A 143,737-nucleotide genomic window follows, 5' to 3' on the forward strand; every position below is an offset into this window, starting at 1 on the left:
GCTCGAGATATCGCAGGAGGCTCGCTTAAGCATTACTCCTCTAGAATGTTTGTTTATGGCTCAATTTTAAGAATTCTTTTTTGCTGGATAAATCTTACTGAGACCGAAGAGAAATGAAACGGTTTTTTCGTATAAGTGACACATTTTTTCAAATTGAAAATGACAACAGATTTTTTTTTTAATAAATAAATATTTTAAATTTTGTAAATAACGATTATTTTGTACGTGATCTTAAGATTTTATCAATTTTAATTATACAAATTTCAAAAATAAAGATAAAAGAGACTTTTTAAAACACATTATTTAAACAGTATTCCAACGTCAATCAATTTTGATATTTGTGTTATTTTCATTATTAGATGAGAATTAAATATCCCTTTTTAATTAAAAAAATACAGCGTTGCAAAATCTGTTTGATTCATATATAATCCTCTCTAATCATATTTAATTTTTAAAAAATCATTTGTGTCTTTCAGTGAAATTTGTTCAATAAAAATGAATTATCAAAATTGACCAATAAACAAACATTCTACACGAGCACCCTGTATTCCAAATACATGGGAATTACTATAGTTAGGTTTTATGTAGTAATGAATGAGAATTCGTTGCAAATTTATTCTTAAAGAAATCCATAATAGCCCTTCTGGAAATGACTGCTGGTTGATGTACTAAGAAGGTTTTAAAAAAATTACCACAATCAAACCGTAATCAAAGATTGTACAACGATGTACAGCCTTAAGCGGGGAACAAACGATATTTGAAACACCCTGTATTGAAACATTATAAACATTGGTATAGTTGCGTTCTAAGTACTCCTGAGTAAGAATTCTTTCCCAATTCTTCTCTCTCTCTTGTTAAAAAATCTCAGTTGGCCATAAGCAAAACAAGATTTTAGTGCATTTTTCATAGGCTTATCCGAAAAAAAAAATTATCAAAATCGAACCATAAACAAGGATTTTACAAGGGTGTATGGTTCTTAAGTGAGACACACTGTATATGTATTCTGTGGCACTCGCCTGGTATTGTTATTTGAAAATACAAAACATTCAACTCCTTATATTGCAAAAAGTTTCAACAAATATTTCTTTGAAATAATTGGCTTCATTATTTTTACATTTATTGCGTTGATTGATTAATTTTTATGTTGCTTCCTATTTGCTTGACGGTCCAAATAATAACAAATTTACGTTGTTTTAATTTCGCTTTGTGAAAAACTACGCGTATTTAAGATGATCGTAGGAAACATATTTCAAAAATTGGAAACGTTTTCGCGAGCGTTTTTTTATTATTATTATTATCAAAGACCGAAGTTAATTCGCCTCCCTAATAAATAAAACGGTCGATGAAAAATTAATACTCTAACGGGCGGGCTCAAAAGCGGTTCGCTCGCGGGAGGGAGACGGGGGTCTAAATTCGCGATTAATTATAAAGGCGGTTTATTTTGTCTGGCAAATAAACTACCGTCCGTTTACATAAATGCGAAAATGAATTATTCCCGCCCGCCGATGTAATCCGCGCGCTCGCCTCAAAAATGCATGAATATTATTTGAATGCGAAATACGCCCCTGCCCGGTTTGCTAGGCGGTTTTGCTTAGAAAATCGCGACCCCTTTATGCTCGAAATCCGATACCGACCGGCCAAAAATGGGGCAACGTCACGGAATAATATCGTAGTACATGCGGGGCCCTTGTTGTGCCCCAATCGATTACGTACGTTGAAATCCGAGATCCTCGGTTTTGAATTATTGGTTAAGAGGCCCGAGGACCGTCATATGCAAACAAAGTCAAGTTATATTTTTCCCTACAGATCGAGGAAAATTCTCATGAAGAAAACATTAGCCCGCTAAACCATAAATACAAAGTGTCATTAAATTTTGGATGTATAATGTCCTATTATGGTTACTTTTTAAAATGATTTTCATATTTTTTACAAGACTTCTGGATTCCTCCTGCGTCGGTTTTTGCTGAGTCGCAATTGCTGACGTTTCGCCAATCATCCTGTTGGCTTCTTCAGAGCTTGACCAAATTGGGACAGGGAGAGAGAGAGAGAGACGCGGTTAAGATTGTTAGGTTGTTTATGATACTTTTGTTATTTGGCCCCACGGTCAAGAAACCCTAGTAGATTTTCTTAGATATTTAAACTCGATACACCCTAACATACGTTTTACCATTGAGTTGGACGCTAATAATAACCTGCTATTCTTAGATATTCTTATCAGTAGAAAATCAGACCCAACATTGGGTCATTGTGTTTACAGAAAACCTACGCACACAGACCGATACCTTAATGCATGGTCACATCACCATACGGCCCAAAAATCATCGGTTATCAACTCTCTTGTTTACAGAGTCGTAAAACTATCTCAGCCCGCGTCACTAAAAACAGAATGAAAACACCTTACCTCTGCTCTTCTCTGTAATAATTTCCACATTAAAGATATTAAGCGTTCCATCAAAAAATACACTTCACCACAACCTTCCAATAGCAATGAGGCCGAAAGCAATCCTACACTGGTCCTTCCTTACATTCAAAATATCACTGATCACATCTCAAAAGTTCTAAAGAAGCATAACGTCAAAACCAGATTTACCACTTGTCCAAAAATCTCTCAACCTCTGCGGTCCGTCAAAGACAAAATTCCATCTGAGATGCCAGGAGTTACAGCATTCCATGCATATGCGGCAAAGAATACATTGGAGAGATCGGACGAAAAATATCAACTAGGCTCAAAGAACACGAAAGAGCCTTACGACTAAGACAAATGAACTCATCAGCTGTTGCCGAACACACTCATGAAACCGGGCATAAAATTTTATTCCATAAAACTAAAATTCTTGCATGTAATCAGAGTCATCCGATACGGTGCTTATAACCCTCATGAGTTTATGGAGCCTAGTTGATATTTTTCGTCCGGTCTCTCCAATGTATTCTTTGCCGCATATGCATGCATATACATATGCAGTTCTTCTACTAAGTCCGAGAGTATAGAAATCCATAAACAACCTAACAATCTTAATCGCGACTCAGGTCTCTACCTGTCACCAATTTGGGAATCAGTCATCCCAGACGGTGTTTATAACACTCATTAGCGCCCCCCCACCACCACAAACAATATATAAGCAGGTCCAGAGTGAAATACGAGCCAGTTTCAGTCAAGCTCTGAAGAAGCCAACAGGATGATTGGCGAAACGTCAGCAATTTCGATTCAGCAAAAACCGACGCAGTAGGAATCCAGAAGTTTTGTAAAGCGTACTACAGTAGCCTGTGGAAGTTTCTTTGAAAAATGATTTTCATACTAATTCAGGTTGTTCTAAAGGCCTCAAAATTAAAATTAATTAAAATAAATGTGTGTTCAATTATGTTTTGTAATCCTAATGTAATAACCACCAACTTGATACCATATTTTTTAACTTACCATGGAGTGTACTTTTCGAATGGTGGTAGGATTAATATTTGATGAAAGTATTGATATGATTTTTATACTTGCAGACCGCCATTCACTCAAAGCTTGCTAAACGAAGTCATCGAGTTCGTTATAAAACAAAAAACAATACAACAAAATATGTCGTCGAAGAAAATGTTTTTACGGTAAATGTTAGTCAAACAAGTATTTTTCAAAAATTCTTAAAAAACATAGACTCTATCCTTATCTATATCCTTAATACAGCTGAGCCAAGAATTCTATGAAAATGATTTTGACAACCGAATTAAATTTTGTACGTGGGTGTTAAATAAAGTTGCAGAAAATGAAAACTTTCTAAATACAATACAACTTGATGCAATAAAACGTTTATTTGGATAACAAACAACACTGGAAAAATACATTTAGGGTAAGTTAAAAAATATCGTATTTCATTTAACTTCATCAAGTTATAGCCGCTTAAAGTTGCTATAAGATTACGATAATACATTTTGGCCACGCTGTATTAGACGGTGAGCCTTCTATAATTGAAATATAAAATATAGTCCATAGTTACACTTTACTGAAAATCTCATTTACATACCTTAAATACCTCTTTTGCCAAAATTCAAATTATTTGGAAAAAAAGTTTAAGTGCCATAAACATTATTCAAACATGCATTTATGATATGCACAGGTGCCATTTAAAAGTGCAACTTTGATAGTTTTGACACTTTTGGGACAACCTGTATAGTATCAAAATTGTTTACCATAATAGAACTGTCTCCAAAAAGGTTCGGAGATACACGGTCCTCCTTTCATAATTTTGCTTTCTGTTTCACCAGTTTTTGGATGGGCTGTATGTTAATTTTTCAAAGAAACTTCTACAGGCTGCTGTAATACTATTTACAAAACTTCTGGATTCCTCCTGCGTCGGTTTTTGCTGACGTTTCGCCAATCATCCTGTTGGCTTCTTCAGAACTGAACTGAAAACTCGACTGGCACAATAGGAATCCAAAAGTTTTTTAAATAGGGTTGCATGTCTTATAGATATATGACCTTAGTCCTAAATCGAAGTACTAATTGAATTGAACAAACGTTAATAATGAGGTTCAAAATGCAAAATTTTGTTACCAACCGCAAGTCGTTAAAATGACGTGTTTTACTTTGAAACAAAGTGGATGATAATTTTGCCCCGATGTTTTACCAATTAAAAAGTTTCGGCTCAGGTTTGAGCGGTGAGAGTATGCCGACCGGTTTAATTTTAATGACGGACTACAGTTTTAAACTTTCCGCGACGATATTCAGATTACAAAGTTGGCAACTTTGCGGCTCCGGTTTTTTTTTCTGGAATCCCGGTGCTTTCGAGATGTGGAATAGAATGAATTAAAACTTATTGTTATTAAAATGTATACTTAAATATTTCGTTACACCAAGACCATTAATTAGCCATAATTAAAAATTGATCAACGTTAACTAGCTCTAGCTCTAGTCCTGAAAGGTAGCATAGAGTTTTGGAACATTAGAGTACAAACCGGATTTCGCGCCGGTCTATCCTGTTTGGATAATACTCTCGTAATTCAACACCTTGCGGAAAAGAGAATTGCAACAAACATGACAACCAATTTAATGTACATGGGCTTAGAGAAAGCATATGAGAGCGTGCCAAAAGGCAAATTGTTCAACAAACAAGAGCATCGCAAAACATACAACATACCAAAACTCTCTTGACATAATAAAGGATGAGAAAATGTTCCGAGATGGGAATACCAATAGGGGAACCTTGCTGTTTGCACACAATCAGGTAGTAATAGCGAATTATGAATACGAAATTCAGTATATGACGAGAAAACTAATGCAAGAATATTCGAAGTGGGGACTCAACACATCTAAAAGTGAACATCTAGTAGTCGGAGGACCCCTTTCAAATGTACAACTCAGAAATGTAATTGAAGGCTAGAGAAAAGTGTAAGTACCTAGGAAAGAGCTATACAAGGTCATAGGACAACAAGAATAAACATTACAAAACTATTATTGTTATTATAGGTGACCAAGAAGACTCCTAGTATATACACCGACAAATAATAGGAAAAGAGGGAGACTCCGCAAATCTTGAACAGAAGGAATCCAAGATACCACGAGAAAGAGAGAAATGAACGAGGAGGATTGCCACAATAGGGAAATCTGTAGATTGAAGTGTGGGAAGTAACTAAGGCTGGAGAATCTCCGCCTATATACATATGAACATTAACAAGCGTGAGGGACGACGTAAACCAAATCATCCAAATATTACATATATAATATCAGATTTTAAATTAAATTTTACCGTTAACATATCATGTCAAACACCATCAAATGTTATCGCCTCGCTTCATTTCATCATAGTTTTATTGCTTCTGTCTTTTTTTGTAACGCGCAAGTTTTCCAGATACTATAGGCAGTGCATTTAAATCCAAAGTTTTATGAACCGGCTTCCTCTCAGAGTTGCATCTTCTATGGAAGGTTGAAGATCATCATGGCACTGTGGACATCGTTGACAGCCGCTCGGTGCTGCTACAGCCGAACCAGTATTTCAAATTTCTCAGCCAGGATATTTTCCGCCTTCCAACACTTCGTTTACCTCGGATCTGCCCCTGCACAACCAGTTGCAACAAGCTATATCGGGGTCCCCTCAATAGATGTCCTAGGTATTCAAGTTCGCTCTTTTTCCTTGTGTAAACCTCAACGTTAGAGATCCTTGCTTCCATACCCTATAGAAGGGTGGAAAATACACGCATTAGTTAGTATAGAACTTTTTAGGCCTGACACTTTTATTTCTTTGGTGTGATACATGTTTGAACTTATACATGTTCGTAAGTACATGTTGCGATGTTCGTGGGTAACATAAATTTAGTTTTGTTAGGGTTGATCTTTAGACCATATTCATTGCAGCATGTATTAATTCGATTCATTAGGTCTTGCAAGTCGACGAAGCTATTTGTATCAATTTTTAAGTATTATTGTCAATGGGATTTTCAGGTGCTGGTTGTGTTTTGAACAATGCTGCTACATTGATGATCTCCTAATTAGCCCTAGGGTCCATTTTTTCCTATTGTTTTTTCACGGTCGGACCCCCTTACTTGAATTAATTTACTCGAAATACAACCAGAAAATTATCCTAGAAACGTTTCTACTTAAACTACCCCTGTCTCGCTAGGAAATGTTTTTCGCGGAGCCGTATAAAAATGCCTAGTTTGCATTTTTATTCGACGTCCGGGTTTTAATTGTCCCCCCGGACGCGAGAGGGGGCGGGGAAGGGAGTCGTTTACGCGAATATTAAACGCGTTGCATATCGAAAAAACAATTTCTGGGGGGAAATTAACCGCCGGACTGGCAATTAAGCGACGGAAATGGACCTAATCGCGTGTACTGGACCGACAGGTGTGACGCAATAAAAACCGTCTCAATTAGTCCGTAGTGTGGACACGCCCCTTTCAGATTTTTCCGTCGCGCGATGCAGCTATAGTCGCGAAGGATATTGCCAATCGTAAACGTGTAAATTGAATGTTTATGGAACTTTCGGGGGACCTGTTTTTTCTAGCCAATTTCGCCCACGGTTATTAATTTGATAAATTACGCCGATAAGGAATGGGGCTTTTGACGTAATAGAGATCGCGTGTCACGTGACACGCACACGAGATAAGGACGTTTTATATCGAATAAAAAAGAAAATCAAAAAAATCGAAAATTCCAATAATCTTGTGAAAACGCGCTTGAATGTAATTTTGTTTAACCATGCAAATGTTGTTGTTTTTTTCAAATTTTGTTTGAGACACTTAAAAATATAGACGGATCTATTTAATATATATTTTTCAAATGCGATGTTATTTTAGATGAGTGGCGAAACTCACTCTAAATTCTTTGGTTATCAACTTAGAAATATATGTTTTTTATTTACTTTAGAAATTTGATAAATTAATATTTCGCCTGCGGTCGAGATGTCTCTTTTGCATTCGTTTCGTGGCATAAAACAAGTTCTTTGTGCAATCTCCATTTAATTCCAAGCAAGGCCCAAAAACTTCAAAGTTAGGTTAAGTAATAATCAACATTTTTATATAGTTTATTTATAACAGTTTATATGGCAATTTTATATCATTGTTTATACAATACAATACACTCGTACCAACGCTTTTCCAAATCCTCGAAGCACTTTCTGATATAGCATTGAGTTCTTCCAGCGATTTTTTCTCTATCTCTTCAATCGCTCCCAACATCCTTCCTTTCACGGGTTTCTTAAGTTTTGGGAACTGGAAAAGATCGCGGGCACCATATCCGGTAAATATGGTGGCTGAGGCATGATTCCGGTTTTGTTTTTGTCCAAAAAATTAAACACTGGTGCATTACCGGTGCAAAATCCACGAATAGTTTTCCCACCATTCCCGACATTTTCTTCGTGGTAAAAACTCTCGATGTACTACGCCACAACAATCAAAGAAAACAGTAAGCAAAATCCTGACATTTGATCGGACCTGACTTGCTTTTTTGGTCTTGTAGATTCTAGGTTCTTCCATTGAACTGTACTTTGGTTTCTATATCAGGATCATAATTAAAGTCGTTTACCAACTCTTGAGCAATGCTCATTCGACGATCATTTTGTTCAAAATAAGTAGTTTCGAAACTAATTTTGCACTCCTCTATTAGTGATTCCACGATTTTTCAACTCCATTTGTTTCACTTCTTGAACGGTTTCATTAGTAACTGATGTGCTGGGGCGTCCAGAGCGAGGTACGTCATCGACGTGTCCTTGGCCATCTTGAAATAGCTTGTACCACTTACAATAGTATATTATGCAAACAAGTGCGGTAAACCGCATTTAACTCCCGAGTTTATTTGACACAAGTTTACTGAACGTGTTGCATACTATACTGTTTCTACGACCGTTAGTTTTTGTACATTTTCGCAAAACACGAATACATTCACTGACATGACTGTCAGAATTGACAAACGTCAAAATTCAAAGCGTGGGAAATATCTCCGAAGACACACGATTGCTGCCAAATCCGTGCGTTAAAATCCCGGAAATGTCCGAAGTGGCTTGGATTCGTGGAAAACGGAACTAACGTGGTAAAGTGACGCTTCCCGCACGCTAGATCGGTGGGTAATTAGATATTTTACAAACGGGAATAGAAAAACATTTTTTTGCTCAAAGTGGATTGATTCAAGTGATTTGCAGCACTGTATTCCTTTTTTCACACGAACATTTAGGCAAATTCTTTGTTCCATTTTTTTTACGGCAGAAAAGCACACAAAACACCTCTAACGCTTCGGTCTGGCAAAAAACAATAAACGTGTAAAGTGGCTGAAACTGTGAACATATCTAAGGGACATGTGAACCAACATAACAAATAAAAAATATCGAAGATCAGTTACAAAAGTCACTTTACTTTTTGAACACGCCACGTATAAAAAAATACAATTTATGCACATTTGACATAAGGGAAACTCCTGCAATTGTCTCAAAAAATTCATATCTGCTTCGCGTGTCCACTAAATATTCCAAACTTGCTAAACTAACTTCACTTCATTTTCACTCTGACAACAAAAATGCTAAATATTATCTAATTTTAAATTTAATTTCTGGAGCATGTCAGGATAACCGCACTCTAAGCTATACCTAACAGTCTCACAAACGACTACATTAAGCACTTGAACTATTACAAAAGTAGGATAAGAAACGACCTGGATTTATCTAAACATTCCCTGGATACCGTCTTGTGTTGAAGCAACTACCAAAAATGTTTTTTAATTGGACAACCGGTATTTGGATCGTGAAATGGTTTATTTTGTTCACTGTCGCAACCCGCACAAAATATTTTCCTTAACTAGACATCACGTGGTTCGAAAGGGTATCGATGATGGTCATCCTGTTGAACTGCATCACCCTGGGGATGTATCAACCGTGCGTGGATAAGGACCCGTGTGTTACCAACAGGTGCAGGATATTGCAGGTTGGTTGACATTTTAGACTGTGCAAAATTTTAATTGCCGTTCGTGTCGAGTAGAAGCAGCCAAAGAGTGTCGTTTAAGTTAATGAGACTTTTCGGTAATCGCCTCTAATGGATATTGCGAAATCCCTTTTGTTTTCGTCGAGACGCGTCTCCCTTATGCAGTGCTTTTAACAATTATATCATTTCAAATTTTCTTCTATTTACATTTGTTAGTATGAAGTACGTAAAATTTTATAACTAGCAAGTGCCACGACATTTAATTATGAGATTGATTCCAGTAGGTATTTTACAATATTAAATTCGGAAAGTAATCAATCTCCTTTGTGATCCGTTATAATTTTTTTTTCCATATTGCATGTCTATTTATATACAAGGTATGCAAAAAAACCATGGTATATTATTTCAAAAAATGAAAGGCCTTTTTATGTTGAATTCATTTTATGGTTATTTTCTACACTTAGTTGGCCACGCAGCATCATGGCGCTAAGCCAACATGTGGTTTCTTTAATTATAACAGTTGTGGCATATCTTAAATATTACTATTTTAAAAATTCGATGAAAGAATAATAAATGTTTTCACTTGAAGAACATTAGGACCAGATGCGAATATAAGGAAATACATCCATACGATCCAAAGTAATATTCAATAATATAATATATATTTAATAATATTCAATATACAACATTTTAAACATACAAAACTTTGAAAAATTAAGCTTCGTTATAAATCCTAATGAAGAATTACATATCTTTTTAATACTACTTAGGTAGGTTTGTTAAACAACTTGCTTAGCGAAATAAATTAAATTCCACCCTTTTTAATTTACTACAGACTAGACTGCCGAATCGAGATTCTCCATAGCATGGATGCTCAATAGATAGAAATACTAGCCAGTAGAAAATCCGGAAAAATATTTCAAAGTTCAATATTTTGGACATCGAACCTTATTTTTTCTAACTCGACTATAACTCTATTTCAGGGTTTTGAGGAAAGAAAGAAAGGAAGGTTTTTAGAAACCGTCACCAATGGAAAATATATGGCAACAGAATGGCGCCCTTTGTCATATAGAATATTTAAAAAAGGTACATACATAACGTGGGTTCAGCGATGCGGCACAATATTTTGGCCAGCCTATAGCCAGGATTTTCATATTCCAGATAATTTTGGTTGGGAGGACGGATATTTAAAAAACAAAACTTATTAAAGAACCAATTAGAAGCGAAATAAATTATATTAAAGATTTGCATCCTGACTGGATATTTAAAGCTTTAGACAGAAGGCAAAAGAAGGCAGTGTTTTTTAGGAAAATGAACATTTTCAACATTTACCGCAACATTCCTAATCAATAAATCGGTGTTTACATATTTGTTTTTTTTTGTTTTTATATAATATGTCTTTTATATATAACCACAATATTCTGTCAAGTGAAAATATTATTCTCTTATCGACTTTTGAACAATAATAATATTCAACCGTCACCTAATTTAACAAAAGACATTGCGTTAATGTAAACCATACTCTATTTATATATTTTTGAAATCAAAAATTAAAAAATAATAATAATAATAATAACACTTATATGGTATGCTTTATTGGCACACCTTGTATACAAATAAGGATCTAACATTAAATCTACACATTAAACTACACTACAGCCTTTTTATTGCCTTGGTTTTCAGGTGATATTTTCTCATATGAAACTCCCAAAATATTCAAACATTTCGAATCAAATTTCTTTCTTCTCTCAAAAGCAATCTCGGAGTAGATTTCCTCTTCGTAACATATTTTGTTCCATTCTTCGTAATTCTTTTGCCATGACGATAAGCTCCAGGAAGGCACTTTTATAGTTTCATTTTCATTAGCAATTTATTCAAAGTAAACGTCGAAAAAAGTTGTTATATAGCGGCGATTATTTATGTACTCGATATATAAAATTTAAGTCTTAAACGTCAGTCTGAAACATAAACCATTTAGAGACGTCGCAGTCGGCCGATAAGAAGGAAAGAAAACAAAGCGAAATCGGCTCCGCGGTTTATGTTACTAACGTAATACGACAAGCGTTTTCTTTACATTTACAAGGGCTACCTTTTATGTTTCGAAATTTGTAATAAAAAACTATAAGCTACCAACAAATATGTCTTTATTGTTGCTCAAAATATTCACCGTTAAAGCACTTTTCCCACATCGAGTCGGGCACCTCCAAAACATGCTTTTTAAACGCACCAATCGCTTCTTCTGGTGTCAAAAATCGTTGCCCACGTAATTTATTCTTAATGTATGGGCAAAAAGAAAGCTATACGGACAATTCACGGATCAACACCTCTGGCACATTGTCGCAATATCTTCAAGAGGCTATAAATCATGACACTTCTTAGTCTGTTCATTTACCTTGCGCTGACCCACGTCCATAAAAGTATACATGCTTTTGAAAGACATATCATCGTACCATACTATTCCAGAATGACGACCTCGGCAAGGAATAAGCCTCGCACCGACTTGTACAATGTTCTTCCTCAACATATCAGAGACTTGTCACAGTTTAAATTCTCCAGAGAAATTCTTCTGGGACATGTTTTTTACTCAATTACAGAATACACCATTTCGGCCAAATACGAATTTTAGATCAACATATGTTTTATTATCTACCTATCGATATTTACGATTTCTGTTAAGTTTTAGATTCCATCGTTTTTACACTTTATAATTTATGTATTGTACTTTTGTAGTGTATGTCTATTGTATATTTTGTCATATTGCTTTCACGCATGGAATTTTTCTATTGTTTATACGATTTATTTATCCACAACCACAAGTTGTCAGCGTTTATCTTTCTTTTTTCTTTTGTACTACTGACGCGCCATTTGCTGTAAAGACTTTTTATGTAAAAAATGGCTAAATAAATCTATCTATCTATCTATCAAAAGAAGTCATTAGGTGTTAAATCTGGACTGTATTTTGGAGAGCTTATCAAATTAACGTTTTTAATGCTCAAAAAGTTATTTGTTTGTATTGATCGGTGAGAGCTAGCATTGTCGTCGTGGAGAGTGATTCGTCTTCGGCGGTCGGTTTTTCTAATTTTTTCGAAGACTTTCGGCAAACAAATGGTTGTGTACTATTCAGAATTGACTATTTTATCTTTCGCCAAAGAAACAGTTGCAACGTAGCCGGTTATCCTGAAAGACCCACGCCGTCGACTGCTGCTTACTTTCAGGTTCATATGCATAGAGCCATGATTCATAGACGTGTTTGGAAGCACCGCGATCGTATGTTTTTAGCATTTCCTTCGACCAATCAACAGAAGCCTTTTTTTGAGCTGTTGTCAAATTGTGTGGAACGCAACGCGAACAAATTTTTTTAGCATTTAGTTCATGGAAAATTATATGTATGCTGATGCCACTAATGCCCGAAGATACATCAATCTCATGGTAAGTCACATGACGATCCTGCAAAATCAGTTTCCGCACTGCATCAATGTTTTCTTGGACAACCACCTATTTTGGACGACCTTCACGAAATTCATGCTTAAGAAAACTACGACCACGACTGAAGTCCGAAAACCAATGATAAATAGTAGTCCTAGATGGTGCTTCAGCTCCAAAAGTCGAATTAAGTTCATCGACGCATTGTTGTTGAGTTAGTCCGTCTAAATTTGTAAAAAATTATGGCACGAAAATGCTCCCGATTAAGTTCCATTTTTCACCGATCCAATTTTTTTAATATATCACAAAAAACACAAACAATACTCTTTCGCCAAAACCTAACTGAGCAAACCTAACCTCAAAATGTCAAACTTTCCTATAAAATCGTTAGTCGCCAGATGGCGTTAGTTTAAAAAGATCTTGAAATATAAAAGGCAGCCCTCGTACACGAGAGGTTATAAATTTGACGCAACGATCGCGAGCAATGAAGTTACTAATCCAGATACTCGCGCGTCGTTTCCAGAGGTTCGACGAGTTCATTTTCGCTTTCTTCTCGCTGGAGATGACCATTAAAATGATCGCGATGGGTGTTTACGGCAAAGGCTCGTATCTGGCCGACTCCTGGAACAGGCTGGACCTGTTCATAGTGGTCGCAGGTGCGGTTGAATACGGTCTGCCCAACTTCAACAATATCAACCTGTCGGCTGTTAGGACCATCAGGGTACTGAGGCCACTACGGGCGATCAACAGGATTCCAAGTAAGTATTTTTCATGTAAATTGTCGCCTAACGAAGAAAGAAGGCTCTACTGAAAAAAAACTATGCCAGTGATTCAAGGGCAGTCAGAGAGAGTTGAACTCGATCCTGGTGTATCATACCTCGCCAGATTGTTTCTTGTTTTTAATCTTGCGAAGCTGAGAGTTTCGGCGTCAGAACTTGGGCTATCTTTTTATAGTCTGCAATTTCCAGTTTAAATTAAAGAAAATTGAAAATATCCTTTTGCATGTTGCCTAAATTTTTCCGGTCTTGACTATAGAAAACTCACGAGTTAGCTATTGCTAAATCATAAATGGGAACGAAAAATGGTTTTTACAGTCCATTTTTTAGTCCAGCAGACATCCTGTAGTAGCTTATCATCCTGTCCTATGAGGTCAATGCCTCCCACGCAGTCGTTGTAAGTAACTTGAATGTACTCAGAACTTTTTTTTACACCATCGTTTATAGCTATCTACAGGTTGCGCTTCTAATGCTGTGGAATGGAAGATATTAAAACTGGTTTTTGATCAAACCATTGAACGACGTTGATATGACCATCATTCCTAACTGTTTGTTCTGTAAAACCTCCAGAAAACTTCTTTATTACTTTCTCCGCTGTCAAATGTGTTCCTGTGCACTTTTTTTCTCTCAAAAGATACTCTAAAAGCGGAATTGTTGTAAAAATGCCATCACTAAACACATGAGAACCTGCTCCCAGAGAATTGGACAAACGGATTGCAGCACTAGGTGCTACTCCCAAGTCTACGTTACAAGCGTTGAAGTAATATTCCTTTTCCTTGGTAAAATTCAAAATTGAAGACTAATCCTTCTGGTGTCGCACAAACAAAATTTTTTAGGTTGGGTTTGCTTCTGACAAACTGCTTAACTTTACACACACCCGTAACAGGAATCAATTGCTCATCTATAGCTGCTATGGGATGACTTTCTAAGGATAAACAGAAATCTTTTTTTTTACAAACCTTCTGAATTCCCCCTGCGTCGGTTTTTATAAAGCCGAACTTGCTACCGTTTCGCAAATCATCCTTTTGGCTTCTTCAGAGCTTGATTGAAACTGTCAACAGACAGACGGACAGAAGCCAACAGTCCGACTCAACAAAAACCGACGCAGGAGGAATCCAGAAGATATGTAAAAAGGACTACAGTAGCCTGTGGAAGTTTCTTTGAACAATCTTTTATTTTGTTGATGAGTGGTCTTATATATATATATATATGGGGTTTGTTACAGCTCGGGCCGTTTTCCCTCTCTCAACCAGACTCTCCATTCATCTTTGTCATTCCAATCTCCGTCTTCCAACCCCCTTTCCTCCATGGCTTCATCTATTTCATCCCTCCACGATCTTCTGCGTCTTCCTCTCTTTCTACGTCCCATAGGGCTCCACTCTGTGATTTTCTTTATCCACCGTCTATCGTCTGACATGACCATACCATTTAAGCTGTTTTTCTGCTATTGTAGTTAATAAGTCTTTTTCTACATTCATTTGCCTCTTGATTTCTGCGTTACGTATTCTATCCATGCGTGTTCGTTGGCAACACCTTCTCCAATATTCCATTTCTACGGCGGTTGCTTTAGATCTGCTCTTTTTGTTCAATAGCCAGGTTTCTGCTCCGTATGTAATTATACTTTCTACTATTGTCTTAAATATTGTTGTTTTTGTTTTCTTTGTTAATTTCTTGTTCCATATAATGGAGTTCAGTTGTTTTATACATGTTCTACCCTGACCTAGTCTAGATTTGATTTCTTCTTCTGTTGATCCATCTTTTGTTATTATACACCCTAAGTATTTAAATTTGTCTGTTGCTTTTACGGTTGTGTTTTCATCTATTTCCAAATCTTCGATTATGAGTGGTCTTACTTTCCATAATTTTTCCCCTGGTAAGGGCAGCCCAATACATTTTAATTTGCTTTGCGTAAACTTGAAACCTATCCGTTTTTTTCCACCTCCAGCGACACCTCAGAACAGTCTGAATCAGATGAATTATCTAAAAGATCCCGGTCAGCGTTTTCATCGACTTCCATTTCAACGTCATCTTCAACCACATTATTTTCTTCAAAGGATAATTCCTCTGAATTTTCATTGCTGTTGACAAGATTCTCAGCGATATCACATTCAAAATCGTCGCCATCGTCTTCGGCTCTCACAATGTCAGAATCTTCCAAACAAGCCAATATTATTTCATCATCTTCTCCGAAACTAAGTTACTTTTTGTCACCAAAAATTGCTTAAAATAAAAAAAAAAACATTAATTTAAAGTTGTACAAAACATGCATCAAGGAGCAATGTCCATTTAACTGTACACGATATTTTTTCAGTTGTAGCACATGCAAACAGGTAATAAATAACATGAATGGTACATAGGCAGCGAGCCTAAAGATCCCACCACTTGTTAAAAGTTTTTCTTTATTTTTACCACAAAATCATAAATACACTCATATTTACTTCGCACAGGTGTTCGTAGAATGTGGACGGTAGCGTATATCTTAGTCCAGTTTTTGCATAGATGGCAGCACTAGTACGTCCATTTTAGTGTACAATTGGATTTTAAAGTGTAAAATTACCGATTAGCTTAATAATAAATTAAATTAAAAATAGATTTAAATGAACTTATAGATAGAAACATTTTAATGCAGCGCCCTGTCCTACAGTGGGGTGCAGTGATTTTAAGACTCTTTGTAGATAAAAAGAAAATCTCGCAATTATCTGTAATTGTAATTATCCGTGGACTTAAAATTCTTCGCCCGAGTCGGTGGCGGTCGCTGATCGAAAACGCTGCAAATGCCACCCGTCTAGTTTCGGCTGACTGTAATTACTTTTTATTCCGCTGGTTCGTAGAGCCTCGAATTAGAGTGTGCGCCGCGTAAACATTTAAAGGAGTTTCTTTGCTCCCTACCAATGTGGGGTCACGAACGGACTTTAGACAGAACGTAATATTAGGTTTGTAAATTTCAGTCATTGCAATGGCGTTCACTTTGATCTGGTTTTAACATCTGTGTTCTGAACATGTGATTAACGAGAATCTTTGAATCTGATCGCCTGAAAGATCTATTACCTGATAATTAGGTTAATATACCTTGTTACAGCATTGCCCCTCCTCGAGGTAGTTTTACATAAAAAATAGTTTTTTACATGTAAAAATATATAATTTCGTGAAAATCTGAACTTTTAGTTCTTATTTATTTTGATAAATGGATTTTCATCAAGTAAAAGCGACCTCAGTTCAATAAAAAATAGTATAAATATAGGTGCATTATAACAATGTTTGAACAAAGTTTTTCACTAGTTAGAATACAGGGGAAAACTTTGTGTCTAGGTAGCTTATACAAGCTACCTGATATTGACCTTATTTCTAGAGTACTTTAGTTGAACTTATTCCCGACCGTGACTATTTGATATACGATAACACTGATTTTCTAGTGGATTCTTATAACATCAACAACCGATGTTCATTTTCTATGCAATCTAGTTACTTCTATGGACATAACCCATCATGGGTGGGTGATATTAAAGTGCAAAAAATCCAACCTTCGTGACTTGTATAGCATTCTCTGGAACAATATTTACTCCATGGACTCGTCGACCAAATGGTCAATTTTTCCAATAATTCAATCTTGACGCTTTTTAACAAACACAATCAGCTTGTGATCCAGTGCTGGCGGCTGCAGTGAATTTAGTGAGACTTTTATCAACAATGTGCTTCTCTTAAAAGTGGATGAATATACCATTCAGTAATATAGTTCTAACAAAATTTATGATTTAATATGTGAACTGTCTTTTCATTAATTCACCAGCCCTTAAGATAATAACTTATGTTGTTCCGCATATACGAGGTTAGCGCCAAAATTTCCCGACCTGACATAGATGCAGCTCCAGTATCACAAGACTTTGTCTTCTTTTAAATATATATCTTAGTAGGCTACGAAAAAAAAAATGAAATGCGTCAAATAGTTTTTTATTGACAGCATTTTAAACAAGACGTGTCCCAAAAAATGTCGTAAATAACGCAAATTGAATATAGAGCAGTCATAATTTTTTTGACAAAAGAAGGTTTAGCACCTAAAATTATTAAAGAAAGGCTGGATGGTGTGTACGGCCAAAGTTCTCCTTCGTATTCTGTAGTGAAAGAATGGGCAAAACGTTTTCGAATGGGACAGGAGTCCCTTGAAGATGATTCAAGAACTGGTCGACCAGTGGAGGTCATAACGGAAGATATTGTTGCGATTGTGGAAGAGGTGGTATTGAGTGATCGACGTTTAAAGGTCAAGGAAATCTCAGAAATTACTAAGCTTTCTGATACAAGTGTTCGTCGAATCTTGCATGATCATTTAGGTATACATAAGGCTAGTGCAAGATGGGTTCCTAAAAACCTTTCGGCTATTCAAAAACAACGCCGTGTCGAGTGTGCGCGGTCTTTTTTGGAACTCTGTGGGTCGGAACCGAAGCCTGTGATAGAAACTATTGTGACGGGAGATGAAACTATGGTTCTCTATTATGACCCTCTATCGAAAAAAGAATCAATGGAGTGGCGTCGTAAGGGTGAAGCACCTCCAAGAACATTCAGAGTCTGCCAGTCAACAAAAACAGGTGATGGCCACGATCTTTTGGGATTGTGAAGGAATTATTTTCATATATTTTAAAGAAAGTAATACAACTGTCAATGGTAAATATTACGCAACATTATTACATAAATTGCGAGACTGCATACGTGTAAAACGTCGAGGAAAACTGACCAGAAGCGTGCGTCTTTTGTACGATAATTCACCTGTCCAAACTGCTGGTATTGCACAAGCTGCCATTTTAGAGTGCGGATTCCAACAGATAGATCATCCTCCCTATGGTCCAGATATGGTCCCCAGCGACTATTATTTGTTTGGATATTTGAAAAAGGACTTACGTGGACGGCGGTTTAACGACGAAGTTGAGTTAAAAGAGACTGTTTTAGCTCATCTTGCAGACAAACCAAAAGAATATTTTTTTAAAGGGATTGAGTTGTTAATAAAGAGATGTAATAAGTGTATTGAAGTTAAGGGGGATTATATTGAAAAATAATAAAATATTGTTACTCTACTTTGTTTCTTTCATATTCAGGCCGGCAAATTTTGGCGCTGCCCTCGTAAGTGCTCACATTATCTTTATCATAAAAAGAGTTAGGCGACTTTTAAGTTTTATCAAAAAGTATTTATGTATTCATCAAAATGAATGTTGTCCCCTTCAACGCAATCCCGCAGATATAATACACTTGTGCCAACATTTTTTCCAATCCTTAAGCACTTCAGTGATGTTTTCTTAACTCCTCAATCGTTCCAAACCTCTTTCCTTTCATGGGTTTCTTGAGTTTTGGAAATAGGAACAAGTCGCGGCTGTTCAAAATTGAGCAGTTTCGGAGCAAATTTTGCAGCTACACGTTTCATACCCAAACCTTAAAAAAAATTGCACGACACGCGGCAATAGACATCTTCAGCCACTTCTCTAATAGTAATTCCATGATTTTTCAGCATCATTTATTTCACTTCTTCAACGCGAATTACAAAAGCCACCTAAGTTTTTGAACACACCTCCTATATACTGAGGACTTGGATAATTGTATAAATAAGATGAGTTCACATCAATATGCTGAAGATGTACAAAACTCTATTGCTCCTTTAGGCTATTGGATTCCTAATTTTAAATACACATAAAACGCAGCTATGATATTTGGCAAGGATCGTATCTTCTTAATTTAAATATTATGTTGAGTAATGTGATTTTGCAGATCACTGAATGCGCAAAAAAATAGTGGTTCTGTCTGATACCAGCTTAAGACACCGAAACCATGTGGTGGTGCTGTTGCAATAATGTTATTTTAAATAAAAGTTGCTATATATGCACCATGACTACCTCAGTAGAGATGTCAGATTAAGACTGCGTAATGAACTCACCTCATCATCTTATCTCTGGGGGCCTCCATTACAGAGAATAAAAGTCTTTAGTCTTAGTTTTCAGTGTTCATTTACCTACAATGTAGTAATAATTTATAACTCTCTACCTGACCAGATTAAATAGCCCGATTACAGCTAGAGTACAAATAGTGTATGATTTTTTTACTTAGTTAGAAGCTGTGCCTTGCATTGGTTTGAATTGTCATTTTTTGTTCTCACTTGACGTGCTGTGCTCTGCTATCTGGTTTTGTTCTTACGTGTCTTAGTATGTTATATCTAACATACATACATATTGGTGGCTAGATAGAATAGTATTGTACTAAATCTCACCACCTACTTATCTATTATTTTTTGAATAATAATGTTTGATAAGATTTAATAAAGGCAATATTTATTTATTTTTAATAGTATATGGAGCAAATTTGAAGTTGCATTCTTTTCAAATGGAAATTCATGGTGTGATTCATTAAGTTACACTTTGTAATAAAGAAAATGTATAAAAATAATATTCTCATATCCAGTGAAAATACCGGTTGTAACTTCATGTAATGTATTCTGGTTACATTTTATGAAGTTACAATGTTTACACTAAGTTATTACAAATACAAAATTAATACAAGGCTCTTGTGTTTTAGTTTTTTTATTTTTTTTATAAAAGTAATAGACTAATATCAAATGAAACTACCGAGTGTGTTTTTTTTCCTAAAATCTTGATAAATTTATCCTGGTTACATTGCAGACAGGGCAATTCCTAGGTTGGTATTTCTTTTAAATGCGAATCCATGAAATTATTACAATTTTAACATTAATTTATTACAAAATGTATGTGTCTATGTTTCAGTTTAAAACTTTCATTTCAAAATGGACAAAATTTTACGATCCGTACACCTACAAACTCTATGGGTAAACTATCGGAGAAGTTCTGCTGACCAGGTCACTTTTTCTGCCCATTGCGAACTAATTTTTCACAGTCGTAAAACTTTTACATCCGCGCCGGCTGGATTCGCGACTGCATTACGATAAATCCGCCGCCATTTTGTCAAGACGACGACGCAGAAATGCGGCGCGCTCCACAAAGTTTGTTATAAATTCGAAGGCCAAAACAAGTTTCGTGAATTATGCCCATGTTATTTCGGCATTGACAATGTTATTTAGAGACAGGTAATTAAAATAAGCAAAATATTATTTAAATAGCATGTCAGTAAGTAGTTAATAAAATAAAAATAACATAGCTATAATTTTCTCACGAAAATGAAAATGTATTAAAATCATTCTATTTCAGAATTAAACAAATAAACCTAAACCTTACCCTTCCACGTCGCATATATGGAAATGTGATGTGCCAGCTTTCTGAAATCTTTGAAATCTTTTAGGATTCGGTGATATATGTGCAATCATAACGTATTTTGATTTTTGATTTTGTCGTAGTTTTCTAGCGCCCCTCGTTAATTAGAATTTTGTTTAACTATAGACAAATAAAAGTAAAAAGTGGCAACATATAACTAAATAATGATTTTTAAGTTATTTGTACATTGCGTCTAAAGTGCGACGTTTAGCACTCTAATTAATTTTGACAAATGGCGTTGTCCGTAACCACAGGAGCCAGAATACACAAGCAGAAGTCTTACAAAATTAAAATAACTTGATTGGTGGTACGCTTAATATTGATTTCTAATTAGATTCACCTAACACAAATTATTGCGGGATGCCTTCCGTTCGTTTGTTAAAATTTAAACACCGCTTTCAACCAACAAACAAACAAAAAAACCATGTAGTCACTTTCTTATCCACCTGGAACTAGTTTCAGTTCGCTGAGAATAAATTCAATGATTTTATTAGTCAAAAGTTATTACAATATTTAATACTAATTAAGATAAGTTAATAAAAATGACTAGTTTTTATTTGAAAAAAAAAGTCATATTTGTTACACATATTCTCTTTTATTCAGGAAATTACTTAAAGTATGATGATAAATAAAATCTTAGTAGGGCATACATTGGGCAATATACATTAGACATTTATTTCTAAATTCGGAAGAGAAAGAAAAAAATTATAAAACAACATTTTGAAAAAAAATATAAAATTTGTGTTTGAGTTGATATTTTTATTGGGATTCCCCGAATCGTATTCGAATATTCCTTGAAGACGTTCATAGGTAAATTGGACATCACACACGAATAATAATTTATTATTAAATGCAAATTATTATTAAATAATGATACAAGTGAAAGATGTTATTTAAAACATTTTTTGACTAGTCGATTCAGGGGCTGAAAATATACGCCACTGATTTTAAGTTAATTTCTATACTTCCCTGAGATAGAACGACTAAAACTTTTATCTGCTGAATTTTTGTCATATCTTACTTGGTTTACGAGATAAAAAGGAAAAACTATTATATTAAATGTCGTACAAATATTTTTCAACATAATAATATAATTAATTAACTAATTACATTTGTGTGCCCGGTTTAAAAATTTATGGATTTCATTGATAAAATTTAAAATTGATACTGACAAACGAATTTTCTATTTTTTCAAAAGAGTTTTATTGCGAAGAAATTCAAAAGTTTTGATTTTGGTGCAATTCCTAAAATCTTTGTCAAAACCGCGATGTCTTTGTAAAATTCATGAAGTCTGTGAAATCTCTAATAACGAATTTTTCGAACGAGACTGCGGAATTTTTGCGTAAGTTTATGTCAAATGCGAAAGGAGATATTTCCGTGATACAAAAATAGTTCCAGTTACGATTTAAAGGAAAATTCCACCCTCTACGACGGTGTAGAAAATTCGTAAAGATGTCTTTCGCCATTGAGCGACGGAAACTATGCAAAACAGGGCGAAGGTTTGTTTGACTTCCCGGTTAACAACGAGAAGGGTATGAGCGCACACAAGCCGCGATAGCTTTGATACGGTTCGACAACCCCCGAAGCGGGCGAATTTTAACGGTAAGGCGTAATTTTTCGACGTCTAGAGACGTACTGTAGGCGGAGTCGCTGCAGCAGTTTTAATTAAACATTTCGTCGACGCGACGCGACGTTTCTGTTTCTGACCGTTAAAATTCACCCGCTTCGGGGGGTTGTCGAACCGTATCAAAGCTATCGCAGCCTGTGTGCGCTCGTACCCTTCTCGTCGTTAACCGGGAAGTCAAACAAACCTTCGCCCTGTTTTGCATAGTTTCCTTCGCTCAATGGCGAAAGATATCTTTACGAATTTTCTCCACCGTCGTAGAGGGTGGAATTTTCATGAATGTTACAAAGACTTCGCGGTTTTTGCAAAGAAATAATTTCTTCGCAATTAAAATAAAACTCTTTTGAAAAAATGGAAAATTCAGTGTCAAAGTTAAATTGATAAATTTTAAATTTTGTCAATGAAATCCATAAATTTTTAAACCGGGCACACAAATTTAATTAGTTAATTAATTATATTATTATGTTGAAAAATATTTGTACGACATGCAATAAAATAGTTTTTCCTTTTTATCTCGTAAACCAAGTAAGATATGACAAAAATTCAGGAGATAAAAAAGTATTAGTTTTAGTCGTTCTATCTCAGGGAAGTATAGAATTTAATTTAAAGTCAGTGGCGTACATTTTCAGCCACTTAATCGACTAGTCAAAAAATGTTTTAAATAACATCTTTCATTTGTAAAGTGTCACCTATCATTATTTAATAATAATTTGCATTTAATAATAAATTATTATTCGTGTGTGATGTCCAATTTACCTACGACGATCTTCAAGGAATATTCGAATACGATTCGGGGAATCCCAGTAAAAAATATCAACTCCTTTTGTAAACACAAATTTTATTTTTTTTTTTCAAAATGTTGTTTTATAACTTTTTTCTTTCTCTTCCGAATTTAGAAATAAATGTCTAATGTATATTTCCCAATGTATGCCCGACTAAGATTTTATTTATCATCATACTTTAAGTAATTTCCTGAATAAAAGAGAATATGTGTAAGAAATTTTACTTTTTTTTTTCAAATAAAAACTAGTCATTTTTATTAACTTATCTTAATTAGTATTAAATATTGTAATAACTTTTGACTAATAAAATCATTGAATTTATTCTCAGCGATCTGAAACTAGTTCCAGATGGATAAGAAAGTGACTACATGGTTTTTTTGTTTGTTTGTTGGTTGAAAGCGGTGTTTAAATTTTAACAAACGAACGGAAGGCATCCCGCAATAATTTGTGTTAGGTGAATCTAATTAGAAATCAATATTAAGCGTACCACCAATCAAGTCATTTTAATTTTGTAAGACTTCTGCTTGTGTATTCTGGCTCCTGTGGTTACCGACAATGCCATTTGTCAAAATTAATTGGAGTGCTAAACGTCGCACTTTAGACGCAATGTACAAATAACTTAAAAATCATTATTTAGTTATATGTTGCCACTTTTTACTTTTATTTGCCAATAGTTAAACAAAATTCTAATTAACGAGGGGCGCTAGAAAACTACGACAAAATCAAAAATCAAAAATCAAAATACATTATGATTGCACATATTTCAAATTTATAACAAACTTTGTAGAACGCGTCGAAAAAAACACTCGGTAGTTTCATTTGATGTTAGTCACTTTTATATATATATATATATATATATATATATATATATATATATATATATATATATATATATATATATATATATATATATATATATATTTCAAATTTATAACAAACTTTGTAGAACGCGTCGAAAAAAACACTCGGTAGTTTCATTTGATGTTAGTCTCTTACTTTTATATATATATATATATATATATATATATATATATATATATATATATATATATATATATATATATATATATATATATATATATATGATGACACTATATTCCGGGATATCATCCGTTCGCTCGTTGAACTCCGACTGGAATCCTGCATCCGACTGGAATCCTGCAAATCTTGCATCCGACTGGAATCCTGCAGACGTTTCGCCAAAATCTCACTTGGCATCTTCAATGCTCGCGCTCCGAAAACACTTCGAACACTCATATATATATATATATATATATATATATATATATATATATATATATATATATATATATATATATATATATATATATATATATATATATATATATATATATATATATATATATATATATATATATATATATATATATATATATATATATATATATATATATATATATATATATATATATATATACATATATATATATATATATATATATATATATATATATATATATCGTGCGTGCGGTATTTATACCCTGCGCCGGAGATGGCTCCGCCCCCCGAATTGTCGCGTTGTTAATTTCGTCCGATCGTAGTTCCGATGTCCCCGTTGGCTGCTGCGTATCGCTCTGCTGTTTGATTATCGTTTTCCACGTATTGGATAAATGCAGAGCGTCGTCTCTCATATTCAGGTGTCCGGACTTTTCTATCTCGATGGCCTCTCGTATAATCCTAGTCCTAAAATCAGGAATATTAGCTATTTGTTTGTTTGTTTCTTATGGCTAAACGATGTTCCTCGAGCCTGGCTGAAATCCTTCTGTTGGTCTGTCCCGCATACGTCAGGCTGCAGGATCCGCATGCTTCACTGTATACTCCTTAGTTTTCCAGAGTAATTTTTTGTTTTGGGTTTCTTTTTATAGCTCCGATGGTATGATCAGGTTTGTATGCCGTTGATATGTCGTGTTTCAAATATTGATAAATTTCTCCCTTTTTAATTTTCATATGTAAAACGCTTTATCAAAATGAACTGCAGTGATCTGTTTTCATATGCTCTGTAATATTTAAAGGTCTCGCAAAGGCCAGTAAACTTTTTTATACCAAAAGAAAACAACTTTTAAAACATAAAATAATATAAAGTAATAAAACTTAAATAGGAATGTAAAAGTTATAAAAAAGTGTCATAAATAATTAAAATTAAAGTCAATGCGACCGTGAACAAAACTTCTCGAAAATGTTCAGTTTCCATGTAATATATGTATTATTTAAGGTGTTCTGTTAACAACAAAACATATTGGGAATAACTTTTGTTTAAAAAGTGATATTAATTTTTATTATTAGTTAAATTAATTTTGGTAGACGAAAACCCCCACAACTTTTTTTTTCTAAAACCTATGATTACAGCTGTAGGTGGGTGTCAAAATGGTAACTCTATACATCATATATTGTAAATTTAGAATTCTCTGTATATAAAATCGAAAGAAATATTAATTAAACATATTTGCAAGTTTTAGCATATATTTAATGTCTTAAAAAGGAAAATAAACTGACATAAGACATATTTGAAAATTGAAGTTAATTTTTATTGCTAGCATCAGCATTTAGCCCACAGCGCACCATCTCGATTATAAATGATTGACAGAATTGATTTCACTAAGCGTATCCTTTGCGTAGGACTATAATCAAATAAACCAATTAAACAAATGCTCAATGACGCAGAGTAATCAAATATTGTTTCCACTTGCTATTTTGTGAGTATTTCTATAACCCAAGACGCGTTTGATTATTTGACTATCGATGGGTTGTATATCGTTAATAACCCACCATGCGTCGACGAGAACATTCCGGACGGCCAACGAAGCAAATTAAAACGAACAAAACGCAACAAGAGAAAAATGGATCGAAGGGCGATGAGCGCCGCGAATTTAATTTCGAAATGTTCGAGATTCTCGAGAAGTTTTTAATAAAAGTGAAGACGTCCTTTCAATTATGCGCCCGACACTTAAGAAGTTTGCCCGGGCCTCTTCGGGTCTATTGAGGCGTTCCGATGGATATACACAGAGACGGCGTCGAAATATAAATTAAGCAAAGAACGGCGGTAAAATGTCGAAAGGTTTTTCTCATGACTTTATTTCACACTCCAACAATGAACGTTTCATATTATAAAGGGAGGTTTTGGAATTAAAAACATCTGCGCGATCAGAACAAAACTTCCTATCTTCATTTAGATGACACCTTTTTGGATAAATATTTTTTTACTGCTGAAAGATAGGATTGAAACGAGAGAATAGAGTTAATTTTGAATTGTCAAAAGTATCTTATTAAAACAACAACCCATTTCCTATGTCGGTAATACATTAACTTTTGAAGCGACAATGAAAAAAAAAATGTTTAGAATTGCCATTCAATATGCCTGCATGCCTGGTCATTTCAAATTTCGTTTTTAACCAGTTACGCCTGTCCTTTCAAACCAACCCATAAGAGCCAGGGGCGTTCAACAACCAGCATGGCCCCGACAGTTCGTCAATCCCACAGGTTTCAGTTTAGATGCTGCACTTTTACGTATTTTCACAAAATATGCCCAGATCTTTACGAATTTTCTGGATTCCTCATTTTTCTGTTATTGATGGATCGAACAGTTTCAGTGATCTTCACACAGTTAATCCGTTTTCTCATAACATTTAACAATATTTTTCAAAACAACTTCCAGAAACTGACGTTTCAGTTAAGCTTTAATGAAGCCAACAGGATGATTGGCGGGGATTAACTGAAACAGTTTTAGTTAAGCTCTAAGAAGTCAACATGATGACTGGCGTACCTCTACGAAAAGATCATTGTCGCCAGTTGCTCATTAATTTTTAACTTCTGTAGCTCAATATATTATGTAATAGTTTTTACTATACTACGAGGGCAGCGCCAAAATATCCGGGCCTGAATATGAAAGAAACAAAGTAGAGTAACATTTTTTTATTATCTTTCAATATAATCCCCCTTAACTTCAATACACTTATTACATCACATTATTAACAACTCAATCCCTTTAAAAAAATATTCTTTTGGTTTGTCTGCAAAATGAGCTAAAACGGCCTCTTTTAACTCAACTTCGTCGTTAAACCGCCGTCCACGTAAGTCCTTTTTCAAATATTCAAACAAATTAAAGTCGCTGGGTCCATATCTGGACTATAGGGAGGATGATCTATCTGTTGGAACCCACACTCTAAAATGGCAGCTTGTACAACATCAGCAGTATGGACAGATGCTTTATCGTGCAAAAGACGCACACCTCTGGTCAGTTTCCCTCGAAATTTTACACATATGCAGTCTCGTAATTTATGTAATAATGTTGCGTAATATTTACCATTGATAGTGGTATTAGTTTCTTTAAAATCTATCAAAAGAATTCCTTCACAATCCCAAAAGATCGTGGCCATGACCTTCTTTGTTGACTGGCAGACTCTGAATTTTCTTGGAGGTTCTTCACCCTTACGACGCCACTCCATTGATTCTTTTTTCGATAGAGGCTCATAATAGAGAGCCATAGTTTTATCTTCCGTCACAATAGTTTCTATCACAGGCTTCGGTTCCGAAGCACAGAGTTCCAAAAAAGACCGCGCACACTCGACACGGCGTTGTTTTTGAATAGCCTAAAGGTTTTTAGGAACCCATCCTGCACTAACCTTATGCATACCTAAATGATCATGCATGATTCGACGAACACTTGTATCAGAAAGCTTAGTAATTTCTGAGATTTAATTGACCTTTAAACGTCGATCACTCAACACCACCTCTTCCACAATCGCAACAATACCTTCCGTTGTGACCTCCACTGGTCGACCAGTTCTTGAATCATCTTCAAGGGACTCCTGACCCATTCGAAAACGTTTTGCTCATTCTTTCACTACAGAATACGAAGGAGAACTTTGGTCGTACACATCATCCAGCCTTTCTTTAAAAATTTTAGGTGCTAACCCTTCTTTTGTCAAAAACTTTACGACTGCTCTATACTCAAATTGCGTTATTTGCGACATTTTTTCGAACATGTCTTGTTTAAAATGCTGTTAATAAAAAACTATTTGACGCAAGACTTCAATTTTCTTTTCGCAGCCTACTAAGATATATATTTCAAAGAAAACAAAGTTTTAACGTGATACTGGGCTGCATCTATGTCTGCCCGGAAAATTTTGGCGCTAACCTCGTACTATACAAGTATTGTTCTTCAATTGACAAGACTGTCGCAATTTTTTTTAAATACTTTGGAAACACTAAGTGACACTAAATTTGATTTTAGGGGTGGTAGCATCCAAAGCACTAAGAACGTCCTAGAGCACGCATTTGGGGCCTCTGTCGTGCAGATACTTAAAATTCAGACACCAACGTGTTTCTCATAATGACTCCTTGTAAGAAATGGGTATTATCACATATTGCATACCACACGAGTCATTATTAGCCCTGCTGTATTTTGACTTATATCAATGGCTTACCGTCATATATGCCTCAACGAAAAATGGTATATTTGCAGATAATATCAATTTTGCTGATTATAGTTTCAATTTAACCTTACATCCTTGTCAGATCACTGGTTAACTAAATATATAATACCTATAGAATGCTTTTAAAGACAAGACTAAAACTTTGATAATATCCACCGAATCCAGATTGGCTGTAGGTAATATATTTACGATTAACGGCGAATTTTGTTCGTTAAGTCACACCGAAAATTTGTCCAGTGTGTCCAGTGCAATTTTTCTAATTTGTAATAAGGGATAAATTAAAAACGTCCTATTTTGTTTCATTTCTTTCAAAGGTATTTTACGCAATGCCCCTTTGAGATGAACGCACTGCTCCTTTGAACATATTCAAGCTTCAAAAAAGAATTATTCGAGTTTTGTGTTTTCGACTTCATTGTATTTCTCGCACGCAGAATCATACGTTTGTCATATATTCTTATAATCGTACTATTAATGACAGCAACATTAATAATAGGACTCAGAGATCAGTGGTCCACAATTCGACGGGATATGATGCACAGTTTTTTCAAAAATCTACCCATTAATAATATAAAATTATTGAGAGATCCTTAGACCTTTAAAAGGCCTTCTTCGAACAACACAGCTTCACTCATACAATAAAAAAAATAATAATAAAAAACGACTATACAGGGTTTTTTATTGACTGTATAAAAATTTGTTAAACCGAAATAATATGTAATTTGTCTTTACAGGTATGAGGATTTTGGTAATGTTGCTCCTGGATACCCTGCCGATGTTGGGCAACGTTCTTCTTCTGTGCTTCTTCGTATTTTTCATCTTCGGTATAGTGGGCGTGCAGCTATGGCAGGGCGTGCTGAGACAGCGCTGCGTGTTAAACGGCACCCTGTACCCCAACATTAGGTTTCCCAAGTGAGTTGACCGCGGGTCACGAATTTTCACGTCAGGTTATCGATTTTTTAAAGCTTTACCACGACATTTTAACCGTTTTTTTTTGGGCTCCATCATGCTTTTATTTTTGAAGATGTGGCACTTTGATGAGTCTGCATGAAACCGAGGTTTTTACTGCTTTGGTTTTTTTTATATATTTTTTTAGTAATTAATTTTTTGATCGCGCCGCAAAAAGAGCTAAAACTTCGACGAACGGAAAGCTAAAGGTTGTTGATTTTCATATTGAGGCGTTTACTCTCAAACCGACACCGGCAAAAAATTTAAATTTTTACAGAAAATGAAGCGGTTTTAGCATCTGGTTTCTTTTAAGAACAAAGTTTTAAGATGTCTGCCGTTTTAAAGGAAATGAATAAGACAAATGTTGTTTTTCACAGAAATGTTAATGTAGAAAAAGATTTCTGAACACTTTCGGGTGGCACAAAATTTTCAATTATACCCAACTGCGCAAACTTTATATATAACACGTCGTTTTTAAAGTGAACGTCACAGTATTAAACGTCTATCGCATAAAGTGGAGAAGCTGGTGCAACAAATAACATTTCACGCGATTTGGAAACTCGACTTCATATTACTTTCGTACGTCTTCCGTGGTATCTAAAAAAATAAACATATAAAATATAAATAAGACTTCTTAGTTAAGTAAATAAAATAAAAAGTTTTGAAAATTAACATTACTCCTGTTCAAAATTAACGCGCTACTTAGATTTTCTGATTAATTTGTGTTACTTTATGACGTTTGATTAAGTTATTTTAGGTCAATATTTAACAAATTCATTACGAAAAGATGAAAAATGGACTTTGCTACCAGATGGAAGAAGTGCTTTTTTGTGCCCAATTTAATAGGTCTTAATTATTTAACAATTAGGTGAATGGTTAAAACATTTAGAGAAATCAGAACACACCATATAAAATGTGCTCTCTCAAGAAAAGGGCTACAAGTTAAAATGATGAACTCCTTCTGTTACACCACTTATTTCGAAACAGAAAATGTCACTGCAGATCACAGATCACGCCGAATAGAGATCATGCACACTGAAATGTGTGCAACCTAGCATCTTTCAAAAAAATAAGAGACGATTTAATAAAAAACTGTGCATCATATCCCGTCGAATTGTGGACAATAGATCTCTGACTTCTATTATTCATGTTAGTTAATATAAATTTAATTAAGGTGAAATATACAACACATGACACCGTGGATGACGATAAGAGAGTTTCGACTCACACACATGAAACTCGAGTGAGTCTAAAATCTCCAAATGGTGATAGAGTACGACACAGAACTGGAAAAACATTTTGTACCTGATTGAAGACAAAGACATAATTACAATAATTATAGTGGTGTCCTAATTTTGAACATACAAACATAAAAATGTTATACACCGATAAGTGGGGCGCAAACCATACGCAAAACGCCCGTATATGTAAATATTTATTTTCAATTAACGCAGTGTCATGCGGTTCAAGAAAACTCGTACGTTCCATTAATTTTAAATGGTCCTCGTTCGGAACGTACTCGTCTCTCCCGTTGATGTAATCCAGTAATAATTTATGTAAATTGTACCCCGGCCGAGGGCGTACATTTTAATGTCATTATCGGGGCCAACGGCGAGGGAGGGGATGTGCCGCTATTAAACGTCAAACGCACGCGCAACTACCCGCTAATTCGCGGTTTTAGAAGCGAATACAACGTGCCACGCGAATAGAGTAGTACGTGTCGCACCAGTTTTTCCCCCACTCCCATTTAGGAATACGCCCCTCCCGCCCCACCACCCCGCATAATTTTGAATGTTGTGGCTTTGATTTGTTCCAGGGAATTACCGGAACAGTACATTATGCGCGTACCCTTGACGTAAGATCATGTTAACACGCACTGGCTTATTATTTGCTTTTGATGTAGTCGTGTTTCTGCTCTCCTTGCTGCCTGTATGTTCCTCTGTTCGCATCACGCTCTCTTTCTCTCTCTCTCTCTCTCTCTCTCTCTTCCTGTTTGCCGTACGATGAAACAAGGGCCGTCCATTATTATTATTAACGTGAAGTTCAACTTTTGGGACAATACCCACCGTCCCATACCGGGGTAGTCACAATATGAAACTGATCGAAAAACTGAAAACTCTGAAATTCAAATTGGTTTTCAATCATAACAATATTCATAATAATTTTATGTAAAGTTTTCCTTTTCGCCAGTTCTAACGACGAGAAGTTTGATTTCTAATTTCTTAAAAATTGCTAGTTTAGGTAGTTTAAACGGGAAAAAAACATTTCAAAAACCCTCAACTTATTATAAAACTGACGTTCTTTGGACAAACAAACTGTCGCCTCAGCATTTTTTTTATACTATAGAAGCACATTCCATACTATAAAATACATACTGGTAGATGTGAGAGATTATGAATTTCTTCGCGGGATCCATTTAAAAGCGCCAATTGGCATATGCGTTTTTTAATTTGAGTTTTTGTAAAAGATTTTGTAATGTATAATGGTAATTGTTTGTTTTTATTGGCGATTTTACAATTCAATGAGACTTCTGACGCTCACCAATCTCACTATAGTTTGGAAGTAAAATTGGAAATGGCTGCAAATATTTTCATATCAGGTTCAAGTTTGCGTTGTTTTTTATATCGATATAATTTTACAAAATAATTCGTTATTAAAGAAAATGCTTACCGGTTTCAAATCCAAATAAAACAAATTGCAATGTGGTTGGATATCACTGCAGAAATATCAAATAATAATTACCTAACATAAAATAAACCTACCTAACAGACTTCAATAATATAGAGAGGGGTCCAAAAAAATGTATCAACGGCAATGGTCACGTTTGTTTACTGTTAGCAGCGCCACCGTCAGAGAATAAATTAGCGAATAATGGGGAATTTTCCAGAACAGTGTATTTTTATAACGCCCCCTCGTGGAAAATTAAGAACTTAAAGGATACTTTCATCAATTTCTTTTAATCGATTTCCTTTGTTGGATTTCTCTTTCCTTTTTCCTCCCTTAGATGTTGTATGTGAGGCCCGTTAACGAATCACCCGGTACGAAGCCGAAAACCAAGACATCAAGCTTCCCAAACTCCTGGCCGGACCAAAGCGTTAAATAAATAATAACACAGACAGCCCCCATCCCGTATTTGTTGCATGCGCGCCGATCGATAGGGTTCCCTCTCGTTCTCGTCCTGTATATCTCTCGCTCGTTGATTATTACACTCCGACAGGACGGGCGTCCTTTCCGCCCTCCCACCTACCGTTCAACTTGTTGCTATTGTAACGCTTTTAAACACGTTTAAAATTGCCCCTCGCGAAAACTTTAGGGAAATTAGGGAAAATATTCCGCGTTTTGTGTTCCAGAAATTAGGCCGAGCAAACCGCTCCTCGCAACCCTTTTGTTCGATTGTTTCGCCGGGGATAGAGGAGTACAGGGAGCCCCCGGGGGATTATCCATTCGGTTTCGAATTGGTGGAAAATGTGTTATAAATATATTGTCGCCAAAGGAGACCCTCGTCAAGTCGTTGCCAATATAAACAAATATAACTCATACCAAAGGAACTTTTAGTCACGTCATCAAAGTCGGCCGTTGCCATTTTTTACATATTTCCCTTAATTCAAAATGGTAAATCATTGTTACTTATATTGAAACGCTTAGTTTTATAGATATTAATCAGCAACTCGATTTTCTTTGCCCGTTTGTCAAATATAATAATAGTATATTATGCAACAAGTGCGGTAAACGTCATTTGACTCACGATTTTATTTGACACGAACGGAGCGCAGTGGAGCGAGTTTTTAATAAACGAGTGAGTTAAAAAGTTTTTCTGCCCCGGCTATAAAATACCTAATTACCCACCGATCTAGCGTGCGGGAAGCATCACTTTACTACGTCAGTTTCCTTTCCCACGAATCCGAGCCACTTCGGACATTTCCGGGATTTTACCGCACGGATTTGGGAGCGATCGGATGTTTTGGTTAAGCAAGTCTGACTTTCAGCATTGTCGATAAAAATGACAGATGGTTGGTTGGACTTCTTCAACATCAATGTACGAGGTGTGTTCAAAAACTAAAGTGTTCTATCAAAAAGCATTTATATATTCATCACAATTAATGTTGTCTCCGTCGAAATAATCCCCCCAGATATATAACACTTGTGCTAACATGCACATGTATCTAACAAATATCGAAGGTCCAATTATGTAGCCCGCCCAATTACAAAAGTCACCTTACTTTTTGAACGCACCCCGTACATCGTGTCTTAGAAGGCGATTTGAAAACTTGGTTATTTTTGACTGCCTATGAAAGAGCACAAACAGCTTGCGATCTTAAGATGCTGAAATTCTGGTCACATGACAACAACTTGTAAGTTACCCCTTCTTACAGCGATTAAGGGACATAAAGGGTCATTATTATCGCATTCCCTTTAAAAATATTATAACAAGGATGCACACGGTTTAAAATAAAACAAATTTACGGTTAAAATAGCACCAAATTCACGTAAACCAAGAACTCGTAATACAATTAAACCGCTCAAACGCAATCAAGGATGTTAACAAATCGATTTGGCAACTTCGCGTTTTTTAGAGTAGTGCAACCAACTGAATCGCGAGCAGGAAATTTAAATTAAGGGGCATTTAAATTTCCTGTCAGTCGAGCGCCGAACATTTCCATGGTTGACGATGACGGTTTTGAGAGAAGCCGTCATAAATGACGTGAATAAAAGTTTATTTCATATGAGCTGTAACTATTAATTACGGTTGTGTATGTAGAGCGATAGTACTTGTATATCAGCAGCGCCAGCTTGTTGTTCTCGTATATCAAACCAAATTCTTATTAAACGAATTAATAGCTGACATAAGCATGTGCGTGTGAGGGCCTTGTCGTGTCGTCTCCTTTGGATGTATTCTCGTGCGTTTTTTTGTTTTCTCGTTCGTTAGTCGGCGCCCTTTTCATCTTTCACTCTGTCGCCCTTCGTCTTCTCTTTTAAGTGTGAAATAGAGAGAATTGTCAAGATGTTAGATTATTATTGCATATCACAAAGTGTCGTGTCTGAAATCGTTCAAATACTAACCTTGACACACACACACAAACACTCACACAACATCGAGACAAGCGCGGCATTTTAATACGATCCGTTTGTCAAAATCCGAATTAAAAATTCATCAGTAATGTGAGAAGCAGTTTATTTATATTTCGCGTGGTGGGTAGTCGATTTTGCTAATGTGTTTGAAAAGATGAAGACCTCGAACGGAACTAACCAAAACAAAGTTTTCATTAAATACGAAACGTACTTATTAATTTCAAAAGTTTTAAAAATTTTACGAAATTCAGCGCAGACGCAGATTTTTCCTATGTTGTACAGTGTATAAAAAAGTTGCACACTTCGGTTGCGGTTCATCTTGGGTAAATATCAGCTTTCTTATCGTATTATTCTTGATACGTTTCAAAAAACTGAAATAATCATCAATTTTTGCTATATGCAAATTTTAATTATTGAGTGGATATTTTGGATGTTAAATAATACAGGGTGAAAAAACATAAAGTACAAAAATTAAATTATATGAAACTTAAAACGTCATTTTTTGAATTTTTATAATTTTATCCGATTTGTAATTAAAAATTGTATAAGATTGTCTATTACGTAAATTTACAGTTTCCCAAATAAGTGACAAGTTAACACTTACCTATTGTTAAGATATTTAGTTTTGTTAATGGTTGTTATTAGGGGTTTTCATTTGAAAAAAAAAACTTTTTACGTTTTTCATAATTGAATTTGTGTACTTTGTATCAACTTAATATCCACCCTTTCCACAAGAAATCTATTAGAAATTAAATAAGTAATGCTCCCTTATAGAATTCAAGATTTGTCGAAAATTGGTGTTTTCCTCTGATGAACGGGACATGGGAATATGCAACTTTTAGGGAACCTTATTTCGGACACTCCGTACTGTATCCATTTTTCAGTGTTGTTGACTGGCATCTCAGTTATTATTTGAGATAGGGCGATTTGGAATTCACAATTCTGTACTCGATTTGCGTGAAACACAGGACGCAATTCTCAAAAAAGTCCTAGCTGTCTGAGATACAGGTAGAAACAGGAAATATAGCTATTTCAATTATTTTTGGGGCCCTATAATATATTGAGATGATGAGAACGGAATATTTTAAGTTTTCTCGTAAAAGTTTTTGCTTATGACATGGGCTAAGGAACACCCTGTATATATATATATATATATATATATATATATATATATATATATATATATATATATATATATATATATATATATATATATACATTGAGATTTTTATACGCTTATTATACGATATTTTTAGGTATAGATAAAATTATACTAAAAATTTAAAATTTCCTATTATTTTAATGTCATAGTTCATCAAAAACATACCTAACATTTTCATAGCCTACTCTAATATTCTAGGCGATGCTGGTCCTACAACTATTTTTTGACAATTTTTAGAGAAACCATGTGAAAATATTTACCATTTTTTGTATTATGTAGTAGGTATTTTTTCTGATATGGATAACAATAACAATAATTTCGTTAAGTGGAATAAAATCGAAATGGAGAATTATAATTATTATATATATTTGTATGTCAAAGTATACGTTTATTTAAAATAATATATTTATTTCGATTTTCGATCGTTATCAAAAAAAAGGTACAGGAACACAAATTTCATGAAAAAAAAAACTGATCTTTCAGATTTTCAAAATTTGTGCCACAATTTGTCATTATTTTTAACAGATATCAAGAAAACTTTCACATTTCAATTTAAAAAACAATCAAAAACGAAGCTTATTTTGCAACACCCCCTTTTTCATGTTTTCATTTCTACAGCATCTCCACTTGGTATATGCGCGACTGTGAATAAATCACCCAAAATACATTTGTAAAAAAATGTAATGAACATTATTGCAAGCTTGCAACGATTCAAGAAGAAACCTCGCGAAAAATAAATTGCTTCAAGAAAATTTAGAATCTTCTTTAGAAATCGAACGAAAAGGTCAAAGAAAATGTAGAAGCCATCGAGATATACGTTACCTGCTCATTGTGTGAAAAGCAAATTTCGAATGTTTAAAGAGTACCGTTTCGTAACATAAACGAGTTGAAAGCGGCACCCGAAACTGGATTTCAAACTCACCTAGAATACTAATCGATGCGAACGAAAGTTCATTTTGTTTCAGCATTCGGTCAAACAATGGAAGCCCCGGCAAAGGCAGAGTCGATTTAGGGTGGAAATTGTGATTGCTCAAGCGTTATCCATAACTACTTTCGCAAATGAATGAAACACGATTGTATAAAAATTGAGAATTGAGAATTGATATTCAAATTTAATACTCTCTGGACCGCAAGTTTTCGGTTGTTTTTCGAAAAGTAGCACGAAACAAAGCCAGTGCCAGTGGGACCAGGGAAGGTAGAACGTCGAGAAGTATGTTTAACAATTCATTGATCCTATTTTCGCCGCTTCACAAACACGTATTTTTCTCGAAAATGGTGCAATCGGAAATATCCGCGATTCAAGAAAACATGAAATCTCTACTTTTGGCATTCCTTCCATATTATACAGTTGTTCGCAAAAAACGGAAAATTAACCTGTTCAGCGATAAAAAAAAACACTGTGCTGCTGAAAATTAAGTGGCCAGTCATTTCAGGACAGCGAAATAGCCCTTTTCGAGAACTTCAATTCTCCTATTTATGGTTTTCATGAATATATCCTACTGACTGCGCCAATTAACCAACTAGACCGTGATCATTTGGGTTAAATCAGCCATTATATTATTAAATAGTTGATTTGATTTGAAACAGAGTCAGTTGAAGGTCCTGCTTAAACGTAAATTAAAGTCTGTTCATAGATATAAGAAAGTGACTAACTGATACGAATTAAGGAAAGACCCGGGGGCAAGCTGTAAGAATGAAATATGGCCGAACAGGTCCGTACTATGCTCAGAATTTAATTATTTGGAGTTTTGTTAGGAAAGATACTAAACAATATTTATTTATTTAAGTATGTATTTATGTTTAAATTTAAAATAAAATTACAAATTATTTTTATTACCTACTTAAATTACTTAAAATAATTCACATAATATATCAGTATCACGATCGCTATTATCTCTTGTTCTAATTATTATTTGTTCTATATTATTTGCAATATTCATATACGATTGTTCTGCTTTTTCTATATGTTTAACAGAATTTGCCCAACTTTGTGGAGGGATGTTAAAAACTTCGGTTTCTATAAGTTTGAGGACATTGGAGTTAACACGGGGAAAAACATTGTTACGACGAATGGCAGATTTCAGTTGGTGCCAAACATGTTGAATGGTATTAAATATACAGTGACCTTTTAATTGCTTTTTGGTATAATTTTCGTGAAAATAAATGTCGTTATTATATGTATGTTATGTGTATTAGATGTAGTTTTGAGGAAGGGGATTTAGTCAACTGTCTACTGTGATAACTTGCATTGTCCATTACTATGATACTATTAGGAGGAATGTTTGGAACCAGTTTGTTTTTAAACCAACTATCAAATAAATCAGCGGTGATGTCTTCATGGTAACCCAGAGAAGAATCTTTAATATTTTTCGCAGACAGAGAAAGTCCATTTGAAATCCAACCATCTTTAGAGGCAACATGCGAAATAGTTATTCTTTTACCTCTTTTTGATAGCGTGTTTGTTTTACACTTATCAGTTGAATCAACCCCACCCTTTTCCGGGGTATCATAAGTGTCGAACCAGGTTTCATCCAAGTAAATAATTGGCATTTGTTGTTCTCTATAAATCCTAATTTTCTCTAGATCTTCCAGCCGCCATTTCCGAATTCTAAAAGATTCCATTAAAACTTGCCTTTTGTCAATTTTTTAAATATAAAACCCGATTTCATCTTTTTCAAGCCTCCTAATTAAGATATCTAATGTAGGCACGGTTTTGTTCCTCGTATAACTGGTAAAATTTACGTCGTATTATATCTTGATCACTTTCATCTACACTCGAGAAAATTTTTTTCCTCGCTGAAATGGGATTATTCACAATTTTCCATACAGTTGATGTTGGAATTTTCGTCAATGTGGCCGTTTCTTCTAAAGATGTTTGCTTGCTGGCACCACGTTCAATGAGAGTCAAATAAACATTGTTTATAGTGTTTTCTACATTTGGGAGGGAGCATCTCCTGAGATACACTAGACTCGCATATTTTGCATAATTCGCCCACGATTCAACACACGCTGTATTACACACGAGATAAGAATGATTACTAATAAACTTAAACTAAGTTCCAAACCAAAGAATATTAAACACAGGTAGGTATAAAACTATTTTCTATTACGGACCACAATTTTACGTGAATTTAAATTCCGAAACTTTATGTAATAATCTTGTTGCATTGTATGTTAATGACCACCCTTGGATAACCCCATTCAAAAGCAATTGGTCACTTTCTTATATCTATAAACAGACTATACCTAATTGGCAAACTATCATTTACACTTACATCAAGATCAATAGTTTAACTTTGGTCATGCTTCTCTATAAGGATTTGACTTCTGGAAGCGATCTTCAATAGATTAGAAGATTTTCGATATACGGAAAAACTCCACGCTGCTTCAGACAGATCAACTAGTGTCGCAACAGTTCTTTTTTTTTTCGGTTAGTTCGATTGAAACGAGACAAATCGAACACATTCGACTCGTATTGATAACCGAAAATCCGTTCCGACTGCGCCAATTAACTAGATGATGGTTGCCGATTTTAAAAATTAACTTTATTTTTAAATTACAAGTTTGCAGGATTGCAACTGACTGGGCGCTGCCCATATGTTGCGAAGCTTGAACACTCAGCAGGGTGTATAGTAACATAACTCTGAAGATATTTGAAAATAGTAGGTTGGAAAAATTAAAAGCGACTTTTTGGAGTGCTTATCAAGCAAAAGGGAGCTTTAATTATCGACGGATATCGTGCAAAAAAAAAACATAACCGGCACCACGTGACTTGTGAATAACGAATTCCGATGCCACAATTTCAATTCGTGAATAGGCGCACGTAGACGATTAACGGCAAAGCAACGTGAGTCGCGGCTTAAATTTAATTCTGTACTCGCTCGAAACTTAAAGCGTAACTCATTTGCGTGTCGGGTTTTTGTCGCTCCGAATGGATTCCGTTATACGACAATGGTGTTTTCAATTCCCATTGTAAATCGTATAGTTACGAATGCTTTTTGCTGGCGGGTCTGTATTATTCGAAACCCCCCGTTTTCGGATTTTGTTTAATTAAGAATTTGTTTTTAGTGATCGCGCAAGTTGGTAAATGATTTATGTACTAAATTAAAAAAAAGTCGTAGCTACTGAATAAAAAACAATTTTGCAAACCTTAATATTGAATATATATTGTACGACCAAAAATATAGTTTCTACATTTCATTTCTACATTAGGCGTTCGAAGTGTTAACCATTGCATTCTAAAAACTTTAAAATCCTTTGAAGTGGGCTGATGGTAAATACGACCAAAAATATAGTGCATTTATTGCTTTAACATTTCAAGTATTTTACAGAACCGTGACCGCAGACCCTTCATAAGAATACAGATAAATATTTATTAGAATCTTATAATTAAACATTTTTTAAGGGTTCCTGTTTTTTTAACACTTTAAAATGTGGCGACCGAGGAATGAAGCAGATGTTCCCCTGTTAGAAGAAGACATGGATAACAACGCAGAATTTGAAGACGAAGTGGAGATGGTAGTCGAACCTAATGACAATTTAGAAGTAGTTCTCAGCAAATAAATGCTAAACAAATTGTTTTGATGTTTACAATTTTATAAGAAATTAATAAGAGGAAGTAGGAGCAGCAATAAAAATAAGTGAACTACGAAGTAACAATGTATTTACTTTGTACTAATTTTGTGTATGCACATGTTTAAAGAATTGCTCGGCGAAAAAGATTAAAATGGTTACGGGTAAGGTTCTGCTAGGTAGGGTGTTCTACAAGCGGCTGCGGTTTTGGAGTAACACACAGTAGGCAAACTTAATGACGTGGTCGGTTGTAAAAACACTATAATTCTGATCCGAGTATACCCCCTCTGTATCATAAGTGCATGCAATTTTTTCAGTATCCGTTGAATTTCTACCGTTTTCCGTATGTTCGTACATTACGTTATGAAATCTCATCACAAACTGACGAAGTATTTGCCTTGCAAATTGCGAATCTTTAGAACAATGTAAGCTTCGTTATTTATCTTCTATTTTCTGTTTCGGGACCTGAGAGTATTAACTCTATTAACTATATTTATTTTATATCATTGGTTTCAATTCAAACTTAAATCAACAATTAAGGAGAAATTATTCTTAAACACAGACGACAGTTGCCAATGTGATAATTATACTTTTGTTTCATTAAAATTTTAATATTATTGATTATTTTATTGTGTCTAACAAAATTACAAAATATAAAAAAACGAGAGGTTTTAAAAGAAAAGAGTTTGTTTTGTTTACCAAAAGGTGTTTCAAAATATGCGTTATGTAAAGATTTTATAATTTGCCCCGTGCCTAAATATTTATGAGCCAAAATTAAAAAGAAAAAATAACGACACTTAAAAGTTTACCAAGTGTGAAAACCTTTTTTTTGCACCTGAGGTTATAATTACAACGGCAATTAAGGCCTTTAATTAAAATCTTTCATTTTGCAGAAATACGTCATTCTTTATTTCTTCCACGCGGCGTAGAAATTAGCTCTCGGTCGACAGTAGACGGGGAAATATTAAAACGATAACGCCGGGCACAACAGGAGGAAATTAATTTTCCAAGTTTGATGCCCGTATCGAGAGGGACCCGAATCGATACGTCCTACGTAGTAAGGGTGGTTAATTAATTTCTCTCGATTGTTTGCGAAATATCAAAAATCTAAAGATACATCTCAATAAGCTCCAATTTACTAAACTAAACTAAAATATCGTTTTGGCTCTACTACCATTTATTTATTTCTGAACTATTTCAAATATTCTAGCGGAGTCGATTGCTTAGTAAACTTTGCCAAAGGTTTCAATGGCTCTCGCGTCGATCCAAAATTCGGAACGTCCCTCGAAGCCAGGCTACAGGTGTGAAACCGACCTGGATACTTCAGACGACACTCGGACCTTCTCCGAGTGGGACAATAAATGTCCCACACGGAAAGCACTGCCGTGGAAGTCCATTTATTCAAACGCCAACTCGCCCGCGCCAGTTAATGAGCTTCTTGCGGAGTCGGTCCGTCGCCATTTTAGGTTTTATTTCCACATCTCACGCTAAGCAAGTCGAACGCGAACCGTATCTCCCTGAATTGTTCTCCCGTTTTTGTTTATCTCATCCTTAATGACTGACGAATCGCGGGATCGAGTCCGGAAAAGCGACCATTAATTCAGCTAACGAAGTTAATGATAAAAATTTACCGCCTGTTTTAATTGGTAAAGTAATTTGGACGATATTAAGTCCGGGCGCATTCCCGCGTGTAAAGTTTTAAATGAAAATGAAAGGGGCCTTTTTTCTAATGTTCTTTTCGATGCGCGGAATTCACAGAACTCAAGAATTATACACGGAAGCGTTGATATTTTGATATTGGGTGGTGGAAATATTCAAAACAAAGGAACTGTACCATACACCATAAACCTTCTCGTTGAACCAACGTTTCGTATAAAATCTGCCGTCTCCAAACACACTTCCTCACACTTTACGCCACACTGCTCGACTATATAGGTGTTAGTGGGTGCGTCTTCTGCATGGGAATGGGAAACGGTTTGCCGCCGTTCCCATTCTCCGAAATTCGAAACGGCGTAAACGGACACCGGACTTAAGCGTTCCCCAATTATGCTTGCAGAGAATTAACGCATTATTACAAACCGGTCGACACGGATTACATTTGCAGCAAGAGCAATTATTCGGGCATGCATCTGTGCAGCGATCTGCCTCCGTTTATTAACGGCACCATGGAATGTAACCTCACCGTTAGCGAGAAACGCATGCCTCAATACGCCAACGACGATCGGTTTTGCATAAATTGGCACCTGTACTACTCGACGTGTTCGGACAACAACCCCAACCCATTTCAAAACACCATATCGTTCGATAATATCGGGCTCGCTTGGATAGCCATTTTTTTGGTGAGTATGCTCATTCGCTTCGCTTAATTGGCGGCCGGGCGGGGTTTACAGTGTGGGGGAGGGGCCAGCCGGGCGGGTAGTGGGGATAGAAACGATTGCCGCCTCAACTACTTATCACTGTAAACCTTATAAAGTATTGATTATTAAATATAGAAATAAAAACCCTAATTATCAACTTCAAGGTCATATCGCTGGAAGGTTGGACCGAAATCATGTACTACGTCCAAGACGGTCACAGTTTCTGGGACTGGATATACTTCGTTTTACTCATAGTGGTGAGCCGCATTCGACAATCGGAAGCGATTCGGACGTTTTAAGGACGTTGGTCGCGTGTTCCAGATCGGTTCTTTCTTCATGATAAACCTCTGCCTGGTCGTAATCGCCACTCAGTTCTCCGAGACGAAGAAACGCGAAATGGAACGGATGCGTTTGGAACGCGCTAGGTTCCAAAGTAGCAGCACGCTCGCGTCTTCGACGAACAACAGCGAACCGAACAGCTGCTACGCGGAGATCGTCAAGTACATCGCTCACCTATGGAGACGGAGCAAACGAAGAATGCTGAAGAAGATTCGATTGTACAGGGTGCGAAGGGATCTCAGACGCGACCGAAAAATGATCGCAGGAGAGACGATAAGACTTAACTATAGCAGGAGACATCATCCGAACTGTCCGCGCGTCAGGCAAAATGTTAGTTTTGTAAGTGGTGACTTATTTAACTGTCGACGTCCGAATTTTCTATTCACTTCTCGATTTAAATCAAAAAGTTTTATGCGAGTCTTCGTCGGAAGTTTTCTCGTAGTCGAGGGAGGTTTCTGTCACGCAGAGATCGATCCTGCGAAGCTGAAAATAATTTTTCGTTTTCCCTCGAGGCGCGTAACTTTCACTCATTCAGAGCGAGACGTATTTCAAAATGCAGAGGGGTTTCAGATTGAGATGGGGTACTTCCACTCCTCGAGTTTGGTAATAATATATTTTGATATACCGGGTGGCCCATTAATAAAAGGCGCCGGCCATATCTCATTAACCGTTAGTCCTACAACTTAGAAAAAATAAAATTGTATGTAAATCGGCCAAGAGAAAAAGCTGGAAATTATTTTGCAGTTCATAAAATGGCCGCTAGAGGGGGTAACCTCTACTATACAAATATTTTTTTCTCTAAATTGTAGGACTAACGGTTCCTCAGGTATCGCCGGCGTCCTTTATTAAGTGGCCACCTGGTACAAAAAAATCTGCGTGACTTGTAGAAAGAATGTAAAAAAATATACGTTCGGAACAAAATTATTAAATAACTTTCAGCAGAGCAGCGTGCCGAGCACGAGGGCCGTATCAAGGACCAGTTCGCTGTGCCTAAGCGAACATGGCGCCACCGTCTCCAGAGACATTCACCACCATCACCGGAGTGAAGATCTCGAGATGAGCGTAGTCGGAGCGAAGAGACCCGGACTGCTGCGCGTGCCGTCCATGTCCAATCAGGACATCGCGTCGAACAATAATGACGTAAGGGCCTTTTGTAAGATAATGTGGCGAAGATTGATCTTGATTTAAACTACGTTGTTGGTTACTTGCTGCGATGTTTTCATTTTCAATTTTCAGGCAGGCCGATTCCTTGTTATAGCTCCAAATTATTTAACTGACTTCAGTAATGATTTTTAAAGAATAAATTTATGTGTCTTGTACTTGTTATTCTGTGAAGTTTCTGCTTCTTCATTTTTTCGGTGCGCCCAATTGTCAAAACCTTTAAAGCAACACAACAACTTCCAAGCTGAAAAGATGACTTTAATCAGGTTTTATAAGAATAACATTATAATAATTTACATTATAGTACAAGATCGTTCTTACATTCCTTATGCCTTGCTTTTTCATGTGGAGTGCAGCTGAGAAGCTGGACTGCTTTATCTAGTTTTATCTCTCTGATACAATTTCAATAGTCGTTCCTTCGTCAGCCAAAGGTCATACGCAGAAGTGTTGTATTTCTGATTAACATTTAAGACTAAAATTACTGGAATACAACAGTAGAGTCATACCCTTAATATATTTAGTTGCAGATCAAACGTTCTCAGCTCTTACGATAAGTGTATTTTATGCCCTGATTTAAACTGGAGTTCTTGTAGACAGCACGAGAGATGTAGGAATATTTTCGTTGGGATGGGATGTTCATTTTGTAATACGTTCGTCGCGAATTAGATCGCATAGGCTTAAACTCTCCAAATCAGCACAGGTTTGACACTAAGCATCGCAACTTATCTAATTTTCACGCGAGTTTCCCGTTAAAGTCGAAGAAGCTGATAAAGTAGTTAATTGTCGACGCGTTATTCGATGGTTTCCCTTTCGCGTTTCGGCGACGGCGACGTTTCCCTTTATTGTCTTCGTTAGTCAATGCCAACGAAGATCCGACGTTTATTGAGGGTCTCCGGGGGGGAAATTGCGCCGGAGGTTGATGAATTTATCCCCTCATCCCCAAACAACTGCTTGTCGCCTCTTTGATCCGTCGCCTTAATTAAACCCAATAAAAAATCCTGTCCGGTAAGCGTGTAGCTGACTTTGGTAATTGAGTCGGGTAGCTCAGGGGTGTGGCGTTTCGATGATAACGAAATCGAACCTTATGTATATACAAATAGGATTCCGTAATATAGACATGCTATTAAAGAACGCGATAGTGATCGAAAAAATACCACTCGCTCACAACTGAATATTATCCCATTAAATTCAATACTGTAAAAAAAATACAGTTTTTAAGCGCAATCAAGATATTTTGATGACATACATCATAGAGACTTTCAAACAGGTTATACAATGAAATTTTTAAAGCTCTTTTTGTCAACCTATAGTTATAAGTACAATACAAGTACAATAACTTGCCAAAAAGATGATTTTGACTATATCCTGTTAGAGATATTCAGAAGGAAAATCAAACATTTGTCCCAGAAAAATCGGTTTTAAGTTGATATCGGCTAGTGTGTTTATATTTGGGTAACAATAAGGGCCGAAGATGGTGATTTTGACTGGAATTTGATCAAAATTTACAAGAAAAGGTCACTATTTCCAACAGAAACTGAGCAGTTTTAGTCACAATTTGTCTCGGAAAATCCGCTTTTGACTGCCATATAATCGTAATCGACAACTATTCGACCCAAAAAGTTATGTTTTAGGCTGGTTGGATGCTGTTATCGTAACAATATAGGGCATGTGTTGTGTTCGATATCGAGAAAAAAAAACGAATGGTTGGAGTGAGATTGAACTAACGTAACGTCAATTTCCAGAGTCCGACAAATCTGCTATCGCCCACTTCCATACCCAACAACCGGCGCAGGTCGTCGGTAATGTTCAGTGACGTCATAGTCCTACACGGACGCGGACAGAACGGATCTCCACCCGCGTCGTCGACAAATTTGTTATCCTCGAACATCGACAAGAAAAACGTGTGCTCGAGTGAGAAAACCACCCAGGCAGGTAAGGCCGCCGGTTACCTAATTTTTTCCGTGTCGACGGCTTAAGGGCGAAAGTTGCTAAGGCAGCGGATTGTTTAAATTGAGTGCCTCATTTAACGTGGTGAAGTGGTTGCGTTCGCCAACCTCGTTATTATAATAAAAACGCTAAATTAAGCGTTTCGAGCTATTCTGGACTTTGGATAATATGGCGCGGCATGAAAAGAACTGATCAATATGTCAGCCGCCGTACAGAAGCGAAGAAATTGCTGATTTTTCTGTAAAATTTGAGCTTATTTTAAAAGGCTATTAACGAAAGATCCCTCTTTCATTTATACTTCTTGGACTCACTAAATTCGGCTCTTAATACCCAATCGCCTGCCTCTAGGGGTGCGCAGCGACATACAGCGCCCCTATGATGTACTTTCAGAGTCATTTCAGGATGTCAATGAACATTCGTAGTTTATCACACCACATAGCAGATACAGTTTAAAAATATTTAAATAATTTAATGCAAATTAACTATTTACATGTAAAAGTAGTAGTAGTAAAATTGCTGTTGAACCATCATATCTTATCTACTAGATGAGTAACATTATTGAAAACCCTATGATAGGTCACGGAAAAACCCCGCTTTAGCCCTTTTAAGGGACCTATTTCTAAATACGTAGCGTATATGTCGAGAATTCGCTTCTCATTACTGAGGAAACGGTTAAATAGAAAGACAGTTATTTCTTTTTTAATATAATTCGACGATCATCGCCGTGTTAAAAGCAAAGACGTTAGCGAACGATTTAAATTCGATATTAAGGGGGAGCTTAACAGAGGGGGACTTTTTTTGATGACAGATTTACTATTCGGATACTCGAACGTCCTCTCTTTCTGCGTCGTTGCTGAAATTTCTCATTTTTATGGATACAATTAAAGGTGTCGTCGGCGTCCCCCCCACCACCGCATTTTATCGTTAACTGTAAAAGAAGAAAAGATCGGGAATCGCTAGCAGATTGATTATATGGCCCGTCGTAAAAATTACAACCGTGATTATTGGCAGTAACATCGATGGCCGCGCCATAAACAGTAATTTTTCGCACCCGAATCGCCCATATATGACTTGTTTTATTTTTAAATAATTTTGTTGCCATCGGAAGGGAAAAGGCTCATGAATTCCAATATGAAAATATAAATTAAATAAATTTTAAAAAAAGTTTCCGCAAACACTTTTTTGTATATTTTTCGATTGTCATCGATATTTAGAAAATTTTCAATTTTGTGTCGCTACATGACAATCATTTTCTAATCGATAATATCGGAAATATCTCAAAACTCTAAGAAGCAACGGAGGAGGCACGGACGCCCATCTCAAAAATTAACCCAATTTTTTTTTTCGTTAAATACCAATATTAAATTTTTAAATCAATAAAAAAATAGTTACTAATCAGTAACGTTTTTTTTTTTTTAAATACGTTTTAATAAATAATTATAATAATATAACCGTAACAATAGTGTTTTTGTTGCCTTTTCCAAATGTCAATATTTCGAAACCTAAAATCATTATTTACAATATAATATTAATTGATTATTATTTTCTCAATTTTTCTTAATTTTATTCACACTTTTCACCAAGATGAATGAAAAATTGCAACGATACCGAAAGTTCTTGGACACTTACTTGAAAAAACATTTTCGACAAAATATTATCTTGATATCTAAAAAAAAAGAGATTCGGCTATATACATACACATATCGGTACATAACAAAAAAAATAATAATATACAAAAAGCAAATTGATCATTTCCTATGTCGCCATTTCAAAAATATTTTATCCGAATTTTCATAATTTTTCTTATCGAGTGTACGTAACATTTGGATTTTGTGATTTTTTTTATTTTCAAGGAATAATTAGGAATTATTTCATTTTGTTTTGTGTTAGTTTTGATTAATTATGTGTTAAAAAAGTTTCAACAGTAAAACTCTGTAATAAAAAAATAGAAATTTTTGACAGCTACTTGATTTATAATATCTTTCGGTCTGGCTAACTAACCAAAACTGAGCAAAACCCGAATTTGTGTCCTATAGCCCCCAAGATACATAAAAATCTAATTAACAATGAAAATAATTGACAATGTTAAACTACGATTTACCCAATAGCTTGCAAAAATTTCAATTTCGGTATCATCTTCCTCAATTTCTAATTATTACCAAACTATTACTGGAACCTCCAAGTGTCATACTTGTATTTTTGACACCTTCAACGTATGAATCGTTCATGATATATTGCATGCTGTAATTCATTCTATACTGGCTCTAACCAAATACATTCATTCACAAAAAAAATAAGTCGTCGGTCGGTGTACCTGCTGATTTAACATATAGCTATCGTAATAAAGCACACTCGCGTTCAATAGGAGACGGCAACATATGGCAGATAACGCCGCCGGCCAATCCGCAGCAAATACTCCAAACGCAACAACAGATCGCACAAGAATGCAGCGATCTTGTCAACGGCGAAGCCCTTACGTGCCAAGAACTGTTGGCCCTAGGTGCGATCAACGCCGCTCTGCCAACCGGTCAAATAGTCCTCGACACGTTCTTCAACTCCCTCTCCAAGGGTATCAACAATCGGCAAAAAAACGCCGAAGAACTCTACACGCAGCAGTTGCCAGAAGACGACTTCACTTGCTGTCAAGATTTGTGGCACTGCGAGGCCGAATACAAAAACGAAAAACGATCGAAGTTCTACGTGGTCACGTGTACCATCGTCAAAGGGTTTATCAAAGCGTTGAAGTCGTTCAGGAGGTACATAAAAGTACTGGTCGGACATAAGGTGTTCCAGCACGGTATCCTGCTGGCGATTCTGATCAACACGCTTTCGATGGGTATCGAGCATCACCAACAGTCCGAATGGTTGACGCACTGCGTCGAGGTGACCAACGTGATATTCTCTGCGGTGTTCGCCGTTGAAATGGTCCTCAAAGTAATCGCCGAAGGTCCGTTCGGGTATATATCGAACGGGTTTAACGTATTCGACGGGGTAATAGTGGTTTTGAGGTAATGGTTTGAGTGTGGGCGGAGCGAGACGGACCCGTAGATGTCAGAGATGAGAACAGACGTAATAGGAGTAAATAACAATGCACAAGTTCTACGGGTAGCCGTATTGACGAATTGCTATGTCACGTTTGAGAACATAACCTTTATTTACGTAAGGTCCCTCGATCTTGTCCTATCGCACTCGTTTTGTTGCTGATTGTTTCTTCCGGATTGTCTTCTTTCCTAATTTCGCCATAATTTTCTAATTTCTGACAGATAATGTAAAAACCAGTTACTTTTGGCAAAACGAATGAGTTTTGTCCCGTGACAACGCGATTAGAACTTCGGTAAAGTTTTAGAGATTATGATTGTACGGATTTGTTTTATCGAAAGACAAGAGTAGACGACGAAAAATAAGGATATAGACAAAGAGGGAAAAAAACGAGACCTCCAATAACACTTTAAGTTTAATAATATTGGATCCGAACGGCGTCCTTTACTTTACCGTTGATGTTGCTTAGTTGATGGCAGTCAAAAAAAGATGATGCTATTTTCGCAACTGATTTCCTTTTGCACAAAAGGCGTGTTAAGTTTCATTCTATAATTTATACAGAAAACTAAACACACCTCTTTACCGAATGAAATGAAAAGTGAGGTTATGATAGCATAATTGACATTTGCAATAGTTAGATACAATTACTAAAAATAAGTTTTTCTATTTAATAATATTTAGTTTCCACATCGGATGAAATGTTTTACACATCGTCAACACATTGAAAATCTAGTTGGTCCAATTTTTTGTCAACGGACTTTGAGAAACATAACCTAAAAGGATCATTGATTTACAATCAGTATAAGAAGGTGCGTGTCGTTTGATAAATTTAAGTCCAAAAGCGTTCTGTTCTCTCCTGACATCCACGGATGGGGTCCGTGTCGCTTATTTGCTGCATTTCAGCGCGATAGAGTTGTTTAAAAACTTCACGAGGTCAGACGAGGAGCTGCACACCGACTCCGGATTGTCGGTGTTGCGCACGTTCCGCCTGTTGAGGATACTCAAGTTGGTGCGTTTCATGCCGAATTTGAGGAGGCAATTGTTCGTTATGCTCCGTACGATGGACAACGTCGCGGTATTTTTCTCCCTGTTGATTTTGTTTATATTCATATTCAGGTAAGTCGACAATGGCGACCTTTTTGCATTTTTTAAGGTTATGCGCGTGAACGGGTGCGCCTCGCATGAGTCACGCGATGTATTCGCGACTGCGCAGAGAAAAATACAAATGTTTCCGATCTTTGTAGTTAAAACCAATTAATAATAGACCAAAATTGGTGGACATGCTGTATAAACTGAACTCCGCCGATTGACGTTAGCCCAATAACTAATTTTATCTATTATCAAAGTTCAACAGTGCGAAAAAAACTAAATAGAGAAGTTGTTTTGTGACTTGTCTTGTGTAATCTGCTACGACAATTTTCATTGCGCCATTAACATTCACAATTGATACATACATCGTGTCCCATTTTTGAATTAATTACTTTATTTACCTGTCAAATTTAATATTGGTGTAAATTCGAAAAAAGTTAAAACTCTGTTTCGTCAATTGACAATTTTTTTTAAATGACGTTTGAAACTAGTTCAGTTTTAGGTATCGAATAGTAGAGTATATACACATAATTTTTCACGATACTTATGCGAGGCGCCCCCTTAATAACAATTTGATAAAAACTTATAGTAAAAAGGTGAACATGAAATTTTAAAATATAAATAACCGGGATATCACCTCATTCATATTTGTCGAGATTGGGTAGTAGGGGTGGCATTTGATTTCCACATTGTGTACATACGTTATTTTAGACTTTTTTGTTTATTTATTTTATTTTAGATTGATGTTAGACAATTCTAAATATATACTGTTCACACCGATATTATACTCTTCATACACTATCCTGTTTTTTCAGTGTTGTCGAGGCACTTGATACTGCACATATATATATATATATATATATATATATATATATATATATATATATATATATATATATATATATATATATATATATATATATATATATATATATATATATTACCCGAATCTACATCAAACAATAAATTGTACATAGCCTTTATCATCCATATACGTCAACATAATGTTTCGGTGCAAAGTGGACCGGAACGTTGGGGGCAAACATTCGCTAGCGATCATTTACGGCATCGATAGGGTTCCATTTTCACATACTAACATTCCAAATATCACCAAAAAAAAAGTATTCTATTCTAACAAACCGAATTAATATAAACAACGAAACGTTCGTTATGAAAATAAATACTCCTTCTGATTTGATGATTTTTGGGATGTTGTAGTATCCTGGGTATGAATATATTCGGTTGCAAGTTTTGTAAAGACGCAAGCAAATATAATAGCGAGCGGATTTGCGTGTCCAACTCTGACGATGACAAAGACAGAAAAAATTTTGATTCGCTCTTGTGGTCCCTCGTTACCGTTTTCCAGGTATTTGAACCAGTTAATTCTGTTTTGTTTGTTTTATTTTTATTTTTTTTTCATAAGCGAAAAACCGTATTTGGTAAATATCGAGTTCCGTGTTAACGGTCGCCCCTCCACAAAACGGGGGCGGATTATTTTTACCAAACACCGTTTTTTCTTTGTCGTCGTTTTGATTCTCGTTTCTATCGACCAATGGTGCGAGGATCTGCCAGAACTCGAAGGTACGTCACTGCATCTTGCTTTGAACCTCCCCTATTTGTTTATACACTTTGGCATGAGTTTCGTCACGTGGGGACTATTACCTCGTTCGCACCGCACCGACAAATTGTCGGTTAGAACTAGAAGCATATAAGATTTATTGTGATTACTACGTCCACACCATCAACAAGAAATGTTCTATGGCACCTTCGTTTATAATGTTCTCGATGGTAGCGACACTGGATTATTAATAACACATTAACGAGAAACACAAAGTCGAAGGCATTAGTTAAACAAAATTTATGGGAAACAAGAACGAGATACTTTACAGGGTAAATTTTAACGGATAGAAAAAAAGGTGTAAAAAGGTGCAAATGTCAGAAAAAACAAACTACGATCGCAAAATGTCAAAATGACAGCAAAATCATTTTTTTAAATGGAATATATTATTAGATTAAATCCTAGATCTCTTTTCCTGATTTCAAAAACATAGTTTTTTGACACTTCATTAAGCCGTTTTTGAGATATTTCAGTCTAAAAATAATTATCATTCGATTTCTGGACAGTGACCATTTTGTTTAAGAATGGTCAAGTCTGCCTTGATAGCAAAACTAAAGATCTGCAACGTAAGTTAAGTAACTTAAGATATTTCAAATGTTGCAAGGGTTAAAAGAGAATATGGACAAATATATCCGGGTAGAAGAGTTCCTTCAATAAATACAATTAAACATGTAATTAAAGAATTTGAGGACCGAAATAGTGTCATACGGAAGACCAGATAATAGAAAGAAATTTTCATGAAGAACTCAATATATTAAGTTACTTTCAAGGTACATTATTATACTAATACCACACTTGACATCATGATGGAGTTCTACTTTCTTAATTTTTATATTTCATATTTTTTAGAAAATCCTGAATATTCTATACCTGACGTTAAAAAAATATTGGGAAAGTTGTATAGTAAAATTCAACGAACGCTAATCTCATAAGTTCCACCAGTATAAGTTCCTTCCTGTGCGAAATTTAACCGATAGAGGATCTCAAGAAAATGGAAATTTTCTAAACAAAATAATATATACGGATGAGGCTTCGTTCACAACAGCAGGTGTATTTAATAGGAAGAATAAATATTTTTGGTCCAACAATAATCCACACAAAATGCAGGCAGTGAACATCCAAGGATGTGTGGTATCTTGAACAATATGGTGGTCGGACCAATTATATACGATGGATCCGTGAATGACCAACGATATTCAAATTTCTTTGCATTAGAAACAGTTGTTAGATAATGTGTCAGTTAGGAATTATTTAAATTTAATTTGACATCAAGATGGCGCACCTCCACATAATGTCCAACCGGTTAACGATTATCTAAATACTTCGGATAGGTAAGCTAGGAACTATCAATTGGCCTGCCAACAGTCCCGACCTGAATCCTTGTGAATTTTTTTGTGAGGATACTTAAAAAATAAAATTTATTATAGTAGGCCTGAAAGTTTACAAGTGATAAGAGAAAGACTTAATATCGTTTTACCAGATCTAAACGAGAAGGCCCTGATTTTATCATCTCATGTATTAATAGGAAATTGAAAAGAAATGCCCGATGTATAGAAAATAATGGCGATTATGTGGAAAATGTTTAGCGTTAATTATTAATATTTTTATTAATATAACCCACTTGAAATATCTTAAGTTATTTAACTTACGCTGCAAATTTTTAGTTTTGATTAGTTGTCAAACCATTGTTAAAATAATCGCTGACATAGATAATATGGTTGCTATCAGGGCAGGCTTGACCATTTTTAAACAAAATGGCTATCATCCAGAAATCGAATGATAATTATCTTTTAACTGAAATGTCTCAAAAGGAAAAAAAGATCTACGATTTAAGGGCATAGGGCATTCCATTTTTTAAAAATGATGTTGCTGTTATTTTGACAGCTTGAGATCGTCTTTTGTCTTTTCTAACACTTGCATAAGATAATAGATCAAAAATGTTCAAACTTTTGGATTTACACTTTTCAAAATTAACCCTGTAGGTAGGTGTCAAAATATAATGAATAACCCTGTATATAGAAAACCAGATAACTTAACATCTAAAAGGCTATGTCAAAATCACTAAACTTGTATATTCAAAATTTCAAATCTGAAAATTTTAACTATTGGCTTGTGGTGTGGGAACTTAAAGTAGGGATGAGACCGCTCCAATCTTCCCCCACTCTGACGCGATGGGCGGCGCTTGCAGCGCAAATCCACGCCCAACCGCGATGCGCAGGGACGGGAGGTAATAGTCACGCGCGTCGCACAGAGCACCACCTCCTCGCACAAACGACGCTTGTTTTGTAATATTTCGTTCGATATTTTATCAACATGTCACCCCTGCAATTTTGTGTGTTTGTCTCAATACTAATTTATTATTTTATTACTAATAACACACGACGTTTTTCTAGAGGATACGCGGTCGGCGTATTCACACGGTAGTTTAGCTATACGATTTGAACTACTTGCGATATCGACATTTAGCGTACTAATTGACGAGTAGCTTATAGCGTAGAGAGTTAACGGGGGTACTACCGGCAAACGGTACTAGCACTTGGTGAATCCCGGGGGCGATTCTTGTCCTGCAAAACATATCTTGTTAAGATCGGTGTCAAATTAATATTCGTATATGTCAGAAATCTAAGAAATTCCTTAGCTGTACCTGGGTGGTCGGAGGGATAAAAGGAAGATTTATCCCGTTGAAGTTGAACCCCCTTTACGGGGTGTGTAGAAATTGAGTTCTGAAACTTGGAGCAAAGATTCAACGTGGTAAAATAATGGTAGTATGTAACAAAAATTCGAAATCTCAATATTTTCATATATCTATTTTTTTAAACTGCTACTACACTGCTACTATGGTGGCCCATCAGAAATATTCAAATACATGCAAATGCATTTTTGCTACGGAAGAGCTTATCCCAATAGAAACGTTCCATCTGCTAAAACATTCATCAATATACACAGAAGACTTGGTGAAAGAGGATCATTCAACGCTGATAATATAAATTAAGGGAGACCAAGGTATAAAAAAACTTCAAAACTCTACAGTTTTGAAGTTCTGCATGAAAATGATCTTCGGTAGGGGATTATAGGAGATAATCGTATAGGAGAGGAACTACCACCCTTGCAGTAGAGACAAAACATGGTTAATGCAAGATATCGCTCTCCATCCAATTTTACATTGGTTGTACGAGGGTATTTAAACCATACATTTGAACATCGATGGATAGGTCGGGGCGGACCTCTAGATTGTCCGCCTCGTTCACCAGATCTTAATCCGATGGGCTTCTTGTTTTGGGGGCATTTAGAGTCTTAAGTGTATGACACATCTATAACAGATATCAATGATCTACGACAAAAAATAATAAACGATTGCGAAATCATTAGCTCACAGCATTTTTTTAAATGTATAAGAAAATGTTTAGAAATGAACTGTATGCAAAATGAATTGTAACCAGCGTTGTATACTGTTTAATTCCCGATTATTATTAATATTTTTTTATTTTCGGAAATGTTAAATGTATTTGTTACTTAAATTAAACACGTTGTTGCATTGACTCATACCATTTTTTCACTTTTTTAATTTGTAGCATACTGTTTTGAAAAATTTAGTGCACCTCGCCTGCAGAAATGCATATATCCAGTATCACCTTTCTGTAAATTAGAAGTCGGGCCGAGAATAAAAAAGTCGATTTGTGGCTAAACGATAACACTCATCGACTCAAAACAAGGGTAACAATTTTTCAGGATTTGTGATTCTGTTTAAGGCAATCTAAATAAATAAAACACATTGAGTAAAAAAAATGTTTTAGGTAAAGTGCCCTCTAGTGATAGATTTCTGAAACACTTTTATTTCGTAACGATGACTTACTAAGTCAGGGCTGTGTGTAAAATACCAGCTTATTTCGTTGAGAATTAAGCTCGTTGCATTAAAAATAAAATTTTAAAAAATGAATTTTGACAGCTTGTCAAACTCGGAAAATTATACGATTTCAAATTTTTGTTACACGACTTTCTACCATTATTTTACCACGTTGAATCTTACCTCCAAATTTTCGAATTCAATTTTTAAACACCCTGTATAACCGGGTTTTAATAAGTTTTTTTTTTTCGTTTTAAATATCATCGACCATTGTCGAAATTCAAGATATTTCTAACCTTTTTGGCAAAAGAAACAATAAGAATTTTCACATAATTATGAGATGAAAATGTGAGTTTTCTTTCGATGCAGCTGCTTAATAAAAAAATGTCAGTAATGGTTCATAAGAACTTTTTATACATTTTATTTAGTAACACCCAATACTCGAAAATTCCACCGACCACGTATACTGCTAACGATTGTATTATTCGGAAATTACTGACACCGGTCTATATCTCCGGGCCCCCTTCAAGCTGATCGTCCCAGCGACCCGGCTAACTGTGATCCTTGTTATGCATTTCCATAGCATCCTCGGTATGTACCTCTTTGGCGGTAAGTTTTGCAACTATGTAGACGAAAAAGGCATAATAAGGGACTGCGGATGTGAGATGATCAACGACCCGCGGTGCCAGTGCGACCGGAAGCATTTTAACAACATACTGTGGGCCACCGTTACAGTATTTCAAGTGAGATAATCAGTTTTTCGTTATTATCGTTTACTAGTGTTCGTCCATTTTAGTTCCTCGCGCTTCGACGCGATACCGACCGGTGGCCCATAAACAAAATGGACGCGCCATTCCCATTGGTGATAGAACGACAAAACCAATCAAAATTACATAACCGAAGCAGCAGTTTGTAGAAATGCATTTTGCTTATTTAATTGATCGACTAAAATGAAATGAACTGAAATGTTTTCATTTTTGAAATATTGAGAACACTAGTTATTTGATAGTTAATTCGAAATAAAATTTTGTATTTCCAATAATTAGATAAATATATTTAAAAAGAATTGACGATTGGGCGACGTGGTCATACCAACGCGGTAAAAAAGGACTCCTTAACACTAAAGAAATACTTTATTGGTCACTACCTAGTAATGATTAATTAACCAGTGCGTTAATCATTTGACAATTTACACATCACACAAGGGCCTTCTATTCGTACCTCGATACGATTACAATTCTTATAAGCAAACTGATATTCTACCTCTGAGTCCTGGCTTCACTACCTAGAGACTACTCCAGGTATATCAAATTTTGAAAACATACAGGAATGGTCCATTCAGTTTGTGGGTTATTGGAACCGACTCGCCGCGTATAAGAAAGTGGTGGCCATCTTCTTAGACGCGGTCGTTTGAGCCGAATTTCTGCGCGCGCGCGACATACTGACTTGCGTCCTCTTTTAGATCTTGACCCAAGAAGATTGGAACATGGTCCTATCAAACGGCATGGACAAAACGTCGCACTGGGCCGCCCTGTATTTCGTCGCTCTAATGACCTTCGGTAATTACGTGCTTTTTAACTTGCTGGTAGCCATTTTGGTAGAAGGGTTCAGTTCCGAGCGGAACGAGCGAAGAGAGAGGGAACAGAGGGAATTGGCCAGGCGTAAAATGTCTTGCATATTGGAGGCGAGCCTAAAGGGTAGCAACAACGGGAGTAGCAGATCGGAGACTAGTTCCACCGACAGTTACTCTCAAGTAAGACCTGCGGCGTAGGGTCGGGGGCAGTAATGCGGCATCGGGTTCTACGTATAGGTGAAGAGGAACTCTTGGCGATCCGCCGAGGAACTGAGGAAAGTGAAAGAGCTGAACAGTCCCAGGACTACACTCGCGCTCAGCCATTGCGACTGCATAGACAAAGTGGTGACCAAAGACTGTTGCTTTATACTGGAGCCGAAGTGCAACATACAGAAAGAGTCCATGTTACGGCAGCCGTCGAGACAGGTGCGCGACGTGGCGTTTTTGGTAATGTTAGACAGAGTGTTCCCGAAAATATTACATTGCAGGAATACAAACAAATAAGAATTTTTTCCGCATAGTTCAAAAAGCAGTATTTGTATTGTTTCTTTTTTTTGACACAGAAATACAAAAAGACGGCGGTTATTCGGCCAACAATTTTTATGAGTTGTTGAACAAAATTCAATAATTCATGATATTTTTCAAAGTACGTGTCTTTCTCATATAACATGCATTAACGCCTATTTCCCTTCAAACTTGCGGTACTTATTTCTATGGAGAACCACAAGTCTCCTCACTTTGTTGGCGATAGAAAGTGGTTCCGACCGATGTATTTGTTTATTTAACGTACTGAACATCCTAAAAATGTATTCAGAGTCCACCTCCCCGGACGTCGTATACGTCATGAACAAAAATATTTGTAGTAGAATTACGAAAAACGGATCGTTTCGCAGGCCTCACCCCCTCTCATCACCCACACCGCAGCCACCCCGCAGGATTCCCCGAACACGACCCTGGACGACTTCCCCGAATTCCGATACAACGTAACGAGTGCTTCCAACGAACCGTACGGCGACGACAGCAGCGTTATCTGTCCGTCATCGCCAGAAAGGGCGACGGTAGGTTTGATGAGGTCATATCATTTCTTAAAGTTGCGAAGACGGTTGCCGTGCATGTGACATGCCCTCCGATATCATTCCTTTCATTTCCTATTTTTTCCTCCCACTCTTTCGCGCCCGAGTCACATTTTATGCTTCCAGCAGAGCCTGAGCTTGCTGAAACCGCCGTCGCTAAGCCCGCCCCCCTTGTCGTTTCGGCAATTCGAAAAGCCGCCAGAAACGGCCGCACCGCAGCAGCCGACCGGAAAAATTGTAATCCACAACGAAAAAGTGGGGATGAAGACGATGACCTTCTCGGAAAAGGTGGTCCAAGTTAATAATAATAGCAAAAATGAGACGAATCAGAACCCCGAACGGGAGAAGCTGCAGAGGAAGACGTCGTGGAAGTTGACGGGCAGGCCGAGCTTAAAGAAGAAAAAGGGGCGGTCCTGTTCCGATTCGGAGGCGGTGCCGCTGAACAACGGGCGAGACCATTCGCAGTGCAACGGCGGAGGGGTGGCCAGACACGTGAGTAGTACCGTTATCGGCTTAGGTGTGCCGCGCTGAAGCGTAGTGACAAAACAAAACACCGGGTGTTTTTAAATTAACACAATTATACCAGTTTGATTATTTACTACAAACTTTAATAATATATGTGTAACATAGAAATTTCAAAACCCAACAAATGATATTTTATTAGCATCGACAAGCCATGACATCTTCAAAAAAATATTTCGAAAGTTTTGGCATTCTCTAACTCTTCGCCGCATTCCCTAACTGATCAAATGATCGGATCTACCTGCGGCATATTCTCCCATAATAATCGCATCTCATTACCGAGACGTAAATCCAATACAAAATGTGACAACGGACTACCTATCATCATAAGTTTGGTAATGTTGCAGACCACGGAACGAGGAAGTTTCTAGTCACTGTAGTCGTATGTGATCTGGCATCGTCTTTTTGGACAACTGATCTTGCAGTTCCTGACAGCAAGTTTAATATAGTTATAAATATAGGAATAATCGGTCATTTTCCGCCCAAATGGTTATTTTGGCCAAACCATAACACGCTTCTATGAAGCGTGATCTCACTTTTCATGCACACTTAAAATTGGAGCTCATCTCTAAGACTTGGGCGGACTCTTTTGCGCCCATAATGAGTCCACAAATAAAAACCCATCAATAAGAACGACCCGACTGCTCTCGTGATTCCACCGAGCCCGTTCTTGACACCATACAAGAGGCCATTGGTTAATGGCAATACGATCTCGCGGATATCTCTCTATCTCTAGCTACCCTCCATTCATGTCCGGTTGTGCTACGGTCACTAAGTCTTAGGAATCGTTCCTCTTAAAACCTCAAGGCCCAAAAAACTTGGTTGAAGATATACTAAGCAAATTCTTTTAGAAAAAGTTAATAAAACCGAATAATTTGATAACGCCCGGTATAATAGCGCGGCACATTAGAGAGAGGGGAAGGCTCGTCATCTAGGCACCATCATTTAGGACGCTTTCGTTGTTTTTCCGCACGTTTTGTATTTCAGGCGAGCCTAAGGAACGACTCGCTGTTGCAGTCGTCGATACGGATCAGAAACGACACGCAGCCGAATAACCGGAAAGGCGTGGCCCCGCGAAACCCTGTTAGATGTAGATCAAACACTTGCAGCGCCTCGCAACAAGTAATGCCATTTCATTTGTTTTTTTTTTCTCTCTCTCTCCCACCGCTTCCGCTTCATTTACCATCGCCAAAATCACGGCCGCTTTAAGTCGCACACCGGGGAGGACACGATTTTTTTTCCACGTTTTTTTTTAGATCGCACCGGCACCCGCTTTGACCAGGCGCAACTCGCTCTCTAGACCCGCACCGGGTCCCGATCTGCCGGACAAGAAAAACACCCAGATCGAACTGAGACCCGTCAACAATCTAAAAGACAATTCGTTAACCGAAAGAACTTTGCCACAGATCAAGCTCGACGACGGTGGACAGACGACGACGACGTCGTCTCCGAGACTGACCGTGCTCAATCGGATCGAGGCGCTGCTCGAACCGACCGGATGTTTGAAAGGTCGAGACGATTACTCGCTCTATCTGTTCGCGCCGGATAATCGGTATGAAGGCGCTCCCGACGCCGACGTTTCAGACATTTAAACGAAGGCGGTTCTAGATTCAGACGTAAATGCACGTGGCTGGTCGAGCAGAAGTATTTCGACAACGTCGTGCTGCTTTTCATCGCGATGAATTGCATCACCCTGGCGATGGAACGGCCCAACATTCCGCCCGACAGTCCGGAGAAATTGTTCCTGCAGAGCTGCAACTATATCTTCTCGATCGTGTTCGCCTTCGAGATGTTCGTCAAGGTATAACTCTCGTAGAAAATAAATTTAGAGTGCTACAGTTTCCATAAAAAAAAACAGTTTCCATACTAAATGAAATTTTTAATTTAAATAAGCCCCCTAAGATTGAGCACTTGTAAAATATGCCTTTTCCTTAAAATGTTGTTTTTGGAAAATATATAATAATAGACTCTGTGAATGCCCCAAATCAAATAACACTCAATATTCTAATTATTTCCATATTGTTTTTCCTAATTGTTGAATATATATGACATACGTTACCGTTTACGAAAAGCGGCACAGAACCCACCAAGACACACTACTTACACATACCCCGGATATCTGCACTAGCGTCTTCCATTTTTTTTTTGCTGTTACTAAAATGCTTTCAATCCCATATAAGGATAATCAAATAAAACAACGCAATGAAGTAGAATCGAATTAGATCCTCTCGGTTCGACAACTACGTCTTGACTAAAACCTTGACTCTTGACGTAAACCCAAAAACATCGCATATTCTAATTATATCTCCTCACCTCAACTTTATCTCTCTGTCTTTTTTGCCTGAGACATCGATACATTTAACAATCGGCAAAAGAACAAAGCGGCGCCTCTTTGTTACGGGCTCTTGTCGGATATGACGTAATACTATTAATATTCTAACACTCGGCCATCCTGACTATTGCTCTGTTCTCAGACCTGACGGTAAAATCTAAACCTAACTTCAATCTTACAAAACTACGATAATTTGATCATTCTAGCTTGGTTCCTAGTATTAATCATTACGTAATTAAAAAAAAACATAATCAGTAGGCAACGTTTGCCAAAATACAAAATACAAGTGACGTTCGCTTATAGACGACGTTTGCCAAAACACAAGCGACATTCGTTTATAGGCAACGTGTGCCAAAATACAAAACACAAGCGACGTTCGCTTATAGGCAACGTTTGCCAAAATACAAAACACAAGCGACGTTCGCTTATAGGCAACGTTTGCCAAAATACAAAACACAAGCGACCTTCGCTTATAGGCAACGTTTGCCATTAATCCTCTTCGTTTTGTATACTAATCCACTTTTTAACATGGTCTGCGGCTACAACAGTTCTTCTACGTTTGCACCCCTCTCGTAAGTCTTCAACTTCGTATCTGGCCTCACTATTTCTGAAATGTGACCTCGTAATCGTCCGGAAATGATCCGAAAAATAGTATCATCGTCCCATTGATAGCGTTCTGCCAAACTATCTCTCTTACACAACCAATTATCCACCATCGCGCCACCCCAACTTAGGTCAAATTTCGGCACTAAAAGTTCGTCTCCCGCGCGAAATACCGGCTTTTTAAATCGTTTAATTCTTTTCTCAAAGGCTATAACTGGAATTCGAACTGTCACTATCACTTCCCGTTTTTTACACTTTTCACTTGTAACTGTTTTCGATTTAAATTTTCCCATGACGTACAATAATGTGAACTTGTCCGAAAAAAAAAACCATTGTAACTGATTTTGATAATATCCCACCGCTGCTTTGTAAGGATAATCAAATAAAACAACGTAATGAAGTAGAATCCATTTTGAGCCTCTCAGCTCGACAACTACGTCTTGACTAACTTATCGTAAACCCAAAAACATCGCATAATAAGACCCTAATTATATCTTCTCGCCGCAACTTGCCCTCTCTGTATTTTTTGCCTGAGACATCGATACATTTAACAATCGGCAAAATATATGACGTAATACTATAAATATTCTAACACCCATAACACGTTAAATACTATTTTTTTCCATTTTTTTTATTGCTCAAAAAATCTTAAAATTAATATTGAAATAATGACAGGACTTTTTAAATGCTCTTAAAAGTAAATACTTATCGTGCTGTTAAATTCAGAATACTTTGCCAATGAGTGACTTATTACGACACGGCGTGTGACAGATGTCAAGACACGCCACTTGAGCCTATACCGAGTATTCGCATTGGCAGTTTCTTGGTTGATATTATTTTAATATTATGTAACTAGTATTTTGAGAAAATTGAACATCTTGTAAAAAAAATGAAAATGAGAATTTTAAACTAAAAAATGTTCTTCTTAATGTTGTTAAAATAATACTAAGATTTCCATCAGAAATTAATAAAGAACTGAGGAAAAACATTACATTTGCAATAACTGAAAGGTGATTAACACCATCAAACGTCTCAGTCCCCTCGTTTTTCCAACGACCGTGACGCCGTAGCAATTGCAGGTCGTAGCGGCCGGCATGTGCTACGGTCCCAACGCCTACTTCACTTCCGGCTGGAACATAATGGACGGCTCCCTGGTGATCATTTCAATCGTCGACATAATCATGTTCTTGATCAACGACACCACCTCGCGGATATTCGGCATACTGCGAGTAAGTAACCGCGACGCGCCACCTGGTGGCGTTCCCGCTCAAACCTACGATTACAGGTGTTTCGTCTATTGCGATCGCTGCGCCCCCTGCGAGTGATAAATAGAGCGCCCGGGCTCAAGCTCGTGGTACAAACATTGCTGTCATCGCTACGGCCCATCGGCAACATCGTGCTCATCTGCTGCACGTTCTTCATCATTTTCGGTATACTGGGCGTACAATTATTCAAGGGCACATTTTATCACTGCGTCGGCGAGAATTTGACCGGCATATATAACGTTACCGACTGTCTCGATCGCGGCTACCAGTGGAAAAACGAAAAGTACAATTTCGACGACTTGGTGCAGGCGCTGATGTCGTTGTTCGTGCTCAGCTCGCGCGACGGCTGGGTGAACATAATGTACACCGGTTTGGACGCCGTCGGCGTCGACAGACAGCCGGTCACCAACTATAACGAGTGGCGTCTCCTCTACTTTATATCGTTCATTCTCTTGGTTGGCTTCTTCGTGCTCAACATGTTCGTGGGAGTCGTCGTCGAGAACTTTCACAGATGCCGAGAGGAACAAGAGAAGGAGGAACGTATCAGAAGAGCGGCCAAACGGGCTCTCCAGCTGGAGAAGCGGCGAAGAAGTATTACACGACAGTACCCGACCCCGATGACTTTATATCTAAAGGAGAGCAAATCGTGATCCCCTCGATACCAGTGTGTTTATGGTGGGGGAACTCCTTCGGATACAAAGTCATCGCTCGTACCGCCTCGCATTCATGCCAAATCGTTTCCAGAAATGAACGAGCCTCCGTACTATATAGACTACGCCCCTTGGCGACTGTTCATCCACAAGATCGTCACGTCGAAGTATTTCGACCTCGCCATAGCGGCCGTGATCGGTTTCAACGTTATCACGATGGCGACCGAGAGCTACAAGATGCCCAACACGTGGGAGTACGTCCTGCGCATCTTCAACTACTTCTTCACCGCCGTTTTCATACTGGAGAGCGTGATGAAACTGATCGCCTTAGGTTTCCGCATGTACATTAAGGACAAGTGGAACATCCTCGACGTCGTCATCGTTATCCTGTCCGTGGTCGGGATCATCATCGAAGAGATGAAAGAGAACGAGATGAAAATCATCCCGATCAATCCGACGATCATCAGGGTGCTGAGGGTGATGCGTATCGCGCGCGTGTTGAAACTGCTCAAGATGGCGAAAGGGATCCGCGCCCTTTTGGATACCGTGATGCAGGCCCTACCGCAGGTGGGCAACTTGGGACTGTTGTTTTTTCTCTTGTTCTTCATCTTCGCGGCCCTCGGCGTGGAACTTTTCGGTCGGCTAGACTGCAAGATTACCCCGTGTCAGGGTTTGGGCGAGCACGCGCACTTCGAGAACTTCGGCATGGCGTTCCTCACGCTGTTCCGCGTAGCCACCGGCGATAACTGGAACGGTATCATGAAAGACACCCTGTACAACGAGAACTGCGACGACAGCGACGACTGCATCCGCAACTGTTGCATATCGCCGATCATCGCGCCGATTTTCTTCGTAATCTTCGTCCTGATGGCTCAGTTCGTGCTAGTCAACGTCGTCGTGGCCGTGCTCATGAAACACCTGGAGGAGTCGCACAAACACCTAGAGGACGAGCAGGACATGGACATACAGCTGGAGAGGGAGTTCCAAGAGAAACAGGAGATGCACGAGCGCCGGGAGCTGTGCCTCGCCCTCCAAATGGACCAGGAGTGTCAGATGAAGCACAAGCCGCTGACGAAGGTATATGCCCCGAGCAGTGACGTGTTATACACTGGCCAGCAAAATTAACAGGCCACTAAATTACTTTGAATGACTTTGTTAGTTGTTTTTTTTTATCTTATCTTATTTTTATTTGGTTGGATTTCAGATAAATAACCTACCTAGGTTTTCGTTTTATTGGTAAAATTTATCGTTCGCACTGAAAAAATACATTCGTTTAGTAAAGTGTATGTTGAGTGTGTCCAGGCAGTGATTTTACTGGAAGAAGAATTGGACAGAAAATTGGTGTATAGCGTACATCCGTTTTCCGTATGATCCTACGTTCCAGGAAGATAGTGCTTAAGTAGACCTGGTCCAGGCAGACACCGCATAGCTGCGCCAGTTCAAGACCGTTTTTTAAGAGTCCCTGCTTTAAGACAACACAGGACACAGGGAGATTGCTGCAGACACAGCTAGAGGAAGCAGATGGACTCGATGGACTAAGACTGGGAAAGAGTGTTTCAGCCAGATGAAACCAAATTTTGTCTCTCTAGATCTATAAGAGTTTATCGAAGACCACATATAAGATATGCCCAATGGAACTTTCAAAAACCCAGATTATTCGGTGGATGATCAGTTGTTGTGTGGAGGAATCTCTTTAACTGCCGACCGAGTGCTAACATGCGACGCGATTTGGTCTTTACATTGGTGGGATTTTTTTTTGTTTTAGCATGATAATGCATGATACTGTGCAAAATTATCTTCATGAGGCTGGAATTGAAACTATGTATTAGTCAGCAAACAGTCCTGATCTTAACCCAATTGAAAACGTTTGGAACACGATCTATAGCGATCTTTTTCAAGAACTTCCTAAGTATGGAATAATTTCGATTAAAACGGGATAGAGATCTTACATTTTAGCATGAATAATCGGTGCCGTGCTGTTGCGCAAAATCGAGAAGTTAATAATTGGTTTATTTTTTGAATTTTGTTTTTTTATTTATTTTTTTATTATCTTCGTTGGAATGTTTTGTCAATGTTATAATTAAGTTGGAATACATGTTCTTAGTTAATACATGAAAATATGTGATGAAATAAAATATATTTTTAAAAATATAATACTGTAGCGTTAAATTTGTTGGTCAGTGTATTTTTTAAGAAAGTTTTTTATATTTATTTAATGGCGACCAACTCCGACAGCTCTATCGGGCCAAATTTCGTCTAAATTTTAATTTTTCAGCCCCCTAGCGACACACTATTACGCGATACTGATGAACTTGAACTTGGTCAAACTATCCGCCTGCCAAAAATAATCACCACCACATTCTGCCCCTCCATCTTGGGACGGGCTATATTTCAGTTCCGCCCTTTAAGGCGAGAACTTTCCCGGGGGAGGGACGCGGAACCGCCCCATTAGGGTGCGATCTTAATTTTACCTTTCCTTCAAAAGCGTAAATTTTGCTTCAGACTCGCGCCTTTTTGGTTTGTAAACGTGATCCGACTTGAATGAAATTTCACAGAGCAATAGGAGCTGATAATATGTTCCTAACGGGGGTGACTAAAATCGAAACGTCAAATAGGTTCGGCGAAATTTAAAAACTAACGCACCTGCAGGTTCTCTCTCTGCCGTCGAACTTCACTTACAACCCACCCGGTACCAAGATCATCCTCGAACGTCAACCGTCGCAGTTCCGACGCCAAACCATGCACAGCCATCAACCGATCGCCCTGTCCACCTTAGACGACATCAAAAACATCGACGAGTCCGTGTCGGACATTTACAGCATCCAAGAAGTGGTGGCCGTCTACAACGCTCCCGTAGTGGTAGCGGAACCCCAGCGAGACACGGACGAGATGCAGCTAAAGGTGCCGACCATCGACGAGCCGAAACGAACCACGACGAACGGAAACAACAGACTCGCGCTGCCCGTCGACAGTAAACCCGTGCACAGGCTGTACGGCAGCACGAAACATTTGTTTAACAAACAACTGTCGATGGACGTCACCGAAGAAACACCGTTTTTGCAAGCGTTGCCGGTACCCGTCCCGCGACTTCCCAAACACGACAGTCAGGAGAGCGTCCAGCGCATCATCAAGGAACGTCGAAAATTGGACGAGAATCTCAAAGAGGTCGACCGGTACGACATCTTCGACGTAACGCGCGGCAGCCGTGAGGATTTGGTCGACGGGTAGTTTAGTTTTACATTTACATATCCAATTTATTATTATTTGAGACGTTATTCGTCGTAAACTTTTCGATTTGCGCTTCGCACCGTCAAAAGTTAGGTTATGGTCTGCGCTCCTAGAGTATTTCCTACGTCTCACAGCGGGCTGGTTGGTAGAACTAGGTTGACTTTTTTTAGAACTAAATATTTTAATGTTTAACTTTTACTTAAAGCATACGATTATTAAAAACCTTATATCCTCTTCAATTCAGTTATTTCTTGACTCTTCAAGATTTGGGTACAGGTATTGTGCAAAATATAAACGAACACATCAGTTTATTTTACTAGGGGTGGTATTTTTATTATTTATTACATTCTATTTATCCCAAATTGATACACATAATATTATATATGATATTACGTTCCTACATAAAAACTAAAGTAAAATGCTTAGATGATTTATTTTATATTTTTATATTATTATCTTCAAAAAAGTCCCGAACCCCACTACACTGATACAATATTAGTTTTTCGATTTCTAATATGAAAGTTGTCTAATATTAAGAATTCCATTACATTTTTTTGCAAAAAACTCAAAAATATGCCTCCATTTCAGTTATTTATTTAGCGAAAACGCAGAAACCTTAGTTTAAAAAAAAACACTATTTTAATAAATAAAAAAAATATATTGACAAATTAATGGAGCTTCGTCAAGCAAAACGAGTTTTCTACTTAGTGTTAGCGTCCTCTATCGGACGTTTCCTCTTGGCAAATTTTGTTAAGAAAAAAATTACCTGGAAACTCTGTGATTATTAACTTCTGAGATATGGACTCTTACCTCTTTTTGACAGATACAAGTTCGTTGCCTTTCGACATTCTTTCGTATCTTCAAAAAAGTCAGTAGCACACATTTTCGGGTCATTAATATTCGCCTTCGCGAAACCCACTACACACATACAATATTACTTTTCCATTTCTAGTGTGAAGAATTCAGTTGTCTAATATTAAGAATTCCATTACATTTTTTTGCAAAAAACTTCAAAATATGCCTCCATTTCAGTTAGTTATCTAGCAAAACCGCAGAAACCGTAATTTGGCAAATATTATTGTAATAAATAGAAAAAAAACGCTATAGTAAAATGTAATAAATTGACACATTAATCATCATCATCAAATCAGCATCTTCACCAAGCAAAACTAGTTTTCTACTTGGTGTTAGCGTCCTCTATCGGACGTTTTACGCACTCCAAATAACTTGCAGCGTTTTTCCGCTCGGCAGGTTTTATTAAGAAGAAAATTACCTTGAAGCGCTGTGATTATTAACTTCTGAGGTATGCACTCTTTTGACCTCTTTTTGACAGATACGTTTTTTTTACAACAGATTCTTTAAATTGTATCGAAACCATCGAAACACCCTTTAGCGCAAAAAATCGCAGGAAAACAACGCTAAATTTATGATCAGGAAATAAAAAAAATCTGCTTTTATGTTGGTACTTTGGGGTACTCTGTTAGTTTTTTTTCTCCTAAACAAATTGGACCCTAATTCTTTGACACTTATAAAAAAATCACCAACACTTGCTAAAATGTATAAAATACAAAACATCCAAATAAACTTCAAGGCTTTGAAATATTAATATTTTGACAGTGCTAAAAAAATTGTTTTTCAAAGTCTTCTATGTAAATTTGTTTGACATGTTTGAAGTTTTATAAATGTCACGATTAACGTAATTTTCATATATTTATTTTAGTACATATTATTTTTTTTAAACAAACATAAGGTATAAGGTGTCTCCTAAAACATTTTGGTACTTTATCTTTGTAAAGTTGTTAACCTAGTTTGGTTTAATTGCCCTCTGTGAGTCGGATAGCATGTTCTGCAGTGAACCAGTCATTATGAATCCTCATTACAAATTGGGGAACGTTGAAATTTTTCTTTATTTTATGTAATGTAATCCAACCGGGAGAATAGATTTAGGTACGTGCGGTGTGAAACGTTAATTAAAATGCAAACTTGGCAGAAATGGGTAGCGAAATAAATATTTGCAACGAGTCGGATAAAAAAAATTCTCAAAATTTTTCGTTCCGCAGTTAACAATAATAAGGTTGCTTTACTATCGAGGAACGCTGGAATTACTGTAAACTATTAGATAGATAAAATGTAGAGTAAATTACTCTCGCGTGGTTTTTAGTCAACTCTAGTAGACGTCTTAAAGCTTACAGTTGATTTTAGGTTATGTTCGCGCCCAGCCGTTAGGACGCACGGGGTGCTACTTGTATTACGACGCCTTCAAAATATTCATTCTCAGTTCCAAAATTCCTTACTAGTACTCTAATTATCCTTTATTCCTTCACGTTAGAAGCGAGTTAAAAGGTGAGCAATCTACACACCACAAGCATATGCTCGCGTTTAGTGTGAAATATACTATTTTTTGCAAGCAAATTCAATCAATATGTCATGTATAGATTACATGTTTATATTTGATTGGAATTTTTGTGCTGGCAAATATTGATAGTTGTCTTCCTCTTTCGAAACCGATTGAATCCTTAAATCCTTCATCATTTTATTTTTAATTCAAAAAGTCGCAATGCAGGCGTGCACCCCGCGAACCAATCCAAAGGAATAATAAAATAATTCAGACAGGGTTGATCTCGAATATATTTTGGTTAAGTTTAGGGTTAAACAGCCGAATAAAAGAAAATACCGAAGAGACAATCCTTCTAGGGCGATTTCGACAAAACTATTTAATCGGTAGAAAAATCAGAGGTTAATAAAATAAAAATCAGTCAATTAGTGAATCAAAGGAAATTACAAACGCAGAATTAGGTGATAATATAATTAAACTAGTAAGGGACTATCTTACACAGAAACTGGTTCTCCGTTTCTGTTCGTTCGATATTTTCTGTATCAGTTAGTCGGAAGCAACGCGATGTTTGTTAGACAACGGATCGTTGGGACTGATTTTTTTCATTCACAGATTGGACAACTTTGCCCGTCGACGGCACGTTCGCTAACAAAAATCGCCTTCACATTTTTAATGTCTCGTCTGTGATATTTTTAGTCGTCTCCTTCTAGCGTAGCTCGTTTTTTCCGAAAAATGGGGGGGTTTTTCGCGGAAATGTCCCGCAAAGAACCACCGAAGCGCCGCTTTCTGTAGAAAAACACTCTTTTCTCTCTACCTGTGCCTTCTGTCTGTACAGCGGATATCTTGTAAGTCTTCGTTACTGTTTGTAATGTAGAAGGTAGTAATTATATTGTCGCTAGGATGTAAAGATATTAAATAAAACGAATATTAATTAATTCGTTTTTGTTATTAAATTTTATTGACTGACACAAATCTCTAATAATCAAATATAAAGTGAAAATTGTACGAACCTAAATTATATACAACACTCTGGGTTTACACAACAAATCAAATGGCGACACCGCCCATTGAACCAGGCAACGGCGTACAATTTAGGTTAGGTTGACGATCGAATTTGTTCATTACGCCTTTGCCTCTTTCAGAACACTATGAAACTAATTAGGAAAATAATCGATTACTACTAGATCACCTTTTATTACGTCGACGAGACTCGGATAGGTTGCATCGGGCCCGCCCACTTTCAGTTACCTCACTTCACCTGTACTCCGAACTGCAAAAATCCAACGAACGACAGCATGAGACACCGGCCGAGCTAGCTTTTTCGCATTCTTTTCGTCCTGTTGGCGGATACATTTGAACCGTACGTGAAGAGGGGGCGTGGCAATGGGCGCGCGTTCTAAGGGCTCTTAAACACCGCTATGTATTCCACGCTTCTATTGGATAAATTCTACGAGACATCTTTTAGTACATTTAGAACTAGATGGAAGGAAGTATTCGTTGAACTTTGTCGTCAAACATCATATACCATGGAGTGGGTTACGATTTCCAATAGCTTTAATTTTTGAAATTGATAAAATATTACAAGTACTTCAAGAACTGAGACAAAAGAAAGTTAGTTACTTCTCGTCAAGCTGAAATAACAGAACATTCGGTCATTTCTATTAAGGAAAACCACATAGCTATGGCCCTAATGGCCGTAGGCGGCACTGATATTGTCGTAGAGAATGACTTTCCTCGCATGCCTCTACATTTCACCCACTAACCTGGATTTTGCGCCGTTTTCTTCCTATACAGTGATTTCCACACACTTACCACGTTTTCCCAAAACATTTAAGAAGATTTAGGCATATTATGACAAAATACTGCCCTTAAAACTGCCCCCTCGAAATTTATTGACGATCTGTCAGCGGCCATGTTAATTGTTGAATGGTACAAGGTCATTGGTTAAAAACGAGAAGTTAAATGTCGCGCATGCGCATGGACCTTCTCAAAAAAAATGTTTTGGTTGCTTCACGCGTTCCTCACCATAAGTCAGTCTCCACGTCTCTAGTGGTCATATGAGAAAAACTAAACGCACTATGCAAAAGGCAGTTTCATCAATCTATAGCATATAGAAAATTATTTCTACTGAACCGCAAGAGAGAAATTTAAATTCAAAATAAGTCAGACAATGGTTTTTAAAATCGCGTCATCGATAACGTACAGTGAGCTGTAGACATACAGTGTTGACGTAAATATGAAAAATTGTCGCTGACAGATTTTCAATTCAACAGTTTTCAGTTTGGAAGTGTCATTTTTCTCGGCAACATTTTGTAACTGCTCCCAATAAATTTTCAAGGAGAAAATTAGTGTTTGAAGGAAAAATGACAGTGGTTAGTGCGTGAACTTCCAGGCCATGCGCTACAAAAATATCGTTTAGGCCCCTATATTATCTAATAGCTATCTAATAGTGAAAACTTCAAATTTAATATATGTGAAAATAAGTACTACAATTTCTTGACGTTTTCGCTTTATGCGACATTAAAAAAAGAAGCGGGTGCGACCTTCAACCAAAGATGATCTACAAACCCTTGGAATACACAGGATGTTTTGAACCTAGCGAGCGATGCAAGTAGTTCAAATGTACCGGCCAAACGCGTACCTTCGGATAAATACCTCTCGTGGCAGGCGCACAAAAGTCAACAGTCAAAAAACACGCGTGTGCGTAAACGGAAAAGACCACGACATTAATGTTTTTTTGATAAACTTAAACTATAAATACCTCGTACAAAGACAAAAAATCGCGAGCGATTGTGCCCATCGGCAGAGTCGTGTGTGGATTCGTCGCTGAAAACTTTGGGTTAACCTTCCCCTATCACACAATTAAACAACGTTTGCTTAATTATTTACACTATTCATATATAAATACCTCGTTTAACGAAACTATTGTTAAAATGATCGCGCGCACGGCAGACGGTCGCAGAAGAGGCAGCGGGGCCATCTTTTCATACTGCTGAAAACTCATAAGACAACATTTGGCACCAAACACACAACCGGTTTGTATCATTTGCAAACCACACCAAAATTTGAATGAAAATTAGTCGACACAATAGTTCAACCTTTCACTGTGGGTGCTGTGAATCGCGCGTGGCAGATGGTACCTTGAGAATGTTTTTCATATATAACACAGCCATATAAAATTCCTATAATGAACCAATCTGATTTGGGTTTGTTCTTACATTGATTGGAAAAGACTGTTCCATAGAAAAGGTAAAAAAAACTAGTCGTGTTTAACTTTCGGAAAAGTCTTTTTCATAGGTTACAGTTCCAAGGACATCAAAGGGCAACTAATTAGTTAAAAAGACTTTTCCGCGTATACAAAACGAATCTAGTTCTGCTTATATTATAATAAAGATGAACTTAACAATGCACTAACCTGTTTGGCTGAAAGATAAAATAATTTAGGATTGAGTAGAATGGCACCTACCTGGGCTGGGAGATCTTACTGGTCATTTTGAACTAAACGGCGGACCTCAATGGCGGTGCCGGTGGGAGGAGCTTCCGTGGTGGTGATACCGATGTCTGCCATCTACTTCGCAAAATAAAATATTCACAATAAATAGTTTGGCTCCAAAAAACCCACCTTCTGCGCGATCAGTGCGATGTCGCCGCTCCCTGTCCCTCTCCCTCTCCCGTTCTCGCAGCTTCGTCTCCCGGACCAGTTCCGAATCACCCCGAATCCTCCCATCAAATTCCCGCTCACGTTTCTCCCTCTCCTCAGTCCTGTGCCTTTCTCGCTCTCTTCTTTCCCTTTCCCTAACAGTTACAAACCTCATAGAACCTTAAAAAACCCAATCGTATAACATTACCTCTTCTCTCCATCCCTTTCTTTCTCTTTCCTTTTTTCTCTGTCCCTTTCCCTTTCTTTTTCCCTATTATCGTCCCTAGTATCCTTAACAACCCCTTTTCTAATATCTTTAATTTCCCTGATCATGGCGCTAACCTCATCCACGGCTCGTTTCAGTTTTGTGTATCCCATATGTTGTTTACCCATGAGATGGTCATCTATTCTCTGTTGGGCATCACCGACTATCAGAAACGCCCCACAGACTTCACAAACTTCCATCAGTTTTTCTTGTTCGACGGCTAGTTGACTTGTGGCATTTAACTGACCCTCATTTTGCATCTTCAAACTGTCCCGTTCCTCTTTTAACTGATCGCAAAGCTTCATTAAGCCTTGAGCTTGCTCAACATTTCCCTCAGTACCAGCCTGTTCTGCTTCTTTCTCCAACTCATTGATGCGTTCATTGAGGATATCAATTTTCTCCTGGTTTTTCTCCGCTAACGCGGGATTCGTAGCAGCTAGCGTATTTTTGCTGCTCAACGCGAGTCTCTGTTTCCCTTTAACTATTTTTCTTTCCACCTCACTGATCATAGAGCTACAGTACCGCAGAAAATCCTCCATATACTGCAGTTTGCGGTGGTGGGTTTTCTTGGCATCAATAAACAATTTTTTCGCCTCCTCGTCGTGGGTTTTCGAGCATGGACCTAAGTCGGCCCTAGTGTTGACGAACAGGTCGTGGGGACAAAACTTTACCATGAAAAACTTGCAGTACTAAAAATAGTTGGTGCGGAAAAACATTTCAATGGTTTAAAGTGAAAAACGTACTTCGTTGTCTTCCCAATTTAACTCTTTGACTTTCTCATTGGGGGCTACGTTTCTGTTGCGGCCCATCAACTCGTCCAAGAGCTGAGCGGCAGCAAGGACAGCCATTTTTTGACTTTGATTACTCTCTAAACATTTAAAAGACCCTCAATAGGCCATCGATTTAAAGTTCGGAGATTTAAGAGTTCGATGGATGTGCGTTTACTTAATTAAAAATTGATTTACGTTATACGATCACCTAACAACGCGCAAACAAGATCGAAAAATTGACCCGAAAACGAGCATAGAACAGCAAAGAAAATGTAAAGGTGAGTTGCACCTCAGAGATTAAAAACATAACTTACAACTCGATTTTGGTGAGTTACGTTTTACTAAATGCGCAAACGGCACGCGTAACTCCTTTCGCCGCGTCATAAAGTTTTAAAAAATGCAGATTGTTTTGCTGACGTAAACATTTCATACTTTCAAATTTAAGGTGTATATTCGGTTGCATAGCTAGTCTTTTAAAACTGCAACTCCATGGTTTTGTATAAACTGGCTACAAGCTAAAAGCTACAATTTTCACCGCGAACAAGGTCACATTCTTCCAGATAATTTATTTTGACTTTCCGCGTATCGCCTACATTCCTTAGCATCGAAAGGTACTATTTGCATATGTTTATAACCATTTCTTAAGTTTAAAGTAATATGTGCGTACAATTATTCTAATGCAACCTATCTATCCACATTCAATTGCGTGGCACCATTCATAGTTGAACGGGACTGGTTAGCAACAACTCACCAATATCTTTTCGAAAAAGAAAACAGACACAATACGCTCGTTATCCTTAATAAACAACGTAATTTTGTCCCACGCTTTATCTACTGCCGTGACGTCACGATCGAACCTTCTGACCAACTCAAAAACGCGCAAAGCAAACTTTGCAATCACGAAACAATCGCGAAACGTCGGCTGCAGTGATACGGGCCAAAGCGTTCCACATATAAAAGGCCGATACCGGACAATTCATCTCCTGTTATCGAGAGCTCGTTGTTCCGCGGAAGTCTAAGCGTTTGATATCGCAATGTACGAAAAAATTAACGTAGACCTGATCAGAAACTCTGGGATACGAATCGTAGACCTGAGGAGCGACACGATAAGCAGACCCACTCCGGAAATGAGGGAGGCCATGTACAGGGCAGAGGTTGGGGACGATGTCTATGTAGAAGACGCAACCGTCAACGCTCTGGAGAAGAGGTGCGCCGAGTTGCTGGGCAAAGAGGAGGCCATGTTCGTCGTCAGCGGTACCATGGCCAATTTGATTGCTGGTGAGTTCGCATTCGTTTTATCCCATGAACGAAGTTTTTTTTTATTGTTTGGCACCTATGGGTTCGGCTACTAAATGGACTGTAGATAACGCATTATTGTTTATGTTTATAATGGAACAAAGAAACTTCGAATTTAACGTCTTTTCGATTATCTCCAGTTAAGTCTATCAATATTTACTAGTGATATAAGGGCTTTGGCGATAAATCATCTGCCAGTTGCAGACAACCCCGTAGTCCCATTTATATACACAAGATTACTCTGACTGTTTTGCAATTGCATCATTGATTTTTAATAACGGTCGTTTTTCTGTCAATAAGACTGGTACTTGCGAAAATTTTGATACAGTCGGGATATTTGGCAACTCATTACATCGAGGTCAAAATTCTTAAATTAGGGTTTCTTCATGTAGTTATTCGCAACATGTTTACTATTCGTTTATCTGCGCGAATTTCCAAATGGTTCTTTTGAAAGATGTTATTCTTAGAGATGTTTATGCTGCAAAACGCAAATATAAGATTTATTTCGCAAGTTGTTTTCTGGCGAAAGGGACTGTGCCCGAGTCACGTTAATTGTTATTTTTTTTAGTAATGGTACACTGCAATCAGAGAGGGAGCGAATTGATATCGGGCGACAAAGGCCACACGTTCAAATTCGAACAAGGTGATTATGTTTCCACAATATTTACGTAATGCGCAACTAGTTTACATTTTCTTGGCAATCCAATTTCTTATATCCGATATGATTATATCAACGCGTTTATTTATAGTAGGCCGCTAGCAAAACTATTTTATATTCTGTGAAGTCTTTGTATTTATATTTTCTTCGACTAGGTGGAACTGCGCATATAGCGGGCGTCCACACCTCGATCATAAAAAACAACGACGACGGCACGTTCAGCCTCGACGAATTGAGGGTGAAAATTCGGAAAAACCCAGACATGCACGAACCGGTCACGTCTCTGATTATCGTGGAAAACACTCACAATTTATGCGGCGGAAAAGTGAGTAAATTGAACGCGTTAAATTTTGTCGCTTCATCGACAAAAATTAAGTCGCGCTATACAACGTTCATGCGAATTACTCACGTGAAATGAAATGTCGAAATATCAACTTTACGCACGCTATTACACTTTTCTGACAACTGACAGATTAAGGCCAAATAAACTGTCAAATTCGTCTGTCACTATAAGTCAAAGCCCTCTCCCCCCAAAGCGTTTATTGCGCTCTCTTACATAAAGTAATATAAAATTAAATTTTATGACAGATGTTTTTATTTGATATAATTTTGGAAGGCTGATTTCAAAAATTCTATGCATTTATTGGTACCACTTAAGGTTTTTTTGCAAATATTCAAGGAAAAAAACGAAAATCCTTGTCTTTGCGTAATGTTCTTATCTGCGGCCCAATAAAAATAACTTCATTTATCTTGGCATCAGATATGGCTGGAAATTGCTCACACAAATATTTGAAACACTTTTCACTTTGCTTTACTAGGACATGACTACCACAGATATAACAAAAGTTATTTGAATTGTTCACACGATGTCTTCTTTTCATATTTATACGTTCTAAAACATTAGAAATACGCAACAACGATGACAACAGCCGCGAACACAGTAGCACGACGACCAATGCAACCAAACTGCGCATAAGCAGGTTCTTCTTCTGCGCCATTTCTGTTACTTTGCAGAGAAACCTAACATTATCCAGTGTTGCCAAATCACATTTAATTTCATAAAAATTAATTTATTTAAAAGTCATGCCTAAAATTGTATATTAACATTTTTAAGATATAGAGCGCTATAAAGAAATGAAATGATGGAGCAAAAATATGGCGTTTTTTGGAAAAAGGGCCTCCAAAAATAAAGAAATAAGCAAACAGCTTTCAAACATCAAAATCACTTTAGACCTATGTAATCAACGGGTAACAAAAATGTTTTTATGTGGACATTTGTCGGACATTGTGGACATTTATCGGCAAATCTTTCATGCGCAAACGTAGAAGACGAATCGTCACGTGAGATACATATGCGCTTGCAATGTAGGTCGTTCCGTTGGAGTGGCTCGAAAAGGTATCGAATGTGGCGGCGGAACACAACATTCCCGTCCACATGGACGGGGCGAGGATGATGAACGCCGCCGTTTACTTGAAACTACCTCCGAGCCGACTCGTCAGGGACGTCGACACCGTGTGTTTCTGCCTGAGCAAGGGACTCGGATGTCCGATAGGCGCCATGCTGGCGGGCAGCTCCAGCTTCATCGAAAAGTAAATCTTCCTAACCTCGTAACAACCATCCTTTACCGCGTGTTAATTTTTGCAGAGCTAGAAGGGTGAGGAAAGCATTGGGCGGAGGTTGGAGGCAGGCCGGAGTGCTGGCAGCTCCCGGACTGGTCGCACTGGATTCTATGGTCGACAGATTGCAGGTCGACCACATCCACGCGCTTAAAATTGCCAAAGGTGAGTGGTCTTTCAGGAAGCGGGAAAGCCGCCTTAATTCGTATATTGTCTTGCCTTGAAGAGGGTTTACTAACGAGGCGTCAACTTTAATCCAAATTAATCCCAATTCCTTGGTTCTTAACAGATATTTTCGGAATATTTCTGACGGATACGCATGCGCAATCCTATTGGTAGGCTAACATCATATTTTAGAGAATAAGAATACGTTTGTGAAAAGGAACTGTACAATCGATGTCACCTGTAAAACAAAAGCTTTAACACTGGTGGTTTCATTGAGAAATCTGGTAATGTAGAAATCGTTGGTTAGTTTAGGTTAGCAGATGCATAAACCGTGGGTAACATTCGACATTAACTATAACTGAAAGTTAAATTGTCGGAGATGTTATTAGGCTTAGGAATTTCGATTACTCACACCGAATTGGGATTATCCTAACTTAAGTGGTGCTTTTTATACGTTTCGCCTCGGTCTAACACTAATACGGTGCGTATTCAGGTGGCCATGACTTCATACACGTCGCGCGATTACGTCAGACTTAACGGAATCGCGCGTGTATGTTACGCGAGTTGCGCATGTTTGCTCGGGGACTAACGGTGCGTTGCATGCCGGGTAATCGGTATATAAGTGGGTGCGCGACAGTCGATCAGGTACGTATCGATAGACGGCGCTTCCGTATCGATCGTTTAACCCGTGATCCCAAATTTCAGCGATTTACGCGACGAAATCGAACAACTTCAAGGTCGATTTGGCCACGGTCCAGACTAACATCGTGCTGATGTTTATCGACCGCACCAAGATCGAAATCAGGGAGCTGCAGCGCCGCTTACAGACGGTTTTGACGACGGACGGCGTGAAATGCAGCGTCAGGTGCTCGTCGCTCAGTATTAACTGCGTCCGATTCGTTTTGTATTGGGAGATAAGCGATGAAGACGTGGACATGGCTTGCGACAAGATCCAGCTCGTCATAAGGGAGTACGACGACAGGCTGAAGGTGGGGTATTGATGGGCGGGCACTTCCGCCGTGTCAAGCATATTTTATTTATAATAAATTTATTAAGTATTTTAGTATACATTCTGAGAAAATAGGTTTTGTTTTTAGGACAAGTCTACCGGAAAGTTGGATTTTTTTCGTTTATTATTGTAAATTATGTGTAGATAGTAATTTTTTCATTAATTTATATTTTTATTAAACATTCGGTAAGAAACAATTTTGTTGGCGTTTTATTTGGAGGGTAATATTTTTTATGTGTATTTTGCGGAGGGTTGTTTGTTATTAGCAGAGACAGTCTAAGCATTCACACAAGACATAACTTCGTTACATTAAAAGTAAGCACCATGAATAAGGTGGAAGCGTTTGAGATGTGGGTGTATCGCAGAGTCTTAAAGACACCATGGACTGATCACGTTTCAAATTTGGAAGTTCTACATCGAGTGAACAAGGAACGCGAGCTTCTCGATACAATAAAAAAAAGAAACATCTCGATCATCTTATGAGACATAATAAATGACTGAAAAATATCAGAGACTGGACTGGTTTCGACTCAATTACTAAGAAAAGCACAAAATAGAGAACAATTTGCCATAATTGTTGCCGATCTTCATTGAATGGAGATGACACTAAGAAGAAAGTGAAGAGAGATGAAAACGTTTTTATTCTGGTAAAACCAAGACACCGGCGCTAATAAATGAATTCTAGTTTCTGTGGAGTATTCAAACACCAAATTAATTCCTAATCCAATAAAATACCTAATTTATTTTTATAATTTTATATGATTGATTTTTGCTCTTTAATTTTATTTTTTACCCTTTCGCCTCTATTAAATGCACTAAAGCATTTGTTAACACAATTTTTAGAAAAAAACTATCCTGATAAGTATTTATGTTATAAATAATAAGAAAACTCCGCAAGTAAATTTAGATTTAATCCAATTTTAATTGGATTTTAATTAGTACTACTTTTGTACTAAAAAGGATCTCATTTTATTACCCAACACGCTCAGCAGCGAGATTTACGTAAACGCACACTATAGCCCGAATTTCGACGTACTCGAATGTGACCGTCCTTCAAATGACCTCTACACCTATAGTCATTGTTTAGCAGGGCATTTATGACTTTCGCATAAACCTTCGAGACTTTGAGACTGTCCACGTAGTAACAAAGTGCCGTTTTCCGCTCCTACCGAAACTCAAATACCTTTGAAGTGCCGACGGATCCGTTGCAGCCATCGCTGAGCTGAACTCGCCCGTCTTCAGGGTGGACGTATCAGGCGTCCACACCAACATAGTCATCGTGCACTTGGACACGCTCCGCGTGGACCCTTCCGACTTCAAACGCAGATTAATGACGGTCGATGACTCCGACCCGGTGAAGGTTGCCGTCAAGTGCAGCCAGAGGGACGACTGGGTACGATTGGTCACTTACTGGGAGGTGACCGACGACGACGTTGACCACGCGATCGAGAAAATTCGATACGTCGTTGGGCAGTTTTAGTTTAGGTGATCCCGTTTGGTTTTTGTTTGTATTTTCGTAAAATCGGATTTTGGTTTAGAATCCACGATAAAAAAAAAAGAAAATGAAAAACTACCGATTATAATAATAAAACAGACCGTAAACGTTACAGTTCTCTTTTTTGCCTTAAAATTGAAATCAATCTCGTCAATTTCATATAACAACGTATATATATTTATATAAATTTTTTCATCATCTCATCGTATAAAAACTATATTTACGACATCTCGAAATTGGTCGCTGCGGGACTAACGGTAAAACAAAAATGGGGATGGGGGGATGAAAAGAAAATTATCGTTAACCTAAAGCCCAAAACCTCAAAACTACCGAATAAACACCTAACTTTTGTACATAAAATATAAAGCACGCGCGGTTTGGGGGGTGGGACGTTCTGTTCGTCGATCCGTAACAAAAAGGGGGTGTCGGGGGCCGGGGGGAACGCCGACTTATCACAATTCCGCCGTGTCTCGAAAACCGCCATTCCGGAGGTGCTCCCACCCAGCCCCCCCCCCCCCGAGCCCTATGCCGGGGCGGAGAAGGTTTGAGCACGCTATTTTACGTTTTTTCTTAACACCGTTTAGGTGGGCTGCAAATCACAACCGCTGATATCCAAGGTGGCTAGTTCATAAACATGTTAATAGTCAAATATTCCAATGTTGTCGGAAGTATTATCACTCGATATTATAACCTTTAAAAAATATATTTTTAATTCGTTTCTAGTTATTTCCCTTTTATATCTGGTAGAAAATTCGGTATATTTTTTTTTGAAAAAAGGAAAGGAAACCATTAAACGACTAAAAAAGCCTTAAAAAAAGTCAATAAATATTTTTTAACAACAGAACACTTAAACTTCTGAACTATAGAATAAAATCGCCACAATTGTTGTCCAACTAAATTTTTGCATTAAAAAAAAAGGTTTATAAAAAAAGTGTCTCCATCTACATGGTCACAATTGCAATAATATTAAAGACCGAAGTTTATCAAAATATTGTGTGGATAGATTATATTATGTTTTTTTAATGCACACAATACTAAAATAGTGTTCAGCAAAAATGCAATAGCAATTAGGAAACAAAATTACAATGGAGCGATGATTTTTTGTTTAATGGGGAGAAAATACTAAAACCTCTTCAACAATCGCATTTTAAAAAAGTATTTGTAAATACTTTCAATCCCCGAATGGTTTGGTAATACTGATATCGCGGCGTCAAACTCTCCGCGCACCCGCATATACATAACTATCATTACAACCTGTACGTTATCATATAAAAAGGCAATAAATTAAATATGTAATATGTTCATCTGTCTTATGTACAAACAATCGTATTTAGTGCCGTTCCGGAGATCGAGGGGGCCGCCGTCTCGGCGCGGTACGTTTGATCTACCCGACCATCCTTCAAAATACTCGGCGCGGTCTGTTCGAACTACTCGGGGGCGGTGCGTTTGAGCTACCGGGCAGCATTCGCAGTACCCGCCGAGAACCACCACACTAGTTTTTTCGAACTAATCAGGCGCGGTCCGCTTGAACTACTCGCCGCCCGAGACGGCACGGAGCCCCGACCCTCAGTTCGGCATAATCGAAATACCGTCGCCGGCAGAAGGCAGCACCACCGTGCTGACCTGGTTGCTGTCGTCATCGGTGGACACCTGGATCTGGTGCTGCGGCACCTGGATCTGTACCGGGATCTGGATCTGACTGTTCGGTCCCTGCAACGACGATACCTCGTCAATAAGATCGAAATAAGGCAAAGAGGATTACTTTCTTTTTTAGGAAAGGAACACCGAAAGCAAAAATTTGAGATAATCATTTTGTTTTTTGTGGGCCTTTATTCAAAAATTAATTTTAAAATAAACTGCATATTCCCACATTGCCACATTTGCCATCGAACGTGTCTTCTCACTCTTTACTATTTTTTAAAAAATATGGAGTAACAATAATTTACTCAATTTAAGTGTAAGCATTTTTTTTGTTGTAACTTTTAAATCTTTTTACTATTTTTCGGGTTCTTGCTTTATTTTCGTTCGTTTATCCCTCGATGATAAAAGGACGGGGATTTGTCAAAAATTATTTTCCCAACTTTAGTACAAGAAAAATAGGCAAATGGAAAATCTGTTAAAACTAGTTTCACCATTTCTTTTTTACTCTGTGGTCTTTAAAATTGCATTTCTATTAATTTTAATGTTTCCATACACCATACACCTTTCTTAACAGATAACAAATTCATAAATTTCGAGAAAATTTAAGTAAATACTTAATGCCAAAACTTGCAGGGAACTTTATATGTGAGAAGGAAAATTTACTAAAATAAACTATTGGGTTGTTCGGAAAGTCATTTCGTTTTTTTTGGGGAACATGAAAGACAGTTTTCGTATAATGAATAAATATTTTATTAAATTATATATTGGCCATTCTAGTCCAACACCTTTTGCCATCTTTCTGGCAGTAACATAATTGCCCTCTCATAAAAGTTTTGGTCCTTGCTGGCAAAAAACTGGTTCAGGTGGTTTTTGACATCTTCATTTGAGGTAAAGGTTTTGCCATCCAAAAAATTTTGCAGGGACCGGAACAAATAGTAGTCGGAAGGCGCCAGATCTGGAGAATATGGTGGATGTTGCAGTACGTCCCATTCAAGCTGTAAAAGTTTTTGGCGAGTGACCAAACTTGTGTGAGGTCTCGCATTATCCTGGTGGAAAACTACACCCTTCCTGTTGATTAATTCGGGCCTCTTCTCTTTAAGTGAATCATTCAATTTGTCCAGTTGATGACAATAGACTTCTGAATTAATCGTTGTATTGTCCCGCAAAAGCTCAAAAAAAACGATTCCTTTGACATCCCACCAAACGGAGAGCATCACCTTTTTTTGGTGAATGTTGGCTTTTGACACGCTTTGAGCCGGTTCATCTTTTCTGCTCCATGACCTCTTGCGTTTAACATTGTTGTATACAACCCATTTTTCGTCCCCAGTAATAATCCGCTTCAAAAATGGATCATTTTCTTGACGTTTGAGGAGCAAATCACACACGTCAACGCGACGACACAAATTTCGGTCCGTAAGGACATGGGGCACCCACACATCGAGCTTCGAGGTTAAGCCCATGCCTTTCAAATGGCCATAAACAGTCGAATTCGACAAATTTAATCTCTCACCGATCTCTCGTGTGGTTATTCGCCGATTTGCATCAACTAATGCCTTTATCGCATCTTTGTCAGCTTCGACCGGCCTTCCAGACCGTGGTGCATCTTCGACATCAAAATTGCCGGATCGAAATTTTGCAAACCAGTTCTGGCACTGGCGTACTGTTAACACGCCTTCTCCATACACATCCGTCCATTTTTTTCTCGCTTGGATAGCATTTTTACCTTTTCTGAAGTAAAAAAGTAAAATATGACGAAAATGCTGCTTATTGCTCTCCATATTTAAAAGGGCACCAACCAAAAACTACTGCGTAGAATTAATAGAACTTTTTCACACACGAGCCTTGCAATATCAGCTCTCAAGACATATAATGGTTATGCGGCTTAAGTGTGAAGTTGGTTTCGAAAAAACGTAATTAAGTCCTCTGACGGGAAAAAACGAAATGACTTTCCGAACAACCTTATAAAATCAGTAATATAATAAGTATATGTGACATGCAAAATCAATTCCTCATAATTTAATTCACTTATTTAAATTTATTCGGGATAGAAATCCTACAATTTAAGACTCACTTTGAACACTTACACGATTATTGTAAAAATCATGAAACCACCACAGATAATTAAGCTCCCGTCTAACATAAACAAAAACCATTAAAAAACATGTCGGTAAAAATTAATTTCGGCTTCTCCATTTTATTTTGCCTCTTTAATTAATAATTAATGAATTTGTAGCTAGCAGATATCCGAAAAAAAAATCAGTCTATTTCTCGATTCCTATGTTTTTTGTGAACATAAACAAAAACCACTAAAAAAATATGTGAGCAAAAATTAATTTCCGTCTAGTAATTTTATTTTGCCTATTTATTGTGCCTCTTCAATTGATAACAGCATGATCTGCATCTCGTAGTTTTAAATTAAGTTTGGACAAGCGCTCGAGTCCACAAATCATTTTATTTACTGCCTCCTTCACTCAAAAAAAAATCTTTAAAAATCCCCACAAGGAAACTTATAATATATATTTAGTCTTAATTTTTTCATAACGTTTCGTTTTATTCTAGTTGTTTTTTTTTGTAATTCTGTGGCCAAATTTGCTCGTATTTATTTTATAAAATTTATTTTTCTTCTAGTATTTTTTTCTGTTCTTTGCATAACTCTACACTTCTCTATTTCATTTTGTACTTATTTATTCACTTATTCTTTTAACCAATAATTTAATAATAACTTATTACTATTTTACGCGTTCCCTTTTGCAAAAAAAAAATCAGCGGTATAGAGTGCCCAAACTTACCCCGCCTCCTACTTGTATCGTGACCTGCGCGGTACCGTTGGTGATGGTTCCGCTGGCCGCCTGCAGGTCGTCCGCGGGTGCCGCACCGTTGCTTCCCTGCGATTTGAGCAGCGCTTGCGCGCGCTCCGCCTGCTCTTTGGCGCGCCGCGTGATGTGACTGCGCGTGTGCTTGCGCAGATGGTCCTTCCGGTAGAAACCTTTGCCGCACTCGCCGCAGATTTCCGTCTTCTCGCCCGAATGAATGACGAAATGGAGGTTGAGGTGCTCTTTCCGCTTGAAACCTTTCATGCACACCGAACAGACGAACGGACGCTCCGGATTGTGACCGAGCTTGTGTCGTTCGAGGTGCTCCTTGCGTTTCAGGCCGGCACCGCAGATGTCGCATATGAAACGTCGCTCGATTTTGTGTCCGACGAGGTGCTGCTCGAGCAGTTCCTTCTCGGGGTACGCCATATGACACTCGGGGCAGCAGAACAGCGTCGTGCCGTCCAAAGCGGTCGCTATGTGCACCTGAAGGAAAAAATCCAATCTTCGACGTCTCGTCGGGACCGGGGGAGCAACTTACCTGGCCGGGCTTGGGTTTTTTCGGTTTCGGCGGTTTCTTCTTGTACTTTTTCTTCTTTTTACTTTTATCCGCAGGGTCTTCGACCACATCCTCCGGCTGCAGCTCCGTGACAACGTTGTTCATGATGAGGTGCTCCTGCAAATTGAACTGTGTCCGTTTTCGGGAAGACCCAAGCGTTAGAACACCAAACACAACACGGGGAAACGCAAAAAAAAACGCACACGGAAAAACAAATTAACGAAGTGTTAGTAAAACGCACAAAAAATGGCGGTTTAATAGAGGTCGTAAGACTGATTTTTATTTGGTATAGGCGTGTACCGGACGATACTGACCAAAAGAGTTAAAAAAAATTATTTTAATCAAGAATGGTTGAAGTTTTGGATTAAATTTATCTCAATTTATTATTATTATTATTATTAATGCCTTTATTGTTATAACCCTGGATACTGTTCAGGCCTTGCTTTGAGTAGACACTTTCAAATTGCAATTACAAGTCAACAGATCAAATAATCCAAGTAGCTTTAACTGAATTACTATTACAAGAAATGAGAGAGGAACAGAGGGCTTAATACTTTGAATTGTATGAATAAGTATTTTATCAAATATAATAAGGACGGAACTAATTCGTCGCTTCTTTCAATAATTACTTTTGAATACTGATGGAGACTGATAGTTTGAGCAATATGATATGCACCGGATATTTTATGCGTTTCTTTTCTCGAAATTGTGAAAATTACTTTCCAATTTATTTAAATTCCCTGATATTACCAAATTTTCTAATCTTATATAGAAAAAGTAGGTTCTGAAAGTTTTTAACTGACGTATTTTAGTATACAGCGATTAGGGATTTCAGTGAAATTCCAAGATACTTTAGAGTAATTAAGGCGATTTCCGGTATTTGGGCAAATTTCAGGGTATTACGTGCGATTTTCGAGGATTCAATCGCGAACACTATTAAAACATGTGACGAAGCGCTGAGATAAATGCATGGTGAAGATTAGTAATCCTCTCTAGTGTTAAATATATTTTTTTTAAATTTATTAAATTTTTTGCCCGATTTTATTGACATTCGGAAGTTGAACTAGATCAAAAGTGTGCTTGAAAAACTTTGGGATTGTCGAAAGAATATTAAAAATGTATCCATTTTTTTATTGTTTTTGATAATCTTTGCTTAAGGTCCGATTTTGCTAGAATACGAACAAGAATTAACAATGAGCTAAAAGCAGGGTTTTTTTTCCAAAAATTTCAACACCAGCACGACACGAAAAACAACAGCGAAAACTACAGTCCACTTCAGCTATATCGAAAATAACAAAAAAAATCATACACTACAATACAATTCAATACAATTACAAATTTCTGAAAAATATAATATAGAAAGGCTGATTTTTTCTCTTGCTCAACTGTTCCGCGACCGTCCATATTTTATCTTATGACGTCACAAAATCATCGGAATAGAAATTCGAAAACCTTGAAACATTTCGGGGTACTTTAAAGCCAACGGGGGAATTTTGGGGGAATTTCAAGTTGGAACTCGGAATATAAAAAAATGGGTACTCACTTGATCGTCCGAGTTCGACATGTTAACCGTCTCGATGATGCCGTCCTCGGTGATCAGTTCCCGCTTGACATCGGGCGAATTAAATTTCAAGTACTGATGCAGCGACGTGAGCGGCAGGCTCTGCGCCTGCACCTTTTGTATGTACTCCTGCAAGCTGTTCATGTTCTGTAGGTACTGCGCGGGCACGGTGATCGTCTCGGGCTCCGTTTGCTGCAGCTCGTTGTCTTTGATCAACTCACTCTTGATCAGGGCGACCGGCATCGGTTGATCTTTGTCGCCCTTATCGTCCTGCTGCATGGGCTCCGTTTGCGCTTGGATCAGCTGGATATCTTGGGGCTGCAGAGCCGCGACCACGGTCATGCCTTCCATTCCGTTTTGCCCGTCCAGCTATCGAAACATATACAGGCGGTCAAGTATAGGAACCCCATGGTTTAAAGGAAATTGTAATGTTCATGATACTTACGATCTGCAATCCTTCCTGATTGGAATTGTAGGCGACTGTAAGTACGGTCGCGCCCTGTCCGAACGTTTGAATTGGTATCTGGGAGATGTGGTACTTTGGGCTGCTGCCCGGACTGGCCTGAGACACCGGCGGGTTGGGATTCACCACCTGGATCTGTACGGTCTGTTGGGGATCGCCGGGTTTAGCTCCGGGCATCGTTATGGGCAGCGTGATCAGGGTTTGGGCTTGCTGCCCGGGACCCTGACCGCTTTGCCCTCCCGCGGACGCCTGCGCGAACGCGTTCGCGTCCAACGGGCGTATATAATGGACGCCGTTCTCGCCGCCTGCAACACACACCCCATTTTCAAAAAATTGTCCTGGGGTGGCGACTAAAATAAACTCTCGGGTTCTGCCTATACAAATACACTTAACAACAAACCGCCGTATACAAGGTTCCCACTAAATTTCCGGTTTTCAGTATTACTGCCAAAACTTTGACTTTGCGAGTGGGAACCTCGATATAGCCTCCGCCCAATCGTCATACGTGGGCGAAACCGTTTTGGGCGGGGTTTATTTACAGCACCGCCCCTTTCGCGAGCGATGGGCGCGGTTTCCGCTGATAGTCGAGAGCGATTGGTTCATTATGGGTTTGTTACCTTGAAGGACGCCGACCACCTGGCCACTGGGCGTGGTGACGCTCTGCGTGATTTTGCCGGCGGAGAACTGCGTGGCGACGGGCAACGCCGCCGACAGGGGGACGCCGAACGACGCGAAATTCATTTCAGAGAGACGGGTTCGTTAATTCTGTAAATAAAATGGCCGTTTCACTTTCTCGTACAGTGACGACATTGCCAACGTTAATCTAAATAGATTTTTTTTTAAATACCGCTGATATGTTATTGTAAAATAATAAATGTGGCGGCAGTAGGTTTCATTGGAACCACAAAACTATATTTCATACGATTACGAACGAAACTGGGAACCAAATGCACAATAGGTTTTCCGGTAATACGATTAATCGACATATTTGACAATTTTGCGGGTGGTTAAAGCGATTGTTTCGTTTTATTCAATTGTTTCGATAAGGAAGCGACAGTATGACGTCTAGTAGACTGACGCTTTGAGTGTGTCGAATTACTTGGTTAATTGGGAATATTTTTTCGTTAAAGCACTTACAGCAATTCGAAACGAATTAAGAAATTATACAATTTTAAATTCAATATAATATTCGAAATATCTTTTTTTATGTTTCCTGTCACAAATCAATAAAAAAAATTGATATAAAGCAGTATATGGTCTATATATTTTAGGATCGTTTTGATTGCTAGTTTCAGAAATCTAATAATTATAAACTAATCAAAATGGAATCGTAGTAAATCGCGAAACTGAAACATTTTACCTCAAGCCGGGCTATAAATTCAAAAATAAAATCTTTGAAATTTTTAGGGTGTTAACTTCGCCGCCTATAGTAAAGTTCGTTTCCAAAAAAAAACTGTTTTTTACAAAAATTGAAGGCATATATTTTCACATCTGTCACATTAAATATTACAATTGCTTGTTTGTATTAAATTTTTATATTACCTACCCATCGCATATCTCAAAACAATTAAACCAAAATTATAATTAATAATAAAATTCAAATTTAACAAAATGTATAAAAACAACACCAAAATTAAACGCATTAACAAAAACAGTTCATCCCTATATTCCACAGACTAAATCCAATGAATAACTAAATAATTAATCAATCCTGCATACTTAGTTTTATAATCAATAGGAAAAAGACCATTCCTTTTTGGAACGTTTCGCCTCCATATTCAAGCTTTTGCAACCCTACGTGCCACTTATAGAAACTCTATTGTGGAAATATTGTTTGGTGGAAACCAAAAAGAAATCTGCTAAAAACCGATCAGTGCACTTAAGATTCAACAAAATATTCTAATTCTAATCTTGTAAAAAAATGTTAGCTCACCATCGACAAGCTATGCGACAAATAATTCTCAAGTAACTTTCGAATATTTCCAGTGGGTTTTCCAAATATCGGATTAATCTCGAAATCCGGAAAAATTTGAAAAATATTTTGTAGATTTTTTTTACTATTTTACTAGAATAATTTATACTTAATGACATATAATTTCTATTGTTTCGTAACCAATATCATGTATAAGCTCGGAAATAACATAACATTGTATAATACGTAACTTAAACCAGTGAATCTAAGAATACGCTAATCAAGATCTTGTAGCAAGGGTTGACGCAAAAGAAAAACTCCTGCTGATTCTACACTGGTAGGTTGTAAAACATATCATCAGATTTTCCCTTTGTGTTAGTTGTATCGGTCTTATAGAGTTAATTTTTGACACTCGTAGCTGGTTTCAGTCGACTGAGTGGAAACTAATCGTCAGAGTCAGAGTCGTTGTTTTAGATTTATTATGTTGGCTGCTGAAGCCAGCTCTCGACAATATTTTCAAGGTATTTTTAACAAGAGTTGCATTTTTTTCGCAAATTAAAAAAATATATTCTCACTGTCTTTCTTGTTGGCATTTTGCAGATGGTCCATTATGGTTCTTCGTTCTGGTATTCTTTTTCTTAAAGACTCTTCCTAACTGCTAAACTTTGTTTTTAGATCATCTAACACCCGAAACAGACATATACAGTCTACAGTTAGTTCTCAACAATGGACAACGTTCTGTGGGACTTCAAAATCTTTTATTTGTGACTATTATTATCACCAAATAAAACTGTTAAAATTTGAGGATTTGGGGACGGACCAGTACATAATTTCTATAAAATTATATGTAACTAAAAGATATGGTTGAAGAGGTATCGATATAGAGGAAACACGTCCCAAATAAGAACAACCTTTCTTTCCTACAGCTAAAAATTACTTATGTACGAATAATCAATAAATAAATAGAAGAAGCGTGAGAACGGTGTTGTAGTAGTCGATCCGCTGCAAGGTGAAAAACGTTTTCCTTCACGGTAGACGGCCGTTGGGCTAATGGTAGCGTCGATAAAGAAAACGCAACGTTTCGCTTAAAACTTTCATTTTGATCGTACCCTTTCATTAACCGTTTCTTTACAATTTTCTTGTACAGGCAGCCGATATCTTTCACGATCTTGTTGCGGTCAAGAAATCGACGAGTATTTTCGAAACGGGCTTTACCTTTCGATTAAATCAAAAAAAAAAACTAGTCTCGGCGGAACGCGCGGCGTTCCCGAAAAAGAGACGGCGCCCGACGTCGTCCTTGGACGAACCCCTCCTGCCCTTATCCACTCTGGCACCACTCTTGTCGTCGACACCACGCGAGCAGCATACGGCACACGCCACAAGAGGGGATGGTGGCTACAAAACCTGGCACTGCGCGCATCACCACACCAGAACGGTACTGTTTGCTACTTGCTGGCCATCGACTTCCGAAGAGGGGCCGCGGACGCGGGTACCGCTGCGTTTCTAACGGATTCACGTGCCCGTCGTAACGCCGTCTTCGTCGCGCACTCGCGCGACGACGGAGACGGACAGCGCGTCCGTAGAGGCACCCGGACCCGGAGAAATCGACGGCGACGACGTCCTAGTTACCTACATTACGAAAGGTACTTTCACCTCTTCGGCCGCGCCGTGTGATTTTTTCTTCCCGGCGCCGGGGGTTTCGCAACATTTATGTATAAAGGGCGGAATTTATCCGCACTTAAATTCAGTCATACCGGGTGTCCCTGTGAGGAATTTGAAAAAAACCACCACTTTTGCAAAATTTCACAACAGCTGGGACAAATTGAAAACTTTTTTGCTTAATGCTCCCCGCTCTATCGGAAATTAATGGCGGTAACGTCAAAAAGGCGTAACGCAGTTTAATAAGCTTTTTCTAAGCTATCAATCGATAAAATAATTTTAAACTCGCTTTAGGGGCTTTAATAAACGACCAATGATATTTAAAACCGAAATAAACTTTCGTCATTTACCTTTATTATTTTGTCACAATACCTTACTCGTTTTCAATCATTTATTGTTAATAATAACAATAATAATAGTTTATTACCACCAAATTTTGACAAAAATTGACCGAAATAATTTTAAAATTACGATGACATTTGTATTTATTTATTTATATTCTGCGTTAAGTCGCAGTCACGTCGTTCTGAGAACTAAATGGAGTCGATATTTTTATTGGCGTTCCCGGAATGGCTAAGTATCGTATTCGGGTATTCCTTGATAAGTAAATTGGACATCACGCACGCATACGTACTATTAATTAATGGTCGATAACTGTCTACAAGACAGACAGCTTCGAACTTCTTCTAAGCATAGAATTCTAAATTTTGAGCACAAAGTGTAACAAGTGTGACCCCTGTTCTGTATAGTCTTTATTTCATTTCATTGGGCATAACGTTAACTAAGTCAGATGTTCCAAAAGTCATCGGCCCGGTTTTGGGAGTGTTAAGTTTACGGGAATTGTCAAACCACCTCATCATGGTCTCCAGTGTAAACCAACCAAAGTAGCCTCAGGTCTACACCACGGAAGGTAAAGCACTTGACAAGACAATTGGCATATAGTATTATGTAAAGTATATTAATGAAAAATCATTAAAAGTAGATTTAGTTACTAATCAGTTTTTGGAGACTAATTAGTTCTATCATCAAAATCATTTATAAGGTTTTAAAGGTTCGGTGGCCATGTCAAAAACTCGAAAATAATTTCTAGCATTTATTTTTCGCTCTCTTACTTAACGCATTATTTTCTTAAATGTCCAGGACCTTCCATTTTTCTGGGGGACACCCGGTATATGCTTTTTGGCCTTTGAAATATGCGCTGTTTTTGACCGGATAACCATACCGGTATGTACTGTTTCTTAATTTATTATAGTAGAATAGTTAAGAAACACGATAGAATATGAGAACATAGAGTATTGGAGAATCAAATGATTGTAATAAAATGGCAATCACACCAGTGGTGTAGGGTCAATCAGCCACTGGCTCTTCTGGTGATAGGGTAGCATAACCTAACAGAGCGTACAGTATTCTACACTTCCCAGTTATGGGGAAAATACCTTTTTAAATAAAACGCCCAATAAATCAGTAATCACATTGATTAAATCGTAATATTTCCAACTCAAGTTTATATATTTCATTTTAAATAGCCCTGAATAGAGGTACATTTTAAATTTAGAACCCAAGGGTGAAATTTCCTTTGCGACCAAACAGATTTCATCTCTGGTTTCGATTATGAACGAGAGCCACTAGCAAAAGCGAGAGTTTGGTACAGTCTACCGCTCGTGCTTACGAAACTACTTTCCTTTCCATACCCATTACGTCTACGGCCGCGATAGGTGCCGTGGAATTTCGCAGGGAATATCGATTATTTTTCAAATTCGGTTGGATCGGTTCTGTGCGCGTAACGCGAAACCCGCAATTTTCAAGGCGACACGCTAATAATTCGAACGAACATCTACAAGGATTTTGCCGCCCATTAGCGGGGCGAATTGTAGCAGCGGCGCCCGACCGCATTTTTCTCGCACCATATGCGCGAGGCCAAAATCACGTATATGAAATTTGAACTTCCTTAAGATGTTTTCCTTGATAACGCATAAATAAGTCAGAAGCGAAGTGCTCAGTCAAACTTCGTCGCGTCTCATAACGCGATCAGAACGGTATTGCAACCATAGTAGTCTACCATTTTTCACAATTAATAAAACTTGTTTTACGCGTTTTGCTGGTAAATTGTTTAGTCTCAAACTGGAATATAAACAACGAATATCTAGTTTAAATTTATACCGATGAATGAAAAATGCTGATAGATTGCTTATCGGGTTATGGCTTAACCTAAAAACTCACTAACTCTTAAACCAATTTTATTTGCAACATTTCTCGTAGATGCGTATATTTCGTACGTGAATTCTAATTTTAAAGTTTTGCGCGAAATGTGCAAAAATATGGCTTGTAAATTAAAAAAAATAAAATAAAATTGCTAGAAATTTCCTTTGTATCTGACGACTCGCTGAAAAATCCAGCCAAATTTCATAATACGCATCTAACAAATTTGCAGAAACAACACAAAATAAAATATTGTTTTAATCGACGGACAAAAAAATCACTGTCGCGCCTATGATTGTCGTAGACATGCAAACTCTACTAGATTGTTGTTTTCTAGCCGCTTACAGCGTAGACCAACTGCGGCGTCATAGAAAAATATGAGGCCCGCAACAATGGAGCTATGCGAACACGTTCGAAAACAATAATAATTATGAGAAATGAAAACGACGTGCCGCCAAAATGAACGAAGCCCATTTTATTTTTAACGTAATTCGAGCAAATTTACGCAATCTGATCGATATCCTATTCGCCGTATTTTATTGACACAACCGATTGGCTTATTTCCGTTAATCTGGGCAGGTGATGGCGGAGCATCTGTCGTCGATTTTCACTCTACCTGCGAAAACCCGAATCGTTTCTGCCAATTTGGCGTTACATGACAATGATGGCCGCGGGATACGAGTCGAGCGCCCGAAAAATTCCGCGGAAATATGTCGGGAAGGTCGTCAACCTTGAAACCCGCAAACGTGAGAGCGAAAACGAATCGGATCCCGGTATCTATGGCGATGACGCTGCCCAAACGTGGTGGAGGAAATCCACCACCACTTTCTAGAGTTTGTGGGGATGAATATTGCACGCTACGAGCACCCCTTCCACAAATTTCTACATCACGGCGACGAAGCTCCCTACCCTTGGACGTCCCCGGCCCGCGAAATCTTACGTGTTATCGGTCGCCGTCGAAGCATACCGAAATTTTGACACTTTGTCGCAAAATCGACGCACTTACCTCGATCAAAACGTTCGAAAAGTCGCGGAAAACTCGCGATCACTTCACTTTGCACTAATTCATCATGTCGGCCGACTCTCTGTGCCTTTCGACTAGTTGGCTTTGCCAAGAATTTCTTGTTGAGCGTGCGACGTCATCATAGAGGGCATTTTAAATACAGTTATGAATTCGAATTTCGGCGGGAAACCCGTCGTTTGTTGGGTTACAAAAAATTTCGATTTGTACGGTTTTTCGATCGTGTCGAAGCACAAACCTACCTGTGACAATTGTCCGCTATCTCGTCCACGCATCGAAAATTCGATTTTTAGTACTTTCGATTATTAACGAGTCATTATAATTTATTTATTTTTAAGATGTTTACGGGTAACTGTTGTATAATAAAATTGCCAAAAAAAACACTTTCGTTATTAAACTAACAGACTAGACGCTTCAAGGAAAATGCAAATAAAGAAAACTAAACGGCATTTTAAGGTTAGTTACATAACCGAATTTCCTTGTCTTCTTCAGTAAAACGAAATAGATTTTTGACACAAAAACATAACAGAGTAAATTTGATTTTTCATTTTTTCAAAGCTATGGAGTCTGATAACACAATTGTCTTTTCAATTGACCACGCGAAATTCAAAATGAAACCTGCCTGATGTGTGATGTTAAACTTGGTTTAAAATGTATTGTTCTAAAAATTTCTACATTATGGCATTTATTTTGACAAAATTACGCCTAAGACGCATTTGCCAGGCTGATTTACAATAAAGTTTTGCACTATATATGATAGTTTCAGCGACACCTATAAAAACATGTAAAAAAAGAAAGAAAATTTATAATACATAATAAATACAACCTAAAAATACTTCATTCTTTCACTCCAACATCGTGCTAATCGAAATTCAATAATAAATATCTGTATGCGCACTCTACACTTGATGACAGCCCCTTTGCAGTCTCTCAATGTACATCTCGAACAGCAGTTTGTTAATATTGAAGTAGTGAGGGTTCTGATTTTCATCAAGATCCGGAGAATATTGCGTGGAATGCGTCCAATCTACACCCGGTTCCGAGTTGGGCGGTGATTCTGGAAGCTGATGAGGCGGACCTGGACCCCACTCGATTGGTGTTAAAGGAGACACATCCATTGCCATACCGTTGTTTATGTGCAAGTTATTGATACGTTTGGACAGAGGCATAAATTCGGCTTCGTCCTGGAACGGACGCTCCCTTTTTCTGGAATAGACGTGGTAAATGAGAGATTAAGGTTTGCAATAACAGTGGATTCCAATCCATTATCACATAAAACTATACGAATTACCTTTTGTGAGTCATCAGAACTCATTAATTGTTACAGTCAAACACTAGACACAGTTTTACTCAGTTCAAAATATCACCCTGGATTTTAACAAAAAAAATTTAAAATGAAATTGATTTATTTTGAGATGAATGATTATAATTGGATGGAACAAACTGCAATAACAGAGATATTTAGAAGTTGGTTAGTCTCCCAACGCACTGCGGATTACCGAACGCGGTATAATTTAGCAAACACCAAGGAGCGAAAATTTTATGTTGGTAGCAACTGACTTTAAGTCATTTTTGTATGCGATTTTGATGTATTTTCGTTAAATAAAAGGGTTTTGTGTGATAAATGATGCCTAAATTTTTGACAGGTTCGAAAAACGCGTGTTATACAATGAAACGTTAGGTTTTTGCTGCTTTTAATTGCGCCGTTACGTTATTTAATTGCGTTTACCTGTAATCTTCGCCTAAATTAAGTCCGAGACAGGAAATATAAAAAATGGCCAGGGTTTGGGATGTACTCGTTTTTCTCGTAAAGGAAGAGAATTTCTCGATACCCAAATACAATAGAAAAGTGAAACTAAGAGCGGACTACGACCCTCAGGGCATAAGTATTAAGTTGTTAGAAGTGGATGAGGCTACAGAGCTGTTAGAATTCCCAGTCGAATCCAGCACCGAATGCTGCAAAGTCGGACTCAAGTCCTACTTGTTTTCGCTCGACAATGAATCCTTATTAATTAAATTTAATAGTAAAGAAGAAGCTCGAGACTTTACACTGGTAATGACAAAGGTGAAGGTCGGGAGAGATGCCTCAGTGTTTTCGGTTAGAACAGAAGACTCCTCGGCTACGCAGTATTTTCAGTTTTACGGTTATTTATCGCAACAGCAGAACATGTTGCAAGACTTCATTAGGACTTGCACTTATCAGAGAGCTATATTGTGTAATTTGGATGACTTCAAAGATAAAGTGGTTTTAGATGTGGGAGCTGGCTCAGGTATTTATTATTAGATTATTAATAATTCCGCATTTTTTATACAATTAAGAACCATTAATCCAGAATTAAGCTTCTCCCCCTTGGTCACGCGTCTTTTTGTCAACAGTAATCCTTTACTATTATGTAAAATTTAAAAAAGTGTTTCCCATAAAACAGTTCCTCTTGATTGTTACCAAATTTTATTGAAAAATGAGTGGAGTCTAGAATATTATTAAAATGATGAAAAATTGTATCCCATATTGTATATTTAAAAAAAGGTAATTAAGCTATTGAACTTGTAAAAAAGTACATAAAGAACCTTTTTTTACTTTCAATATGCACTGTGTCTCAGGATAGATTTGACAAAAACGCATGTTTTTTGAGGCTTATTAATTTTCCTCTAAAGTACCTTTTGCCTCAGATGGGGCAAAAATTTATTTGTTAAAATTGCAATTATTTCTATATGCCAAATTTCATCTTCACTCAGCTATATTTTTTCAATTTATTTTTTGTTTTTGCAACAATGTAAGAAATAAGACTAGATCTCTATATCAAATTTCAAAACTCCAACCTTGATATCTCACTTTTTCTCAATAATTTTTACCTATCTCCTCCGGATTTTGGGAAAACGTAAAAATATCTTAATCAATTGATTCATGTCTGTTGTATGATGATATAAAAAGTTATGTTAGTAATTTCCAAGGTTCACCATGATTGTTCAAATCTCAAATTATGTTGGAAAATCAGTCTTCAAGCAAGCAAGAGTCGTTTCATCTATTAAAACCTGAAAAAAAACCAACTCGGAAACTAAACATAAATACATAAATAAATAAATAATGTTTGATTTTTGCAAACCAAAATTTCGAAGCCGTCTTTGTTGTTGTAATTTTCCTCGCTTACCGTTTATTCCGTTAATTTTCTTTTCCGCAAGGTATTTTATCTTTCTTCGCTGCTCAGGCGGGAGCGAAACGAATATACGCTGTCGAGGCTTCCACTATGGCCCATTATGCGCAGAAGTTGGTAGATGCGAACAATTTCTCTAGTTGCATTAAAGTTATACCCGGCAAGATAGAGGAAGTGGAACTTCCCGAGAAAGTGGACGTCATAATTTCCGAACCCATGGGCTACATGTTGTACAACGAACGTATGTTAGAATCCTACCTCAATGCCAAACGATGGCTCGTTCCGGGAGGGAAGATGTACCCCACCAGGGGCGATTTGCACATCGCCCCGTTCACCGACGATTCTTTATACATGGAACAATTTAGCAAAGCGAATTTCTGGTTCCAGACGTGCTTCCACGGTGTGAACTTGTCCGCGATACAAAACTGTGCCGTTAAGGAATACTTTAGGCAGCCTATAGTCGATACTTTTGACGTACGAATTTGTATGAGCAAAAGCATAAGGCACGTCGTCGATTTCTTAGAGGCGGACGAAACTGACTTGCATAGCATTTATATTCCCTTAGAGTTCCATATTTTGGAGTCGGGCACTTGCCACGGGCTCGCGTTTTGGTTCGACGTCGCGTTCATCGGATCCCAGCAGACTATCTGGCTGAGTACAGCGCCCACCGAACCCCTGACGCACTGGTATCAGGTCAGATGTTTGCTGGAGCAACCATTGTTGCTTAAACAAGGTCAAGTGTTGACTGGCTCGGTGCTTCTGATAGCCAACAAAAGGCAAAGCTATGACGTGACTATAGAGTTGACTGTCGAAGGCACCTCATTGACTTCAAAGAACACCTTGGACTTGAAGAATCCTTACTTTCGGTACACGGGCGCCCCGGCGCAGCCTCCTCCCGGTGAGTACCCAGAATTCATGTTATAGTGAGATGATTGGGGAAAACAGCTATCATTAATTTTTGTTACATTGTTGCGAAATGTAAACAAGGTCGAGTGTACAGGTGCCAGACTTACTAGGACAACTAACAAATTTGATTCCTGAAGTCGTATATTATTGATTGATTTTGGGTTATTTGTCGACCTAAAGGTGTCGCGAATGTGTCGCCCAGCGAGAGTTACTGGAGTCAACTGGACGCTCAAGGTGTGCGCAACGCCGTCAACATGGTCAACGGTATGTCCGTCAACGGATTAGGGGAGGTCTCGATGGATACCACTCAGACTTTAATCAACAATAACTTAATGGCAAACAACTTAATCGCCCTGGTGGACCCCCAGCACATGACAGAGACCGCCCAGCCGAACATTCATCCGGGTTGCATTCCCAGCACTGGCAGGGGTAAGTCGCTATATGAAAAGGCATTTTTTTTTGTTTCCGCGTCCAGATTTAACAACAATAATAATGATAGGTTTATTGTTAAAATCTGCATTTACAAGAAATGAAAAAGAAGAGGTTCTGTGGCTTGCAGTTGACAGTTGAAAGTGTGACCCTGGTAATTTTTTCTGCTACCACCACATTATCCCAAGTAGAAGGGAGGGAAAATTTTGCTCGTGGGACCGCAATCTCACATATTAGTTTTTTTGTTAATTTAAATGGTGTGGTTATTTTCTTCAATTAAAAAACCGCCCACATTATCCCAAGTAGAAGGGAGGGAAAATTTTGCTCGTGGGACCGCAGTCTCACATATTAGTTTTTTTGTTAATTTAAATGGTGTGCTTATTTTCTTCAATTAAAAAACCGGTTTCATCGTCATGGTTTTTGAGATATCCAGTTCTGTGTTCTTAGGTGTTTTGTATTGTCCAGTAGACAAAAACCTTTGGTGTAACATAGATGTCTCTGCTTGTTAGACAATTAATATATTATGCAACAAGTTTGATAGAAGGCATTTGAATCACGAGTTTTGTTTTGGAAGAGTTACTGAAAAAGTTTATCAAACGTGTAGGAGGGGTACATTTTTGCAAATCCCAGATCCGTAAGTAACATCCCTCAAATGTATAATTTTAATTTTAGACAAGGGAGTACAAAAGTAACTATAACTATTGCTACAATCAGTTAAGTCTTTACACAAAAGAAACCTATAGGGAGTGTTATTTGTAGTTGCAATTAAAAGAAAACAAAAATGTCAACTTGCCATCAGAAAACCATGTGGACTTATCATTGACTTCTTCTGCTGTGTTTTGCTTTTTTTTTTGCTTGTTGAAGTTTGGGTTAGTTTGGAAGCAATTGAATCTATTCAGTTGTAGAAACAGTATTTGGCACGAGAGGAACACAGTGGAGCCAAGTAAACGCTCGAGTCAAATGCCTCTTAATAAATAAAATATAGATAAGTTCGTCAAGAAGTATACTCTAATCTAATAACAAAACAAATCAAAGAATGGTTGCAGAAATTAAAATCCTTTGTTACTGTTTAAAAATAGAATTGAAATTGAAGAAATTGAAAAGAAATATTCCTTCCCTCGGTCGATTTACTTCTCTATGTGAGACTACCGATTCGCAAATGTACCCCTTGTACCATAAGAACATTTTTTCCAGGCAGAGTGGCCGCCAGCCCGACCTCCACCCACACCGCGCAGCTAATAGGCGGGGCGATATCGCCGTCCCTGTTCACCTCGCCACAGCAGCAGCAGCAGCCGCTGGTCATGGCCAACTACCCCGTCGCGCAGAATCTCATGATCGGCGACTACGTGAAGCCGGGCAACGGGATCGTGTATCGTCAGTAGGCGTTTGTAGGCTTTAGGTTTTTAGGACGCTGCGCGCCGTTTACGCTCAAAACTCGACGAGATTTTTTTTTTGTCTGTGCCCTCCTTTTTTAAGTTATTTTTTTTTCTTAGGTTTTAGGTGTGCATCGCGTTGTATTTATGGTCATTATAATGTAAGTGGTAAATTGTTGACGGTCGGACGGGCGGCGAAGAAGAAGCTTCCGCAAGTTAACCTCAATCCGCTTTTATATATTTTCCAAGGTCGCTTTAGGGCCGCGTAAGGCCTAGGTAGTTCGTTTGTACCGGCGTAAGCGAAGTAAGTCGATTAGTAGATCACGTGACGAAATCGCTAACAGGATACCCTTGCATAAAAATGAAAGCTATTGAAGCAATCTCAAGGCAATAAATACGGTACATTGGTGAAACATCGGCCATTTTGGTTGGCTTTGGGATCCAATAAGCTTTTGTAGGTGTTTCCTGTGATTATTTATCAGTGGTCTTTTATTCTACTTTCCAAGTATTAGAATTGGAAATCGAAGGAAATGGTAAATCGGTTTGTTTCGATCCCAAACTTCGACGGCTGCCAGGAACAGCCATCCTAGGTCACATTAATATAACGTATTTGACAGAATGGAAGCACAGGGGCACCCCCCTCGTGAGGACGCAATCGGTATCTTGGTGGTGTTATTAGTCATTTTAATCGCTATTGATCGATTTAGAGAGCCGATTCGCCTTTCCGTCCAACCGAACGGTGTGATTTTAACGTTAGTTTTATTAAAATTTAGATGAAGCAAAGTGGAAAACAATAATAATTTTAATCGAAGACGCGGCAACAGCAGGACGGATTGTTTCCTTTCCTCTCTTTTTTCCCTTCACTCGAAACGCGCGCTTTCGGCAATCCTCTAAACGAAGCAATTTTTAGTGTGTTCAACTACGAGCGTTTTGGAGTGCTCTTGTTTGCAGGTGTCCGTCATTTTTTTTGTTTGTTTTTTTTTACTTTTATCAGGTTTTTAGACTACGGAAGTCTGTAGTTCTTGTAATGATATTTGTCGACAGTGGTGCGGGTGGTCTCGGGAAAATTTAATCGGCGAGGCGCTTCTTCCATTACCGTTTTTTGCGTCGACGCTGGTTTTTCCGTCGTTAAATTTCCTCGCGACCTCCCGAGACATCACCGGTTTTAATTACTACTCTCTATATATGGGTAAAAATTGCTTGCCCGCCGTCGTTTTGTTGTTGCGTGTATGTTCGACCTCTCTTCCGTGTGAATTTTGTATGGATGAAGGCGTACCTGTTTAATAAAACGGTTTCATTTGATAACTGCCACAATACGTTGGAGTTTGTTTGCAATATTGCCCTTCTGAAGTTCCTGTGTTATCAGCAAAGGCAGGGCCGTATATCTATCTCTAGTAGCTATAGAGTTTAGATGCATTCGTTATATACGCGGCATCAATCTTTTTGCTCTAAAGTAAATGTAATTGCGATCAGATAAGTCGGACGTAAATCTCTTTGCTCGGAGTATTTTCACCGTCCTGAAAGATTAATCATTTTTATATTCGGTTCTTTGCATTAAGACCAAGAGCACGTATACAAATTTCATTTGGTGGCAATGACTAGCAACCAAAATTCGAAAGCACTTTTAAAACAGCAAATGAATAAAAATTCGCAAGAAACCGTAAAATAAAGCACAGATTAACAAAACAAGAGGTTGATCAATTGTCATTTGGTACGACCATTCGTTAATTGTTGTAATTATTTGCTCCAATTAATCTGCGTTTGCGGGATCTAAATATCCGTTTCGTCTTCGACGCAATCCCTGGGATTGTCTTTTGCTTCTTGAATTACATTTCCCGTTGCGATAAACACAATTTTCTAACAAATAATTGCTAGAAAATTGTGTTTAACAAATAACTAGGAAAATTTAAATGGTCCCTTAGGGATCAAATAACGACCCAATCAGATGTTGTGGATGTGTGTTGTGGAGTTTTTAGAAGGAATAAAAAAGAAACGTAAAATAAGAACCTTTAAAAGGTGACAATTGTAGACCACCAAAATAAAAGCAAATTGACTATTTTTGAAACTCAATGTGTAATATGCAATTATTAACAATTTTAATCAGTGAAAATGTTATGCCTTATCACGTGTGTAGGTTTTAAATAATGAACAAAAATATTGCCAGACTAAGTGGCCCAAAAAGCTCCTCGGGACAGTAAAATTTAAGGTTACTTTTTCCAAGCGGCATCGAAAGGACAGGCAAAATAGGGTTAGCAAAGGAATTTAGTTTAAAAATGCTTTCGCTGCATTGCCAATTATCAATCCAGTTATTTAACACGTTTAAAATTTCTTGGGATTTTGAGGCAGCTAACTTAAATGGTAACCATGGAGCATGGGGACGAAATAAAACACGGTAAAGGTTACATTGTATTGTAATTAAAGTGAAGGCGTTGTTACATGAAGCCGTAAAAATATCAAGCGAGCATCCACGATGTTTTTTTTTATATAAAAAATTTAGGATTGTCTTTACCCAAACTAACCGGTCAATCGGACAAACACGCACGCACACGAACACCACCGACGATATATCACATACCATATTATAAGCAGCGAAAAAGCCGAAAACATGGTTGGGAAAAGTTCGTCACGGCCAAGTTACACCCGAATACTACACGAAAATATATAGCTTCAAATGTCAGCGAAACACTAGCCTATCGATATTTCACTGCAATTTACAAAATCTTTATAAAACTTTTATAAACGTCTAGGTGTTGCGAAAAGTGCAACGCTTTCTTTTATTGCAGTTTTCTCGAAAAACACGTTTGCCGAATATTTAGATTGCTTATTGGGAACTTCTAGATAAATATAACGTCTACCAGGATCCTGCCGACTAGATAGAAATCGAAATTTTATTGCGTTTCCTTTCGTTTACACATTTAGATTATTTTGACTTAACATTTGTACTTTTTGTGTGTTCACAGAATACAAATGGGCGCTAAACAAAAAAAAAACTACGTTTTGTACCATGCAATTGTCGAACGAATCTAGAACCAGAATACTAGGAAATTTGTATCACAATATAAAAAATCTGAGGTAGTCTCCTTCATTTTAATTTTATAAACGAATAAGTCGTCATGCTGCCTCGATTCTGGATAAAATCATCTTTTGCTATACAAACCTGCACCGCACGTAGTGCCCCATGATCCGCACAAAATGCCCAATTGCGAATTCTACCGTCCAATAGAATTTTTTATTATCTACAGATTTTTTTCTTAGGTTTATCCAAACGCAGACATTTTATGCCTAATTATTTACAACCCTAACTTGTTTTACATCACAGCCCGGAAAAAGTGTCTTCAAAATTTTGAAACCATTAAACAGTAGAATCCTTACTTTGGTATCTTTCAAGGTCGCGACGACCGGAGTAACCACGGTTCGATCAATGCCAGTTGGCTCGAATTAATCATCATTCACCAACTCAAAAGATAGGAACCAAAATTGTGAATATGGCGGTGCATTAAGAATATGAAGGGCACACAAACGGAAGGTTTTGACTTTTGACAGTTAAAAAAAAATACAATCTTAGTTACTCCAGACGCGGTGACTAGTTTTTTGCGGTGGTGGGTAGCCATTAATAATTAATGCAAAACGGCACCCACCGGCTGCAGGCCGTGGTTCTGGTCGCCATTGCCCTGCTGGGACAACTCAGCCTTCACCCTACGGGCAATATGTGACCTAGTGTGCTTTCGCAAGTGGTCTTTTCTGTAGAACCCTAAGGAAAGAATTGGTAATGCAAATTTGTATCCCAAAAAAAATACACTGCTTAAACGAGCAGTTTCCAATAATACTGTGAAATTTATGTGTTTATGTGTTATCTAGTATTAAAAATTTTGGAAGGGCAAACTTTAAACAAAATTAAAATCATTTCTAAAAGCAACACAGAATAGACAGAAAATACTATTTTCATCTAAGCTCAAAAGAAGGTTATGCATTGCCAGTCCTAACAAAATTTCGGATTTGATTAGTTTTGGTTTCCGCGTCTTATGACGAGAATAATAATTAGAAGTCAATCAAATTTTAGTAATAATTGCTTTTTCGAAATTTCGCTAAACGTATATACAGGGTGTCCCCCAGGAACTTCGTTGATCTGTTATGGGAAAACCAGAAGAGCAAAAATTTAAAGATTTAGAGGTAAACTAATATATATCCGAAAATGCATAGTCTTCAAAATACAGGGTGTCAAACTTAAAAAAAAGGTTTTTTTAATAAATATCAAAAATATCCCTTGACCAATTTTATTGAAATTTGGTAGTGTTGTTTGTTGTGACAAAAGGGTCATTTAGGATTAATTAAATTCGAATATTTTTGGAAAAAAATGTAGGCGGCGGACTTTTTACCAGTTCTATTTCATTTTTTTTTCAAACTGGGCAACTAAATATCCAACTTTTTGTTTCTTGAATTTTATTTATATTATTTGTATTTTACTTCGTTTTCGAAAAAAAATAACAACAAATTGAGTGCAAGTCCCTAATTGGCAACAAATGCTAATTGGTTTGTTATTAATATATTTTTGTTTGGTGTGGTACCTATAGTTTTCCCATAACAGATCGACGAATTTCCCGGTGAGACGCCCTAATTTTGAGTCTTGAAATTAAATATTTTAATTTTGTTGGATTTTAAGATAAACCTGGCAAATTGTCGAACATGAAATGGTGACTTGCTTATCTATGGACTGACATACCACATTTTAAAAGATTTTTTTCTCTATAATTTCCAGATGTTCCGCGAAATTTTGTGTTCGGCCTCACTATAATAGTACACTACACTCTTTATTTTGGAAAAATTTTGTGTCCATCAAGTTAATTTAATTAATTTAACCATCTTTGAGGATTTACCTTTGCCACATTCGCTGCAGATGTGCCTTTTTTCGCCCGAGTGAATGACAAAATGTAGAGTCAGTTGCTCCTTACGCTTGAATGCCTTGAGGCACACAGTACATACGTAGGGTCGTTCCGGGTTGTGAGACTGCTTATGTCTGGTCAGGTGATCTTTGCGTTTCAATCCAGCCCCACAGATATCGCAAACGAACCTTCTTTCCAAAGTGTGACCCACTAAGTGCTGCTCGAGCAGTTCCTTTTCAGGATAAGCCATGTGACATTCCGGACAGCAGTACAGTGTGGAGCCGTCCAAAGCGGTAGTCAATCTTATTTCCCCTGGTTTGGGTTTGATCTTTTTCTCGTGGTCAGGTTTCTTCTTCTTCTTTTTCTTGGTGGTGGAGGGATGGCTGTGCAAGTGAGCTGTATTAATGGTGCTCAAATTGGTGAAACTGTTGGGTGGACAGTTTGAGTTTTGTCCGTCGTTTAACGGGGCACCGTTGCCAATATTGACGTTGTGGGCCATCATGGTTGGCTCGTTTAAATGCTGAACCGTCTCTTTTTTCAGAGACTCTGCGGAGTATTTCAGAAAGTGGTGCAAAGTTAGTGGCAAAGTCGATGTAGGTAACTGGGACAGGTAGTCCACCACCGAAGAGCTTGATTGCCATGGTTGCTGTTGATTCTGAGTGTCGTGGTGAAGACTGGTGAGCCTGGGCTCTTCTAACATTTTACCCTAGAATCAAATTTGGAAAAAACATCACACAAGATGCGAAATGCATAGGAGCTTGCCTTTTCACCAATATCAACTTTATCATGTTGATTTTGTAGCAAAACATTGCACAGTTCTTGGGTAACCTCTGGCGTCTTAGAGCCGTACATGGCTCTACTGTTTAAATAATTTCCATTGCATTTTGTCGGTATCGGTGACTGCTGAGTGGCGTGGTGGTGTTGGGTAAAAGAAGGCACCCCGTTGGCCGTGTAACTGTGCAATGACGAAGGGGTTTTAGGTAAAGTATCTTGAGTTGTAAAACAAACTAACCGGTTGCTGCATTCTTGCACTATCCCCAAAGGTGCCGGTTCGTGGTTTTGTGCGAATTTAGCCGCAAATTGATGAATGGTCGGCACAGATGTAGAAAAGTGACCGCCGAATGGCGGAAAATTCATATTGATTTATCGCACCTTAAAAAACCATACTGAAAGAGAAAAATACCGATGGTCGAATATAATTAACCTTCGCTTGCAATGGCATGAGGGTTTTCGTTAAGATCGGCGACAAATTTTGCAACCATTTGGGGGACGTAATTTGACAGCATCGCATTCACCCTTGCGCAAAGGGGTTGATGATTCGAGAGATCGAGTCAATTTAGCGTTTGAATTGAATTTTTTTTTTTTTTTTTTTAAGTTATCTCAGAATTTGAAATCGTGCGCCATGTATAAACAAATTCCTGAATTCGCGCTTTTATTAAATTTCACGGGAGGTGTTTTCCAAAAAATAAGTATTTGTTCCTGCATCCAAACCATAGAAAATGAAATTTGATAACAAAGCGAATAAGAAATGTTTGTAAATTGTATAATCTGTGCCCAGAGACTAGCTATTGGTGGGCTACATGAATGAGTTTTGTAGTTTTATTTTTTTTAATATAGTACAATTTTTCATTCAACAGGTGGTTCTGTGTGGTCTATTTGAACATATTTATTGAGGGTGTGCTTTTACTTTAAGAATTTCAAACTTATCGTTTTTCAGAAGTCCATTATGTCGAAAGCAGCTTTGAAAGATTTTGCCGTGCAATTATACAAAATTGACGCCATAAAATTTGGCAATTTTAAAACGAAAGTGGGGTTATTTACGCCGGTTTATTGTGACTTGAGAGTGATAGTAAGCTACCCCCAACTTATGGTGAGACCTATTTTTTTTTTTGTTGCGTAGGTCGATAGTTGCGGCCTTGTCCGTTGCTTTAGAGTGCTTTGGCGGACTTGTTGATACCCAACATAAATTCTGAAGAAATTGATATACTGTGTGGTGTCCCTTATACTGCTCTACCTATAGCAACTGCCATATCACTGAAGGCCTCGATTCCCATGGTAATGAGACGCAAGGAAGCTAAAGATTATGGCACAAAAAAACTCATCGAAGGGGTATTTAAACAGGGGGACAGATGTCTTATAGTTGAAGACGTAGTTACATCTGGAAGTAGCATATTAGAAACTGTTAAGGATCTTAATAGGGAGGGTAGAATTTTTTTGAAACTTTATCAGGATTTCACAATTGTACCGAACATTTTTAGGGATTAAATGTAGGGATGCGATAGTTTTGTTGAATAGAGAACAAGGTGGTGAAAAACATCTTGAAAGACATGGAATAAAAATGCATGCAATTTTAACCCTTACTGAGCTCATTAAGTATTTATTTGAAGAGAAATGTGTAGATCAGGAAATGGTGGACAAAGTAAAAAATTACATCACAGAAAATCAAGTGAATGAAGCGGTCTTAGAGAAACCTGTTATTATAAGTAAGTGGGCTTTAGAAACTTTCAATTGATGGGGCTAAGCTAACTAATTCATTGCACCCAATATTTAACTTTTCCGGTCATTTAACTTTTGTTATTCGGGCGACACTGTAAATATGTGGCTGCGATTGTAAATAATTCATTTACTGGTGGTGACGCAATTCATTGTGTTTTATCAAATCTTGCCCTATTTGCTTTGAAGACACACATCTAATCTGATCTAACAGTTTCATTTCAAAACCCATTACTTTCATGTTTTATTAGTTTAATAAAATTTCCAGGTCGGGTTAAAATGCCCTTTACAGAGAGATTGAAACTCGCCAAAAACTCAGTCGCATCCAAACTTTTCGACATAATGTCATCAAAACAGACCACTCTTTGCCTCGCAATAGATCTTACTAACTCTACAGCTATTCTCAATATGGCTGAAGAGGTCGGGCCTCACATCTGCGCCCTAAAGACCCACATTGATATAATGGAAGACTTTCATTCAAATTTCATACCCCCCTTAAAAGATATAGCAGAGAGACACAATTTTCTCCTGATCGAGGATCGAAAGTTCGCCGACATTGGAAAAACTGTCGAATTGCAGTATAGCAAAGGTCTATATCAAATCTCTTCATGGGCCAGTTTGGTGACGGCTCATTCGATAATGGGCAAAGGGGTTATAGACGGGCTTAAATTAGCCCCTGGTCTCACAGAACGCGGAGTATTTTTACTGGCGGAAGCCAGTTCCGCGGGTAATCTCATGGCTGAGTCATATTCAAAAGAAACGGTCAAATTGGCAACAGAACATTCCGATGTGGTCGCCGGGATTGTCTGTCAGAATCCTCTGTTTCTCGATCAGCCCGGTTTGTTGCAGTTGACGCCAGGTAACGTCACCATCCGGCTCAAAGGACCAAACGCTACCGCTTTCTTTGTAGGCGTTAAAATTGAAACGGCGGGCGATGGCCTCGGACAACAGTACAATTCGCCAGAACAAGTGGTGTTGGAAAGGGGAGCGGACGTTGTAGTTGTAGGCAGAGGAATTACCGAAGCGAAAGAACCGGCAACCGCAGCAGAATTGTACAAAAAAATCCTGTGGAAAGCGTATAGTCGCCGCGTCGCGAAATGAACTAGTTTATGTATTCTGTGATATAGTAATACATTTTTTATTTAATTTTTATAATTTGACATATCTTTATTATCCCACATATTTTTTGTATTAAGGATTTCGTCAAGTAGGTCAAAATTATGTGCACAATATTGATCCTGAAAAAGAGGCACAAAAACTACATTTTTAAAATTTATTACAATACAGTGATAACAAACACTAATCAGTAAGATATTACTTTAAAATATAAAAACAGTGTTGTAGGCGAAAAAAATTTACACCGTGCTCAAAATTATATTTTGAGAATTTTAGTCAATTTTTTTTATAGAGAAACAATCTTTGTTACGTGCATTAAAGTCGTGAAAATCTCCGTTTTTTGGTAAGTTATTTTTGTTTTTAAACAAACTTCTAATATGTATATACACGCTAAAGGCAGTATTTTAAACTACCTGAAGAGGGGTCTGCACGAATTATTCTTCGATACTCCAGCGATACACCTTAGGACTTTCTTTTAGGATTTGAAAGTGAATATCGACTTGAATTTCTCCAAAATACTATAGAATAATCTCAAATGTATGTGAGCATAGCAGAAATTTCTCATGCATTTCCCATTCAACAGTTATTAATTTTTTTATTAGCAAACAATAACTGTGCAGTTTTGAAGAAAGTAATTGGCATTGAGTTTCCCAAGACCGTCTTCGTTGAGTTCTAGTCCTAAACATTTAGCGAACTTTTTTATTTCAACGACCTTCTTGACCGAGTGGACATTCACAGAAAGGTTTTTATTTGTTTTGATTGTCAATACACTTGTTTTTAGTGGTACAAGTGCTGAATTAATTTTGTCTTCAAGAGTTTGATAACCGTATGAAGAAATTAAACTTGAACAGTCGTCAGCGAACTGTGATAAACCCAAAATAGGGAGGTGCGCAGAAAGTTTATTGATAAAAGGATAAATAAAACAGGAACAAGCACTGTACCTCGCGGTACGCCTCTATCAACCCATTGGACTTGAGATTTTTTAATTATTTAAGTTGCTCTTTTCCTGCTTTATTTTAATATACTGCCTACGATTTGTTAAGAACGATCTAAACCTCTTCAGAGGTATTGCACGAATTCCGTACTGTTTCATCCTATTCGAAAGCATTTCGTGGTTCTGCAGGTTGCTCCCCAGACTCAATATAGTTGATAGCGTGCTCCAAAAATGAATGAATCGCTGTTTGGTTGATCAAAGGACTCGGGATGTAGTGGGTACACTTTTTGAATATTACAAAAGGCACATCAGGACCATAAGAACGTTTGGTTTTGATTTTATCTTTTAAGTTCCATATTTCCTCTTAAGAGAATGGTCAAATGTACGTGTGCGTTTTTCTTAATTTTTATCAACTATTTTATTAAGAGCTTCTATAAAAAAGTTGTTCATAAAATTGCCTAATGCTACCGGATCCTTAATAATATGAGATTGTACAAAATTCTTTGGCCGTTTATTCCTCCCACTTATCTCAGACACCATAGACCAAGCAGTTTTATTTTGATTGTTTGACTCCATTTTTGGCTCATTGTAACTTTTTTTTGATAAATTTATTAATTTTTTATGTTTACTTTTTTTATAATTATACATTTCTAGGGAAATACAGCTTTTTTTACGCAAAATATTTAATATGTTCATCAGTTACCCGAGTTTTTTATTAAGACTAACGAATTTAATTCGTTGACTTCTCGTAGTAAGCGTTAAATCTGTGCTCAGCGGATCTTTTAGTAACAGCCTTGTGTTCTCCAACAGAACCGGGATTTTCATAGCACCAGTAGTGATCGTTATTAAATCCGGATAGCTTTGGTTTCTAATTTAATTGATCTTTAAACAATTTTAACGTTGAGAATCTTGATGCTGTCTAGCGTAATATGCAGCAAAAAATCCATAACCCACCTTTTGAAACTTCAATTAATTAAAATCAGTCGAAATAAATCCATTATCTTTTATTTACGGTTCGCATCGATTACATTATTTTGTAAGGATATAATTTCTGGAAGGCGGTCGAACCCTGCGGGACTTCTTCATCGCTCTCGGTCTCCCCGTCCGACTCGAACGTGTTGTCTGGAATATCGTAAAGTCGAATCATGGGCTTGTTAGGGTCCTTCATTATGAGATATTTGCCGTCCTTCTGTTTCATAACGATATCGATGATGCACCTTAATATACCCCAAGCGTTGTCCATATTTAAGTTAATCTGGGTGGCGAATTCGTGGGGTTTGTACTGCTGCGTGCCCAGAATCACGTGCTTGCTGTTATCGCGCACGTGCACCCTGCTGACGTAGCCGAATTTGATTTGATCACTGCCGGCCAACAGGGCTTGCACTGTCCACTTGGCCAGTTTGCACGCGTTATTGCGTAGCTCGTTGGCCAAAACGGCACCCCTTTGGGTGTCCAACTTCTGACGCCATTCGACCCCGTTGGCCAATTTCGAATCCCACTCGTTGAGGGCCTTGATGGTCAAGAATTGAAGCTCCCCATTGGGAGATTGGACCACCGCGTCGTGCTCGCAACGAGCCACCAAAACAATCCCTCCTCCCAAATCCCACTTCCTGTAGCGATACGCGACGCTCGCTACCTCTCCTTCCTCCTCCTCAGAAGCAAATGGATTCGGCTCGTCGAACTTGTAACGGGGCTCATTCGGTCCCGTCTTTAATACCTACAGACGCTTTGCCCATTAAAACACTACGCAATGTAAATTATACAGACTTATGATATCAGAGATTAATAGTTCAAATTTACGAAATTTCCAATATAAGTCAGTAGTTCCAATGTACTTTCTACTAAATACCTTTCCTGTAGTTCAAAATATACTCCCCTCTAAATAACTTCTAGTTCAGATAGATCAGTATTTCAAATATATTTCCTCAAAAATACATTTAAGTAGTTTAAATACACTTTCCCCAAAAACAGCATTGAAATTTTTTAATTTTAGTGATACCTTTGTATAAATATTTGTATCTGTCAAATGTTTCTACTGGTAGTTCAAATGCACTTTGACTGCCAATTTTATTTTAATGTTTCCCTTTCATTCCCATGATTTAAATAATGAAAATTTTTAACTCAACTAAATGTCAACATTTTAAAGAATCACCTGTTGGCTAAAGTTGTGATTGATAAAGGTGGCTTCAAGTGCCAGATTCCTGGGTGAATTCAAAGAGTTGCCGTCATCTTGAGGCGGCTCCACCGAAGTCTCGTTTACAGTCAGCAAATCGAACTCTGTGTTGTCTCTTTTATCAAAGAATAGCTTGTCGCCTAAAAAATAAACATTAACGCATTTCTAGGCAAAACATTCAGTCATTAGGCACCAATTTTTTCAATAACAATATCCCATGAATAATTGGATCGAGTGCAGCACATAATCGTAGCCAAAATGGCGTCGGTTGCATACACATTGCCATCATTCTTTGAGAGTTTACGGATGACGGGATCATCGGTAGTAGTTACAGTATGGAAGATACGATTCACGCTCTGCAATGGCTTCTCATTTTTGACATTCACCCTGTCATAACTCTTATCATAATACTCAAGTTCACCACAGCAGACAATATCTTCTCCATCCCTAACACTGGGCAAAGACAGCTTCCCAAGTCTCGGAAAGTCCATTTCTTCAATCGTGCTCCAATCAGGTTTGACCGTGACGGAGGCGTCTCTGATTTTAATTTGAGGCTTAAAATTTTTTATATGTGAACATTTGCAAATCACACAACCACTTAAACATAATTACCCTTCCTTGGCCCCACTTTTTGATTTGAGTACGCTTGTAAGTGTCTCTGGCCTTAAACCCTTTACCCAAAGCTTGCATTCCACCACTAAGGAAATTACCCCTGCCTCCGCGGCCCCTCATGTTGCGCTGATTCGTTCGGAAACGACCCCGCTGATAAGGTGGTTTTTGGACACGAGTGGTATCCACCAGATGGAATGTGCTCTCGTCTTCGTCATGATAATAGGCGTACTGACTGCCGGAACCGAATTGGGACACATATTTGTCTACAAGTTCATATCATTTTAGATTATGAGATTGCAACTTAACGTGTGGTAGCATATACTGGCATATTTTTTATCTTGGAAAGCGGCTCCGGTCCAATCGCTTATCTTGCCTAGGCGGTCGCCTTTGCTAAACGGTTGATAAGGCATATCCCGGAACTGTTCCGGCAGTTCGCAGGGACCCCATCCTGTAGGGTTGTCCTGAATTACCGGCGCCGTAAAATGGGGAGGCGCCTCTGTACCGGAGTTACTTTCCGTCATAGTCATCTAGTCGAAAGACGCACTTATTTTTTCCAATATATAATTGTAAAAAAACAAAACTGCCACAAAAACCACAAGGTGAAATTGACACAAATGAACGGCAAATCACTGACAGAGAAATGCAGCTCAGAAAATTGTTTAGAAGACTGTACGTTGTTGAAAATCTTTTTTTCTTTATACAAACTGAACACGGGCACTCGCCCATAATCGGATTCGTCCAAGAACTTAGAATGAATTACTTAGCCACCAATCAGGCAAGAATTGGGAACCACTGCACATGACCGACGTTGCCCCTGCCCATTGCCATAAAATGTAGAAATCTCTTGAAATTAGCGTCGTTTGATTTAAAACAGTGTTTTGTATATTTGCTATCTGAAGTGGTAGAGGCACGGCGCCTATAAATTAGGGAAATAGAGTTCGTCTTAAGCGAATGTATGTGGATTTGTGTAGTATTCTGTGGTCGATTGTAACTGCCTGTTGACTGGGAGTGGAAGACGAGACGGAATGGAGAATAAAATTGCACATGTTTGATAAGGGTTGTATTTGATAAAAGACCCGTTGATAACAAAACAAATACGACGTTAACAAGAACATTACATGTTATTCCATTATGTATATGTTAATAAGGGTTCCGGATGTTTTATATTCGCGCTGGAACCAGGCCAGATGGCATCGGATATCCCGTATGAGGTAGTTGCAGGAGGCGTTAGAAGAATCGGTTAACATTTTATGACTTATTTAGAAGTTGTTCCACTAAGTGAATATGTTAAAAAATCCGGAGGATGATGGATTAGTCCAGACCCTTTCATTACGAAGGCATCCTTTAGGAATTTTTGTCTATAGTTACCTGTTGTTGTAAGTTGGGGGAATGAAGTTATGTGTTCGTGGCCATTAGAAGTAAATTAACTAATTAACCACAATCCATAACGACCCCCTAACAAAAATAAAACACACAAAATAAATTAATAAATAAAATATATTGTTTTTTGGCCAAGAATATAAATTATATAAACCGTTTGCGCGGAAATAGACGCTGAAAAGGAAAACATTACAGCATACTGTCAGTAACTTCACCGGGGTTCTCTAACGCGGCTTTGCGTTCGTTTATAGCGTTTACGAGTTTCCTATACGGTCCTAAAGGCAAGTTGAGGCTTTTGAGGTCGTTTTCAGTTAATATAAGCAATGTATCCAGATCAATCTTCTGTTCCTCGAATCGGGTCAAGTACTCTCCCAATCCGAACGCGGTTAAGAACCTTTCCAGGGGCGCGTTAGGATTATCCTCCTCGCTAGTTTCCGAATCTGGGCACGAGAAAACCACACCATTGTAGAAAATTAAGAAAAAAAAAACAATAAATTACCAGATAATTCGTCGTCGGTAATTACCCTGCTATGGCCGTAGCTCTCTCCCGACCCTATGGAACTTTCCTCCTGGCGATTGACACCCTGATAGAAACTGCCGAACGTATTCAGACTCTTTCTGAAAATTAAACAAGGTTAGCGTAAAAAAAAAATAGTCTTACGTACACATTTGGCTCGCCTAATAACAATACTGCCCATACCAGGGCGTATAAAGATGCTAGAAGGTTCTTGAGCGGGCTTGTCCCCGTTCCGTTCCAGCTCGGCCAGGAAATCGGGCTGAGACATGCTCCTGATCATTCCGTTACTCGGGGGCGGAGTTCCGCCTGGACCGTCCACGTCTTCCGCCTCGTTGAAAATGCCATCGAGACGGCCCCTTCTGTGCGGTTCGAAGGCGGTACGTTGCAAAGTGCCCCCGTACATCACCTCCGAATCCCGCCTGATGCCTGTCAGTTTACTCACCGAACTCTTGCCGTCTTGGATCGTACTGATCTGCGGATAAGCCGTAAAAAAAACAAAATACAGGTTTTAGTTTACTTAAGAAAATGTTTGAGGAATAAGTCAGAATTTTTGAGAAACTAAATTAAAACCTATATTTTATTTTTGGTGACCTTTCCCCCCCTAGAAGGCTGGTAGAGAGAAATACATAGTTATGTATCCACACTATTGCCAAATAGAGAAAAAATTCCAGGTAACGGAAAATTAAATACAGATACAATAATAATTGCAAATATTTTCTATGTAGAACATTTTCAGTTAGTTTTTTTAATGCGCAACTTCTCTCTGAAAATAGCATACATGCCCAATTACATCACATATCTTAACCTCAGAGTTTCTTTCCTACGCATGGATGTTTTTCTTTTTTCGACAGTGAATCCGAATCCACCAGCCTTCTAGTAGTAATAATTCTACGTCATATCACTCGTCTGTTATTTTTATTCCATAGGTCAAATGGTGTAGCAAATACACCACCATATGGAGAAAAACAAATGTATTGTAGCTTGCATTACAACCGCCATGCGCCACTATAGCGTTATATTTAATTTCTATTGATGGAACAGTTTCAGAATTATCGCTTTGCATTTTGGTCTTTTTTAAAAAATCATTTGATTCCCAGTTGTAAAAATGTTAGCGAACTGGCTAAAATGTCTAAATTTGTAAGTGTATTTCTATGTTTAATACATATTTTTGTAATATTAGTACTGTAAAGTATGTTTGTTAGGAGAAAGATTTTTGAGTTGAAAATGAAAAAAAGACCTGTAGGTCAAATTTTATTGTGACTTTTGTGAGCGTTTTAAAAGTGTAAGTGTTCTGGAATTCTCCTGCACCGGATGTCTCGCTGAATTGAACTGCAAACGTCAGCGAGGCAGTCAACACCCAAAGCGGATGGAATCCAGAAGATGTCAAAGTCGAATGAAACGCCATTGATTCTATCTTTATGGGGGCAAATATTGATATGAATTAAGTGATTTTAGTATTTTGGAGAAGTTTTGAAAGTATAAGTGTTGTCGGTCCCGCTGTTTTGACCATTCACGCCGGTTGGAGGCCGGGTGGTATGTGATGAAAGCGTAAGAAATCCGGTTTTTGTTATGATTGATGCAAAGTACATATAGAAGATGTCAAAGTCGAATGACATTCCATCGATTCTGTCGTTATCAGGATATATGTTGATCTGAATTAAATGCTTTCAGTATTTTGCGAGTTTAGTGGACGTTTTGAAGTATAAGTGTTGCCGGCCCCGCTATGTTAGCCATTCACGCCGGTTGGAGGCCGGATGGACTCGGATGGTCCGTGATGAAATGGTGGGAATACTGGTTCTAAATTATAATCGATGCAAAATACATATGCCATTGATTCTGTCCGTACCAGGGAGAATATTTTAAGTGCTTTTAGCATTTTGCGAGTTTTGTGAACTTTTGAAAGTAGAAGTGTTATCGGCCCAGCTGTTTTGGCCACTCACGCCGGTTGGAGGCCGGTGGAAGGCGTGGGAACGCCCTTTTTTATTCCGATCGATCTAACGTCTAAATTTTGACATTTTCGAAATAGATGTTGGTTAGTTACGCATAATTGAATTGAATTGAACGACGCGTAAGATGTACCTTAAAATCGTCGTCCGCCATTTGACCGAGTCTGCTGTTTTTGTTCGCTAAAATCTTTCGCTGGACGGTGCCCATTGGCCTGGTGCCTTTCACCGTTCCGCCCATCACGATGTCGCTAAAAGTGTTGCGTCTTTCGGGCGGCACGTTCGACAAATTCGACATGGAACCGCTCTTGATACGCTGCTTTATCGTATTTATCATCGAAGGTTTGTATTCTTTCGTTTTGCGCCGTTCGAGTTTTTCGTGCAGTTGCTCGGTTTTCGCCTTTCTCTTGTTATATTCCTGCGGAAAAAGTGTGGTTGGACGCGTTCGCATAAAACCGTAAAAACCGAGTTTTTTGCCCCCTCCTCGCACGGACCTTTATCCGCTTTTTCGCGCTTTCCTTCGCCTTTTCTTTCATCGTTTTCGCTTTGCGCTTGTCGCTCGCCTCGAGCTTGGCGGAGACGCCGTCCAGGAACCTCAAAATGTCCTCTCTGTTGTTAATACCGGCCAATTCCTGCGCGGTCCGACCGTCTATATCTGTGCAGTAAATATTCGCGCCGAAATTGACGAGGAACGTAACCACGCGCACGTGACCCTGCGCAGCGGCCAGGTGCAGAGCTGTGTTACCGAAATAGTCGGCCTTGTCGGGGTCCCCGCTGCAACACATGTACGTGAACCCATGTCGAATATTTGTTGTTAAATGGGAGGCTTACCCTCGTCCGCACAAGAGCCTCAAAGCTTCCAGATTGCCGTAGAAAGCGGCGTAGAGGGTCGGGGTCATTCCCTGTTCGTCTCTACCGTTACAGTCTCGGTTTGTTGCCTCCTTGAGGACTTCCAGCAGACCATCCTTCGCCGCTCTGGAAAAAATCGTTAATGCAGTGTTACCGTGATCACAGTCCTGGTTACCGATGGCGATAAAAACAGAATAACCCAAGTTTATGTGATTGACCATTCAATAGGGGCCGAAAATACCTTGACATTGATGCACCTCAAACATACTATGGCATTTTCGTGCCCGAGAGAAGGATCTCTCGAAGCGAAACCATTAAACACCGATATGTCTTTTGGTCAAAACCAAAAGTAACCAAAACTATACTCTCCTTTCTTTCCACCAATTTCTTTCTAAACGTCTGTTTACTGTGGAAAAATGCCACACTAAAACTGAAAACTATTGAACTGACGTAATGTCAACGACCATGTTGACTCCGGTCGTGCGCATATTTTTCGATATTGTTTGAAAGGTGCAGTGAATATTCGGTGATGCACTGATCGTCGATAAACCTATCATCCAACGTATACTATAATCGTATCAGATAACGCGAAAGAACTTTTTGTTTTAATCACGCGCATGATATCAAATCTCGGAAGCAAATGACTGATTTGTTTAAATCGCGGTCCCGTATCAATTGTTTCATATATGATACAATCGAGATGGCTGATTAGAGTCGCTAAAACCCAAGGGGAATCGATGAAAAACAATCGCGTTTCCAATATATATAGATAATAATATATAGAGGATACGTATGAAAAGCACGCTCGGGTAAACCATATCAAAGGGCACACAGAACGGATATATGCGTTCACGCATCACCAACTCGGTGCTATAAACACCGCGTTGATAACTTACAAATCTACTCACTTGTGATACCTGTCTGTAGACATTTTCCCCACACTTTCCCTCGGAACTGTAAAACTTTAACGAAACGTCCGCGAGCCCATCTGACCCGACACGAGGCAGTGTAATCGCGAACTAGCGCGAATTCCTCGATCAAATCGAGATAAACCGCGTATATCTCTGTAACCGGATGATGCAGGCCAACCGTTCACCTGTCTGTCGCGTAAACAAGCGAACGGTAAGTGGGTTCACTGGCTCAGTAATTGTTCTGAAACGTCGACATCTGTGGTCCGCGCCGAAAGCGCTGAGATATCGAGAGCCATCTATCCGTCGTGAAACGAACCATATGGAAAAGCTTGCGATAATAAGGTAGAGATGGTGACGCGAGCTTCAAACAGCAAAGAACTCACGGAAATAACGAAGATCGAAAACTATGCAGTGTTATTGACTATTGGATAAACGTGTGGGTAATTTAGTCGACGCTGATTTTGGTACCAAAACGCCCTTACCATATGGATGGTAAAATATTAGTGTCTCCCTAGAAAACTCCCATAACTAACTGGTTGCTTGATTTTTTTAGTGATACCCAGCGAATAAGTGAATAATGATTCTCATGGTTTGACTAACGAAACACAAATATAAATTTTTACAGTATATTTTTCTATTTCTTCAATAGAAATAGAAACCTATTGCTCAAAAAATTCCACATCCGAAACAAAAACTGTCGTCGACGGACTGTCAGCAACCATGTTGATTGCCGCAAGGTCTTACTTTCTGAAATGGCGTTTTGTAAATAACTAGGGCCCACATTGAATTGAATTGGCTTCAAAAGTGCCTTCTTATCATCGTAGGCACGGCTTTCAAACATGGTGTCCAGGAAAATTCGGAATCCGGAATAAACACAAAAAAAAATGAGTAACAAAAAATAAACGAATTAATGTTTCATTTCCAGCGGCATCTTTAAAGGTTCATATCTCCATAGGAAGAGTCGCGTAGGAAACAAATTATAGTAAATTATTTTCAGATATAAAGTTTATTGTAGATCTCAATATTCATCTTCGCCATATTAGTTCACAGACCTCACATTAGTGATAAGAACATAAATTAAATAAACGATAACATATTTAAAAGTTTCGTTCCTGATGGTATTTTATTACTTACTTTTTTCGAGTTTGATTTTTTAGAATTTTTATATACTTTTGGAATCGATATATTATTTATTATTACTCATCTTGTTGTTCTTCTTCCATTGAGAGTATAAATAAACTTTGTTTTTAACTATGACGGTGTTTTTTTAAATTGGAGGTACTCAGAGCTGTGACGCGCCCACAGAATAATTTTTGGTTGGTCAAAGTCTTCGCTAGTTGGCGCGAGTTGGGACATAAAAAAAAGTTGACACTCGCATCCGATTTAGGTGCCCGTCCGACCGATCGTTAAAAGCGTTCGATCCGCGTACGACCCGACCGGTGCCGAAGACAGCCGACGGTCGCAACTTTAACTGACGTTTAAAATATAGCGTCGGGCCACGCCTCCGAGCGGTTTCTCGCCGCTTCGGTGCCGCCCTCCCCGCGCTCCAGGCGAAAAGAAGAACAAGAAAGGTCTCAAACTAATTAAAATTAAATAACTCGTGGGTCAGTTTTCGTCGAAACAATTACCTTTATTAGTTTTTAATTAAAAACGTTGTTTTGTTGGGAAATAACGGACGGCGTTGTTGTTAGACTGCGAGAACGGAATGTTTCGCAAACGCGGCTGAGATTTCAAAATGTCCGATTCCGGGGGAAATTGAATCGAACGTCTTGATCGTTAAACGACGCGACTGTTGTTACTGAGCAAAGATGGCAAGAAGGGCAATTTTGGACTTGTTTTACGACAAAACAAAGTTTGATAATTATGTGAATTAATGAACCATTTTATGTGGGATATATTTTATAAATACATGTGTTAAGGAAACTTTTCATTAGAAAGTATTTTATATAAAAGTTATTATTTTAGAATGCATTAAATTAATTTATAGTATATTTAATCAGAAATTAAATAATAGTAGCCAATACTAAAGATGTGTGAATGAATAGGTCCTTGTCTTATGTTTCCGATCTGTATTTTTAAAGTTTCATAAAATTCTCAAAAATTAAAAATTACATAGAAATGCAAATTTTTGGTAAAAGGATGCAAGCTTAAAATGTATCAACATAGATAATTACGAATGGTGAACCAACAGACTCGGTGGTTTTTCTGCGATAAAATATTATTACGTGTTCTGTCATCTGAAGTTTTCGAAATTATACCTAAACCTTACCCAACTTATACCTACACTGTGAGCTCCATTTATCAAATTGCAATGGCTCCAGTAATGCACCCCATATGGATTTTATTTCATTACATTTTATTAAGGATGAAACGGTAAAGTAGTAACAGATAACTGTAATATAAGAAAGTGTTTGTATTAATTGGTAATTTTTCTACCTAATTGGGTTTTGTGAGAGTAAATATTTGTGATTAACTAAATTAAATTACTTATGACAGTTACAGTATATAGAATACCTACTAATAATTTCATGCTGGTCATAATTACCTAATCAACATTTAAAAAAAAACGAGATATTCTTGTTGGAAAAGTTATAATAATAATTCATAGTGTTAATGTATCAACAAAAATTTATATAAGTAAAACAATATTAACCAAGAATATCAATTTTTACGCGCCTTTTTCGAGTTTTTTGAGTAAATAATTTCAGTAATAACACATGGGTAATACCAAGAAGAAGATAAGTGTTCCCGTTACTATCCGCCTGTTTCTAAGTATTCTAAAATTTTGATGCGCCTTTTCAGTTTGGACCGCATTCCACTAGTCACACATGAATTTATTCCATCAATTAATCGTAAAACCATTGCATTGTTGGTAACTGTCAAACCCTCAAATGGGACATCCAAGTGCAAAGAATACTGACGCATTTGATGTTTGTAATCGCAAAAAGTGCCAGGCTCTCCATTGATTATAATGGTGGCAATAGAACAAGATTTCACTAATAGACATCCCCCCATATGTTTTATCAAATGGGAGAACTTTTTTTCAACAGAGCGACCCGTGTATACAGTCGCGCAGCGATTTTAATCGAAATTGTACGTAAACGTTAAATCCCCTATCGGGATCGGACGTTAATTCGATCGGGGAGGCCATTTAAGCCTTTCGCAATTAACATCGGGTCAGTTTGCGAGCCCAGGGCCATAGATAACGCGGGCGGAATTGGCGGGAGACCTCTCGCAGGACAGACGCTTGCAATTTAATGCAATCTGTGTCGTATGAATATCGCTCGGACGCTCTATAAATTCTTATTGTTTATTGCACGCAGCACAACGGCCGTATATGCGGTAGAATACCGCGGGACAATGACGTCAGCAACGCGGGCCTTCCCATATAGTCACAGAATATACAGCAGCACCGTTCAAAGCCGTTAGGTGACATCTAAAGTTAGGCTAGGTTACGACCATAGTATAATTGAGTTTTGTTGTGACTAGGCTTCTAAAGTTTCAAGCTGACCAACCGTACATTATTGGCCGGTACAAGTTCAGGTTTTTCCGAGCAAGTCCTGGAAAATCTACTCGTCTTGGATTGTCCCGGATTTTTCAACATAGTTATATTATATCTCCCAAAAGACGAGGAAATATCAGCAGTAGAATGTCTAAAAATGTATAGAGAAATCAAGTGCAAAATAAAAGTTACAAAAGAGGAGTGCTTCATTCGTCTCATTTTTAAAAATATTCTCCTGGCAGATGAAATAAGTACAAATCGTAATTCCATAGAAACAACTATAGCTGAATTTTACTTAACAGTCACACCTCTCACAATGGGAAACTACATCGTCTCAAATGTTGGATACATTTAAATGGGTAATGGGACACCAAGTAGATTTAAATTTTATGCTTTCAGATATTTTTTCGATAAGTAAAGTTAAAAAAAAGCACAGTCTTAACAAACGTCAAGAAGAAGTAAAATTTTTTTTTCTGTTATTGCGCTATCGCTGTCGCCACAAAAAAAAAAGAGTTATTGTTTCTCAATCCGTTGGGTTAAATAGATCAGGGTATCTGTGTATATATATATATATATATATATATATATATATATATATATATATATATATATATATATATATATATATATATATATATATATATATATATATATATATATATATATATATATATATATATTCATTTTGTATAAGAAAACAGTTATTTGTGGAAACTATGGATATATAGAAATAAAGACATATTATTATTATTATTACTTCAAAACATACCACAATAATCAACCCTCAATAAAAACTATTTTATTGTATAATGAAACATTAATAAATGAAGATGAACTATTTGACGAAATATCTTTAATAAAGGAATCTGTAACCAATGAAAAGTCGGAATATTGGCATCTATGTTTGTGTCCGATGGCTTAAAGTTTTTGATAATAGTACAAAAAAGTAACTGGGGTTTAAAAACGTGTCTTTGATAGTTCAGTTTGCACTCTTTCTGTCAAGTATTCATGCAGGGGAACAACTTTTGGAGTAGCAATAAAGTCAACTTTTTGTCAGCACTTTGAAATCAGCCATGATTATAAGGTGCAACGGCAATATAAGTTGTTTGGATTTTTAAAATAATATATAATTAAAAATATCATTTTTTAAAAGGAATTTTTAAATTTTAAAATTTAAAAAATGATATTGCTCTAAAAGCATTATTATTAGTTGGTATTTATTCTTGTCATTAAAAATGATAAAGGCACAGTGTTGCCGAAACAGCTGTCATAAAGCATTAAAAATCTGTGAAAATTTGAACATTTTTTGTTCTAATTTATATTGTAACAAAAATCTCATAAGAAAAAAAATATTTACGCCACGTATTAGAACGTAAAATTCATATTTCTCTATTCCTTTAATTTTGTCAAATGAACCGTTGAAAATAAATAAATTAAAGTATCCCACCACTACCGCCGGTTGACGCGGGAGGACATCCTGTATATTAAAATAAGACGTTTCGCGTTTCGCATTCAGGTGCGAGCACGACACCTGGACACCTGTGCGCAGCAATTATCCAGGACGCAGTTTGACATCCATCATCCCCCGAAGACGTGTCCCGGGACTTTTATGCTGGTACACGGGAAACCGCGGTCTATATAGTTTTCAATAAATCATCATTTAATTAGGGACATGTATTAATAACGGCGATAACGGCGGTCCGGGACAAAAGCGGACTATCAAAACATTTGTCGGACAGGAAACGGCCTAATGAACATAACCGCGGCTTAACAATTAACTACTGTTTCGATCGACGACAATAATTGCCGTCTTGATTTATCGCCGTTTTATCAATAATTCGAGCGATCGGAAAAAAATCGCGACGGATATGTGAATGAATTGTAACGGCTTTGTAATTTATTTGTTTTAATTGCGTGTGGACGCGGGGTCGCCGGGATCAGTATCTATTTTTTTTTTTGAGTTTTGAAATCTCGAGGAAATTCATTTCGCATTATAACTTGCTTCTTAGTGCAAATGCAAATTTCCAGTGATAGGAATCATTTAACAGTGTGGACAAAATTGAAACGATTTATCATAAGGTTATTACATATATATATATATATATATATATATATATATATATATATATATATATATATATATATATATATATATATATATATATATATATATATATATATATATATATATATATATATATATATATATATATATATATATATATATATATATATACATATATATACATACTTGACATTAAAAAGGAAGCCGGGCCCGGTAGGCTACTTCGCCAAAAAAACAGCTCAAAAAAATGCTCAAAGTTGCAGTATTTCTGGAGTATGCTTGTGCCCATATTTAAGAATGGATCTAAAGACGATATAAAAAACTACCGCCCTGTAAGCAGTTCATTTTTTCCACATTGGTAAAGATATTATTGGAGCTGAGCGTGCCTTGATCCTATGCGTTCTCTTGAAACTAATTTATTTTTTTTACCCAGTATTTCCACGACCACCTGGACAACAGAATCCAGGCATTTGACAAAATAAGTCATAATATTTTGCGTATTCAACTCTCTGAGGTCGGTGTCGGTGATTCCCTCCTGAAATGGGCTGATTCATATCTGAAGGGCTCTAAACGTTTCACTTAAAGGTGCTTCCGCTCATGTTTCCACCATCGCAAATTTTTGCTTTACACAGACGACTTAAAAATGTTTAAAAGTGAATAAGATGAAAGATATAACCGATATTTTAAATATTCAAAGTGAAATTATGTTACAAGCAATAAAATTAATTTCACTTCATCATAATATCATAACAATCCAGTCAGAGCAATTGGTCAGTTTCTTCATAGCATATCTAGTACATTACTGGATGTCGTAAATTAGCACGGGAATTTTGTTTGCCAGTTTTGAAAATCGTAGCAATATAGCTAAGACATACGGATTTTTTTTGAGAGATACGGATAAATAAGACCACTAAGTTTTGCAGTTCAATAACGATTTGTAACTCTATCCTATCAAAAAACATATAGCATAGAGCATATAGAGGAGGGCGGGGCAAGGCGGTCCACTTAACTTTTTTATTATTTCTTGTGGCTTTTAACAATCCATAGCTTTTTTTCAAAAAAATTAGCGGTCTATTTTACCCCCCGCATTACGGAAAGGGCTAAAAATGTACAAATAACCAGAATTTATAATTACAATAAGTAAATAAAAATTTTGGTTAATTTTCGAGGTGAGCCTCCTTGCCCCAGGGGGGCAACCTTGTCCCACCCTCCCCTAGCAGTTTGGCCGCTAAAACAGGGATGGTTATATCGAAAAAGAAAATAGATATATAATATTATTATGTATATAATAATTTTTATTTGAAGGTCGTTTATTTAACTGTCTTAAGATGTAGCCGAAGAAAAATAGTCACGTTCTGCATAAGTGATCGTTTCCCGAAAATTGTCGAACGGCTACGGGTTACGCGGAGACATAAATATTCCCCCTTCGCTCCCCCGTCGTCCGCGAAATTGTCGTCAAATTAATTTTTAATTCGTTTTTAAAACGAACTGCCGCGGGGAAAAAATAACGCGCCGCGTTACAAGCGAAAACAAATTAAAAACGCGGTAGCTTTTTGCGAAAAGCGCCGCGGCATACGTCAAACCTAATTATAAAATATACGTTTTCGACGGGTGCGGCGGGTGAGGGGTGAGTCGAGCCCGAGCGGGACCGGTGGTCCCCCCACCCCATTCCAGAGGAGCGCGGGCGTCCATTGCCGTACGGTTTTTGGATGAGGGGGTCGTTTAGATAGCCATGCAAAAATATCTCCACGTCACCGAGGTTTGCCCGAAAAACGTTAGGTGGGAATCCAAGAAATGCTGTTGGTATATTTTTGCATAGTTGTTGCTCTTATTCGTCGCCAGAAAAAAGTCTATAGCGGCAATACGCTCTGAGAAAAAAAACATGCTTACTTATTATTATACTTATATATAAACTCCATATAGCTAAATCTATTACACACAATCTTAATCCAAGTAATTTAGAATAGGTCGACCAACAATTAAACTTTGTGCTAGCTACTATAATTAAAAATATAAAAACTGAACTAATGGACAATGACGAGTTAAATATTACTTTTTCTACTCCCGTCTGTAAAATACGTAATTACACACCTGATCTAGCATGCGGGAAGCGTCGCTTTACCATGTCAGTTTCGTTTCTCACCGATCCGAGCCAATTCGGACATTTCCTGGATTTTACCGCACTGCTTTGGTAGCAATCGGATGTTTTCGGAGGTATTTCCCACGCTTTTAATTTTGACGTTTGTCAATCCTGACGGTCATGTCAGTGAATGTATTCGTGTTGTTTTGCAAAAATGTACCCAAAAACTAATACACAGAAAAATGTTATGCAATATATCTGACAATTTAAATACCAAGAGCTGTAAGCTACAATTAAAATCTAGTGGGCTAGTCGGTAAGCAAACTGACATTTATAATTTAAGTTTCCCACAGAAATTTTACATGCTGTTCGCATTAACTTTAGTGGTTATTACAGGTTTTATGTTACTATCTTGACAAGATCAATTGTAAAAGTTGAATAAACACCGTTTCAAAATTGTATTTATTCCGTTGTTTAATTGACATCTCTCTCTGTCTAACGTGCACAGTTAAAAAGAGACAACAATAGCATAACCAATCGGAACGGTAATAGTGTATTACGTTTAAAGTAAAGTACGCAACATGTTTGGTAAATTCTTTATCTCACTCGTTCATTAAACACTCGCTCCGCTGAGCTTAAATGACGTTTAGTGCACTTTTTGCATAAAATACTATTAGTACAGTCCTGTCATTATTCCGATCATAACAAATGTGATAAATTCGTGCATTTTAGAGTCTTATTTTTCCATATCCTTAAAAAAAGCAAAAGTTACGCTGCTTCCAAAACCAAAAAAATCGAAAGTGTTCGAAAGGATGCTAGACAAACAAATAAGAGGACTTCTGACAGAATACGATATTCTACCAAAAAGATAGTGAGGTTTTACTAAAGCTCATAGCTGTGAAACTGTTCTGGCTGATGTTACTGACGATATACTGCGAGAAACTGATGATAATAAGGACAGTGCATTTACTCAAAAGTATCTTCAGTAAAGCGTCCGCCGCGATAAATCAAAAATTGCTTATCTCCATTCTGCTCTATTTTGGATTTGACAAAAAATCGTGCCAGTTTTATTAAGCCCTTTCCTGGCTGATCGAGACCAGAGAGTGTTGTAATAAATATTCTGAACCGTTCTTTGTTCGGCTGGGGGTACCACAGGGTAGCGTTTTGACTCCCTTGGAGCACTGCAGTCATAACCTCTATGCGGATAACGGTCAGATCTATTATTCATATCATGTTAGTAAAATTAGAGAAGTCGAAATTTTGATTAACGCGGACCTATGTAAATTTTATAAAACTGCCTTTGATCATCTGCTACAGCTACAGTAAAAAAGATTATGCTTATATAAAGAGGAATGTTTAAAAGGTCATTTTCGTACCACATGGTAAACTCAATAAACTTCTTCGACACAATAGCGTCATTAATTTAAGCAGATGCACAAAAGATATCTACTTGGATTTCAATAATCAGATGCGATATAATTCAGACGCGTTTTTTATACCTACTTCCGTTCATTCTTTCCTTTTCTGTTAGTGATAGATACAAGAAATCCAATTTCCAGTTTATGCGGTGCGTATTATAGAATTTTTGTTATATAGATTATTTAGGTTAAACTAGGCATGAACAGTATTTGGTTCTTCCAGATGTCTGAAATTTTTGTTTAAAAGAAAGCCTTTTATTGGCCATGTAGTATATAGGTTATTGTAATAGGAAAAGTATTTTTTAAACAACAATAAATGTATTATTATTATTATTATTATTATTATTATTATTATTATTATTATTATTAATTGCGCGAAATGCTCTACAAGAGTGTGTTTTTCTTTTTTTTGCGTTTTTTTTTGTTACATCTGGCGGCAGGGTTAAAATCTTGTCTAATACTTTAAATGCCACTTTAGATCTAGCTGAAAGATGGTTTGGTGCCATTAAAAAGAGATAGACCCAAACAGTAGCTCGAGGTTAGCTGTAGGAAACAGTATACAACTAGCGGATCTCATTAATAATTAATAAGACTTACATAAACTTTCCATTGTAGGGGCACAAACCATTTTTGGATTACAAAAAAGAGCGATAAGGGTTATCGCGCCCATTTTTCTGACCCACAGCATTGTGTCTTTGTGTTGCATCTTTGTTTATTTTACCGTCATTGAAATTCAACAAGATACTGTAATTCTTTGAATTGAATTCTAATGAATAATGACATTTGACTTAAAAATAAAAGGAAGGAGTATAAGAAGTTTTGGAATCAACAGACGACTCAGAAGTAACAACAAAAAAATATTTCTTTGACAGACCCTCTGAGGAATTAGATAAAAGTCAAAACTGACCAAGAAGTCTTGCTATTAAATGAAATTTGAACGGAAGGGTAGGTAAAACCCTTCACCGTGAAATTATCGGACGACATGGGAAGGATACAGTTAATAATAATAGCACAAGATGGGCAGAGTTCTTCGAACTTAAAATCTTAAATGGCTTCTTCCAATATAAAGGATACAGGAAACAAAAAATCTAACATCTAACAGAGGGATAAATTACCATAAAAAACAAATAGAAAAGAAACAAGACGTAATATTAAGAGACTTACACAATATAACTGGGCCAGCCTAAGGGACGAAGCTTTCTTTACAAATTACGTTTAGCTCAATAGTTAGATGAATAAATAACTCGCACATCACAAGAAATTTACGAAAACCTTAAGTAAAAGAAACATGAAGCGGTATCGGTGGGAACAAAAGAGACAAGATCGAAGGATATGTGGGGGACAGACGAACTGTTAGAATTAGTAGATGAGAAGCTAGAAACGATTCAGAAGGTGGAAAACAATAGATAGAAACACACAGTTAAAAAAGAAATAAAAAATAGACAGGCCTAGAGAAGCTTGTAGAACAATAAACAGCTTAAGGAAAAACTCAAATGAAGCAAGAAGAATAAATCTCATAAACATCGAATCCTGGAAAGGCAGCCATCTGCTAACAGAAAATCGATTAGAACACCTAGACCCTACAGTACTACAAAGAAGATAAAACAAACATCAGGGCCAAGTGAACTGCCATCGAGTTAATGAAATAGGTCCTAATAAAAACCTGCACTATATTTTATAAAGTACTATTTGGCCAAAATATATCAGAGAACTGGAAAATATTCCACGTATTTATAATAAGCGAAATAGGAATAACCGCGCAAACGATAAGTAGTGGAATAAGTATGACGTCACTCAAGGGAATATTGTACGGAAGAATCCTTAAAACTGGAATAAAAGAGGAAGATAGTGAAATAGAAGACAAAAGCAGCTTTCGACCTGAATCCTGAGACAAGTAGTAGAAAGAAGAGAACTTCAAGCAAGGTTTTTAGAAGAGAATTAGATTCATACCATACAAAAACAATAAACGCTCTTTATAAAGGAAATCAGTAGTGTATTAAGGTTGGAAACGAAACGTCGCCTCCCTTTTCAGCAACAAATGGTCTAAATCAAGGCTGCTACCTTTCCCCGGCTTAAACAAGCTCATAGAGGGAGCCTAGAAGTAAAAAAAGGAAACCCCCAATAACTAGATAGTAGGTGGCAAAAGACAAAACATAGAACTGAAAAGCGGAACTATAAAAAAAGGTGCAACAATACGAATGTCTTGGGGTTACAATGTGCGAAGATCGAAAAGATCAAAAAGACATAATGAAAAAGATAGATCGAAGCAGAAACATGATTAAAACACTGCATCCACTTCTGTGGTATACGAAGTTAACAAAAAAAAAAACAAAAAATACATTTCAAACATATTCAAAGGATGTTGCAGCTTATCCGTATATAAACACTTCAGGAGGATACTAGAGGTAGAACGAACGAGAAATAACTAAAGTGGTACGGCCACCTGAGGCTCATGAATGAAGAAACAATACTACTTAAAGTGTGGAACTTTACTTGGCCTCAAAGAGGAAGGAGAGTGGAACGACAAAATAGACAAAATAGTTAATAATAATAAATCATCTGCGACGTGATTGGAGGGACCCCTGCAACTTCGAGAATACTAAATGGCAATTTTTTTAGGTTCACCTCAATAGTTGTTAGACAATTGCTGCAAATTACATTTGGTGCTCAATTTTTATATATACGCGTTCCAGAGCTTTCTATTTCAAATTTCATCATTTTTTTTTGTCACATAATAACACCAGAAGCTTGCTGATATTCTTAAGTCCACCAGTGTCGATGCAGGATATCTGCGCATTATAACTGAGCTATACTGGAACCAAATGGCAGAAGTGGCAGAAATGAGAAGGAAGAATGCACCTGTTGCACCTCATCATCAAATATAACACGCACCTGTTGCACCTCATCATCAAATATAACACGCAATAGGTCCCTCACATGAACGTTACCAAGACTAAGGTGCTTGTGTTCACCAAGACATCGAAACAAGCAATCCTTAGAATTAACAGCGAGATGGTGAACGCGTGCCGTCTCTGAAATATCTCAGAGAAATCCTATCAATGATCGAACTGGCCAGACGTGCATTTAAACTCTATGAAGAATATTTTTGCAAGTAGAGGATAGCATCAGCGCATTCGAGCAGTACTTGTATCGTCATATCTTTTGCATATCCTGGTTAACCAGGATAACCAATGAGGAGGTATTTAGGCGAATGGAAAAGAAGAAAGAAGAAATCTATCGTTGACTACATTGCTTATAAAGAAATAAGGAATGTTGTTACAAGTGCAGTACTTAAAGAAAAATCGGCATACTTGTCTTACAATTTCGATTCTAGGAATTCTAAACAGATATGGAAAAGTTTAAATATGTTTAAAATTTGTAATCGACCGACTTAACTTAAACTCGCAACTATTGACTCAATTAAAGCCATTATTTCAAACTTTACCTTTACATGCTAGAATGCTTCAGATGACCCTCCATATTACCGCGCCATACGTTACACATATTAGTAATTGTTGTTTGAAACTAGGCTATTTTCCTAGTATTTGGAGTTTCCCTTGATCACACCATTGGCAAAAAATAACAATCCCAGCCAGTTCTCAGAACTTCGTCCACTCAGTATTCTTCCAAACTTTTCTAAAGTTTTGGAGAAAATCATAAATATACAAATTTATGATAATGTTATTTTCAATCATATTGTCACTAACAGTCAATCTGGATTTCTTATAGGTTTTAGTACTATTAGTCTACTTTTACATATCAATGATCACATTATTAGTTCTTTAGATAATGGTCTTGCGACTGCATTTATATATTTTCGATTTCGATGATGTTTCGACTCGATTTTTTGAAAACTACTTAGCCAACAGATATCAGAGAGTTATCCTTGACAATGTAAGTTCCGAATTCCTCCCTGTCTCATCAGGTGTACCGCAAGGTTCTGTCCTTGGACCTATATTATTCTTAATTTATATTTCTGATATTTATACATCCATCGAATATTTGAATTTGCAGTCATTTGCTGATGACACTCAGCTATTTTACTCCTTCGATCTGAAATTATCTGATATGGCTTCAATTTATATCAATTTGGATTTGCATAACTTATTTCTATATTCTTCTAGACATTATCTTCAACTTCTTCTCCTTTTCTCCTAAACCTAACTTTGAACAAGTATCCCAAATATATTTATTAATTAACGGCGAACGTTTGAAAATTGTGAATTGTAATAAAAAGCTTGGTGTTATATTTGATTGTATGCTTAGATTCCTGGAACATGTATCTTTGTTTGTGAAAAAGTCTTATTTATTTTTGCGCCATTTATACAGGTACAGAACTGCTCTTAATATCAGTTCACGGAAACTTGTCTTGTCCTCGTTCTCGTACCACTTGTCCTTTCGATTATGAACTATGGTTTAGTCCTCTATTACCCATGTCTTGGTAGTATTAATAAATATTGATTGCAAAAATTCAAAACAGCTGTTGCAGATTTATTTTTGGCTTGCTTAAATTTGATAGGATTTCCCACAAAATCCAGGAACTTGGCAGTACTTTCAAGTACTTTTTGGAAGATCCAATCCGTCCTTACGAGCTATATTACAGTTTCGTAATGTTCAAGGCTTTAAGGCAACCCTACAGACTCTCACTGCCACGATATCGTTTATCTTTGTTCCGCAGATCAGAAAGTACAAAAGATCTGTTGGAACAAGACTATTATCTCAAAGATCTGCGCCGATGGTGACTGACGGCGAACATAATAAAAACTACTTCGTGAATGCTTGCAAACTCGTTTCGAAGATATTTTAATTCAAAATAAACACCAAGCACTCGTTTACTCTTTAAAATATGTAATATGATCAGACAACACTATGTTTGATTATAAAACCCAGGTCTACAAATATACATGTAACATACTATACTATTCAGAACGGAACAAAAAAGGGATTTCCCCGCGTGCTACGCCAATGGCGTGGCGAAATTAACAAAGGGTGGGCGTAATTAATAGGGTTGTTACGTTGTTCTGGAACCGGCGGTCGTATATATTCATCTCCGTTCCCGCGTAATTGGTTTTTCAAATTAAAAGAGCGTCGAGAGAGCGAGTCCCCACGAATCTGCGTCGAAAAATTTTTTTATCGCCCGAAATCTCGACGCGATGACTCTGCCGAAACGTCGCGGCGGAAGAAAATTAGCGGCGAAACATCTGTTGTTTAGTGGATACGGACTCGGCGGGTCGCCGCTTTAATAGGATATCATAATAAAAACGTTTATTCCGATAAAAGCCATGAATAATATTACACGCAGGGGTTGTATTTTACCCGATTTCCGATGACCGGTCGACTTTGGACGCGGCGTTAACGACTTCATTTATGTTTGGTCGATATTTTGCTAAGCAGCGAGGTTGAAGGGAATTTTTCTTTTGTAGTTTTAGACAACAGTATTCTCAGATTCAGATTCAGAGGTTGTATTGGGACTCTAGCGATAGGTTCGTTTCTCTGACCACACTCCACAACTTCGATAGTGGCTCCTTGGTGTAGCTCAGGGGTCTCCAAACTTTTCAGCCTTAGGGCCATATTGATCACGCCAAGAAATTCTAAGGGCCAAAACAATATTATCATTAATTGTCGCCGGTGATAAAAAGTTGAATCAGTCCGCTGATGATGTAAAAGGAAGTTAATTTTTTGTCAGATGCCTCTAGCGATGGGGAAGTCTGATATATTATCTGTATCGTATGGGTTACCGTTATAATGGGGTACCCATATCGTATCGGCATAGTAATCATTGATTCCAAAAATAATAAAATACACAAGTAATCATTGATTAATTTATTCTTTAGTTTTCTATCAATTTTGCAATTGAAACTTTGACTGCTTTAAAAATAAATTTTGATACTCGTTTCTCGCACTTTGATGCCATTGCGAATCAAATTAAGATTTTTCAGAATCCTTTCGAAACTGACATTGAAACCCTAGCCCCGGAACTTCAAATGGAAATGATTGACTTACAGTGCAGTGATATCATTAAGAACAAATATCAAAACTTATCCTTGTTGGAATTTTATAAGTGTCTTCCACTGACACAATTTGATAATTTGCATAAATTTGCCCGTGGAATGTTTTCTGTTTTTGGTACTACTTATCTGTGTGAGAAGACCTTTTCCAAAATGAAGTACACAAAAAATGTCTACAGATCTAAATTGACTGATGGGCATCTAAATCTCTTTTAATAATTGGTACAAGTAAAATTAGCCCACAACTACAAACTATTGTCAGTGGAAAATCACAATTACATAAATCTCATTAGAATTTCATATGTCATTATGCTTGTTATAAGTTATTTTTTTATTTATTCATTTCAATAATTTGTTGGTTAGTATATAATAACCTACAACAATGTTATGAGTAGTTAGCCCATGACCATATCAATGTAGATGTCATATTAATTAATATTCAACGTAAAAATAGATTACTTCAGTAAACTAAATTTATTTGCTATAAACAACATCTAATCTCTAGTAGATTTTTCTTTCAAGTATACAAGCTCTCCGCGGGCCGGACAAAATCTGTTCGCGGGCCGGATGTGGCCCGCGGGCCGTAGTTTGGAGACCCCTGGTGTAGCTCATTGCCTCTGGGTTGCTTTAAACGAGTATAGGCTTTTACGAAATTTTGTGAGTACATTTAAAGCTGATCTAAAAAATTTTTGGCGTACTTTGAGGAGATTTACTTCAAGTGCACAGTAATGCTACTTTAATGTTTGAAAACGGTCCTAATTCATTCCGTTTTGCTAAAGTTTGCCCTGAGGAAGTTAATAAAACTTTGATTAGTATTAAAACTAAGGCTCATGGCTCAAGCAATATTGATATAAAGATGATTCTTTTGACTACTCCGTATTTGGTCAATCATATCACTTTCCTTGTTAACAAGTGTCTTATATCTGGGATTTTTCCGGACTTATAGTTATACCCGTTCTAAAGAAAGAGTATCTAAGTGGCATTAACGATTTTAGGGCAATCAGTTTGTTACCAACCATCTCAAAGGTTGTTGAAAAAATTTCAGCTAAACAACTTCGTCTGTTGCTATGCGATAACAAAGCCCTCCCAGGCACTCAATCTGGTTTTGGACATCTTCACGGCACTACTTCTACCTTGCTTCATGTTACTGATGATTTATTGAGAGCAGTGGATTCTAAATTAAACTCTTGTCTCATGCTCTTGGACTCTAGCAGAGCGTTCGACACCTTGGATCATTTTTTTTTTCTGAGCTAAATTGAAATTCTTCGGGATAAAAGGTACTGCCCATTCATTTGCGATCGTACAGCTTGACGAGTTTTCACGGGCTACTTCATCGGCGCTTTCGTTGCTTTCTTGAACTGGTATCCATGTCAGCGTCACTTTATTCTGAGTTGCTTGTTTTGTGTTGCCGCTTGACTATCGGTTTAGATCGCAATTGTCTTATTACAAATCCTTTTCATTTCTTGGGACACTGGTGCTAACTTACCCATTGGAATAGAAATTTTTATTTTCGTCCTGGGTTCGTACAAAACTGCAAATACAGCCATTTTTGAAGCGCAAGAAAGAGTGTTGATTTTTCCTCCCAAACCGATTTTTGGGTGTAGTAATGATAAAAATCTAACGCAATAAAATGAAAACTAAAATTATACACTATTTCAGAAAAGCCCAGTTCCTACCGGAACGTCATCGGTGTTGGTGAAAATGGCTGAAGTATTTGTTGGGCCACCCTGTAGCCCCTTTGCATACTTATGTCCATGTCGATACACGCAAATTCTTAATTTTTGTTTATATTATGATAATGACGACTATTAAAATCAAATGACAGCAGAGGAAATCGTCTAATATCTGTAGGTAAAACATGAAAGTTTATAGTCTCCAGTATTTCGGGTGAGATAACTACGTAATTAGAGAGACATAAAAAAGAAGAAATCATTATCTAGATGTTCTCCTATTCTGTAATGTGACCGAGTTGTATAGGGTGTCACCGATTGAGTAAAGTTAATTATTTTATTGGTTTCAAAAGTTGTAAGATAATGGTAAGTACAAAGGTTGTAAGGGTTGTTAGCTAAACTAACCAAAACTATGTGAAATATATATTTTTAATACTTTTTTTTATTTTAACTTTTCCAATATTCCTCGTTCTGTCTAAAATTATTAATATAATGTCATTTGGCCATGTCAAAACTATTAGCCACCAGGGCTCTGTTAAGATTTAAAAAATGAACAGGAGAAAGGACTTTGTTGGAGCCGTTCATAAATCAACAGGCATTTATTAGCTATTTTGGTTATTTAGTCAAATTTTAAATTTTTTTATTTTAATTTTATTATTATTATTGAATTTGAAAAAGTAAAATTTCCAATTCTTTTTTCTTGGTGGAAGAATTCCGGTTTACCATTTTTCCATATTCAAGAGATGAAGAGATTGTCTAGTTGGTATATTACTATATTACTATTGTTAACGTTTTCCTTGAAGTAGGCAAAAATAAAGACTCGTTATTATTATTATTATTATCTCTTTTTTTTCTGTTTCCACAGGTGAGTACTTAAATCTGTTTTGTGGCATTTTCCCAATATGGCCGCCTTATGGAGCTTAAGGTACGGTTTCGGTGGTAGTTGCGGCGTTTGAAGGCTCCAGTGTAGTCTTAGATGCATTTCATCAGTTGCTCCCACAATTGTTGCCTCAATAACCACTTTTTCTTGGTTCCAGATTGTTTTCACTTCGGCGGCGAGTGGAATCTATCTTCGGACTTCCTCAACCTGAGGTTCCAGGTCGTCATGGGTCGTTATCTATCAGGTAAGTAAATTTGTTAAGTTTGTCTTGTACCATAATGTTATATTCCAGTATATTTTGTGGCTTTCACTTGCAGTAATAGGTTCTGGCGTGTAGGTGGTCTCCGTCAAAACACCAATTCTTTGTTGTATGTTATCGTGCCTTCTGAGGTATTCTGTTGGAACTAAGGTTGTGTATCCAGCGATTATGCGTTCTATGGTTTCTGATGTGGATCTGCTATTATGTACTTGCGGTAGTTTAATGGCGGTATTACCTGATCTTGAATGGCGTGCATAGAGCCCTCAGTTTCCGCCATCACCGTACTGTTTTCTAACCAGGCGTTGGAGGCATTGCTGTCTATTTGCTCTAGTTCAATTGCGGGGTACCTTCCATGTAGTTCTTTTGATTTTGATAGCAATGGTTGATAGTCTTTATTCGACATATTAAGAGACGATGTTGCGGTGGTACGTCGATGTTGTGCTTTTTCCATAAAAGAACCTTCTCAATTCGTCAACTCGTTCTTAGTGAGCATCTTTTAGGTCTAGTACACTTTTTCCTCCTTTCTTTCTTGGTAGATAGAATCTTTCTACGGAGCTTTTGGTGAGCCTGGCTCTATTTTTTGTGAATTTTACTCTAATATCGCGGTTCATACTTTGGATATCAGTGTTGGTCCATTTCATTAACCCGAAGTTGTATACGATTGTTGGCATATCATAGGTGTTGATCGCTTTTATTTTGTTTGTAGTCGTGAGGTGCGTTTTCAAAATTCTACCCATTAGTCGATTTCGTAGAACCTCTTTCATTCTACCGTGGCTTGTCCCCCTCGGTTGGTCAATTCCTAGGTATTGATATGTTTCACGCCTGTTCATGGCCTCTATGGTTCTAACTAATTCCAGACTGAATCCAGGGTGCTGTTGCCACTGTCCCCTTTTAATGGCACTGACTTTGCACTTCTCGATTCCAAACTCCATGCGCGCATCATCACTGTATTTTGAAATAGTCCTTACTAGATTATCAAGACCTGTCTTAGTTGATGACATTAGCTTGATATCATCCATATAGGCCAGATGATCTATTTGTTGTCCGTTATGGAGCTGGGAACCTACTTTATGTTTATTTAGCATTCTAGACAATGAAACTAGTGCAATACAGTACCATAAAGCACTTAATGTATCCCCTTGAAATATTCCTCGTTTTATGTGTATTCCTCGCACTTACGTCCATTCCTGACTCCGTTGCACAACGAGGCGCGTTATCCACTGGGATGATTATTATTGTCCGCCTCACGCAGTATATAAATCATATCAATCATAGTCAGTTTCTTTTGAATTTGAATTGAAAAAAAATAAATTAAAAAATTATGAATTTGTTTACTCAGTTGCCTTGTAAAAATTGGACGATGTCATTTTGTCGTGGGCAACTGGTGTTAGAGCAATAGCCTTAGACGAAACAAGGGTAAGGGTAATTAGGTATATGACATACTTAATGAAAGTTGTAGCTTTTTATAAGATCTTTCAAAAAAGATAATAATACGTATGGTGGGAAATTGAAGAAAATCGAGATTTTCCAATTTAAAATGAATTAAACAAACAAACAAAATGTAGGTTTCTTTCGCTTTTTCGCACGCACGCTTTTTTCAGCCAACGTGTATACTTTAAAACAATTTTAAATTGTGCATCCTAACAACCTTCACCACTTACCATTTAATCATTCACTTTTGAAAGTAATGAGATAAAAATGAGATAACACTCTCTACTAAGTCATTCTTTGCTCCAGATCTAGGTGCAGCTCTTACAGATACTAGGATTTCATGAAAGGACAGCTTTGCAACCGAATAGTATAACGTCGCCCATAGGAGAGAATTGGACTACAATCAGGAAAAATATGATCTATAAACGGCCAACAAGTATTACGGAATAAAAAAAGTCTTTGGTCGGGACCGTGTGGTCATTGTTTTAGGTGAACCAGTCGCCTTCCCGTTCTCCCGGCCGTACACGATCGCAACCATCTGGCCAACCGCATTCTGGTTATCGCGTTAAACGTATCTCTTCCATCCCCGATCCGAACGGACGAGTCAGCCAGCCGAACACTGGCCTCGTTAAGAGGTCAGTTCGACGTCCATTCGACGCGGCCGATTGCGGGGGAATATTAACAGCATCCCGACCGCCCACAACACTAAATTACTGGCCCGTAATCGAATTCCTTTCGGGAAAAAAAGGTGTTCGGGAGAGACTCCCCGTTTATTATTTATAACCGCAAATTGCCCGTATTCGGAGTTATCTTTTCCATTATAATCACACGGTTTCGCGCGCCCGTCCCCCCGCCTCCCGCACCGGGCCCAACCCGGCCCGCGGTACCGTCGAAAAAATGGCCGCCGACGGTTTCTTTTTTCGTTTTTTCCGACTCGAAACTCGCGATTTATCGATTCCCTTCGGCCGTTTTAATCGCCCTCGCGACTTCCTGTCTTTAATTGAACCGAAAAGTTCGGTTGGTAGACCTCCAATGCGGAGATTCTTCTTCTTTAGCTGGCCGCGATTGTTAGGATCATTGGGCCACTTTATAACCAAAAAATGTATAAAGAATTTTTTTTCAGAATCTTGAGGATTCCCGATTCACGATTCCTGTTTACAAACTCACCGCCATTAGAACCACAAGTATTCCAAAGTTTCTAGTAGAAACATCGTGATGGGATCCAAGATTCACAGCTACTGAATTACTATGCCGTAATAATTCTAGTAATTGAAGTGTTCAACATTTATTCTAGATTAGCTGTAATTATATACCTATTACTATGGCACGTCTTTATTACCATGTCGATTTTAATTTGGCAGAATAGAAAATTACCTGTTGTTCTTTCTAAATTGAATTATACGGGGTGTTTCCAAAACATTACGAAGACAACGTTAGTTTAGTCAATAAAAAGAAGAATTTCTTTAAAAAAATTGACCTCGAATTGGAATATGTCGATACATACATAGTTGCATCGTAGCACGAACTGCAAACCTCGTTAGGCGCACACGCAATTAATTATCCCTCTACGTACCCGAAAGGGACTCAATTACAGCGCCATATCGATCTGATCGTTCGGCTTATCGATCGCTTCGATCGCGCCGTTGCCGTATAATCGATACGTATCGTTTACGAGTACCCTTTTCTATTATTACCGATTTTATTGAGCCGATAAACATGGCGGCCTGTAGTCAGAGCGGTGATGACCGCGTATTAAAGTTTTCACAGGGGGTGATGATCATTTATTTTTTGGTTAATAAAGTGTATGGAAGAAGTTGTTGCTGCCATATTGGTGCTCCACGCCTTGAGCTAGAAACTGGAATAATAACTATTTCTAAAACTTAAAAACCAGAGCACCATGTAATAATCAAAACTGTTCCGTTTCATGAAAAATATATAGCGCGTTCGCCATTTGTATTTCCTTAGAACTTGTGGTTTGTTTCCAGGTAATTTTACGGCACCCATCTCGACTATTGTCTGTATTGTAGGCCTTGGTGACACACGTACCTCAGCGCGCTAAACCATAGAAAAGAGTTACATCGGCGATCTATTTCCGATAGTTTAAAGCTAACAGTGACGTCACAGATCCCCAAGTTTCATGCGTTATTTGTATAGGACAGCGCGAGAAGTATGGTCTGTTCATAGATATTAGAAAGTGACCAATTGCTTCTGAATGGGATTATCCAAAGGTGGTCATTAACATACAATGCAACAAGATTATTACCTAAAGTTTCGGAATTTAAATTCAGGTAAAATTGTGGTCCGTAATAGAAAATAATTTTATACCTACCTGTGTTTAATATTCTTTGGTTTGGTATACTACTTAGTTTAAGTTTATTAGTAATCATTCTTATTTCGTTTATATATTGAGACTAAGGAAGTTACAAACAATGTTTATTTGACTCTCATTGGACGTGGTGAAGAAGACACGGCCACATTGACGAAAATTCCAAAATGAACTGTATGGAAAATTGTGAATAATCCCATTTCAGCGAAGAAAAAAGAAGCGATGCTGACATTTTCTCGAGTGTAGATGAAAGTGATCAAGATATAATACGGCGTAAAATTTACCAGTTATACGAGGCACAATGCGTGCCTACATTAGATATCTTAATTAGGAGGCTTGAAAAAGATGACACAGGTGTTAAATGTGGCAGAATTACCTTATGGAAGTGTATTCAACACAAGGGTTTTAGATTTAAAAAAATTGACAAAAGGCAAGTTTTAATGGAATCTTTTAGAATTCGGAAATAGCGACTGGATGAAACCTGAACACTTATGATACCCCGGAAAAGGGTGGGTTGGCTCAACTGATAAGTGTAAAACAAACGCGCCATCAAAAAGAGGGAAAAGAATAACTATTTTGCATGCTGGCTCTATCTGTCTGCGAAAAATACTAAAGATTCTTCTCTGGATTACCATGAAGACACCACCGCTGATTTATTTGAAAGTTGGCTTAAAAACAAACTTGTTCCAAACATTCCTCCTAATAGCGTCATTGTAATGGACAATGCAAGTTATCACAGTAGACAGTTGACTAGAACCCCTTCCTCATGGGACACGAAGATTATACCAAAAAGGAATTAATTGAGGTTCTACAAAGCTTGAATCTACAAAAGGAATACGTCTATGATAATTACGCAAAAAATGTAGGGCATACAGTTTTAAGGCCCTTATCACTGTATATTTACATACATATATACATAAATAAATAAATATTGTTTAGTATCTTTCCTAACAAAACCCCTAATAATTAAATTCTAAACAAAGTACGAACCTGTTCGGCCATATTTCATTCTTTCAGCTTGCCCGGGTCTTTCTTATATCTATGGTCACTTTCTTATATCTATGAACAGATTTTAACACTAGGCACACCGGGAGGTTGTGGATTGCCGTGGACGTTGGTGTTGGTGTTGGTTGGTTGTTCAAATAAATAAGTATAGAAGTTTCGTTTTTGGGTTACCATTTACTTATCAAGCAATTTCAGCAAAATGTATGTTCGTCGCAGTCCGATGTACACGCGATACCGTACTAAATCGCTCAACAAGAAAGATATTGCTTTCTATATTGGATAAAGGCAAGCTGTGTCTATACATATACTTACACACGTCAGGAATGCTCAGCGTGAGTTGATCTAGCGCGATAAAAAGTCGATTGTCACGTATTTTTACTTAATCTGCTTTCGAATTTTGGGAGTGTTACTGTGATTCATGTAATGTATATCATTTCAAATGTTTCTCGAGCTTGAAAGCTTTGCACAATCCAATCAAGGCTGTCCAATAAAATTAAATCACATATGCGTAAAGAAAACGACAATTTCAAAGTCTGATTTGTATCTAATATATAAATATATATAATATAATATATAAAGAATATGGTTAAGATGAAAATTACCTCTAGGGTAGAGGTTGAATTAGGTACTAAAAACCAAATGACAAAAACCAGAGGCGTACAAACGAGAGTCTCTAAAATGCATGCACTTTTTAGGTGAGAAGACTGAATAAATTGTATATTCAAATAAAATATGAATTTGTTTGGAAGAACCACTGGCATTTTTACTCGTACGTCATACGGCGGTCGCTATGGTTTTTGTCTGCTATTCAACACTTAACATACACCCGCCTTGAAAGTATCTACTTTCAAAAAATTATATAAATTTTTTTTGTTGAAGTTCCTTTCATCATGATCAAGAAAATCTCGCTCAATGGAAAAAATATTAATCAATATTAAAGTATCAGCCTTTAGTACGTCATTGCTTACCCTTGGTTCGAACTTGAAGTTCTGAGAAATAGTCTTTTCTCCACTGTTGCCAAAAACTCTGCACAATATGGCCGTCAGTGACTTTCCAATTAAAATAGGATGAGAATTGAGGTTGTTTCCAATCTGCAATGTTGTCCTATTGAATTCTTCAATGTTTAAATTAGCATTCGCAGCAATATGTTCAAAATGGAATTTAGCACTTTTAATGCCCGCCTCCAAGCTACCTCCAAAACTTGGAGACAGCGAAGAAATAAACTGTCATTTTAAATCAATCAATCAATGGACAATGTGTTCACAATCTCGTCGTGATTGTTAATTGAAAATTTGGACAACTCTTTCAGTTGGTAGCCTTATCTGACCAAATGCTAATCTGTTTAAGGATGCCAAAAATGCCTTTGTTGTTAAGTCGCTGACCATCTCGGTGTGAACGGCTTTGGTACATAGACAAATAAATAAGCATACCTTAATTTGTTGAGCACAGCGTGTTAATCGATCCTTTATCAAAAATTATCCGCCTTAAACAACTCCCACGTTCGTGAAAACTGATATTTAATTTATTCTTAAGTTAGGCAAATCACCAATCAAATAATCCCAATAACACAGGTTAACCTTAAAGTAAATAACGCAACTTCTAATTACATATGCATAAAACTTTTATGTTCTTCTTACAAAATGAGCTCAGTTAATCTGCGAGAAGCTGATAAGAGTGGTATATTTTTAACTATTTATATTCAAATAAAATACAAATTTGTTTGTGTTTACTAGTACGTCAGACGGTGCACAGTGGGCCAGGGAAACCCTAGGTGTTTGACTAATTCGATTTTTTTGTTATGCCAACAAATTTTACTTAATGTTAATAAAAACAATAAATATGTAATAAAAGTGTATGTAATAAAAATAAATAAATAAATAAAATAATAATAATAATAATAAAAATGTTAATAAAAAAATAACAAAAAAGGAACATATATTACGAACATCAAACTTAAATATAATACAGTTATTATACAGGGTGTTCACAAAAAAACTCTATATTTAGTTTTTAATTAAATCATCAAAACGGTTTAATTACACTACACAAAATGTAGAAACATTTTGAAATAATTATATTTAAGTAAATAAAAAAAAATAATACACGGTGTTCCAAAAGTAACAATTTAACAAAAAAAGTTATTTATTTGATATAAATGAAAATAAAATATTGTTATCGGATTTTTAAAAATATTTAAGTTTGTTTGCTTGCGAGAATCGAAATAAAACAATAAAATGGTTTTTATGCATCTAAAGTATCATTCAGTTTGCTCCGTTTTTGTTACAATTTTTGCATTAGTCATAGCTCTAAAAAAGTTTAACCATTGCTTTGCAATAAGAGCGATCATTTAAGGTTTTGATTCATAGTTAATTTAATTAATAAAATAATAATAATGTCTTACATGAATCAAACTTAAGTTACACTGTCGCTCTGTAAAAAAAAAGAAGCAAATTTATGTATTAATAGGTCAAAACTTATAACGAAAAACATTTTTCTCCGTTTTTTTTTGCCCACCTGGTAAGTTCTTTAAAATTCTTTTTATAAGATGAAGCAGGTGGGAGCAAGATTGTGTCTTACACGTAACAACATGTTACTTTAATACATAGTATCAACAGCATTCCTAAATTATGCTTAAATTTTAACATATTGCTTAATAAATTACAAACATACTTTGTTGAACTATTTTTTTAATATGACTCAAAACAATGTAGAATTGCTTAAGGATAATTGCCTTTTAGAGTAATTTACTTAGCATAAAATTATTATCAAAACTTAGCTTTACTGGCTTTGTAAAAAGCTAATTTCTTTAAAAAAATCCCCTTCACTTTTCACACAAAAAATTGCATAAATAAAACATTCTCAAAATGACAAAATTATTGCTAACGTTTCCATGGTAACAAGACGACTTAAATCGCTTGTTTTGTGAAGGTTCATGCTTTCTTTTCAGTTTTTTGGTATATTTTGGAAAAGACCACGAATACATCCACTGGGTGGCTAACAACAATGGTTAATGACCCAGACGTCTTAACACGCTTGATCAGTGCATAATCGGATACTTTAGAGTGAAGAGGAGAAAACTGGTGTTTTTTATCAGTTTGGCAAATAAAAAACGTTTCGAAACGATCCTCTTTGGAATCGCGGTTTGGCGCGAAGACGGTCGTATCTATTGATAATAAATCAAACGCGGATAGCTACCCAGAGTTGTTCGTTTTTTCTTTTGGTGCTTCGGCTCATTGCGAACCTTCCGTCCCGCTTAA

General features: G+C 37.4%; 10 protein-coding genes across 27 annotated transcripts; 4 read left to right on the plus strand and 6 right to left on the minus strand.

Annotated features, from left to right (window-relative positions):
* The first annotated feature begins 9,199 nt into the window (after window positions 1–9,199).
* On the plus strand, window positions 9,200–68,842 carry LOC132700184 (voltage-dependent T-type calcium channel subunit alpha-1G-like). Of its 5 annotated transcripts, none has more exons than XM_060667354.1 (22): window positions 9,200–9,387; window positions 13,331–13,565; window positions 29,433–29,610; window positions 42,507–42,789; window positions 42,972–43,064; window positions 43,129–43,485; window positions 44,086–44,286; window positions 46,050–46,239; window positions 48,620–49,262; window positions 50,197–50,409; window positions 51,601–51,748; window positions 57,307–57,597; window positions 57,655–57,864; window positions 58,311–58,475; window positions 58,617–58,982; window positions 60,000–60,134; window positions 60,269–60,564; window positions 60,621–60,813; window positions 63,027–63,176; window positions 63,233–63,803; window positions 63,957–64,939; window positions 66,512–68,842. In XM_060667354.1, the coding sequence occupies exons 1-22, from the start codon at window positions 9,292–9,294 to the stop codon at window positions 67,088–67,090; spliced, it is 6,576 nt and encodes a 2,191-aa protein (XP_060523337.1). In that variant the 5' UTR covers window positions 9,200–9,291; the 3' UTR covers window positions 67,091–68,842. The 5 variants fall into 5 exon arrangements, with proteins under 5 accessions (XP_060523337.1, XP_060523336.1, XP_060523338.1 ...); XM_060667353.1 differs by lacking the exon at window positions 51,601–51,748 and adding an exon at window positions 56,428–56,587; XM_060667355.1 differs by lacking the exon at window positions 51,601–51,748 and adding an exon at window positions 56,428–56,587 and having other exon boundaries at window positions 57,655–57,843.
* Window positions 68,843–70,384: 1,542 nt separating this feature from the next.
* Window positions 70,385–74,380, minus strand: LOC132700185 (luc7-like protein 3). Of its 6 annotated transcripts, none has more exons than XR_009618608.1 (6): window positions 74,074–74,380; window positions 73,274–74,019; window positions 73,048–73,220; window positions 72,892–72,993; window positions 72,334–72,414; window positions 70,385–72,276 (listed from the first exon to the last, which is right to left on the minus strand). XR_009618608.1 is itself a non-coding variant. In XM_060667361.1 (5 exons), exons 1-4 carry the CDS (start codon window positions 74,176–74,178, stop codon window positions 72,938–72,940), a joined length of 1,080 nt encoding a protein of 359 aa, XP_060523344.1. In that variant the 5' UTR covers window positions 74,179–74,380; the 3' UTR covers window positions 70,385–70,695; window positions 72,892–72,937. The 6 variants fall into 6 exon arrangements, 3 of the variants coding, with proteins under 3 accessions (XP_060523344.1, XP_060523342.1, XP_060523341.1); XR_009618607.1 differs by having other exon boundaries at window positions 70,386–70,695; window positions 72,187–72,276; window positions 72,334–72,993; XM_060667361.1 differs by lacking the exon at window positions 72,334–72,414 and having other exon boundaries at window positions 70,385–70,695.
* A 433-nt stretch (window positions 74,381–74,813) lies between these two features.
* LOC132699793 (uncharacterized) lies at window positions 74,814–80,352 on the plus strand. 2 transcript variants are annotated; one of them, XM_060666685.1, is made up of 6 exons: window positions 74,814–75,378; window positions 75,965–76,039; window positions 76,210–76,379; window positions 77,424–77,644; window positions 77,700–77,836; window positions 80,057–80,352. In XM_060666685.1, the coding sequence occupies exons 1-6, from the start codon at window positions 75,135–75,137 to the stop codon at window positions 80,323–80,325; spliced, it is 1,116 nt and encodes a 371-aa protein (XP_060522668.1). In that variant the 5' UTR covers window positions 74,814–75,134; the 3' UTR covers window positions 80,326–80,352. The 2 variants fall into 2 exon arrangements, with proteins under 2 accessions (XP_060522668.1, XP_060522667.1); XM_060666684.1 differs by lacking the exon at window positions 80,057–80,352 and adding an exon at window positions 78,542–79,042 and having other exon boundaries at window positions 74,817–75,378.
* A 117-nt stretch (window positions 80,353–80,469) lies between these two features.
* Window positions 80,470–94,665, minus strand: LOC132699789 (zinc finger protein 26-like). 5 transcript variants are annotated; one of them, XM_060666677.1, is made up of 7 exons: window positions 94,411–94,665; window positions 87,995–88,142; window positions 87,360–87,682; window positions 86,897–87,283; window positions 85,336–85,482; window positions 84,771–85,280; window positions 80,470–82,050 (listed from the first exon to the last, which is right to left on the minus strand). In XM_060666677.1, exons 2-7 carry the CDS (start codon window positions 88,116–88,118, stop codon window positions 81,907–81,909), a joined length of 1,635 nt encoding a protein of 544 aa, XP_060522660.1. In that variant the 5' UTR covers window positions 88,119–88,142; window positions 94,411–94,665; the 3' UTR covers window positions 80,470–81,906. The 5 variants fall into 5 exon arrangements, with proteins under 5 accessions (XP_060522660.1, XP_060522663.1, XP_060522659.1 ...); XM_060666680.1 differs by lacking the exon at window positions 94,411–94,665 and adding an exon at window positions 94,154–94,404 and having other exon boundaries at window positions 80,471–82,050; window positions 85,336–85,470; XM_060666676.1 differs by lacking the exon at window positions 94,411–94,665 and adding an exon at window positions 94,154–94,404 and having other exon boundaries at window positions 80,472–82,050.
* Window positions 94,666–94,958: 293 nt separating this feature from the next.
* On the minus strand, window positions 94,959–95,600 carry LOC132699794 (uncharacterized). Its single transcript, XM_060666686.1, has 2 exons — window positions 95,460–95,600; window positions 94,959–95,374 (listed from the first exon to the last, which is right to left on the minus strand). Exons 1-2 carry the CDS (start codon window positions 95,471–95,473, stop codon window positions 95,068–95,070), a joined length of 321 nt encoding a protein of 106 aa, XP_060522669.1. The 5' UTR covers window positions 95,474–95,600; the 3' UTR covers window positions 94,959–95,067.
* A 342-nt stretch (window positions 95,601–95,942) lies between these two features.
* Window positions 95,943–100,850, plus strand: LOC132699788 (probable histone-arginine methyltransferase CARMER). Of its 2 annotated transcripts, none has more exons than XM_060666674.1 (4): window positions 95,943–96,438; window positions 97,349–98,218; window positions 98,407–98,655; window positions 99,850–100,850. In XM_060666674.1, exons 1-4 carry the CDS (start codon window positions 95,943–95,945, stop codon window positions 100,035–100,037), a joined length of 1,803 nt encoding a protein of 600 aa, XP_060522657.1. In that variant the 3' UTR covers window positions 100,038–100,850. The 2 variants fall into 2 exon arrangements, with proteins under 2 accessions (XP_060522657.1, XP_060522658.1); XM_060666675.1 differs by having other exon boundaries at window positions 99,854–100,027.
* A 139-nt stretch (window positions 100,851–100,989) lies between these two features.
* Window positions 100,990–106,246, minus strand: LOC132699792 (zinc finger protein 169-like). Its single transcript, XM_060666683.1, has 5 exons — window positions 106,113–106,246; window positions 105,921–106,060; window positions 105,671–105,863; window positions 104,903–105,614; window positions 100,990–103,779 (listed from the first exon to the last, which is right to left on the minus strand). Exons 2-5 carry the CDS (start codon window positions 106,043–106,045, stop codon window positions 103,646–103,648), a joined length of 1,164 nt encoding a protein of 387 aa, XP_060522666.1. The 5' UTR covers window positions 106,046–106,060; window positions 106,113–106,246; the 3' UTR covers window positions 100,990–103,645.
* A 264-nt stretch (window positions 106,247–106,510) lies between these two features.
* LOC132699790 (uridine 5'-monophosphate synthase) lies at window positions 106,511–108,556 on the plus strand. Of its 2 annotated transcripts, none has more exons than XM_060666681.1 (5): window positions 106,511–106,778; window positions 106,841–107,111; window positions 107,167–107,391; window positions 107,670–108,260; window positions 108,312–108,556. In XM_060666681.1, exons 1-5 carry the CDS (start codon window positions 106,635–106,637, stop codon window positions 108,500–108,502), a joined length of 1,422 nt encoding a protein of 473 aa, XP_060522664.1. In that variant the 5' UTR covers window positions 106,511–106,634; the 3' UTR covers window positions 108,503–108,556. The 2 variants fall into 2 exon arrangements, with proteins under 2 accessions (XP_060522664.1, XP_060522665.1); XM_060666682.1 differs by having other exon boundaries at window positions 106,637–106,757; window positions 106,809–107,111.
* A 1,866-nt stretch (window positions 108,557–110,422) lies between these two features.
* Window positions 110,423–112,887, minus strand: LOC132699261 (eukaryotic translation initiation factor 3 subunit D). The gene is made up of 5 exons (XM_060665894.1): window positions 112,559–112,887; window positions 112,237–112,499; window positions 111,818–112,178; window positions 111,604–111,764; window positions 110,423–111,168 (listed from the first exon to the last, which is right to left on the minus strand). Exons 1-5 carry the CDS (start codon window positions 112,761–112,763, stop codon window positions 110,476–110,478), a joined length of 1,683 nt encoding a protein of 560 aa, XP_060521877.1. The 5' UTR covers window positions 112,764–112,887; the 3' UTR covers window positions 110,423–110,475.
* An 836-nt stretch (window positions 112,888–113,723) lies between these two features.
* LOC132699982 (pre-mRNA splicing regulator USH1G) lies at window positions 113,724–118,053 on the minus strand. 2 transcript variants are annotated; one of them, XM_060667004.1, is made up of 7 exons: window positions 117,834–118,053; window positions 116,908–117,051; window positions 116,571–116,850; window positions 116,213–116,494; window positions 114,295–114,605; window positions 114,116–114,234; window positions 113,724–114,056 (listed from the first exon to the last, which is right to left on the minus strand). In XM_060667004.1, exons 1-7 carry the CDS (start codon window positions 117,854–117,856, stop codon window positions 113,806–113,808), a joined length of 1,410 nt encoding a protein of 469 aa, XP_060522987.1. In that variant the 5' UTR covers window positions 117,857–118,053; the 3' UTR covers window positions 113,724–113,805. The 2 variants fall into 2 exon arrangements, with proteins under 2 accessions (XP_060522987.1, XP_060522988.1); XM_060667005.1 differs by lacking the exon at window positions 117,834–118,053 and adding an exon at window positions 117,167–117,389.
* Window positions 118,054–143,737: the final 25,684 nt, after the last annotated feature.

The sequence above is a fragment of the Cylas formicarius genome, unplaced genomic scaffold (genome assembly GCF_029955315.1).
Source record: "Cylas formicarius isolate icCylForm1 unplaced genomic scaffold, icCylForm1.1 PGA_scaffold_3__17_contigs__length_32017465, whole genome shotgun sequence".
NCBI classification, from domain to species: domain Eukaryota; kingdom Metazoa; phylum Arthropoda; class Insecta; order Coleoptera; family Brentidae; genus Cylas; species Cylas formicarius.

Bases quoted from the DNA above. Each gene is read 5' to 3' on its own strand.
- LOC132699789 (XM_060666677.1), bottom strand. From the start codon at position 88,118: ATGAATTTCGCGTCGTTCGGCGTCCCCCTGTCGGCGGCGTTGCCCGTC. The intron at 87,284-87,359 runs GTAAGTATCATG...ATGTTTCGATAG, and splicing joins ATCAGGAAGGATTGCAGATC to CTGGACGGGCAAAACGGAAT. The intron at 85,281-85,335 runs GTAAGTTGCTCC...TTTTTCCTTCAG, and splicing joins AAAAACCCAAGCCCGGCCAG to GTGCACATAGCGACCGCTTT.
- LOC132699261 (XM_060665894.1), bottom strand. From the start codon at position 112,763: ATGACTATGACGGAAAGTAACTCCGGTACAGAGGCGCCTCCCCATTTT. The intron at 111,765-111,817 runs GTGCCTAATGAC...TTTATTTTTTAG, and splicing joins TATTGTTATTGAAAAAATTG to GCGACAAGCTATTCTTTGAT. The intron at 111,169-111,603 runs GTGATTCTTTAA...AAGCGTCTGTAG, and splicing joins ATCACAACTTTAGCCAACAG to GTATTAAAGACGGGACCGAA.
- LOC132699790 (XM_060666681.1), top strand. From the start codon at position 106,635: ATGTCGAAAGCAGCTTTGAAAGATTTTGCCGTGCAATTATACAAAATT. The intron at 106,779-106,840 runs GTGAGACCTATT...CCGTTGCTTTAG, and splicing joins TAAGCTACCCCCAACTTATG to AGTGCTTTGGCGGACTTGTT. The intron at 107,392-107,669 runs GTAAGTGGGCTT...TAAAATTTCCAG, and splicing joins AGAGAAACCTGTTATTATAA to GTCGGGTTAAAATGCCCTTT.
- LOC132700184 (XM_060667353.1), top strand. From the start codon at position 9,292: ATGATGGTCATCCTGTTGAACTGCATCACCCTGGGGATGTATCAACCG. The intron at 42,790-42,971 runs GTGAGTATGCTC...ATCAACTTCAAG, and splicing joins CTTGGATAGCCATTTTTTTG to GTCATATCGCTGGAAGGTTG. The intron at 43,486-44,085 runs GTAAGTGGTGAC...AATAACTTTCAG, and splicing joins TCAGGCAAAATGTTAGTTTT to CAGAGCAGCGTGCCGAGCAC.
- LOC132699788 (XM_060666674.1), top strand. From the start codon at position 95,943: ATGGCCAGGGTTTGGGATGTACTCGTTTTTCTCGTAAAGGAAGAGAAT. The intron at 96,439-97,348 runs GTATTTATTATT...CTTTTCCGCAAG, and splicing joins AGATGTGGGAGCTGGCTCAG to GTATTTTATCTTTCTTCGCT. The intron at 98,656-99,849 runs GTAAGTCGCTAT...CATTTTTTCCAG, and splicing joins CATTCCCAGCACTGGCAGGG to GCAGAGTGGCCGCCAGCCCG.
- LOC132699793 (XM_060666684.1), top strand. From the start codon at position 75,135: ATGTACGAAAAAATTAACGTAGACCTGATCAGAAACTCTGGGATACGA. The intron at 75,379-75,964 runs GTGAGTTCGCAT...TATTTTTTTTAG, and splicing joins CATGGCCAATTTGATTGCTG to TAATGGTACACTGCAATCAG. The intron at 76,040-76,209 runs GTGATTATGTTT...TTCTTCGACTAG, and splicing joins CACGTTCAAATTCGAACAAG to GTGGAACTGCGCATATAGCG.
- LOC132699792 (XM_060666683.1), bottom strand. From the start codon at position 106,045: ATGAATTTTCCGCCATTCGGCGGTCACTTTTCTACATCTGTGCCGACC. The intron at 105,864-105,920 runs GTTAGTTTGTTT...GTCATTGCACAG, and splicing joins GTGCAAGAATGCAGCAACCG to TTACACGGCCAACGGGGTGC. The intron at 103,780-104,902 runs GTAAATCCTCAA...TTCTTTCCTTAG, and splicing joins CTGCAGCGAATGTGGCAAAG to GGTTCTACAGAAAAGACCAC.
- LOC132699982 (XM_060667004.1), bottom strand. From the start codon at position 117,856: ATGTCTACAGACAGGTATCACAA. The intron at 116,851-116,907 runs GTAAGCCTCCCA...CATGTGTTGCAG, and splicing joins AGGCTCTTGTGCGGACGAGG to CGGGGACCCCGACAAGGCCG. The intron at 114,606-116,212 runs GTACATCTTACG...GCTTATCCGCAG, and splicing joins TGGCGGACGACGATTTTAAG to ATCAGTACGATCCAAGACGG.
- LOC132700185 (XM_060667361.1), bottom strand. From the start codon at position 74,178: ATGGCTGTCCTTGCTGCCGCTCAGCTCTTGGACGAGTTGATGGGCCGC. The intron at 74,020-74,073 runs GTACGTTTTTCA...AACTATTTTTAG, and splicing joins TAAATTGGGAAGACAACGAA to TACTGCAAGTTTTTCATGGT. The intron at 72,994-73,047 runs GTGGGTTTTTTG...TTTGCGAAGTAG, and splicing joins TCGCACTGATCGCGCAGAAG to ATGGCAGACATCGGTATCAC.